This window comes from Prinia subflava, chromosome 6, assembly GCF_021018805.1.
Source record: "Prinia subflava isolate CZ2003 ecotype Zambia chromosome 6, Cam_Psub_1.2, whole genome shotgun sequence".
Taxonomy (NCBI): domain Eukaryota; kingdom Metazoa; phylum Chordata; class Aves; order Passeriformes; family Cisticolidae; genus Prinia; species Prinia subflava.
Window position 1 is genome coordinate 6,119,933 of NC_086252.1, and position 112,096 is coordinate 6,232,028.

Genomic DNA, 112,096 nt, shown 5'->3' on the forward strand with positions numbered 1-112,096 from the left:
TGTGTGAGAGTAGGGAATTTTCTAGACATGTGATCAACACTCCAGTCTATTAGAAATGTGGCTGATTTTGAGCTGTGTATGCAGGGTTATTGTCTGTTTTTATTTCTTGGGGGTACACCTAATGAAGCAAAAGCTTGTAGAAAATGTTGACCAGCATGACTCAGTTTTGCTTGTTCAAAAATGTTTGGCAAGGTGTTTGTAACAACTATTGTTATTTTTAGCAGTCTCGCACTAAGTTCCCGCTCAGAAGCAGTGACTATTTGACTAGGATTAACATGATCTTAATTTAAAGCAAGGATAGATTCTTCAAAAGGAAACTGGGAACTGTACAAACTCAAATTATCTTTCCAAGGGCATAAGTCTGTTAGTTGTCATGCAGCTGCTGGTGAGGCTTTTCTCACAGGTATTCTCAAGAGGGCGAAATTACGAATCTTTAGAGGTCAATGTCAGGGCTGGATGGCAATCAGGTAATTTTTATTTTCTCTGGGTCTCATTTTTTTGTAGGTGATCAATGTTTTTCTAGATGAGCAGATAATTATTTTGGACCTGTTGGTAATAAAACATAGGCATACTTTTTCTCTAAGTTAGTAAATTAGCTAGGCCTTTTCATTGTATACCTAATTAAAAATTTTATGTAGAAATTTTAGAAATTGCCTCTGCACATGCAAATTTTCAAAGTAGTATTGCTCTGCCAGGGATCAAATTTGATTTCTTGTTATGAAGACAACATAAAAAGCAAAACAGTATGTGGCAAAGCAATAAACCCACTAAGCAGAAATAAATCAGATAATACAAGCAATTAGTAGTACATGAGAGAGAAAATGGTGATTTAAAACAATGCATTAGCAATTCCCTAAATACTGTACTGTTAGCCAGGGTCTGCAATAGCTGGCGAGCCTTATTTTAAAGCGAGGGCTTAGAAAATCATTCCCAGGTATGATTCTCAAATTTACTTCAAAAGGGTGTCTAGCTATTACAGGTTTGAATTTGGCAAGTCAAAATGACCTGAGTAGAGTTTTGGTGCAGAAAACACCTGGGTTTGGCATACTTCCTGACTGGGTAAGACCAGGACTTGGCTAAGGTCTGGGCCTTAACTGGAAGAGTGTCTCTAATATACTCTAAAAATCTCTCAGTAATAACAGTTAGGAAAAATTCTTAAAATGATACATGTCTTTTGGATAGCTATACAAAGATATATTAAAGTTTGTAAAGTAGCTGGCTTTGTCATTTATCTTTAGTTAAGCAGTCAATGGTACTATAGACAAATAGTAAATGAGTTAAGTAATGCCTGTTATAAAAAGTCAGTGAATTCACATCATAAGACTAACAACATAATCAAGATTATTAATATATCAGTAGTAACTGTCTTAAGAAATTGAGGTAATATTTTCCTAGGCATTTATGCATATATGACATTAAAGCAAAAAAAGTAAAAAAGCATTAAATAGCTTAGGACTAATAACAGTCATAATAGGCAATTGTTACTCATTCATCAGTGCTACCTGTGGAAATAAAACAGCAGAGATTGTTCTTATTTCTATAACAAAATTGCTGTATCTTGTAATTTAAATGGGCAAATTTTAACAGAAATTCATTTAGGCTTTGTATCATTCATTTGTCAAGGTAAAAAACATGCAAGTAAACAACTATACTGAAACAGCACCAATATGGATTTATTGGAGGGATTAAAGTACTGCAGCTTTTTAAGATTGCTTGTACAATAGATTTGAGTTTGGCCTAATAAAAGTAATAGGATATAAATATTGAAGGCTAAACTAATAAAAATTCAGTTATATAATAGTGCCATGAGTTTTACACAAGTAATTTGGTTAGATTAATGAGTGTGTAAGATTAATACTTATATACAAATGGTTACTAAGTCAGGGGTTCCAATTATTCTAAAGAGTAAGGTACTGTTTACTCTATTTGTGGTCTATTAATATACTTAAACTGTTTTGATATCAGTCTAATTTTAATTTAAATGTGTGTCTTAGTTTGAAAGACAGGTGTCTGCCATGGAAAGCCAGAGCTTCCCTTGGAATGGAGAATGTAAACTCCCTCCGAATTATTATAATTTTGAAATTAAGGGGCTCTCAGGCAAAAGTATGGGGATAGAAATGACAGTTCTTTACTGCTATGTAGAACAAGGCAAACAAAACAACAACTACAGCATTAACAAAAAAGACCAGAACAAGGAAACCTTGTGACAGCCTTCTCAGCTGAGACGGAAAGGGATGGAGGAGAGGTTTTGCTTCACAAAACCCTGGGGCAGTCTGATCCCAGTGTCTCTGCAGGATTCTGAGGAGCACCAAGCTGAAATGGCAGCAAATCCTGGGCTGGTGGATATCAGAAGCTCTGCAGTGCCAGCTGGAACTGTGGGACATCCCGGTGGGCAGGGACATGCGGGGCTACAATGTAGAAAAAACACCCAGGGCACTGCTGAAGAAACACTGGGCACGGGGCAGCAGCAGCAGCTGCACTCCAGCGAGGCAGGAGAAGGCGAGCTCAGAATTCCTGGACAGGCAAACAGATGGTGGTAGATTCCTAGGTAGGACTGGACTTTGGTGGTGGCAGTGAATTCTCCCCACAGTAAGCAACAGCTCGACCATGCTTCTTCCAATGCCGAGAGCGAGAGAGCACAGCTGCCCCCACCCCCATCCTTTACCTGCCCCCCAAAAATGAAAAATGAAGGAAAGAGACAAAAGAAGGGTAGCTGCATGCTACACTCCTCTCCTCACTTTTGGCCATCTCTTTCTTTTGGTCAAGCACCCACAAGTACCCAGCAGTCAATGTCCTAGCAACTTAAGAAAAAAAATTCCGTAACTAAAAAAGGAAGAAATTTAACCCCCAACAATGTAGCAAAGAAAAATAATTACACTTGAATCACTAAATAGTTGTACTGAAAGATACACAATAAAATTGCCTTATTAAGACTGTGGTGTAAAAGACAAGGAACTGGTAAAGCTGACAGTGAAGTTTCATGTACTAATTATAGCAAAGTCTCAACTACTGCAGATAAAGTTCAAAGTTCGCTTTTAATGGGAGCAAGGGAGTGTTAAATTTACAACTTAGCTAATTATTCTCAGTAAATCAAGCAGTCTTGTTCCGTTACTGATATGTAGGAAGACACCATATTCACACAAACAGCTTTGAATCTTTCTAGTAATAATAGCATTAAAAATCCCAAATCACAGGTCAGTGAAATTAGGGGACAAATTTTAACAGAGTTTTGGTTAGTACATAGCATCAGTTGATATTCTGATGTGCTATAGTTTCAGCATGCCCTGCAGGCTACGATCTGAGGCCAAGCAGGGAGGCCCTCGCAGCAGCAGCAGCCGTAGGTACAGCTACAGCCACAGCCACTGCTTCTGGCAGGCATCATGTGGGGAGATAAAGGTCTGGTTCTTTTTCAGGGTTGACAGGTCCAGGGTCAAAGGGGTATTTTTCATCTTCATAAACTATAGTCTTATAAATCATCATCTAAGTGGGGAGAATTTCAGCGGCTAAGGGTGGTGCAGCCGGGAGTGGTGGCAATGGGGCTGAGGGGACTACTGAAGATGCGGCCGAATTAAACTGTTCACTAAAAATTTCAATAAGTAGATACGCCGGGAGCAACTTAGCAGCTGTCAAATAACAATGAGTGGTTGCATCATAGAGTTTAAGTCCCACGGAGTCCCAAAAAGACATGGGAAAAGCAGACACAGGATCTGTATTAGAAAAATTTTTCTGCACCCAGCATAAAAGGTGTTTAAGCTCTTGCATATGTACAACACAAGAATTAGATCTGATCAGAGCCTTAAGGATCTTATAAATGTCTCTGGGCTGTTTGGACATCTTGTGCTCAATCATGTTCCCCAAAGCCTACCTGTTGACATGCAGCAGGAGATAATATCGGTCTCTGTCCGAGTCCAACTAGCGGCATGGGCAGAGGTTTCGATTGCTCCTTACTTGCAAGAGGACTATGAATCTATAGGGCCCCTACTTCCTTGAAGCGACACTTAACAAAAAGGACTTCAGGGAATTCCAACCACTAGACAAAGTAGCTGAATCACATTCCTCACACGGGGCACCATTTGTTGGAAAAACTCAGCTCTTCAGAGATGGGTCAACGGAGAGGTGTTTTTAAAGATTTTATTCCATTATCTTTCTTGTAGAAGGGTGAGACACAAGAGATGTAAAACTCAACACCATTCTATCAGATGCCAAATTATTTCTTTGTTACAATACCTTATAAATACTTTTCAGCCTATTAGATTTTGCCACACAATGCTGCTAGTACTTCTAACACCAATCATCTATTATTTTATGCCACGTTGTCTTCCTACAATGCATCATTCACAGTTCTAATTCTTCAAAATATCTGGTCTGTTTTCAAGGCACTCATTTGAAACTTGTTTCCAATTCATTTGAGAGAGTTCAATTTCTCTCTCAACAATGTCTTCCCTATTCTATGGCCTTTGTACGTCAGCACACTTTATCTCAGAGTTTGCATACAGATGTACAAGACTATGTGAGCTATCAGCAGGCCTTGAGAATCCTCTACAAATCCATTTCTCACAATTTCCCAATGAAAAGTCATTATTTTGTTTCAAGAAGTTTATTGCTATTGATTTTTTAAAATTTTCTGGTCATGATTTAATTTAACCACATTGGGAGATTATTTTGTAAGTATACATATATTCTTATATATATTACATTATATCTATATCTATATCTATATCTATATCTATATCTATATCTATACATATAGATATATACCACATGCCAGAAAATTGTAGAGTATGACAAGGTCCCCCCGAGTCCCCTTTTCTCCATAAACACCCCCAGTTCCCTCAGCTCAGGAGATTTTTTCACCCCTTCCCCAGCGATGCACACGGCTGCCCCCAAATTTGTAACTTTTCTCCAAGTCCAGCCTTGCCACTGACCCTTTGCTCATGTGTGAGCAAGGAGCGACATTGAACCTGGCTCTGCCAAAAACCCAGCAAATTCCAGAATTCCTGGCTGGGATAACCTGGGATAACCAAGCCAACCAAGGCAGCCTTTGGCAAGTTCACAAACACTGACTGAGGTACTGATTAACTTCACCCATCCCGGGATTGCCTTTGCACCCACTCCTCACGCTGAAGGTTTGGATGGAAAATTCATCCTGCAGCAGTCAGGAGAGGAGGGCAGGACATTTCCCTGCCAACCTTCTTCTTATCCCATTTCTGAAAATAGCTGGGGTGCTGTCCCAAAATACACAAATTAATGGGGTTTTTGTGAGAAAATGCTGTTTGCTAAACTGGTCAGCTTCCCACTGCCCAGTTTCAAGAGTGCTTTATGAAAATCTGAACATCTTGAGTAGGTGTTACTGTGATGTTTTTTCTTCACACTTTATAATAGAAGCTTCAGAGAGTGTTTCAGTCTCTTTTACCTTAGAGCTTCTCTCTCCTACTCTGACGCTCAAAAATTTTGTTTTCTGAGAAGACATCCTGACATGAAACTACTCTCTGCCACCCTCCCAGCAGAAATAATTAAAGACGTAGGTAAAACAGGAAAAATAAATTGGCTGATCTGAGGAACCAACATGCAGTTCACTTTGATGCATTGACTGTGGTATGAAGGGAGATGAGAGAAGTTGTGTGCCTGAGGGATGGAGGCTGCATGGCTCTGAATATCCTGGGGTGCTGTTTTTTTAGTTTTGGCATCAGTGGCAGTGCTGTGAGGCTGGGGAAATCACATCTGTGCTGAACGTGCTCCTTGGCTGAGTCAGGCCTAAAACCTGAGGCTGCAGTGGCTGCTGAAACACATTTAGTGCTGGTCTTATTCCTGGTGGGCAGGAGTATTCAGCTGCCTGAGGGCCACCTCCCAGGCTGGGAAACAACTCTGTAAAGTGAGAACTTGGGCTAGACAGAGAGAGGCCAGCACCTCTCTCAGCACCTCTTTGTGGTGTCCCTGGCCCTGAGGAGATTCCTGCCAACTCAGAAGATCCCTGAGCCCTATCCTGAGGATCTCCTGATCCATTCCATAGAGGAATCACTTAAAGATCTTTGTCTCCAATATGGAGAGGCTGTTTTCATTTGTTACTGTGGGCTTGGGTGCTGTTCACACCAAGGCTGCCTCCCTGGGTCCTGGCCAAGGTGTAACACAAGACACAACAAAGATGAGGAGTCCTGAGGGATCTGAGTAGCAGCTTGAGGAGCTCATTGAAAACCGAGGAACTGCAGTGACTCAGCATTGAAAGGGTCACCAAATCTTGGATTTCCAAATAATGAAAAGATAAGAAAAACCAAATAAGGAAAAAGCAATATGAGCCACCCACAGTCCAAAGCAGTGAATCATTAACTACAACAGTATTATAACAGAGCAGAGTGCAACCTATCCACTCATCAGTTGCTTTCCAAAGCATCTTCAGGCCACCACCTGCAGGAGAAATCTCTTCTACAGCCCCTACTCTGGCCACAGCAACATGGCTTTGAGGCTTTGCTGTGCCTGGATTTCCATCCTCCTCCTCCTACCCGTCCTCTCGGATGGAGGGAAGCTCCTGGTGGTGCCCATGTTGGGAAGCCCCTGGATGAGCATGCAGGAAGTGGTGGAGAAGCTGAGTGAGAGAGGACACGAGGTGGTGGTGCTGGTTCCCGAGGTGAGCTGGCACATGGAGACAACACAGGCCTACACAGTGGTCACATACCCAGTGAGTCAGACCCTGGAAGAGCTGGATAACGCCTTCAAGGAATACTTTGCTGTGCACCTGATGGAGAAGCCTTTCCCCATCAATGTCCTGGAGATCTACAAGGCCTCTGTACAGGGTTTCAACCTCTTCTTTGGGCAGTGCAAGGACCTGTTCCGCAGCCAGGAGACCCTGAGATTCCTCAACCAAAGCGGCTTTGATGCCATCCTGACAGATCCAATCTTGATGTGTGGGACCATCCTTGCTCACCATCTCTCCCTTCCCTTTGTTTACTTCATGGGGGAATTTGCTTGCAACCTGCACTTTGCAGCCCCACAGAGCCCGAGCCCTCCATCTTACATCCCGAGACTCTTCAGCTTCAACTCGGACAACATGACCTTTTTCCAGCGGGTGGAAAATGTCCTGATTTCCCTCCTGGAGCTCCAGTACTGCAGCAATTACTATGGAGAAGCACTGAAGCTTTCCTCAGAAGTTCTTCAGAGGGATGTGTCCCTCATGGACCTTGTGAGCTCCGCTGCCGTTTGGATCCTGAGGTTTGACTTTGTGTTTGAGTACGTCAGGCCAGTGATGCCCAACATGGTCTTTGTTGGGGGGATCCACTGTGCTAAGAAGAAACCACTGCCTAAGGTAATGTTCCTTTGCCTACAGATTGTACATTTCCTGTTGGAAAAGTCATTATGCTGTTTCAGGAAGTTTATCTCTACTGATTTTTTTTTTTCATTTCTGGTCATGATTTAATTCAGCCAGGTTTGGGTAGTTGTTTTCCACAGGCTGAAATCAAATGATCTTGATAGACACTCAAATGAATTAAAGAGGGTTTTTAACAAACCAAACAAAAACACGATGTCTATTGAGGTTTGGGCATCTTCTCTGAGTACTAGAAGCTGGGTAGTTGTAAAAGCAAAGTCCTTCTCTGCATGGCTAAATCAGCCTTGTGAAAGCAGAGGTTGTTACAGTTTGTACCAGTGAAGTCCCCATGTCCCAAGCAGAAGCAGTAGCATTTTATCAGCAGCAGTAGAGGCAGCAGCAGTGTCAACCCATATTCTGTGTCCCCTAAGCATGAGCATCCTAGCACTCTCAAAGCAGTGCATTTTTATTCTATTTTTAGGCAATCAGGCTTAAACATGAATTTTCTACAATAGTGCTGGACCTATTCTAAGCTAAAACTGATGTGCGACAGCATTTGTAAATTCTTACACAAATTTTACGCATATAGCTCTATCTGTTCCATCTAGGAATGCTTAGCAAGGTTACAGTGTTTGTTTTTGTTATGTCTAGGACTTAACTATCTTTGCAAAAGGCTTCAAACTTCAAACTAGGCTTTAAGGCTTCTATTACTAACTCATACAGGCTCTTTTTTGTTTACTGTTACAAATACCAATCCAGAAGTCCAATTAAAAATATAATTTGGTTTATTAAAAGATCTAATTACAGAATTTTAGTAAAAACCCCCCAGTGGAGTTACGTTGACGATGACCCGGGTGAACTGGGACGCAGTATCTGGCACACTGCCGCCCCTCCCAAGTTCACAAATTTGCCTCGTTTGGGGCTCAGGTTTTATACACTTTATTTTGCCCCGGCACAAGATTTCCCCACAGTCTCTTTGTTCTCAGGACTGGTTATTCGAATTCATAGTGGTCTGTTGAAAAGATTTTCCTCTGGTAGTGTGAGGTGCCAATTTCGGGCTTCCCGTGGGTGAATGGAAGCTGAGGTTTGTGAATGGAAAGGCGTTCTTCTCCAGAGATCCAGGCGATGATGGTGCTCTGATGGCTCTGCTGCCCACGGGAGGAGAACTGATTTCTTACCTTAATGTGTCTTTCTTTCAGATGCCAATCTCCTCATCTCCAGTTCCCAGCACCTTATTGTGTCCCCCGAATAGTAGTTACTGGGCGGTGCCAGCCTAGGAATTCTAATTCCATGGCTGGCTGGAATTTAGGTTACAATTTATTTTACATTTTACCAAACCATGATTTTTATTATGTTATTATCCTAAAAAACACGAATTAACCCACTACATTTATTCCATTTAGAACACCTAAAAATCCTCTACTTATTTAAAACTTAACTTGCATTTCTGCCTCATTTCTGGGTGGATTTATGTATCTTAATTTCTCGGAAGGTTTTAACTCAGTCTTCACATCTTTGGACACTACTGGGTCTGTGTGGAGGGGGCCCAGAGGGATTTGTATGCCAACAATCTATCAGATGGAAATTACTGTCCTTGGTGAAGGTGTATTAAACAAGAACCAGATCCAGTTTTGATTTCATTTTAGTGGCATCTGACATACATTTCTTTCCTTGGATCGAAAGCCCAAGAGTCATCTTTTGTTTTTAACGCCAGGCTCATCAGCATCAGTTTATTCTTTATACTTTATATGCTATATACTTTATAGTATAGTATATACTATATACTTTAGTTTTGTTTTCAGGTCAAATTATTTCCAAACTGGCTGTCTGTGTTAAGTTACTTCTGTTTGTGAGAGTGAAATACAAATGTCACATTGAATGGCAAGAAATAATCTTACAGTTGTGGATTTGGTGAAAGACACTTGAATGCAGAACTCAGGTAAGTTTTCAAACCTACTCCTTGACATCTGCTTTTAGCAGAATTGTTGTGCAGGGTTTTTAAAGCTAATCTAGAAATCAAAATCTATTTTGATAGTCACCATGTCATCTCTAAAATGATAACACTGGACATTTCTTTCCCGGCAAAAATAGGACACTAATCTCTTTCCTAGAAAATTGCTCCCTCACTTCTGAATTGTGGTCATGCAACACCTCTGCACAGTATCTTTGAGCTGAAGAGGTGCGTTTTCTCTTTCTTCTTTCAGATTTCTTTTATGCTCTTTGGCAGGCTTATGAACAGCCCTCTAATCGTGATAAACAAGGGCAAGAATAATACTATTAACTAGACTATTAGGATAAAATTATATCTAAGATATTCTATGACGTTAGGGCGCATGAAAGTGGTGCCAGTTTGTGATTTAAGAGGCAAAGTATTGCTGGTTCCACAACGTAAGTCTTTACTTTTTTAACCTGAAGGTCTCAGAGCTGCAAAGAGTTTATAACTTTGCTCCAAGGGTAGAGACATCCTGCCCTCATTTTATCCCTGCCAGCTCGCATCTTCACACTCTTAACAGTTGCACTGTTAGGCGAAAATCACATGTTCCACACCTGGGAGAATCTTCTGTATTTCTTCTTTCTTCAGTCTCTTTTCTAGCTACATTTTCTACAGAGAGCAGAGGGATTTCTCCTATTTCCATTTGAATCGTGCCCAGGAGCCAAGTGTAAAAAAGTGAGTCATAGGGGAGAAATGAAATCTGCCTGTTCACACACACCAGTAAAGCCCTGGGTTGGTCATTACGGATCAGAAACATAATCCTATGAGAAGAATGAGTAATTTTCCAAAGCCTATTGAACCCATTTCTCAACTGGTAAGAAAAGAAAAAGGATTACTGGGACAGGGAGAGAGAACGAGAGATTCAAAATGCAGAGTCTTTGTCAGACAAGGAATCCACAGGCCTTTTTGTTGCACCAGTTCCACAGTTTGGCACAGGCAGGAGAAGGGGACACTGTGGAAATTCCAGATAAGAGCTCCACTCTGCCACATCTGATGTGGTCCTGTGGAGGAGCTGCTCAGAGCTGAAGGAGCTCAGGCTTGTGCAGAACTGGCCCCACTTAACTTATCCAGCTGGGAATTCAGTCCTAAATTGTATAAGGATCATCACAGAGCCTGTGGGAGAACATGAGACCAAGGGGCTGGGCCTGGGGGAACACATTTACACCTTGACTAAGCTGCCTCAGGCTGATTCCTTCTTGTCCTGCACTTTGCATTGGGATCTGCTCACCAGCAATTACACCTTCATTACCAGGCAAAGAAATCCCCAGTTTCCAACTCCTCAAGTGTCTGCAAGTTCAACACAAGGCTTGCAGGAATCAGACTCGATATCTTGACTCTAGAATTACCTGAAGGCTGGCATGGTGGCATTGCAAAAGGACTCAAACTGTTAGCCCTGAGACATTCTGGTGACAAGCTCATCTTTAGCCAAAGTTAATGCATAGTTGCTTTTTTGGCCAGCTCAGAAAACCAAAGTTTGTGTGATTTGATTAAACCAAAGTTCAGAAATTTAAGCTACAGCCGCCTCTCAAAATTCTCTCTGGTTTTTTCTCAGCTAAACCTGCCAGTACTTATTTAAACAACTGGTTAACTGAAAACACTTTTTAACCCCAGTTTTAGGTAGGTAGCTACTCAAGTAAAGAAAAAGTGTAACTGAATAAACACCTTTTTCTCACCAACATGCGACTAAGGAGCACAAGACCTGCTTCAAAACCCTCTCATTTTCACAAGGTTTCTATTTATTTAAGCTTTATCACTTCTGAGAGGAAACAAACCTACACTCCTGGCTCACCCAAGCCTTGGTGTCCTTTGGTATGCAATGGGGAAGACTTTCTTCCAAGCAGGCGCCTGGCTCTCTCACATTTGGAATCCTCAGGTCCTCAGCTCCCCGTTGGCACATCAAACAGGAGCTGGTAACTGAACACCACACCCTTCAGAGCTGAGAGGGGTCCAGGTGCCCTTTGCTACTCATCATGAAAAACAAACACATATAAACTTATCTGTTGCTTTGAAAAATGAGCCTGGCTGTTAATTTTCGCAATAATAATTACCCAGCTTAGATCTGACCTCAGCTGATCCTATGCTAATGTAAGCATTTCTTCCTTTCTCTATCCTCCCTTTATCTCTAATTTCTCTTGCCCTTCCTGATGCTGCCTCACTTTTCCCACATTTTTTGCTCTGATGGTCTGGTACAAGAAGCAGGGAGTCTGTGGAGTCTATGAGAAAGTGTGGCCATCCTATCAAGTTACCTTTTCCCTTATAGTCAAGGGAAAATGAGCTTGTATTGGCTGTTTTCAGCCAAGTGGTTTTGCCATTGAAAATCCCATTGAGGCCAGAGTAGAAAACACACCAAGCAGCAACTTCCCAGTTAATTTCGTCAGCTCTTGTCAGAACAGTTGCAATAAACTCTTTGCATCCAGATTTTGTGCATTTAATGACAATTATTTGTAAATCTGTTCAGTCTCCTGCTTTCAGTCTGTGCCGTCTCCCACCTCTCCAGCACTGGCCCCCTCCAGAAATTGGTTTTCCATGTCTAAGTGTGGTTCCTCCATGTCCAGTGTGACAGAGTGGAGCTCCTCAGGGTGGTCCCAGCACCCTTGGGGTGTCATCAGAAAAATCCCTTTGCTTAAGGCTGTAAGGATTTGTTTCTCCCAGCTGAGGATGCTGGGATTCCTGTCGCTATTGTATTTGGGATGGCTGAATAACAACTGTCTTGGTTTGGAAAGACAGGTGTCTGTCAGGGAAAAGGAGTCTCCCTTGGAATGGAGAATTTAAAACCCCCTCCCTCCAAATTATTACAATTTTGCAATTACAAGCTTTCAGGAAAAAAATATGGGAATAGGAGTAACAGTTATTTACTAGGAATAATAAAAATGCAAATGCAGTAACACAAAAAAAACAAGCAAGCAAACAAACAAAAGTCCTAGAGAACCCTGACAGAGTCAGGAATACGACCTGGCACCCTGTCAGTCAGGGTGTTGGAAGCAGTCCAAATATGTCTTCCTGGAGTGACAGTTGTGGTTCTGTTGGAGTAGAGCTGATGACAGATGTGGTTCTGTTGGAGTAGAGATGATCCTGTAGTGGCGGTGAGATGAGTCTGGTCTTCCACTGAGAATCCAGTTGGAAAGAGGATTATCTGGTGTCCCTGTGTCCCAAATTTTTTTTGGTAGGGAGTTGTTGGCTCCTCCCCAGTGGGTGGTGCATCTCAGAATGGGATGATGTAATGTGTCATGTCATTGGGGAGCCTTAATGGCCCATTTGCAGAAGATATCCCCCATAGAGGGAGACGAAGTCGATGAAAGAGATAAGAAACACTGTCCCAGATGGTCTATTATCAGAAGGCATTCACCCTCTTCCCCCTCTAGAGTTACAAGAGATAAAGAACAATATCTCCCAAACTGTTTCAACAGAAGAAAATAGAATACACAATTTTTTGGTTGCTTTTTTCAACCCAAGACAACAACACAGGCTCTAAGTCTTCTGGAGGGCAATGGTTACGTTTATTAGACATTACATTCTTTTATAGACTGTTCTGAGACAGCTGGACATAGCTGGTACTTTAATCAACCCCTCACAGTCATTGGCTAATTAGAAACAACAACTCTTAGTGAACATCTTGCAAGTCAACAAGTTCAAAGCACCAGCCGCAAAGTTTAAAGATTGTTTTAATTCTTTCTCTGAGCTTTCTCACAGCTCCCCCAGAGCAATGCCTGAAGAAGTCTATCTGACTTTCTCTCTGACCAGACTTTCAGCATCCACAAGAGTCCCATCACCATTATAAAAAGAACTGAAAAACTTGGTGCTGATGATAGTTTTTCATCACAAGGACTTCTTCCTTAGCACCATCCAAAAGGCTTTGCTCTGGCATTGCTTTTACTTGCACAAAGACAAAACATTTCAGCACTGCAGTCTTTTACAAAGACCAGCTGCCTCTTTCAAATATACTGTTGTTTTGTGTTGAGGATTTACTACAGAAATTTAGAATCTCCTTCCATGGCTTTATTAGAAGGGTTTTGGGATTTCCTGCCATGGGTTTATTAAAGGATTTAGGGATCTCCTCTCATGGATTTATTGGAGGCATGTGTTGACCACCTTGCATAGATTTATTATAAGGACTTGAGTACTGATTGTCTCAATTTATTAGAGGGGTTTGGGCATCTCTGGATTTACTAGAGGTGTTTCTTATCTCTTGCCATGGATTTATTGGATGGCTTTGGGGTTCTCTTTTCATGGGCATATTAAAGGTGTTTATTAGAGGGGTTTGGGGATCACTTTCTGTATTTGATAGAAGGCTTTGTGAATCTCTTTTCATGGCTATATTAGAGAGGTTTGGGATCTCCTGCCATGGGTTTATTAAAGGATTGTGGGATCTCCTGGTGTGGATTTAATAGAGGGGCTTGGGGATCACCTTTCATGGATTTATTAGAGGGGCTTGGGGATCTATTGTCATGAAGTTATTGGAGAGATTTGGGATCTCCTGCCATAGATTTATTAGAGCTGTTTGGGCATCTCTGGATTTATTAGAAGGTCTTGGGGATCTCCTCTCATGACTTTATAAGAGGTATTTTGGGATCGTCAGTCATGGGTTTAATGAGGGCTTGGCCAGAGTTTTGGAGCTACCAGAAAAATTCCCTCCTGAGTATTCCCTAATAATTCCTGAGCCTGGAATGGCTCAGCCTGCACCTTGGAGAATCATCAGTTTTGGAAAAGACCTCCAGGATCACCCAGTCCCAGCCTCATGCTACCGCTGCCATCATCACCCCTAAACCAATCCCCAAGTGCCACATCCAGGCTCCTCTTGGACGCTTCCAGAGACAGCAACTCCACCACCTCCATGAGCAAATTATTCCAAAGCTTAACCATTTTTCCAGTGAATTATTTTTCTTTTCCAATACAAACTCTGATCCTCCCCTGGTGCAACTTGAGGCCATTTCCTCTCCTCCTTTCCCTTGGGACACAGCAAGACACCCCCATCCCACCCTATCTCCAGTAAGGGCGTTGTAGAGAGCGACAAGGTCCCGCCTGAGCCTCCTTTTCTCCATAAACACCCCCAGTTCCCTCAGCTCAGGAGATTTTTTCACCCCTTCCCCAGCTCTGGACACGGCTGCCCCCAAATTTGTGACTTTTCTCCAAGTCCAGCCTTGCCACTGACCCTTTGTTCATGTGTGAACAAAGAGCAACTTTGAACCTTGCCCTGCTGAAAACCCAGCAAATTCCAGAATTCCTGGCTGGGATAACCTGGGATAACCAAGCCAACCAAGGCAGCCTTTGGCAAGTTCACAAACACTGACTGAGGTACTGATTAACTTCACCCATCCCGGGATTGCCTTTACACCCACTCCTCACGCTGAAGGTTTGGATGGAAAATTCATCCTGCAGCAGTCGGGAGAGGAGGGCAGGACATTTCCCTGCCAACCTTCTTCTTATCCCATTTCTGAAAATAGCTGGGGTGCTGTCCCAAAATACACAAATTAATGGGGTTTTTGTGAGAAAATGCTGTTTGCTAAACTGGTCAGCTTCCCACTGCCCAGTTTTGAAGAGTGCTTTATGAAAATCTGAACATCTTGAGTAGGTGTTACTGTGATGTTTTTTCTTCACACTTTATAACAGAAGCTTCAGAGAGTGTTTCAGTCTCTTTTACCTCAGAGCTTCTCTCTCCTACTCTGACGCTCAAAAATTTTGTTTTCTGAGAAGACATCCTGACATAAAACTACTCTCTGCCACCCTCCCAGCAGAAATAATTAAAGACGTTGGTAAAACAGGAAAAATAAATTGGGCTGATCTGAGGAACCCACATGCAATTCATTTTGGTGCAATGACCATTGTATGAAGGGAGATGAGAGAAGTTGTGTGCCTGAGGGATGGAGGCTGCATGGCTCTGAATATCCTGGAGTGCTGTGTTTTTTAGTTTTGGCATCAATGGCAGTGCTGTGAGGCTGGGGAAATCACATCTGTGCTGAACGTGCTCCTTGGCTGAGTCAGGTGTAAAACCTGAGGCTGCAGTGGCTGCTGAAACACATTTAGTGCTGGTCTTATTCCTGGTGGGCAGGAGTATTCAGCTGCCTGAGGGCCACCTCCCAGGCTGGGAAACAACTCTGTAAAGTGAGAACTTGGGCTAGACAGAGAGAGGTCAGCACTTCTCTCAGCACCTCTTTGTGGTGTCCCTGGCTCTGAGGAGATTCCTGCCAACTCAGAAGATCCCTGAGCCCTATCCTGAGGATCTCCTGATCCATTCCATAGAGGAATCACTTAAAGATCTGTGTCTCCAACATGGAGAGGCTGTTTTCACTTGTTACTGTGGGCTTGGGAGTTGTTTACACCAAGGCTGCCTCCCTGGGTCCTGGCCAAGGTGTAACACAAGATACAACAAAGATGAGGAGTCCTGAGGGATCTGAGTAGCAGCTTGAGGAGCTCATTGAACACCGAGGAACTGCAGTGACTCAGCATTGAAAGGGTCACCAAATCTTGGCTTTCCAAGTAAGGAGGGAAAAGGCAAAATAAACCACCCACAATTCAAAGCAGTGAATCATTAACTACAGGATTATCACAGAGGACAATCAGCACAATCCACTCATCAGTTGCTTTCCAAAGCATCTTCAGGCCACAACCTGCAGGAGAAATCTCTTCTACAGCCCCTACTCTGGCCACAGCAACATGGCTTTGAGGCTTTGCTGTGCCTGGATTTCCATCCTCCTCCTCCTACCCGTCCTCTCGGATGGAGGGAAGCTCCTGGTGGTGCCCATGGTGGGAAGCCACTGGCTGAGCATGCAGGAAGTGGTGGAGAAGCTGAGCGAGAGAGGACACGAGGTGGTGGTGCTGGTTCCCGAGGTGAGCTGGCAGATGGAGACAACACAGGCCTACAAGGTGGTCACACACCCGGTGAGTCAGACCCTGGAAGAGCTGGATAACGCCTTCAAGGAATACTTTGCTGTGCACCTGATGGAGAAGCCTTTCCCCCTCAATGCCCTGGCAATGTACAATGCTTCGGTGCATGTTTTCAGCAGCTTCTTTGGGCAGTGCAAGGACCTGTTCCGCAGCCAGGAGACCCTGAGGTTCCTCAACCAAAGCGGCTTTGATGCCATCCTGACGGATCCGGCCTTCATGTGTGGGACCATCCTTGCTCACCATCTCTCCCTTCCCTTTGTGTTCTTCATGAGGGGATTTGGTTGCAACCTGCACTTTGCAGCCCCACAGAGCCCGAGCCCTCCATCCTACATCCCGAGACTCTTCAGCTTCAATTCAGACCACATGACCTTTTTCCAGAGGGTGGAAAATTTCCTGATTTCTCTCCTGGAACTTGACTACTGCAACGGTTTCTATAGAGAAGCACTGAAGCTTTCCTCAGAAGTTCTTCAGAGGGATGTGTCCCTCACGGACCTTGTGAGCTCCGCTGCTGTTTGGATCCTGAGGTTTGACTTTGTGTTTGAGTACGTCAGGCCAGTGATGCCCAACATGGTCTTTGTTGGGGGGATCAACTGTGCTAAGAAGAAACCACTGCCTAAGGTAATGTTCCTTTGCCTACAGATTGTACATTTCCTGTTGGAAAAGGCATTATGTTGTTTCAGGATGTTTATCAGTACTGATTTTTTTTTTTTTTTTTCATTTCTGGTCATGATTTAATTCAGCCAGGTTTGGGTAGTTGTTTTCCACAGGCTGAAATCAAATAACCTTGACAGAGACTTAATTGAATTAATGCGGGTTTAGTAACAAACCAAGCAAAAAAGGAATTTCATCTACTAGATGGAAATTACTGTCCTCAGTGAATTAACTGTGTGAACCACCAACCAGACCCAGTTTAATTTCATTTTAATGGCATCTGACATGCCATTTTCATGGCATATTTCTTTCATCTGATCAGAAACCCAAGAGTCATCTTTTGTTTTTAACACCAGGCTCATCAGCATCCATTTATTCACTTTAGTTTTGTTTTCAGGACAAATTATTTCCAAACTGGCTGTCTGTGTTAAGTTACTCCTGTTTGTGAGGGTGAAATAAAAATGTCACATTGAAATGGCAAGAAATAATCTTACAGTTGTAGATTTGGTGAAAGACACTTGAATGCAGAACTCAGGTAGGTTTTTGTACCTACTTGACATCTGCTATTACCTGAATTGTTGTGCAGGTTTTTAAAGCTAATCTAGAAATCAAAATCTATTTTGATAGTCACCGTATCTGTGGCATCATAAGGCAACTGTGACCATCGAGTCAAGGGAGGTAAAAGCGCTGGTAGGAAAAACGGACAAGGAGCTTCTATTTGCTAAGCATGATGATCCATTTTATTTCCCCTGAGACCAGAGAGGTGGAGTAAGGCAAGGGGAGGGAAACCAAGAGGCTACAGGGGCTGAGTTGTGGGGTTTTATAGGGTGTTGTAGGGGCAGAGTTTTAGGGTTTGGGTCAAAGGAGGGGTTAACACAAGGAGAGATTTCAGCCTCTTAAAAATGGGGGGTTAAACACGTCATCTCTAAAATGATAACACTGGACATTTCTTTCCCAGCAAAAATAGGACACACATCTCTTTCCTAGAAAATTGCTCCCTCACTTCTGAATTGTGGTCATGCAATACCTTTGCACAGTAACTTTGAGCTGAAGAGGTGTGTTTTCTCTTTCTTCTTTCAGATTTCTTTTATGCTCTTTGGCAGGCTTATGAACAGCCCTCTAATCGTGATAAACAAGGGCAAGAATAATACTATTAACTAGACTATTAGGATAAAATTATATCTAAGATATTCTATGACGTTAGGGCGCATAAGAGTGGTGCCAGTTTGTGATTTAAGAGGCAAAGTATTGCTGGTTCCACAACGTATGTCTTTACTTTTATAACCTGAAGGTCTCAGAGCTGCAAAGAGTTTATAACTTTGCTCCAAGGGTAGAGACATCCTGCCCTCATTTTATCCCTTCCAGCTCGTGTCTTCACACTCTTAACAGTTGCACTGTTAGGCGAAAATCACATGTTCCACACCTGGGAGAATCTTCTGTATTTCTTCTTTCTTCAGTCTCTTTTCTAGCTACATTTTCTACAGAGAGCAGAGGGATTTCTCCTATTTCCATTTGAATCGTGCCCAGGAGCCAAGTGTAAAAAAGTGAGTCATAGGGGAGAAATGAAATCTGCCTGTTCACACACACCAGTAAAGCCCTGGGTTGGTCATTACGGATCAGAAACATAATCCTATGAGAAGAATGAGTAATTTTCCAAAGCCTATTGAACCCATTTCTCAACTGGTAAGAAAAGAAAAAGGATTACTGGGACAGGGAGAGAGAACGAGAGATTCAAAATGCAGAGTCTTTGTCAGACAAGGAATCCACAGGCCTTTTTGTTGCACCAGTTCCACAGTTTGGCACAGGCAGGAGAAGGGGACACTGTGGAAATTCCAGATAAGAGCTCCACTCTGCCACATCTGATGTGGTCCTGTGGAGGAGCTGCTCAGAGCTGAAGGAGCTCAGGCTTGTGCAGAACTGGCCCCACTTACCTTATCCAGCTGGGAATTCAGTCCTAAATTGTATAAGGATCATCACAGAGCCTGTGGGAGAACATGAGACCAAGGGGCTGGGCCTGGGGGAACACAAACTGCATTTACACCTTGACTAAGCTGCCTCAGGCTGATTTCCTCTTGTCCTGCACTTTGCATGGGGATCTGTCTCACCAGCAATTACATCTTCATTACCAGGCAAAGAAATCCCCAGTTTCCAACTCCTCAAGTGTCTGCAAGTTCAACACAAGGCTTGCAGGAATCAGACTCGATATCTTGACTCTAGAATTACCTGAAGGCTGGCATGGTGGCATTGCAAAAGGACTCAAACTGTTAGCCCTGAGACATTCTGGTGACAAGCTCATCTTTAGCCAAAGTTAATGCATAGTTGCTTTTTTGGCCAGCTCAGAAAACCAAAGTTTGTGTGATTTGATTAAACCAAAGTTCAGAAATTTAAGCTACAGCTGCCTCTCAGAATTCTCTCTGGTTTTTTCTCAGCTAAACCTGCCAGTACTTATTTAAACAACTGGTTAACTGAAAACACTTTTTAACCCCAGTTTTAGGTAGGTAGCTACTCAAGTAAAGAAAAAGTGTAACTGAATAAACACCTTTTTCTCACCAGCACGCGGCTAAGGAGCACAAGACTTGCTTCAAAACCATCTCCTTTTCACAAGGTTTCTATTTAATTCAGCTTTATCACTTCTGAGAGGAAACAAACCTACACTCCTGGCTCACCCAAGCCTTGGTGTCCTTTGGTATGCAATGGGGAAGACTTTCTTCCAAGCAGGCGCCTGGCTCTCTCACATTTGGAATCCTCAGGTCCTCAGCTCCCTGTTGGCACATCAAACAGGAGCTGGTAACTGAACACCACACCCTTCAGAGCTGAGAGGGGTCCAGGTGCCCTTTGCTACTCATCATGAAAAACAAACACATATAAACTTATCTGTTGCATTGAAAAATGAGCCTGGCTGTTAATTTTCACAATAATTACCCAGCTTAGATCTGACCTCAGCTGATCCTATGCTTTTGTAAGCGTTTCTTCCTATCTCTATCCTCCCTTTATCTCTAATTTCTCTTGCCCTTCCTGATGCTGCCTCACTTTTCCCACATTTTTTGCTCTGATGATCTGGTACAAGAAGCAGGGAGTCTGTGGAGTCTATGAGAAAGTGTGGCCATCCTATCAAGTGACTTTTTCCCTTATAGTCAAGGGAAAATGAGCTTGTATTGACTGTTTTCAGCCAAGTGGTTTTGCCATTGAAAATCCCATTGAGGCCAGAGTAGAAAACACACCAAGCAGCAACTTCCCAGTTAATTTCGTCAGCTCTTGTCAGAACAGTTGCAATAAACTCTTTGCATCCAGATTTTGTGCATTTAATGACAATTATTTGTAAATCTGTTCAGTCTCCTGCTTTCAGTCTGTGCCGTCTCCCACCTCTCCAGCACTGGCCCCCTCCAGAAATTGGTTTTCCATGTCTAAGTGTGGTTCCTCCATGTCCAGTGTGACCGAATGGAGCTACTCAGGGTGGTCCCAGCACCCTTGGGGTGTCATCAGAAAAATCCCTTTGCCTAAGGCTGTAAGGATTTGTTTCTCCCAACTGAGGATGCTGGGAGTCTCATCACCATTATAAAAAGAACTGAAAAACTTTGTGCTGATGATAGTTTTTCATCACAAGGACTTCTTCCTTAGCACCATCCAAAAGGCTTTGCTCTGGCATTGCTTTTACTTGCACAAAGACAAAACATTTCTGTAGTGGGATTAGGGGAAGGTTTCACATCTCCTCCTAGATTTTGTCTTGCTCATAATCCATGAAAAGGGTTTTCAAGACAGCAAACAAAGACCAAAACCCCTTTTTGTGTCCCTGTGCCGGCCTCCTTTTCCTTTGTTTGCCCTGAAGCCACCATTAATTCACTTCTTTGGTGTAGTGCCAGGAGGAGAAAAGCCAATTTGGATTGTTCTCCTCTGATTTGGGATTGCCTGGTACATGCTGGTGGCTGTGATATCTTCCTAAGAGGTGCGAGTTTGGCTGCTTCCAGAGGATGGGAATTCCACGTCAGCCTCGTGTCCTCAGGAATGGAGTTGCATCCATTCTGCTGGGTGTATTTTTATTATTTTCTTGCTGTGTATTCACTAGGTCAATGGTTTCAATCACGATTATTGCTACAACATGATACCGCTGCTCTTGGTGTCACAGATGTGCTGACAGTGTCTTCGTGCTGACAGGCTTCGAAGCTTAAACATTAACAGAAAGTACAAATGTTTTTCTAAGGATATGGCTTCCCTTCCACAAACACAGGCAAAATCACAGGCTAATCACCACTGAACTGCAAAGTTAAATATTAATTTCTATAGCAAATAAATTCCCTGCTTAGTCTGCATAGACCATTGTATAAAAGACTGCCTGGATCCCTCCAGAGCAGAACCCTCTGGTTCACTCTCACCGAAATGGCTTTTTACCGAGGTACCTGGGTATTTCTCCTCCTGACACTGTCTGTAATCCTGGCTGAAGGTGGAAGGATCCTGGTGGTACCTCAGGATGGAAGTCACTGGCTCAGCATGCGCCCAGTAGTGGAGAAACTGCAGCAAAAGGGACACGAAGTTGTTGTGGTTGTACCCTCAACCAGTCTGTATATGAAGTCAAAGGAGCCTCAGAATTACACAGTGAAAATGTATCCAATACCTTACACAGATGAATACTTGGATGAAATGCTCAAGACCTTCGTTAATGCCCATTTTATTGAACAATCTGTTTTGAATGTTGTTCTTACCTCGTATCAAAGCACGATAGAAATCTCCTCGGTCTTCTTCACCAACTGTAAGAGCCTTCTGCAGAACAAGGAGCTGATGCAGTACTTAAAAGAGAGCAAATTTGATGTGATTTTCACAGACCCCATCCTGATGTGTGGGCCCCTGGTGGCTGAGTATCTTTCTGTTCCTTCTGTCTACTTCCTGCGGGGCTTTCCCTGTGGAATGGATTCTGCTGCTACCCAGTGTCCAAGCCCTCCTTCATATGTCCCCAGATTATTCTTGGATAATTCAGACAGCATGGTGTTTTCCCAACGGGTGAAGAACATGCTGGTCAATCTGCTGGAGCTCTTCTACTGTAAGCCTATTTATGATAACTTTGAAGAGCTTGCATATGAGGTTTTCAAAAAGAAAATGACAGTGACAGAACTCCTGAGCCGTGGATCCTTCTGGCTGATGAGATATGATTTTGTGTTTGAGTTCCCAAGACCAGTGATGCCAAACATGGCTTTTATCGGAGGGATTAACTGTGTTCAGAAGAAAAAACTGTCTCAGGTACAAAATTTTGTTTTGTTTTTATATCAAAAAGGCAAAAATATAAGTGTATCATAAAATGGCAGAATGGTTTGGGTTGAAAGGGATCTTAAAGATTATCTCGTTCCAACTCCCTGCCATCCTGGGCAAGGGATGTCACTCATATCCTTACATCAAATCCTGACTGACAACAGCTTGATGTTTAAAGATAGATATCCTGCGTGATGCAGAAATGTTATTTCCTAATACACAGCATTCAGATTACATCACATTCTGCCAAACCTAAAGCCTTATCACACTTAATTAGGACAATTTAAGTGACATGTAGCTTTTATGCAAATGATAATCTCTTTTGTTGAACTGAAGAATTATGGTATCCCCCTTTCCCAGCTGTCTCATGGACTGTCTGTCCATACTTCTATATATCCCCTCTCCTTTCATCCACAGTGAAGGTTATAGGACTGAAGATTTTACCTATTTTCTAGCACAGCCATCCACTAGATGGATTCTTTTCCATCTGCCTTTGTTGTCAAGGTGTCAATATCTAAGCCCCCCAAAGAAATCCTCTTCCAGTTCCATCCTCCCCTTCTTTTTTAGATTATTGAATTAGGTTTTAAGCTTTTCTGGGTATGGGTATCCCCTGTAAGTTTCCATTTGAGCTTTTGTGTACCGACTTTCCTGTGTTCATTTGGCAGCCTTGTCTGAGGTTATGGCCCATCTTCTTGCATCTCCTTCCTCTGAGCTGTTTGAAAATGCCCATTAAGTTAACCCATGTTGTAAACTATCAATAAGGGATCAGCATGAGTGACAGAGCTGCTGCTCCTTTTGGAGGGCAGGTTCTCAGCAATGTCCAGGATTTCCCACCAGGCTTGGGAAGGATCATGCAGAAACTGCATGGGAGAAAAAAAAAACTCCTGCAAGGATTTAAAGCCCAGAATGCTCTGGAGAAGGAAAATGTTTCCCGTACTCATCTACTTATAAACTTTTATGAGAGGTTATCATCAGCATTAAATTCCCAGCAATTTATAACCAAGAAGGATCTGGACACAGGGTTGAGGTCATGAACTGACCCCTCATTGGCCGTGAATGATCCGTGCCTTTGTGAACTAGAGGGGTATTGTTGGTCTTTGTTATCTGGGGTACAAGGTTGTAATGCTCTTTTGCAACTTCATTTTATACCTGATAGGATAAGGGATTAGGTGAAAGTTATATGGAGAGATGAGGAAAGATTTTCTGCTGGCTGCTTATCTTCCCACAAAAAGCAAGTTTGCATTAAAGAAAATTAATTTTTCTCAGGGGGGCCAGCTGGTTTTCACTACTGAAAAAAAAAGCAAAACACAAACCCCAGGTACTGTAACACTAATTTCTCATATTAATCTTTACTGTAAGTTATGTTTCACTGTACTACTGCATCAGTTTCATTAGGGAAGAAATGCTTCAGTCTGTGACAACTCTGTCAGCCTTCAGTGGCAGCAATGGAAAAGAGTCCCTTCGGTGCTCTCTTGACAGGCACAGTCATCCCATGTGGGGTCAGCAGTGTTTCTGCCCACCCACTCTGTGGGTGCTTTTTTTTCACGGATTTTCCCTGCATTTTGTCATCAGACCTCTAGCATGGTGGGCTGGTAGCAAGAAGTGCCACAAAGCTGGGGTCCTGCTGAGGGAAAAAGGTGGCATTGAGCCAATAATCTTAGCTTGGCATGTGTGAAGGTGGCACACCTTCCTTGACTCATGCAAAGCCACCTTTGAGGTCCAAACCTGCCCTGAATCTTTCTTCATCATTTATTGCTTTCTGTGACCTTGTTGCAAAGGTCGGAGGACCTGAAATGGGAGGTGAATCAAAAGGGCAGAGGTGGAGCATGGCTACAAAAGCTGGCAAAGCACCTCTGGCCTCTCCAGTGCGAGGGTTCCTCTCTGCACATCCCATACCATGCTGGTGGCACTGCTTCTCCCCTTCCTTTGCCTCCTGAGCCCAGCCGCCGCTGGGAAGCTGCTGGTGATCCCCATGGAGGGCAGCCACTGGCTCAGCATGAAAAAAGTGCTGGTCGAGCTGAGCAAGAGAGGACACGAAATCGTGGTCATTGCACCGGACAACAAAATCCTCATCGATTCCTCAGATGTCTACAAACTGAAAACCTACCCTGTGCCATTCACAAAGGAGGACATGGAAGAACACATACGCTCCACTAGTGCAAGAACTTTCAGCCAAGAGCCTTTCCTGGTGAGATTCTGGAAGCTTTTGGGAGATTACCGGAAGAGCGGAATTATGTTTCATGCCTCCTGCAAGTCCTTGCTGTACAACCAAGAGCTGATGAAGTACATTGGAGACAGTCATTTCGATGTCCTACTCACAGATCCCGTGTCACCTTGTGGGCAGATCATTGCCCTGCACTTCTCCATCCCCAGTGTTTTCTTCCTGCGGATGGTTCCGTGTGCCTTGGACGTTCACGCGGCTCAGGCCCCGGACCCGCCATCCTACGTCCCACGCATGTTCTCGGAAAACACGGACCACATGACCTTCTCCGAGAGGGTGAAGAACTTCCTGATTGCCCTTTCTGAATCCTTCAGCTGCAATATTGCCTATTCTCCATTTGAAGAGCTGGCCTCAGAGTTCCTCCAGAAACCAATGACAATGACAGAGCTTTTAAGTCATGGATCCATCTGGCTGAGGAGGATCGACTTTGTCTTTGAGTATCCCATGCCTGTCATGCCCAATATGGTTTTCATTGGAGGCATCCACTGTGGAGAGAAGAAGAAGCCATTATCTCAGGTCAGTGGCTGGCTGGGAGAGGTTGTGGCAGTCACACACCTGCACGATCCAAGTGAGTTATTTGATAGGGATGTATCTTACCTCTCTCCTGGAGGGAGACTATTTACAGGAGCCTGAAGTGCTGGCACAAGGGCAATGGCTTTAAGCTGCCAGAGGAAAGGATTAGCCAGGATATTGGGAAGAAATTTTTCCCTGCGAGGATGGTGGGGCCCTGTCACAAGTTTCCCAGAGAAGCTGTGGCTGCCCCACCCCTGGAAGTGTCCCAGTCCAGGTTGGATGGGGCTTGGAGCAACATGGGATAGTGGAAGGTGTCCCTGCCCATGGCAGGAAGTGCAATGGGATGAGCTTTAAGGTCCTTTTCAATCCAAACCATTCTGGGATTCTACCTAATGATATAATTTATTTTAAGACTTTCTGTACAGCCAGTCCACATAAAAACCAGGACAGGAACACAAGATATTATTCCAATTTCTTTCTTTAGGTCTGCCCATCATGGTGATTTTGTGTGGTGAGAGCATCACATGCTATGCTGTATTTAATTCCAGCTGAAATCAGGCATAGAAATTCTCAGGCAGGAATTAATGTCAAAATGGGCTGGTGAATTATAACTGCTCTTCCAATAATTCTTTGCATCATGTAGAAAGCAGGAGAATATTTTTTCAAGACCATTAGCTGCTTATCTAGTCAGAAAAATACCTCACTGGGTCATGTGCAAGAGCATCATATTCTCTGTTATGTACCAGCAGTTTTTGAGTCAAAAGCTTATATTTTGGGGTGAAGGTTTTGGTCTAACACCTTCCATGAAAACCAGCTGAAATCTTGGCTGCTATTTTTGGACACATCCAGTTTGGATGGCGAAATGTTGATGGGTGGTTGCTGGGGAATCTGTGGTCTAAAAAACCCTTGACTAGCTCAGTTGTGCTCAGGATGTACATTAGCTTCTTACTGCATGTGATGTGTATTCTTGCTTGCTTGTGCTGTCAGTGCAACATTCTGATGTGAAGCCAGGGATTAAATGGAAGAGGAGCTAAAGGAGAATGGAACTCTCCTCAGCAGTGATGGATCTGGAGTTAGTGTCATGCTGCTCTCTCAGCAGTACTTCATTTGGTTTCGTAAAAAGGAAGAAGTTTTATCTTTGTGAACATTACTTAAAAATCAACAAACTCTCCTTTCTTCTTCCCTCAAACTTTTTTCACTTGCCAGCCTTCAAAGCCCTTGGAATGGATTCTTCTGGCCTAGCACCACTCTTACTCTTCCCCAAATTCACAGGCTTTTGTGAACAGGAATGAAAGAAGCTTCATAAGAAAAGAGATTTGCTTTTCACACCTTCCCCAGAGCCAATCTTCCCTGCTCTTGGGCTTTCCTTCACTCCTCGCACTTCCCTAGTGCCAGCATTGGGTTGTTTGTTTCTGTTGATCTGCTTTTTCACAAGGCTCTTTCAAATTATTATCAGCCCCTCGTTTTATCAGGGCAGTCCTTTTTCCTGTCTCTTCTGTCCATCAGAGCTGCCTAACAGCTCCCTGGGGACAAAGCCAGGCAGATCCTCTGGGAAAGCAGCAGGACATCCTGCCTGCAGGCAAAGCCATGGAGCAGCTCCAGCATGGAACCAAACTCTTCTCTGACAGCAAGGCCTCCTCTCTTTTTGTTTTGTTTTGTTCTGGTTTGGTTTGGCTTCAGGGGGTAAAGCTCATCGTCCAGCAGCAATATTTATTGCAGAAATACAGATTATGACCCACGGAAAAACTCTAAAACTCAGAGACAGAGTTTTAAAGTAGGTATGTAGTTTATTCAGCACTGGGCACGGTGCGGGATAGCTGCCAAAGGCATGCCCAGCCTCTCACTCGCTCACGCATGTTTTCTTTTATCCTCTCGAATGTTACATATGCATGAAGTTTCGCAATACCGCCACGCATATTCATTCCTTGGCTCCCCCCCTCTCCACCTCGTATGCTAATTAGCTTATCAGTCTTCTGCACCTGCCTAGTTGTCTCTGGAGGTCTTCTCAGGGATGTCGGAGATGAAGGAAGGAGTCTTCCTCTTGAGATGAGTTTCTGACCCCACTGCCTTGAGCATGCTCACTGATCCTCTGGTCACAGTCCAAGCTATGAAACCAGTCTTTATCTGGTCCTGGGGCCTGAGGAGCCCCCTTATCTCAGTGTCTCTGATAATCTTGTATTCTTGTCTCCTGTTTTGGTAAACATCCTTCCCCTTGTCAGACATCCTTGCATTCCTCCTTATTGTTCCTGCACATAGCCCTGTCTTTTCCCTCCTTAGGCAACTGATGCAGCATATAGAGCAGCAAGTATTAAGCAACACACATCATCTGAATGCCTATTCTTAATAAATATCTTCTAATTTCTATGATTAATATTCTCTAGTTTCCAATCTCAGGTTTCAATTGTTCACTCCTGATTTCTTCCTATCACTCCTGGAAGGAGAAAATGATGGAGAGAGATAGGGCAGGATAAGAACAAAGAGTGGTGTGCATGACAGCATCAACCCAGTGGTTTTCCTTCACTGATGCAAACCCTTCTGCTTCTCCAGTGGATTAAATTCATAGCTGGTGTGTTCCTGGGTCCATTGCTGAGCCATATGTAAATCCCAGAGCCTCTTACTAAGGATTTACATAGATATAGTGCTGTATAGTGGCACACTTTTATAATTTTAAACATAAACTCGCCAGGAATGCATTTCAGAACAGCTGTAAAATGCTTGTCAGAAAGAAGTGTGAAAAATGAGGTTCACTTTCTTGGTAAATTTTAAGAAACAGGCTTAATAAAAAAAAAGACAATTAGGAGACAGAAAGCAAAGGGTTAATATGGTCGACCTGGTACTTGGTACCCAGGTGTCTTGGCATTCAGTCAAGAGCACACTCTCCTATCTTGGAGAGATTCTTTAAATATCTTTTCTACTACATCAGCCTGTTGCATATGCATGATTATTATACATATTCGTATTTTTCCAAGAACAGTTTAGCATGGCCACTCCTTGGGTCCACCTTTTTCAAGCATGCGTGTTTCTTGGCTGTGGTTTTATTATCACCTCCAGTTTGAGCTGTGGTCCACACTTTCTTCGGACGGTAGAGTTATTTTAACATTATAGATATAACATTCATTTTAATATTTGCAAAAATCCAATACTATAATATGTATCTATAACAGAATGAAAGAAATAAAGCATTTTAATACCTGCTTTCAGCAAGCCTGGTTACTTCCAAGTGCCAGCACTATTCTTGGGGTTTTATTTTGTCAAAGCCTGATTTTATTTTCAATCTAGCATCAATCAGCACAGATTGAGGCTGAAGGGAGCCTCACATACTATCACCGTGGAGGCCTAACCAGAAAAACAGACTGGGGACACAGATCTGGGTGCGACAGAGCTTGCAGGGCAGGAGACCCGGTTTATTTACAAAAACCTACTCTTATACTTTTACTATGAGGCCTGTGGATTGGAGGAAGGAATTCCCACCTCCACATCACATTGGTGAAGGGGACTGTCACACAGTCTTGTTTGTCCCGGCAAGGAATGTAAAAACAATGGCTATGTTTATAGAACATAGCTGATGTTTACATTAAAAGAGTGTGAGAAGGTACGAACTTCTCCTTTAATATGAACGCTCAGCAAAACCGGGAAAAACTCATGGCAACAACATACCAAGCCCAGTTCTGCCCAACCCAAACTCATTTATCACTTAAATGGTTCATCAGTACCTTCAGCGGTTACCAGTGAATGGTTCTGCTGGAAAATCTGGGTCGTTAAGGGGGAATGTGGGAATCTGGAAGTAGCTGTGGCTGTATTTAAAAGCTGCTAGGTCGGGGCAGATGAGCAGAATTTGGATCTCTGGGAACATGGCTCCCGTGGGTAAATACAGCTCCTCGGCTTCGATGGGGATTCTGCTTTTCCTGTCCCTGCTGTGCTCAGCCGGTGGTGGGAAGTTGCTGGTGGTGCCCATGGGTGAGAGTCACTGGCCCAGCCAACTGGTGGCCCTCAGCCAGAAAGGCCACCAAATTGTCACTGTGGCATCAGAAGCAAACTTGAGCATGGAGGCATCCACATTTACACCCTCAAAAGGTATCCAGCGCTGTTATGTAGGGATGAGCTGACAGCACTCGTGCGCTCCCTTGGGAATGATCTTTTTGAAAGAAAACCTTTTTGTCAAAGAATTACTGCTCTCCTTGAAAAAGTCCAGTTCATCTCCAGCCTCTACACCTCCTCCTGCGGCAGTTTGTTGTGCAAAAATGATCTGATGCAGTATCTCCAAAGCAGTAAATTGACACTGTTCTCACAGATCCTCTTGTACCATGCAGACAAATCCTAGCTCTGCATCTCTCGGTCCCATCTGTTTTCTCTCTCTCGGGATTTCCCTGCAGTTTGGATTTGCAGATTGCTCAGTGTCCAGACCTGCCTTCCTATGTCCCAAGAACATTTATGGATAGCTCAGACCACATGACATTTATCCAGCATGTAGAAAACTCAGTTCTCAAGTTCATAGATTCCTTTCTTTGTCGTTTTGCCTATTTCCCATTTAAACTTCTGGTCTTAGATGTTCTTCACAGACAAGTAACAGTGGAGGAGCTCTTAAGCCATGGATCCATTAGGCTTGAAAGAACAGATTTTGGGTTTGAGTATCCCATGCCAGTGATGTCCAACATAGTTTTTACAGAAGGTATAAACTGTGGAAAGAAAAAGCCATTATCTCAGGTCAGTGGTTGCCATGGTAAAATACGAATGTTTAATGCTGTTTGCAAATGCTTTGTGTGTCTATAACTATGTCCATGAATTGTTTTTACTATCAAAATTGATTTTTAAAAACGTTGAATCTTTTTGGTTAGTGGAGCCACCCTTTCATAATTTAGAAATGAAGCATCATAATGCACCAAGTGATAGATAATGTTCTGATTGCTCTGGCAGCATCTGCATCTGCAAGAGCTTCATGCTGCCTTCCCAACATTTCCCTACAAAGGATGTGCCTAGAGCCACAGTAGTTTGATAAATGTCCTTAAAAATATTCTGGTGTAGGCTATCAACCTTGACAGTAAATTATTCTATTGTCAAAATTATTTCTGTGCAATAATTTTCATGATTAGGGCTTGTCTGCAAATCTTGTCTGTGCATTAATATTGTTTGCTTTCATGGTCCAAGGGCAAACTCTTCCCAGACTGATCTAGAATGGTATTTCTGAGTTGCTAATTCGGTTTTAAGTACAGCTGGCAAAAACCATGGCATTGTCCTTCCAGACCCTACTTCATCCTTCCAAAAAGAGGCCTTGCAGGGAAATGAATTTCGATAGCCAATTTTCCATTTTCCTTGCAGTGTCACTGTCTTGGGTTGGAAAATGTAACCAAAAATGTGTATTCTATTTTCATCTGTTGAAACCTGTTGGGAGACATTGTCCTCTCCTCCTGCACCCATCCTCTTCCTGCACCCATCCTCCTCAGAGGGACATCACCTGTGAATGGGCCATTGAAGGCCTCTCACATGACTGATAACATCACCTCATTCCATTGTGAGATGCTCCACCCAGTGGGAGGAGCCAAAGCCTTTCCACCAGCATAAAACCTGCAATTCCAAACAGTAATTCAGCCAGTTTTCCACTGAATTCTCAGAGGAAGACTGGACTCATCTCACCAGCACTGGACCCTTTTTTCTACAGGATCATCTCTACTCCACAGAACAACATCTGTTACTCCAGGAAGACTTATTTGGACTGCTTCCAACACCCTGATAGCAGGGTGTCGGGTCGTATCTCTGACTCTGTCAGGGCTTTCTAAGACTTTTGTTTGTTTGCTTGTTTGTTTGGGTTTTTTTGTACTACTGCATTTGTATTTTTTTTTTAATATTCCTAGTAAACAACTGTTATTCCTATTCCCATATTTTTGCCTGAAAGCTCCTAATTGCAATATTGTAATAATTTGGAGGGAGGGGGTTTTTACATTCTTCATTCCAAGGGAAATTTCAGTTTTCCCTGACAGATACTTGTCTTTCCAAACCAAGACAGTCACGATATAAAACTGGTGAAGAATCCAGACCATTTCCCATGTCAAGTTTTAATATTTTTTCTAATCCTTTGCAAACAGAAAATGATGCGGAATGGCAGGAAGGGAGGAATTATCTTACACTGAAAATTCTTTTTTGGAAAATTAATGATCTGCTAATTAGCTCTTTTGAGCAGACCACTTGTTGAAAGATCCCTCATTTACTTAAAACATAGTATGTCTCCTAGGAGTGTCTGTTCCATGATCTTCCCAGGCGCAGAGGTGAGGCTGACAGGTTGGCAGTTCCCAGGGGATTCCTTTCCGGCCTTTTTAAAGATGGGTGCAATGTCTTCCTTTTCCCAGTCACTGTGACTTCACCTGACTGCCAGGACTTTTCAAATATCATGGAGAGTGCCTTGGTAACTCGATCAACCAATTCCCTCAGGACTCTGGGATGCATCTCATGGGTCCCATGTGTTTGGGTCATCAGGTGCCCTCATGTTTGGGTTCCTCAAGTGGTCACCAATGTGATCTCTTACACTGGGTGGAATTTTGCTCCCATAGCCCCATCTTGCCGTCCATCCACTTGAGAGGTGTGAGAAGAGAGGCTGCTGGTGAAGGCTGAGGCAAGAAAAGTTCTTGAGTCCCTCAGCCTTCACCTTGTCCATTGTTACCAGTTTCCTAGTCTTGCTTACTGGGGGGGAAACACTACCTTTGACCTTCCTGTTGTGGCTGACAGACACATAGTGACTCTTCTTCTTGTTGTTTTCACCCCTGGCTAAGGTCAGCTCCAGCTGCACCTTGGACTTCCTGACTTCCTCCCTACATAACCAGGCAGTGTTCCTCCAAACTCAGTGTTCTTCCAATACAGAGAGAGAGGTGTTTCCCAGGGTAGCTCCTGCCCTGATTTGTATTGGCCAAATAGGCTGAAGTTTAACAGCTTCTCTGCCCTCTTTGCCATGTCCATGTTCAAACATTTACCAAATGCAAGTAAGTCTAAAGATCATCCATAAAAACCAGAGACCAGCTCGCTTAAAATCACAAAGCTGGGGATCTCCTTCCCTAGAGGCACTCACCGGATCCCTGCAGGAATGGCCCTGGGGCTCAGTGCTTCTCCACCAGTTGTGGTTCTGCTCCTGTCCCTGCTGGGTCTGGCTGCTGCTGGGAAGCTCCTGGTGGTGCCGGTGGACGGGAGCCGCTGGCTCAGCATGTGGGAAGTGTTGGACATGCTCCAGCAGAAGGGACACGAGGTGGTCGTGGTGGCACCTGAAGTCTCCTTGCGCATCAAAACATCAAAGAACTTTGTGATGAAAATGTATTCGGTCCCCTACACAGAGGAAGATTTGAAGAAAGAATTCCAGGCATTTTTTCATTTTTCGTTTGAACAAGGGTCTTTTCTGGAAAGATTTGTTAAAGCGTATCAAGGTATTAAAAGAATCACTGACTTTGGCGTCTCCAGCTGTAGACATCTCCTGCAAAACAAAGAGCTCATCAGGTACCTTGAGAAGAACAAGTTTGATGCTGTCCTTACAGACCCTGTCCTACTCTGTGGGGCGATCCTGGCGAAGCACCTTTCAATTCCTGCCGTGTATTTCTTACGAGGAATCCCGTGTGGGTTAGATTTTGATGCCACTCAGTGTCCCAGGCCCCTTTCCTATGTGCCCAGAGGATTTACACAACTTACAGACCACATGAGCTTTCTCCAGCGGGTGAAGAACCTACTTCATGACATTCCAGATATTTTTCTCTGTGATTTTGCCTTTCAACCCTACTCAAAACTGGCTTCTGAGTTCCTGCAGCAGGATGTGGCTGTGCTGGATCTCTTACGCCAGGCTTCAGTTTGGCTCCTGAGGTCAGATTTTGTTTTAGAGTACCCAAGGCCTTTGATGCCCAACATGATTCCAGTTGGAGGAGTAAACTGTGCTCACAAGGAACTGTCTCAGGTAGGTCTGCTTTTAATACATGCCTTGATTAGTTTCTGTGTAAAGGAGGGGGGAATTTTTTTATGCAATAGGCATTGAGTTCCTGTTTCTGATGAATGAGGTGAATCCTCAGCAAAGGAAGCGTTGTTCTCTTCTTCCTCTTCCTGACTTTCCACTTCTTGTGTAGGCAGCTGTTCCTTCTTTCTTTTAAAGTGTGCTCAGTTGAAAGGAATCACTGGGGTTTTCTGGTGAAGGTCTGTGATGGGAGGTTTATTCCACCAGCAAAGTGCCCAGCTCCTGCCTGGAGCAGGTCTGATTTGACACATCCAGCACAGCTTGACTGGCACTGAGGGTTTGGGTGCAGCCTGCATGGTGATGCCAAGCTTTGGGTTCCCTTGGATGTTGGCAAGAGCCCTGTGCAGTGTTCCCCATGGGGAGCCTCCTCTGCTGCTCCAGGGGAGAGCCTGGCTAGCTGGGCAACTTCTTTGGTGCCCTGGCTTTGTCTTCAGTCCTATTCCTTAGGACGGGTGTGCTGCAGAGTGGGATCAAAAGCTGCTGTGGCAATTCCACCCATCCCCAAGTGTGGAGGTGGCTGTGACACCTTACAGACATCCCCATGCACACTGCAATTGTGTGAGCATCCACACAATTCCACGACTGCTAAACACCATGGGTGCTTTGTCAGTGACAAAAACAATGCCAGAATTAGGCACTGAATTGCTCTGTGGAAAGTCTCCCTCAAAGAGTGTTATTGGAATTTGACACTGGCTAGAAGCTAGGCACCCACAACAAAACATTTGCTCATTCTTTTCTGCTATATTTGAGCATGGGAGGGGGAAAGGAAAGACAAAAGGGGCTATGAGTTGAGATAAGGATTGGGAAGAAAGACTTTCAGGGCAAAACAGTCTGAAAACTTAGAAAGTATAAAGAAAAATTTATTACCAGAATTAAAAGAGGGTACTGAGAACTAATATAAACCTTTAGAATACCTTCCCCTGCACCCCTCACCCTTATTTTCTTCCCAGGTGAGGGGAGTACAGTGCAGGGAGACAAAACATAGAGTTTTTAGTCAGCTTGTCACTTCTAAAAATCTTTCTTCAGTTTGCTTAGGGCTGCTATGCTGTGGGGTCTTTTTCATGGGACAGTTCTCGATGAACTTTTCCAATGTGGTTCTAATTTTCACAAGTAGCAATTGTGCCCAACCTGCTACAGCGTGAGTCCCTCCCATGAGCAAAGCAGGCTCCCTACCTGTTTGCATGGGTCATTTTAGTTCATGGGGTGTAGTCTTTTGAGGATGAGCTGTTCTAGTTTGGAAGCAAGGGTCTTCTTTTTCTATCCCTGGAAGTGAGGGTCTTCTCTCTCTGTTTGAGTTTCTCACTAGATCGCAGCTTTTCAGCATCCACACTCTCCAATGTGAGCATGCTTTCTCACAGGCTGCAGGTGAAATCTGCATCCCCCCATGCACTTCATGAATTACAGGGAAGAAGATTGTTGTATTATAGTCCTCACCACAGCTTGCAGAACAATCTTAGCTCCGAGGCCCCGAGCACCTCCTCCTCCTCTTCCCTCTTTTCACTGACCTCAGTGTCACCGTGTTGTTTTCCTCATGTGTCTGCACTTTTCCCTCTTCTCTGACTCAGGAGAGAATTGGTGTCTGTATGTTCATTTGTACCCAAGTTCTATCAATTGAAAAGTTTTTAGAGAGTCCTGCAGCGCTGAGAGAATGATCTCATCCGGGCTCCGCATTGGGGCATTGCTCGCCATGCCCCTCGCTGCTGGTTACGTGCTCTCCACCGGCACCGTGCAAGCCACGCTGGCCACCGGCTCCACTCAGTGCCTCTACTCATGCGGAATGCCAAAAGGGAAATCTGCTGCCTGTCTTTTCTGCCCACGGCACGGCTAGTCAAAAGTGGCCAGGAAAGCACAGTTCGCTGCGGATCGTGCCGAGGTAGCCCTGGCCACATGAGCGCTCCCAGCCCTGGACCTGGCGGCATGGTCTCAGCTGTGTGGCCCCTTATGGCACCGTGATGGCCCCAGCCCATGGCACGGCCCCAGCCAGGCCAGGAAAGGGGCCCAGCAGCCCCCTCGCCACCCTTCAGAGGAGAGGAAGAAAGACGAATTGCACGCGTTTTCTCCTTCTTAAATATGTCACCACAGAGGCATTACTAACTTCTCTAATTGGGCCAGCCAATATGTCAGTTGTCAGAGCCTTCAGAAATTGGCTCTGCTGGACAGAGCAGAAGTTTTGATGAGCTTCTCTCTCAGAAGCAGCCTCTGTGGCTTCCTCTGCCCTCACTAAAAGCCAGGTTGTGTTAAACTAACACAAGTGATTATAAATCTTCTCAGAAAACCTGGCATCAACCTTCCATCTCTTCTGTCTTCTCATGGAAACCATCTTAAAGAGCTGTGCCACAGCTACCATGGGGTCTGGGTCTCCTAGAGATTAATTTTCCAAGAGAGACTGGACAGACCTTGATTGTGAGAAAGGAGAAGCCTCTGCTGAATGGTGATATGTATGTGACACATCTACATGTGACACATCTCCTGGGCATGCAGAAGGTTTAGCTAGAGAGAAGGAATACAAAGTTCAGTCCCTGAACCGCACCTGCCTCCTTCCTGGGGCATTCTTTACTGTTCCTTTGATAGAGATAGATGGGAGTCACCTGGTGATTCTGTGGGCGTGGCAGGAGTTCCGTGCTTGTTCTGCACCATTTTATCATATCAGGGATTACACAATCACCACCCAGCACATGAAATAAGGATCCACAGTTGGGCTGTGGCACAGATCGCTTGCAAGAGTGGAGTGGATGCTGGTGCTCTGGTGCTGACATGGGTTTCCTTCCCTAGAGGCACTGATCTGCCACCTGAGCATTCACACAACACCACCACTGCTAGACACCATGGGTGCTTTGTCGGTGACCAAATGGCCAGAATTAGGCCCTGAAATTTTCTGTAGAAAGTCCCCCTCCAAGAGTGTTTATAAATCTCTGCTCAGAAATCTGGCATCTTCCTTCCATTTTTCAGTCTTTTTAGGGTGGAAATCATCTTAAAGAGCTGTTCAGCAGCTTCCGTAGGGACTGGGTCTCCTAGAAATGACTTTTCTAGGAGAGAGGGAGAGGGGACAGGCCTTACCAGGAGGGAAGGAAAATCTCTGCTGCTCTGAAGAGCAACATGCATGCCCTGCATTTGACACATCTCAGAATGTCCAGCCAGAGGGAAGGAATACAAAGTGCAGTTCCCAATCCACCTCTGCCTGTTTAGGGCACCATTTATTGCTCCTCTGATAGAGACAGGTAGAGTTACTTGGTGATTCTATGACTTTGCAGGAATCTATGCTTGTTCTGCAGCCTTTTATCATATCAGGGATTACACATTTACCACACAGCACATGAAATAGGGTACAGTTGGTCTGATCAACAGATTGTTTGAAAGTGCAGAGTGGGTGCTGAGCGCCAGTACTGCCACAGGTTTCCTTCCCTAGAGGCACTCACAAGATCCCTATGGGAATGGCCCCGGGGCTCAGTGTTTCTCCACCAGTCGTGGTTCTGCTCCTGTCCCTGCTGGGTCTGGCTGCTGCTGGGAAGCTCCTGGTGGTGCCAGTGGATGGGAGCCACTGGCTCAGCATGCGGGAAGTGTTGGACATGCTCCAGCAGAAGGGACACGAGGTGGTCGTGGTGGCACCTGAGGTCTCCTTGCACATCAAGCCATCAAAGAACTTTGTGATGAAAATGTACTCGGTCCCCTATACACAGGAAGAGATGGAGAAAGATTTCAAGGCATTCTTTCAGGTTTCATTTGAAGAGGGATCTTTTTTTGAAAGATTTTTTAAAGTATTTGAAGGTATGAAAAAAATCACTGACTTGGAGGTCTCTAGCTGCAAACAGCTCTTGCAAAACAAGGAGCTCATCAGGTACCTGGAGGAGAGCAAGTTTGATGCCATCCTTACAGACCCTTTTGTACCCTGTGGGGCAATACTGGCTGAGCATCTTTCACTGCCTTCCATGTATTTCTTACGAGGAATCCCGTGTGGGTTAGATTTTGAAGCCACTCAGTGTCCCAAGCCCCCTTCCTATGTGCCCAGGATATTTACAGACCTCACAGACCGCATGACCTTTCTCCAGCGGGTGAAGAATCTGCTCTTGGACATCCCATATGTTTTCCTCTGTGATTTTGCCTTTCAACCCTACTCAAAACTGGCTTCAGAGTTCCTGCAGCGGGAGGTGACTGTGCTGGATCTCTTGCGCAAGGGCTCTGTTTGGCTCCTGAGGTTGGAATTTGTGCTTGACTATCCAAGGCCTTTGATGCCCAACATCATTCCAATTGGAGGAGTAAACTGTGCTCACAAGGAGCTGCCTCAGGTAGGTCGGCTTTTAATTCTTGATCTGATGGATTTCTGTGTCCAGGGGGGTGGAAATCTGTTGCAATAGGAATCAAGTTCCTGTTTTGAGTGAGTGAGCTGATTCCTCATGAAAGGAGCTGTTTTTCTCCCACTTTCTTCTTGGCTTTAGACATCCTGTTTGGGCAGCTCTTCCTTCTGGCTTTTAAATGGTGCTCAGTTGTAAGTAAACACCCGGGTCTTCTAGTGAGGGTTTGTGGTGCGACATTGATCACACCAGCCAAGGGATAATTGAAATTTGTGGACAGTAAGACAAAATGCTGGATTCCTTTTATGAACAACTCCCATGAAAGTGGTTCTGGTAGTCCCAGAAAAGCTTAACAACACTTTCTTTAATTGAAAAACCCAGCCCTGATGCTTGGAGCATGTCTGATTTGACACATCCAGCATGGCTTGACTTGCACTAAGGGTTTGGGTGCAGCCTGCATGGTGATGCCAAGCTTTGGGTTCCCTTGGATGCTGGGAAGAGCCCTGTGTAGGGTTCCCCATGGAGAGCCTTCTCTGCTGCTCCAGGGGGGAGTCTGACTGGTTGGGAGGGTTCTTTTGGTGCCCTGGCTTTCTCTTCAGTCCTGTTCCTTAGAATTAGTGTGCTGCAGAGTGGGATCAAAAGCTGCTGTGGCACTTCCACCCATCCCCAAGTGTGGAGGTGGCTGTGACAGCTGACAGACTTCCCTGTGCAGAGTGGCACTGGTCACATGAGCATTCACACAACTCCACCTCTGCTGGACACCATTGGTGCTTTGTCAGTGACAAAAACTAAGGCAGAATTAGGCCCTAAATTACTCTGTGGAAAGTCCTTCTCAAAGAGTGTTCATAATGTGAACATTATGTTCCCCCTCTGTTCAGAATGTGGCATCATCCCTCCATCTTCTCTCTCTTCTCAGTCTGGGAACTGTCTTAGAAGAGCTGTTCCACAGCTGCTGTGGGGTCTAGGTGTCCTGAAGATGAGAGGGAGAGGGTGAGAGAGGGAGGACAGGCCTTGATTGCAGGAAAGGAGAAGCTTCTGCGGGTCATGTGATACATTTCCTATATGTGACACATCTCCTGAACACAAAGAGAGGGCAGTAATCCAAAGTGCATTCCCAGAGCCACACCTGCCTCCTCCCTGGGGCACTCTAGAGGGCCTCTGACAGAGAGAAGGTGGAGTTACCTGGTGAGTCTATGGACTTGGCAGGAATCCCTTGCTTGATCTGCAACTTTTTATTGTATCAGGGATTACACACTCACCACCCAGCACATTAGGTGAGGATCCACAGTTGGGCTGTGGCTTGAACGTGCAGAGCAAGCGCCACTACTCCGGTGCTGCCGCAGGTTTCCTTTCCTGGAGGCACTGACCTGATCCCTGCAGGAATGGCCACAGGGCTCAGTGCTTCTCCACCAGTTGTAGTTCTGCTCCTGTCCCTGCTGGGTGTGGCTACTGCTGGGAAGCTCCTGGTGGTGCCAGCGGATGGGAGCCACTGGCTCAGCATGCGGGAAGTGGTGGACATCCTGGGGCAGAGAGGACATGAGGTGGTCGTGGTGGCACCTGAAGTCTCCTTGCACATCAAGCCATCAAAGAACTTTGTGATGAAAATGTACTCGGTCCCCTATACACAGGAAGAGTTGGAGACAGCCTTCCAGGCCTTTTTTCATGGTTCATTTGAGGAAGGTTGGATTTTTAAGAGATTTTTTAAAGTATACAAAGGTATGAAAACCCTCACTGACTGTTGGATCACCAGCTGTGAGCAGCTGCTGCAAAACAAAGAGCTCATCAGGTACCTTGAGGAGACCAAGTTTGATGCCATCCTTACGGACCCTGTAGCAACATGTGGATTGATCCTGGCTGAGCATCTTTCACTTCCTTCCGTATATTTCTTACGAGGAGCCCCCTGTGGGTTAGATTTAGATGCCAGGCTGTGTCCCAATCCTCCTTCCTATGTGCCCAGGGCATTTTCAGACAATACAGACCGCATGACCTTTCTCCAGCGGGTGAAGAATCTACTCTTTGACATCCCAAATGTTTTCCTCTGTGATTTTGCCTTTCAACCCTACTCAAAACTGGCTTCAGAGTTCCTGCAGCGGGAGGTGACTGTGCAGGATCTCTTACGCAAGGGCTCTGTTTGGCTCCTGAGGTTGGAATTTGTGCTTGACTATCCACGACCCTTGATGCCCAACATCATTCCAATTGGAGGAGTAAACTGTGCTCACAAGGAGCTACCACAGGTGGGTCTGTTTTTAATTCATGCCTTGATGGATTTCTGTGTTCAGGATGGTGGAATTCTGTTTTTGACTGAAATCAAGTTCCCATTTCTGGTGAGTGAGGTGAATCTTCATGAAAGGAACTGTTTTTCTCTCACTTTCTCCCTGACTTTCCACATTCTGAGTAGGAGGCTGTTCCTTCTGGCTTTTAAAGTGTTCTCAGTTACAAGGAAACACCAGGGTCTTCTAGTCACCCTGTACTGTACCCTGTACCCTGATGGTGTGGTCTACTAAGGTCTGTGATGGGATGTTGAGTCTGACAGCCAAAGGGATTGTGAGAATTTTTGGATAGTAGGACAAAGTTTTGAATTTGTAAAATGAGCACTTCTAACGGGATCTCTTCCAAAAAACTTTAAAAACATTTTGCTGGCTCCAAAGCCCAGCTCTGATGCCTGGAGGAGGTCTGCTTTGACACATCCAGCACAGCATGACTGGCACTGAGGGATCAGTTGCAGCCTTTTGCATGATGCCAATCAACCAAGAATGCCATATGCTTGGGTTCCCTGGGATGCTGACAACATTCCTGGGCACAGTTCCTCTTGGAGGGCCTCCTTTGCTGTTCAAGTGGTGAGCCTGGCGAGTTGGGTGAGTTCTTTTGTTGCCCTGGCTTTCTTTTCATTTATATTCCTTAGGATTTGTGTGGTGTAGGGTGGGATCACAAAGCTGCTGTGGCAATTCCAGCCATCCCCAACTATGGAGGTTGGGGATGGGTGGAATGACCCGACAGACATCCCCAAGTACAGTGGGATTGGCCACGTGAGCATTCACACAACTCCACCACTGCTGGACACTGTTGCTGCTTTGTCAGTGAACAAAATGAAGCTAGAATTAGGCCCTGAAGTGTTCTGTGGAAAGTCTCCCTGAAAAGTGCTTATTAATGTCTGCTCAAACCTCCCAGCTCACAAAACCAACCCTTGCATGCCTTGAGGCAGGTCTGGGGTACTTGAAGTGCTGCTTGATGTGGGTCACCTCTTCTGCAGAAACCTGGCATCATCCTTCCATCTTCTTTGTCTTCTCAGTCTAGAAACCATTTTAAAAGAGCTGTTCCACAGCTGCCATGGGGTCTAGGTCTCCTAGAGATTAATTTTCCAAGAGACAGGAAGAGGGGACAGACCTTGCTGGGGGAAAAGAAAAGCCTCTTCTGGTCCAAAGGATGATGTGCATGTGATGCATCTCCTACATGTGACACATCTCCTGAGCATGCAGAAGGTCCAATCAGAGGAAATGAATACAAAGTGCAGTCCCTGAGCCACACCTGCCTCTTTCTTGGGCCACTCTTTACTCTTCTTCTGATAGAGATAGATGGGAGTTATCTCGTGATTCTGTGGGCTTGGCAGGAATTCCGTGCTTGTTCTGCACCATTTTATCATATCAGGGATTACACATTCACTGCCCAGCACATAAAATAAGGATGCACAGTTGCACTGTGGCACAGATTACTTGAAAGCACGGAGCGGGCGGCAGTGCTCCAGTGCTGCCACAGGTTTCCTTCCCTAGAGGCACTCACCTGATCCCTGCAGGAATGGCCCTGGGGCTCAGTGCTTCTCCACCAGTCGTGGTTCTGCTCCTGTCCCTGCTGGGTCTGGCTGCTGCTGGGAAGCTCCTGGTGGTGCCGGTGGACGGGAGCCACTGGCTCAGCATGCGGGAAGTGTTGGACATGCTCCAGCAGAAGGGACACGAGGTGGTCGTGGTGGCACCTGAAGTCTCCTTGCACATCAAACCATCAAAAAACTTTGTGATGAAAAGATACTCAGTCCCCTATACACAGGAAGAGATGGAGAAAGGCTTCAAGGCATTTCTACAAACGCTATTTGAAGAAGGATCTTTTCTGGAAAGATTTTTTGAAGTGTATGAAGGTATGAAAAAACTTGGTAACATGTCAGTTGCTTTCTGTCAACATCTCCTGCAAAACAAAGAGCTCATCAGGTACCTGGAGGAGAGCAAGTTTGATGCCCTTCTTACAGACCCTGTAGTACCATGTGGGGTAATCCTGGCTGAGCATCTTTCACTGCCATCTGTGTATTTCTTACGAGGAATCCCGTGTGGGTTAGATTTTGAAGCCACTCAGTGTCCCAATCCTCCTTCCTATGTGCCCAGGGCATTTTCACAACTTACAGACCGCATGACCTTTCTCCAGCGGGTGAAGAACCTACTCTTTGACACCCAAAACCTTTTCCTCTGTAATTTTGCCTTTGACCCATTCTCAAAACTGGCTTCAGAGTTCCTGCAGCGGGAGGTGACTGTACAGGATCTCTTACGCAAGGGCTCTGTTTGGCTTCTGAGGTTGGAATTTGTGCTTGACTATCCAAGACCCTTGATGCCCAACATCATTCCAATTGGAGGAGTACACTGTGCTCACAAGAAGCTGCCTCAGGTGAGTTGCACTCTGTTTTTATTTTGTGCTGGGATGAATTTCTGTCTCCGGGAGGCTTGAATCTCATGTTGCAGACGGGAATCGAGTTCCCATTTGGGTGGTTGGAAGAATGCTCATGAATTTTTTGCTCCCTTTCCCTTTGTAGGCAGCAGTGCTGTACCTTCTCACCTATAAACTGTGCTGTGCATTTGCTGTTTTCATTTCACGTATTCAGCGACGTTTTGTGTAACTTTGTGTAACTTCGTACTCTCTTAGTGAATGATGAACAAGTTTGTGAGGCTGGCAAAGCCTTGCAATCAGGTGTAATTCCTAATTAGAAAATTATTGTAGTTGGGTCTGGTCTTACCAGAGAAATGCAACTCAGGCTTCTGTCCTCACTGCCTCACTCCATCTTTCTTTGCCAGTGAATTTTTCTGCTTCTTCACGTGGGTATTTCCAAAGCTGGAATCTTGAGGAACGTGGCAGGCTGTGGTCTCTCAGGTTGAGAAGCAGCCTCTCTGTGTTGTAGGCAGATGACAGAAAATTTTGGCTTGGTGATGGATTTGTGCAGTCCAGCAGCAAATTCTGGAGTCTGAAGGGGTGGTCTTGACTTGGCAGGTTCTATTCAAAGGTGACAGAGCAGCCAAAGGTTTTGTTATGAAACATGAGGCTGATCCAGTGCAACCTCCACATTTATCAGCTGCCTGAACTCTGCTGCTGGTTATGCAGCCTTTAACACACTAGTGATTACACATTTACCACACAGCAAACAAAATAAGGATCAAAAGTTAGGCTGTGGCATAGATCGCTTAAAAGCACTGGCGTGCCGGTGCTGCCACAGCTTTCCTTCTCTGGAGGCACTGACCTGATCCCTGCAGGAATGGCCCTGGGGCTCAGTGCTTCTCCACCAGTCGTGGTTCTGCTCCTGTCCCTGCTGGGTCTGGCTGCTGCTGGGAAGCTCCTGGTGGTGCCGGTGGACGGGAGCCACTGGCTCAGCATGCGGGAAATGTTGGACATGCTCCAGCAGAAGGGACACGAGGTGGTTGTGGTGGCACCTGAAGTGACTTTGCACATCAAGCCATCAAAGAACTTTGTGATGAAAATGTATCCAGTGCCTTTCACTCAGGAAGAAATGGATGGGGTTCCCCTAGGATTAATAGAGGATGTATTTGAAGAAGGGACTTTTTTGGAAAGAGTTATGAGACTTTATCAACGTGCAAAAAAGAACTCTGTTCTCTTCCTGGCCACCTGCACACACTTAATCTACAACAAGGAGCTCATCAGGTACCTTGAGGAGAGCAAATTTGATGCTGTCCTTACAGATCCTTTTCTCCCCTGTGGGCAGATAGTGGCGGAGCATCTCTCCCTACCCTCCGTGTACTTCCTACAGCAAATGCCATGTGGTTTGGAATATCAAGCCACCCAGTGCCCCAATCCCCCTTCTTATGTCCCCAGAGCATTTACAGATCTTACAGACCGCATGACCTTTCTCCAGCGGGTCAAGAACATGATCTATGAAATCCCAAATTTTTTCCTCTGTGATATTGTCTACCAACCTTATGCAAAACTGGCTTCAGAATTCCTGCAGCGGGAGGTGACCGTGCCGGATCTCCTGCGCCAGGCTTCCATTTGGCTCGTGAAACTGGACTTTGTCTTGCACTTCCCAAAACCCTTGATGCCCAACATGGTTTTGATTAGTGGAGTAAATTGTGCCCACAAGAAGCTAAATCAGGTGGGTCACTCTCTGTTTTCTCTTGTTGCTCTTGCCAGCTTTGGAACTTTTGGAAAAGCTGAAAGCCGGCTTTGGTCAGAAAGGTGGATTTGCAACTGCTCGTGCTTTGCAGAGAGGGGTTGGTTCTGGTATGTGTAAAGGATTATCAGAGCAGAAAGGGGAGAAAGTGTTGTATTTGGAATTAGCTCTGGGAGGCTCCCCATTGTTCCTGTGCCTCTGCTCCAGGCCAGCTTTGGATTGCAGTGGGTTCCTCAGAGACTCTTCAAAGCCTCAAGGCTGTTGCTGTGATGCAAGACACACTTTGAATTGAGGATGTGTTCCTTTATCATTTATCCTCTGGTCCAATCTGGCTGTTTTTCTCTACAATTCTGACTTCTTTTCTTCCTTTAAGGAAGGATTTTCAATGCTTTGAATTGTCATAGGCTCATCAAACATTGCCATCTGGAAGGACATTAGAGGTCTGTCTGAGAACCTCCTGTCAAAGCATGCCCAGTTAGGTAAGGATGTTCCCTTCTCTGTCTTGTCCAGATTTACGTGTCCCTACAATCTCTAATTTTCAGTGATTTTGTGTAACTTGGTACTCTGAGTGATGATCAAGTCTGTGAGGCTGGCAAAGCCGTGCAATCAGGTGTAATCCCTAATTAGAAAATTATTGTAGTTGGGACTGGTCTTACCAGAGAAATGCAACTCAGGCTTCTGTCCTCGCTGCCTCACTCCATCTTTCTTTGCCAGTGAATTTTTCTGCTTCTTCACGTGGGTATTTCCAAAGCTGGAATCTTGAGGAACGTGGCAGGCTGTGGTCTCTCAGGTTGAGAAGCAGCCTCTCTGTGTTGTAGGCAGATGTCAGAAAATTTTGGCTTGGTGATGGCTGTGTGAGGTTTAACAGCCAATTTCAGAGGTCTCAAGGGGTTGCTGTGCCTTGGCAAGTGGCGCTCAAAGGTGACAAAAATGCGAAAGGTTTTATCATAAAAGATGAGGCTGACCTAGTGCATCCCCCACATTTATCAACAGCCTGAACTCTGCTTCTATGAACTTTTGCTGAACTTTTCTGAACTTTTTATCACACCAGTGATTACAAATTTACGAGATAGCAAATAAAACAAGGGTACAAAGTTGGGCTGTGGCACAGATTGCTTAAAAGTGCGGAGCAGACATCGGTAATCCGGTGCTGCTGTGGGTTTCCTTCCTTGGAGAGACTCACCTGATCCTGCAGGAATGGCCCTGGGGCTCAGTGCTTCTCCACCAGTTGTGGTTCTGCTCCTGTCCCTGCTGGGTCTGGCTGCTGCTGGGAAGCTCCTGGTGGTGCCGGTGGACGGGAGCCACTGGCTCAGCATGCGGGAAGTGCTGGATATCCTTGCGCAGAAGGGACACGAGGTGGTCGTGGTGGCACCTAAAGTCACTCTGTATATCAAACCATCGAAGAACTTTGTGATAAAAAGGCACTCAGGCCCACTCAGCAGCCAGGAAGAGTTGAAGAGAGATTTCGAAGCGTTTTTGAACTCTTTATTTGAAGAGGTATCTTTTCTGGAAAGATTTCCTAAAGTGTACAAACGTATGAAAAGACTCGGTGATTTGGCAGTCAGTTCCTGTGAACATCTCCTGCAAAACAAAGAGCTCATCAGGTACCTGGAGGAGAGCAAGTTTGATGCCCTTCTTACAGACCCTGTATTACCTTGTGGGGTAATCCTGGCTGAGCATCTTTCACTGCCATCTGTGTATTTCTTACGAGGAATCCCATGTGGGTTAGATTTTGAAGCCACTCAGTGTCCCAATCCTCCTTCCTATGTGCCCAGGGCATTTTCACAACTTACAGACCGCATGACCTTTCTCCAGCGGGTGAAGAACCTACTCTTTGACACCCAAAACCTTTTCCTCTGTAATTTTGCCTTTGACTCATTCTCAAAACTGGCTTCAGAGTTCCTGCAGCGGGAGGTGACTGTGCAGGATCTCTTACGCAAGGGCTCTGTTTGGCTCTTGAGGGAGGAATTTGTGCTTGACTATCCAAGACCCTTGATGCCCAACATCATTCCAATTGGAGGAGTACACTGTGCTCACAAGGGGCTGCCTCAGGTGAGTTGCACTCTGTTTTTATTTTGTGCTGGGATGGATTTCTGTCTTCAGGAGGCTTGAGTTTCATGTTGCAGACAGGAATTGAGTTCCAATTTTTGGTGGGTAGAAGAATGCTCATGGATTTTTTGCTCCCTTTCCCTTTGTAAGCAGCAGTGCTGTACCTTCTCACCTATGAACTGTGCTGTGCATTTGCTGTTTTCATTTCACATATATAGAGGCATTTTGTGTAACTATGTTTAACTTTGTACTCTCTTAGTCTGTGATGAACAAGTCTGTGAGGCTGGCAAAGCCTTGCAGTCAGGTGTAATCCCTAATTAGCAAATTGTTGTAGTTGGGTCTGGTCTTACCAGAGAAATGCAACTCAGGCTTCTGTCCTTGCTGCCTCACTCCATCTTTCTTTGCCAGTGAATTTTTCTGCTTCTTCACGTGGGTATTTCCAAAGCTGGAATCTTGAGGAACGTGGCAGGCTGTGGTCTCTCAGGTTGAGAAGCAGCCTCTCTGTGTTGTAGGCAGATGTCAGAAAATTTTGGCATGGTGATGGCTGTGTGAGGTTTAACAGCCAATTTCAGAGGTCTCAAGGGGCTGCAGTGTCTTGACAGGTGGCACTCAAAGGTGACAAAAGTGCCAAAGGTTTTATCATAAAAGATGAGGTTTATCTGGTGTATCCTCCACATTTATCAGCTGCCTGAACTCTGCTGCTGGTTATGCAGCCTTTTATCACACCAGTGATTACAAATTTACGAGACAGCAAATAAAGCAAGGGCACAAAGTTGGGCTGTGGCACAGATTGCTTAAAAGCGGGGAGCAAGCGCCACTACTCCAGTGTGCCGTGAGTTTCCTTCCTTGGAGAGACTCACCTGATCCCTGCAGGAATGGCCCTGGGGCTCAGTGCTTCTCCACCAGTTGTGGTTCTGCTCCTGTCCCTGCTGGGTCTGGCTGCTGCTGGGAAGCTCCTGGTGGTGCCAGTGGACGGGAGCCACTGGCTCAGCATGCGGGAAGTGTTGGACATGCTCCAGCAGAAGGGACACGAGGTGGTCGTAGTGGCACCTGAAGTCTCCTTGCAGATCAAGCCATCCAAGACCTTTACAATGAAAATGTACCCAGTGCCTTTCACACAAGAAGAGATGGATAGAGTTTTCAAAGGATCAATAACTGATTTATTTGAAGAAGGATCTTTTCTGGAAAGAGTTTTTCGACAGTATCAACAGGCAAAGAAGACATCTGCTCTGTTCCTGGCCACCTGCACACACTTAATCCGCAACAAAGAGCTCATTAGGTACCTTGAAGAGAGCAAGTTCGATGCTGTCCTCACAGACCCTATCCTACCCTGTGGGGCAATACTGGCAGAGTATCTTTCCCTGCCTTCCGTCTATTTCCTGCAGCAAGTTCCATGTGGTTTGGAATATCAAGCCACCCAGTGCCCCAATCCCCCTTCCTATGTCCCCAGAGTATTTACAGATCTTACAGACCACATGACCTTTCTCCAGCGGGTCAAGAACATGATCTATGAAATCCCAAATTTTTTCCTCTGTGATATTGTCTACCAACCTTATGAAGAACTGGCTTCAGAATTCCTGCAGCGGGAGGTGACCGTGCCGGATCTCCTGCGCCAGGCTTCCATTTGGCTCATGAAACTGGACTTTGTCTTGCACTTTCCAAAACCCTTGATGCCCAACATGGTTTTGATTAGTGGAGTAAATTGTGCCCACAAGAAGCTAAATCAGGTGGGTCACTCTCTGTTTTCTCTTTTGTTCTTGCAGGCCTTGGAAATCTCAGCAGAGCTGATGCACAGCTTTTGGTCAGAAAGGTGGATTTGCAACTGCTCGTGCTTTGTAGAAAGGTGCTCGTTCTGGTGAAGGAGTATTAGAGTAGAAAGGTGGAGAAAGTGTTGTATATGGAATTCGCTCTGGGAGACTCCCCATCGATCCTGTGCCTCTGCTCCAAATCATCTTTGGTTTTGGAGCAGGCTGTTGGTAACAGTGCAAGTCACACTTTGAATTGAGGAGGTGTCCATTTATCCTCTGGCTGATTTCCTGTACAATTTTGATTTTTCTTCCCTTAAAGTAGGATTTTCTGTGTTTTGAATTGTCAACGGCTCATCAAACATTTTCTTCTGGAAAGTCATTAGAGGCCTCTCTGGGTACCTCCCATCAGCATATGTCCAGGTCAGGTTGTTCCCTTCTCTGTCTTGTCAAATTTCAAATATCTGCTGTAGTGAACACACATATCAAATTAACTCCTGTATCCAGGTCAAATTTTCCATGTTGCAGCTTGTGATTGTTGCCTTTTGTCCTGTCACCGTCAATCTCATTTTTTTCTTGAAGTTTTTGTCATCTCCTGCAGTCAAGCTGTAGTACATCTGTCCTGTGGCATCGAATTATCCCATTCTAGAGGCAGAACTTTGCCTTTGTTGACCTTCTTTAGGCTTTTATAGGCTCATTTTTCCAGCTCATTTGTCCCAGGCCAGTGATGCTCATTAGCTAAATTTTCATCCAGCATCTAAAAAACAGAGTATACATTACTTTATTCTTCTAAAATGAATGTTGGATTCATGTCAGTCTTTTTTTTTAAAATGTGTTTTCAAATAGATTTTGTGGTTTGCAGAGTATCTTCATAGATTCTATTTTTAATAATAACTATTCCTGTTGGGTTTTTCAGATATTTGCTTTACAAAAATGCTGAGATGAGGCTGATACTTCAAAAGAAGCCAAATTTCACACAGTAAAACCAGAGGATTCAGACTTGGCCCTCAGGCTAGAAAAGCAGAGATGAAATAAAGTGCACAGCTAACCCCATGAAAAGAATTATGGCAGAGATCTGGAAAATCTGGAAAATCGTAGCTAAAGGCTCAAGGGAAACTGATAGTTTCTCCCAATATTTGACTAACACTGAAATGCAGCAAGCTTAGAGCAGCCAAAGGGGTGTATTTTTTCACACCATGCCCCAAAAACCCCAAATCAGCCTCTCAAGAGCCACAGATTTTCTTTTTTGTAGACAAATCCACTGAATTTAAAAGGCATTTAGGGGGTTAATAAGAGGTACAGGCTGCCTGCCAGGATTTGTAGGCTTACAGGAGAGATAATCTTGGATTCCCTTAGCTCGGATGTTTGCTGTACTGTTTCCAGCTTACAACCTTGGCACTCAGTTCTGTACTTGTGCTTGACTTTCTCCTGCTGTCTCACCTTTGGAATGGGCTAGGGTTGTGGACTTCAGTCTCTGCACTCGTAAACATGTGGAGGGTGTTCGTGTGCTGTTCAAAATCCAGTGTCACAACTTCTATGAACTTTTGCTGAACTTTTCTGAACTTTTTTTTAAAAACTTTTCTGAGCTTGGCCTCAAGGGCTTGGGTTGAGGGTTTTTTCACCTCTTTAGTGTTGTTCTATAGGGTTTTGTATTAGTGTCTCACAGATGATACACGTTTGGCTGCAATATAAGCAGGACTTAACTAGGTGGGAGTGATCATGTACCAAATAGGAGATTTGAGAGGCCTTTATGCAGGGTAAGTGTTTCTGCAACTCTGAATTTACTACCTGAGGATGTACTGCCACCTTAAGGCTTGTTTAATGCTGCTTCACCTCATTATTTGCGATCTTTTTACCACAGAAATGTGGAAATGCAGGTGAGAATCCATTCCCTCCACCTTCTGTAGTTTTTGGTCTTTCAGTGCTACCCCACTGCTAGCTAAAGCCACAGTTCTGCTTCAACAGCTGGAGAATGAGACTGCATCAAATCATGGAACTGTTAAGGCTGGAAAAGCCCTCTAAGATCAGAGTCCAGCCGTTAATCCAGCACTGCCAGATCTACCACCATGTCCCAAGGCACACATCCACATTTTTTTTTGAATGCTTCCAGGGATGATGACTCCACCACTGCCCTGGACAGCCCCTTTCCAGTGCTTGACAACCCTTTCCGTGAAGAAATTTTTCCTAATATCCAATCTTAAGCTCCCCACTGATGTCTGAAATTGTTTCCTATTTAGTGCATTTTCCATAAACATTACAGTCTTTCTTGCTGGCTTTTAAGAATCCATTTTCTTTAATAGGCCACATGGAGGACCTCCTCTCCAAATAAAGATTTTAGGACACATTTAGTCTTAATCTTGGAATAACACTTAGGATTAGCCTTGGAGTGTATTTATCACACTCAAGTGCCTTTGGCAAAGGTAGCCATTTCATGGATTAGACTTCCCATCATTCCTACCTGCTCCAAGAAAACTTTTCCAGCCTGGAGAAACTGCTCAGAGTTCACTCTGTTCAGGAGTGCTTGGTTGAGGGGATCTGAAAGAATCTGTCTTCTCCAGCCAGCTCTTGTCCAAGTACCATTCCCACATCTTGTATTGCCTTTGTAAACTTGCCAACTTTTGACATCTAGCTTTTCCCTGTCCATGTGGAATATGCCGTAATGGCAGGTGAGATCTGCTTGGCCAGGCCCTTCTGTCCATGAGTGTGGACTTCAACATACCACATACCACAGCCAAGCTGTCCGAAATTCGGGAAAGAGACTGTTATTAAGATCTTTCAAACCCATTTGTCCTGTAGGCTCTCACCCTGAACTCCCATGGCCCCTCTTGAGCAAGAGCCACATATTCTGCTGCATCATTGCTTTTCAGAAAGATGTTCAGCCTCAAGACTCTCATATGTGAACTCTGATGGCCCCTCTTGAGCACAAACTCTGCTTTCTGCTGTATCACTGTTTTGCTAAAAAAGGTGAAAGGTGGTTGGTTAATGTGTTACCCAAACTTTGGTGACTCCACTGCTCCACGTGTCAGCTCCTGCTTGCCTGGGGAACATTCTCTGTGAGCTCCAGCCACCCTCCTGAGCAAAGGTTAGGGGTTTAGGTCTTGCATGTCAACAGTGCAACACAATTCTTGTGATAAAAGGTCTGTGGAGTGGGCATAAATTTGATTCCGGACTTGAATCTGGCCCAGGATAGTTGAGTGCACATTGAGTCACTTGAAGCAACCCTGACACAGAAAACCCCTCCACAAACAACTGCTTTTTCTGCTGATTATTCTGAATAATTTGAGATAACCTAAACGCATAGAAAAGCATAGGTGCCTCAATAGCAAATTAATCAAGGTTTTTATCAGCAATGTGGTCTTTGAACTCCAATAGCCTGTATAATTTTGTAGAGATAAACATTAAAGTCCACCACGATATAAATGAGGTACAAGGACATTTTTCTTCACATGCTGCTGGACAACATAAGGAGAAGCAGCTCATTTCTTTTCCTGCCCATGATAATTATGTGGAGGCACCGGGTACATGCTGGGCTTGTGCTTTTCCTTGCTTTCTGGAGTCTGGCAGATGGTGGGAAGCTCTTGGTGGTGCCTCAGGATGGGAGTCACTGGCTGAGCATGCGCATGGTCCTGGACAAACTCTGGGAGAAGGGGCACGAAATCGTGGCCGTGGTTCCTGATGCTGCCTTGTTCTTGAAAAACTCCCAGTCCTTCACCATCAAAACATATTCAGTGCCTTACACGCAGGAGTTTGTGGATCAATACTATCAGGAGATGGGGGAAAAGAGCTTTGATTTAACGCTCTCATTTTTACTCAGCAACATCTCAGAGCTGACCAACATGTTCTCTTCTGCTTGTCGGCATCTCTTATCTGACAAAGAACTCATGAAGTACCTCCAGGACAGCAAATTCAATGCCATCATGATGGACCCTGTGCTGCCCTGTGGGCCAATTCTGGCTGAGTATCTCTCCCTCCCCTCTGTGTACTTCATGCGTGGCCTTCCTTGTACCTTAGACTACAAAGCTGCGCAGTCTCCCAGCCCCGTATCCTACGTCCCCAGGACTTTCTCCTCCGCTTCCGACCACATGACATTCCCAGAGCGTGTGAAGAACTTCCTGATCGGGGTCTCAGAGCCTTTGCTTTGCCACCTGTTTTATTTGAACTACAAGAGCTTGGCCTCCGAGTTCCTGCAGAGGGATGTAACCATGCAGGAGCTGTTCAGCCAAGCATCAGTTTGGCTGATGAGATACGACTTTGTTTTTGAGTATCCACGCCCCATCATGCCCAACATGGTCTATGTTGGAGGCATCAACTGTCAGCAAAAGAAGCCGCTCTCAAAGGTTTGTCATTGCTTTACCGTGAGGGTGGTGTTGGTGTTTGTTCAAGATGTGCTTTCTTTTTTAAGTGTTTCCTGGAGTGATGTTTGTGCTTGAGGCAGGGTGTGATCAAATCACAGGATGGCATGGGAGAGGGAATATTAGACTTTGAGCTGATCACAAGGCTTGCTGAAGGGTTTCTCTCCAGGAGAGCTTAGGTCGAGTTGTCACCATCACTCGTGACATGCTCTATATCCAGGTAAATGACAAAATAACTCTTAGGTCAGAGGATTTAATATCCCTAAGGCATGTGGAATACCAGTTAATTGCAGGAGACTTGGCTGGACAAAAATTGGAAATATAGAATTAATTCTGTGGATATACCCAGGCACTTTTGCTGTGCCACTGTACATGAAGCTGGGTGAAGCACAGAACATCAGGGGAGGTTGAGGCTGGAGATCAGGAAAAGGTTCTTCCCTCAGAGGGTGCTGGGACACTGACCAGGCTCCCCAGGGAATGAGCACAGCCCCGAGGCTGCCAGAGCTCCAGGAGAGTTTGGACAGTGCTCCAAGGATGACCAGGGTGGGATTGTTGGCGTGTCTGTGCAAGGACAGGGATTCCATCAATGATCCTGGTGGTCAGGATTTTCTAACTGAGGATATTCCTTGATTCCATGTGTGCCAACTACCCAAAACCAGGACTGTGCAAAGACTGCAGAGGGAACTCTGTTGCCTCTGGGTTTGTGCAAGCAGCAGTGCAAGACAGCAAATAAGAGGATGGTTGGGAAAAGAAGCCTTCAGGATTGTAACTACTGTCCTTTGTTCAGATTCCCCTCGTGGTGTACAAATAGTGCAGATATCCCTGCTTTCAGGCCATTGTGGTGTTGCAACAGCAGGAGGTATTGCTCAGCTTGCAACACTTTACTGCTGTAAATTCAGGACTTTCACTTTGATAACTGCTGTGATAGAGCAACAAATCTGGAGATACACCTTTACAACCCACTCTATGTCAAACCTCTGTCAATCTTTGCTTCTTGGTTACGCTCGGGGGCACAAAGCAATCCAAAGATCAGATGTGTGCTGTGTTCCATGTCCAATCAGTGCAGTGGACTCAAGGCAGAGGGTTGATCATTAACTGGATGTTAATGCTGTAGTGATTGCTGGCTCAGTCCCATTCATGGCTCTCACGCAACCTCTCAGCCCCACAGGCTGTTGGTCACTCCTCCCTCCTGGTGTCAATTCGAACATTCAGCTTCACCTTGCGGCACCCACTCACTGAAAGCCTTCCCCCTGCACACAGATGATAAACCCAATATTTACCTACAGTTAAAAATTACCCCAATTTCTGTCTGTTAAAAATTAAAAACCCACCATAGTTAAAATTCAAGTGGAAAGCACCCCCTGATTCATTCCTCATCCCTGGCTGCAGTTCCACCACCGTTTAAAACTTCGTTAGCGGCACCAGGGAAATGGTTTCTCCAAAGCCAGGAGTCCTTTCTCTTGCATCTTGGGCTGTGTTTTTCCTGCTGCTGTGGGCCCCTGGTGAAGGTGGGAAGCTCTTGGTCATACCCATCGATGGCAGCCACTGGCTCAGCATGCGCCCGGTTGTGGAGAAGCTCAGGGACAGGGGACACGAAATCGTGGTGGTTGCGCCGGAGATAAATTTGCGGATCCATTCATCCCCAATTTACACCTTGAAAACCTACCCTGTGTCCTACACCAAGGAGTTTGTGGAGGCGGAGTTTAAACAGATGGGCCACAGGAGCTTCACACCTCAGCCCTTCTTGGAAAAACTCTCCAAAATCGCCAATTTTACAAGCATGTTCTTGGATTCCTGCAAGCGTCTCCTGTCTGAAAAAGAGCTGATCCAATACCTCGAGGGAAGCAAATTTGATGCTGTGTTTATGGATCCCTTCTTCCCGTGTGGGCAGATATTGGCAGAACATCTGTCCCTGCCCTCCGTGTATTTCCTGCGAGGGCTGCCGTGCAGCCTGGAATTCCAGGCCACAATGTGTCCCAGCCCTCCCTCCTACGTCCCGCGGTTCTTCACGCGCTCCACAGACCGCATGTCCTTCCGGCAGCGCCTGGGCAACCTCCTGGCCACCCTGGGCAGCTCCCTGGCCTGCTCTGTCCTTTATTCCCCCTATGATCCCTTGATCCGGGAGTTCCTGCGGCGGGAGGCGACCGTGCCCGAGCTGTTCAGCCACGCCGCTGTTTGGCTCATGAAATATGACTTTGTCTTTGAGTATCCCAGGCCACTCATGCCCAACATGGTCCTGGTCGGAGGCATAGGCTGCACTCGGGAAAACAAATTATCCCAGGTTAGTTCCCGTCTATTCCGTTTAGCTGTGGGTGCACTGTGAGCTCTCTCCAGGAGATGGAGCTCCCAGGCTGGAGTAAATGATGCCAGGTGAAAGCGGCTGGGAATGCATTTTGCACCGCTGCATCCCTTGAGCAATGAGGGAAAAGTTAGTTTGTGGGACACCTCTGCATTCCCAGTGAAACCTGCATTTAAAAAAAAAAAAAAAAAAAAAAAAAAAAAGAAGAAGGCTTTTTCTTTTCCAATTTTTCCTGTCTGTTTCCATTCCCTTTTCCTTTTTCCTGTCTACAGCTTCCTTAAGAGGGACAGTGGAAGAACAGCTCCAATCTCTGCTCTCTGTGGCCAGGACAGCACCCAAGGGAGCAGCTGGAGCTGTTTCAGGGCAGGCTCAGGCTGGAGATCAGGAAAAGGTTCTTCTCCCAGAGGGTGCTGGGGCACTGAAGAGACTTCCCAGGGAATGGGCACAGCCCTGAGGCTGCCAGAGCTCCAGGAGAGTTTAACAATGCTCCCAGGGATGCACAGGGTGGGATTGGATTGTTGGGGTGTCTGTGCAGGGCCAGGGGCTGGACTCCATGATCCTTGTGGGTCCCTTCCAACCGAGGATGTTCCATGAACTTCAGACAGTTCAGGCAGGCCTGAATGAAATCCCCACCACCAGTGAAGCAGCACCTTGTGTCACTTCTGTGTAAAATACTCTGTACTGTAACTGTATTTTACTATACTCTGTACTGTAACTATATTTGCTTCAACTGTGCCAAAATTCCTCAGTTTGGGATATCTCCTGCTTCAAGAAATCCTCCTAATTCTCTTATTTTTCCATGATTCTTCAGTTTTTGTAAAAGTATGAGCAGGTGCTGATTAAAACCACTACTAAAATAATCTGCATATTGCCAAAGCAGGGCTACAAAGAGTTTTCTCATAGTGGAAAGTCAGACCTTGGAACTCAAAAACATCTAAAAAAACCAAAGTAAAACTGATGTCCCACAGAATAGAAACAGTATTAAATATGGCTCGACACAGCCACAAAAATATGGAAAAGAGCATAAACTGACATAGTCAGTCTCTGCTGTCCCTGCCCAGGGCAGGGGGTTGGAATGAGACAATCTTTAAAGTCCCTTCCAACCCAAAGCGTTCCATGGCTCTCTGGTTATCCCCTCAGATCCCAGAGATAACACGGCAATTGCCAGACTTACAGGAACATTTAGTTCATTGTATTCCCCTTATTCAACTCTGATGCCTGCAATAATTTCCTCCAGTTTTGCCTTTCCTTCCTTGGCTCAACCAAACAACTTTCTATTTCAAAGAATTTTTGCTCCAGCCTTGGGCTGTTTTTTTCTGCTTCATTGGAATCCTTTTGTTCCTGGATTCCAGCGCTAGATCTCCTTCTATTATTTAAATCGCTCAAACAAAAGAGAGACAAAACTGGCAGCAGTTCAGTGTTATCATACCCAAAGCAGATACAATAAATCCAGATATTAGAAATTTGAGTTACCTGCTGTCAGAACTCTCTTCCAGGGTTTTAATTCTCTCTTGCAGCTCCGTGGCCTGAAAAGAACATCAGCTCTGAATCCAGGCTTGGGTTAAATGTGCCCATTTTTACTTCCCCAAGACTAATTTTCTTTAGGATCATAGAGCAGGTTGGACTGGAAGGCCATCCAGCTCCCAGCCCCTGCCATGGGCAGGGACACCTTCCACTATCCCAGGTGGTTCCAAGCCCCATCCATCCTCCCCTTGGACACTTCCAGGGATCCAAGGGCAGTCACAGCTTCTCTGGGCACCCTGTGCCAGGGACTCACCACCCTCACAGGGAAGGATTTCTTCCTGATATCTAACATGAATTTCCTCTTTTGGTTTGAACCCATTAGTCCCTGTCCCATCACTCCAGTTCCTCACAAAGGGTCCTTCTTCAGCTTGCTTCTGGGCCTCTTCAGGCACAGAAAAGGGGTTCTGAGGTCTCCACACAAAAATCTTCTGTGGTCCAGACTGAACAACCCCAGTGTCTCAGCCTGTCGCCATAGGGGAGGTGCTCCTGTCTCCTTGTCAGCTCCATGGTTCTCCTGTGGACTTGCTCCAACAGACCCGTGTCATTCTCATGTTGATGGCCCTGGAGCTGGATGCAGGATTCCAGGTGTGGTCTCAGGAGAGAGGGAGAATCCCGTCCTTGGACCTGCTGGCTGTGCTGCTTTGGATGCAGAACTGTCAATAACAACTCATTTTCCTGGTCCTAATTTTGTTGCGCTCACTGCTTGTTCTGTTGCTTTTCCAGGGAGTTTTGTGGGAATGTGGCAGCAATTCCAGCTCTGGCAAGAGAAAGGGCTTTGACTAAAGGCTTGCTTTCCTTTGGCAGGACTTTGAAGCCATGGTGAATGCCTCTGGAGAACACGGCATCGTTGTCTTCTCGCTGGGCTCCATGGTGTCCGAGATTCCCATGAAGAAAGCCATGGAAATTGCGGAGGCCTTGGGAACAGTCCCTCAGACGGTATCAATTCCCTCTTCCCCTTCCAGCAGAGCAGCTCCACGCTGTTCTCAGGTCCTCCCTCCCTTCTCCTGCCGGGATCTGATGTGGGCTTTGCTTCCCTTGCCAGGTCTTCTGGCGCTACACGGGCAAGGAACTCCCCAACCTGCCCAAAAACGTGAAGCTCGTCAAGTGGCTGCCTCAGAATGACCTCCTGGGTAGGTGTGACACACCATGGTGGTGCTGGTGCTCCAGGGCTGCTCTTGTGAGGCCCCAAGGGCATCATCTGTGGGTCAGGTGTGAGTTATCATCTCCTGACCCATCACTGTGGAGCACAAACCTTCCTCGCAGCCTTTGCTGTTGTAGCCAGGGCTTGTCCTTTAGGAACTTAGCTGGGAATCGCAAAATTATGAAACAACTCTGCTTGAAAAGGTTTTCCTACACTTCAGTACCAAAGATGGGAGTCTTTATGTATGACTAAGCAGTCTCAACACCCAGCTATGTTTTTGTCCCTCAAAAGAAACTTTATGGTCCTGAAGGGAGCACTTCCAGACAGGTCTTTGGGCTTTTAAAGTGGAATTGTTGCCAGGAGAGCATTTGTTGGTAAGAGAACAGGTTCAGCTGTGAGAGACCGTCACTACCATGGAAGAGATGGTGAAAAACTAATTGATGGTAACATCCTTTTTAACCTCTCCTGGCTCTGGATTAATCCTAAAGTTGGAGGATTACCTAAAACCAAGACAGAGGTCTACAACCCCTCTTCCAATCCCTAAGTCTGGCCATGAGGGATGGTGTTCACAACAGGCCCAAATCTTTGATTTATCCCAACCACAGCCCTTTTTTGTGCATGTTTTTTCCCCCAGGGACATATTGCTGGGAGTCAGTAATTCCAGGAGCTAAGCAAGCCTGTGTTTCCTTCCACAGCCCACCCCAAGACTCGTGCCTTTATCACCCACGGAGGCTCCCATGGTGTTTATGAGGGAATATGCAATGCAGTGCCCATGGTGCTGATGCCCCTGTTTGGGGACCAGATGGACAACGCCAAGCGAGTGGAGTCCCGCGGAGCAGGGCTGACCCTGAACATCCTGGAGATGACTTCCAATGACATTTCCACCGCCCTGAAAGCAGTGATCAACGACAAAAAGTCAGTACCAGAGGCACAGCCTTCCCCCTTCTTACTGTGTAGCCCCAGCACGTCCACTTCCAGCTTAACATGGCATTTTTCTCTTCCTAAATGGCTTCTTTTATCAAAAGTTTGGATCTGATAGCAGCTGCTTCCATGGAGAAGTTGATGCTCGCTCTGGTTAACTTTAGGCTGTACCCTTTAGAGGACAAGAAGTGGCTGAGAAGGGAGGATGCAGGGAGCAGGGGATTTGGGCTATGAATGCAATGGAAGACATCAAGTTGTCAAAAAAATGTGTCACTTTCTTAAAGCCAAGGTGGTGACAGAGAGGGCTTTGACACAAGCAGCAAACAGCTTTTGTTCCCAAACCTGTGGTGACACAGGTCAGTGGGGAGCCTGAAGAGGGTTTATCAAACATATTTATCACTCATTTATCTTACAGGTGAGTTTTCTCAGGCATTTTTCCCCCCTCTCAGTGGTCATGAGGAATTCTGTGAGCACAGAGAGCTGCTGCCTGGCTTGGCAAGGCTGGACAATCCCAGCACAGAGCAGGAGGGACATGCAGGAATGCACTGAGGAAGCCCAGGGAACATCACAGCACTGCAGTCAGCATGCCCAAGGGGTTTAAAGGCAGAGATTTCTTTCAGACATAAGAGCTCTCCCCTGCTCCCATTTGAGGATGACAAGGACTAAGAAACTCCACCATGTTCCTGAGAAAAAGCAACTTTGTTTCCTACCCAATTTTTATGGCAATAATAGCAATAACATTACTACTAACAAAAATAATAATAATGGAGCTGGAAAAGCTGGCCAGCTTTTCTACCCCTTTCAGCCAGAGACCTTCACCCTAGAAATTTTGCTGAGACCCCAAACCAGCACTTCCTGGGCCTGTAACTTTGCCATTACCTTTCTCAAGGGGCTCAGTAGCACAAAAGCCCAGAGAAGCTATGGCTGCCCCATCCCTGGAAGTGTCATGGATGGGGTTTGAAGCAACCTGGCCTGGTGGAAGGTGTCCCTGCCCATGAGGGATGAGCTTTAAGGTCCTTCCAACACACTCCACCCTGTGATACTGATGCCTTGCAGTGGCTACCTAGAACAGAGGCTAGTCAGGATTAAGAGAAAAAATGGGTATTTAAAACAAGCCATATGTTTCTTTGGTCCAAGGATTTTCCAGAAGCCTTTCTCGCCCCATCTGGGGTGCCAGAAAACTGATGCCTTGGAGTGCCTACCTAGAACAGAGGCTAGACAAGTCTGAGAAAATAAAGTGGATATTTATTAAAGGTTTTCAGTAGATACACCTTGGGCAGCCAGAAGCCTCCCAGGGGCTACACACAGGATGGACGATGGTCACAAGTTTTTCAGACAATTATAAGTTTGGTCCACTTACATGTCAGGGGATAATCCTCTAACTACAGCTTCAGGTGATGAAGTCATATACCCCCCGTTTGCTCCCCCACCCAGTCCACTGTTGTTTACATTTTTAGGGGCCTGAGGCAATAAGGTGTCCTTGAGTTTCAGGGCTTTTATTTTGCCTGAATAAAACAGGAGAACAGCAGCTGACAAGCTGTGGAGTTTTAGAGTTACATCCCAAAGCAGTACAGGATCTGAAAAACCATAAAAGGTGAAATCCTAAGGCACCAACCGCCCCCCTCCCAAATGCCTTCTTTCTGCAGGTACAAGGAGAACATCCAGCGCCTCTCTGACCTGCACCTGGACAGACCCATCCACCCTCTGGACCTGGCCGTGCACTGGGTGGAGTTTGTGATGAGGCACAAGGGGGCCCCTCACCTGCGCCCCGCTGCCCACGACCTCAACTGGGTGCAGTACCACTCGCTGGACGTCATCGCCTTCCTGGCGGCCATCGTGCTCCTCTCCCTCTTCATCTCCTTCAAGTGCTGCCTCTGCTGCTGCCGCAGGTGCTGCTGCAAGAAGGGCAGGACGGGGAAGCCCACCAAAGCCAAGGCCCACTAGCCCCTGGAAATGGTGGTAGGTGATAAAGCTCTTGCTCCAGGCCCAGCAGCGGGGTCAGGGAACAGCTCAAAATTCACTGCAATAAATAAAACACTGTGATTTTCAAGTCAAGGAATGATAGGGATCCTTTGAAATAGCACCACGGTGAGGGTTGTCCCGCCGCTGATCTAATTTTGTCCTTTTAATTAAGGATGGGTTGTTGAAAATGCCTTGTGTAGGAGTGCTGCAGTCACTTGGGAAGGTCTGAGTGTGAAATCCAAGACCTCTGGCTTCCAGCTCTGGGTGTGCAGAGGACTCTCAGTGACTTTTTCTTTCAACCTGCAGCAGAGGTATGAAAGGATTTTGGAGGACTTTAGGAGAACCATCTGGTCAGATTTCTGTTTGAAATCTCTGTGTGGCTGCTGTTGTCAGAGAGGCAAATGTTGTACACTCACAATTGCTGTCGCGCAAACCAAGCTTGATGCACATCTTCATGTGTGTTTACAAGACCCTGAAGAAAGCCAAGCAGGGAAGCTGCTGGAAAACCACTGGCCTTTCCCCCAAATTCCCCATCAGGCAGATATGCTTTGCCTGGAGCTCACCTGCTGGTGAGATCATCTTTGTAAGCATTCCTTATAAACTCCCACAACTGATTTGCTCTCTGTAAGTGATGCTCAGGGAAAGACCCCAAACCCCAGCCCTATAAATAAATCCTGAATACTAAAAATAAAGGCTGCTTTGTTTTCTGTCTTGAGAGTTATTGGGGGGATGCTTATTTGTTCATTGAAAAAGAGCTGGAGAAGGGACAGATCCAATCCCCCATGGTGTAAAACCACCTTGATACACAAACCCCTTTAATTCCTGTGTCTGCTGCCTGGTGACTTGGTCCTTGCTAGAGGTGACATCCTGAGGCTGCCACAGCTCCCAGGTGAATATTCTGGGCTCCAAACCAGGGGATCCCAGTACATCAGGGCAGCACAGGTGTCCTGCCAAGTACCTGCTGCTGCTCTTTTCTCTGGCTGTTTGGAAAAGCAGGGATTTCAGAGGAAGCTGTGTGAAGTTCAAGGTGGTCTCTGTCCTCAACTTGTCCCCACTGCAGTGCCCAAATCCCATGGACACCAACCCCACCCCCATCCTGTCCAACACTTTCCTTTCCTGGCTCCTGCCCACCACAAACAGAAGGAAACCTTTCTTTGGGCTGTGCAGACTCCCCATGGTGTGTGAGGGCTGACCTGTTTGGAAAATGCAACTCCTGCAGCTCCACACGTTCCTGAGGTGACAGCTCTGGCTGTCCCCGAGGTTCTGGTGACAGCAGTGCAGCTGGAAAGGAGACCCTGCAAGACCTCTCAGGGCTGTCACAGCACAGCCACAGTGGCTTCAGTCCTCTCTGAGCATCCCTGGCTCCCAGCAGTGTCCAATGCCAGAAAAAAAAACCCTCTTCAAAATGTCCTTGAGGGGAAGTTCTGAATGCCCTGCTCCAAACTGGCTCTGGATCAACCCAGTGACTTTTTCTGCGTGGATAAGGGGAAAACTCTTTGATTTCAGGTCAGAGGAGCACAGTTGGAAAAAAAAAAAAAATCCCAATTGCAGCTCAAATCCCCTAGTGCAGGGGAAGTAAAACCAAAAGGAAGGAAGTCAAAATAAGTCATAATCCCATGATTTATTTCATTTCAGAAATACTTTAAACATAGCCAAAGAAAAACAACAGCAAAAAATCAGGTATCCTCCTCTGCTTCCTCCCTTCGCTTTCCTCACCCTTACTCATTTATGCTGCTCTTTATTTTCCCTTGGAGAAATAATGTGCAGGGCCAGGGCTGGACAAGCATGTCTGTGCCCAGCAGAGGACACTCTGGGATCACCCAGAGGCAGGAGCTGGGAAAAGTCCACCCTTCCCACCAAGCCAGCCCAGGTGGGTGGCTAGAACTCCAGAGGGACTTGTTTATTCCCCTGTGCTCCAGGAATATGGACACGGCTGCCAGGAGAGGATTTCCAGAGCCAATCAGGAGCCAAAGCACTTGGGACAAGTGGCTCTGGTGCAGAGGAAGGAGCTGGATCATCACCACAGCTCGGGCCCCCCAAACCTTCCTGGGGAAGGCTTAATCAGGGGATGATATTCCCTCTTATTGCCCCTTAATTGGGGGCCATACAGAGCCAAAAATCAGGGCAGAGCCTCCAGCCCAGCCTCCCTTACTGGGAGAAATCCATAGCCACAGCCCAGTCTAAAGCACCAGAGCTGAGACTGGAGCACTTCTCAGAAGGGGAAACTGAGGCAGAGCCAACCATTGCTCCTCTCCCCAGAGCCCCATGCACCGCAAGCTGGGCTTTTCCAGCAAATCCTTCAAATCTCTGGGGGAAAGACAGCAGCCAAAATGCCCTCACTGCCCTTGGAGAACAGGGGTACAAACACATCCCACCTCAGCAGCTTCCCTCCCCCACAGAGCTGATGATTTCTGCTCCCACCCAGGGATTTTTTGAGTGTTTATTTTATTTTTCCTGGATTTTAACATCCAGTAAGTCTGGGAAAGAGACAGTGCTGCTTCCCAGCTCTTCTGGACTGCTTAGACCCAGTCCAGCTTCAAAATATGGCCAGGGAGCTCTTTGGTTTTGGGATGGGGTGTCCTGGGGGACACAGCAGCCCTGGCTCTGGGGGAGGATGCAGCCGGCTTCCCACCACCCAGACCACGGGAAATGACAGGAATTGCTGGCATTTTTCTGCAGCCACAGGGTTTCTCAGCCTCAGCCCAGTCCTCAAGGGCAAAAGTGAGGTTTTTCCATTGCCACGGGAGCTCTGGGTGGATCTCAGGCTTCTCCACCTCCCCAGTGTGGGGATCCATGGAGACCCCTGGCCCACAGGGACACACCAGGCCTTGGACATTTCCAGGGATCTAGGGGCAGTCACAGCTTCCCTGGGCAACCTCACCACCCTCACAGTGAAGAATTTCTTCCTAATATTCCATCTAAACCTATTCTCTCACAGCTGAAAAGCCATTTCCCCTTAGAAATATGTCCTTATAAATAAATACCCTGGTTATTCACAGGCACAGGAACACTCCCTGTTCCTTACCTGTGCAGGGCTCCACCCACAGGTGGGGCCTTGCCCTGGACGCTCTCACTTGCATGCTCACACTCAGACCTGCAATTAATCATTTAATTAATTAATCTGATAATCTACTTTTTGTGTGGCTTTGTAAAAAGTAAATACTTACTGCTGCTGGTACCCAGCCACAACTCCAGTTTGGGGAGGTTTTCCAGGAGTGCATTTCCCACTGTGGGAAATCATGGAAGCATGACATGGGAAGATGTGGAGAGCATCTCACTTCCCTGGGGAGTGTGGAGAGGGAAACCAACCTGCCAGGAGCAGCACCGGCCTCATTTAACAAAAACCACTCAAACTCACCCCAAACCCACACACACATTCACAAAAAAAAGTGGCTTTGGGATTGCAGCTGTGATGGTCCAGCCTGAGGAGCAGCGCAGGGATAATGCTATGGGAACACCCAAGGGAAGTGGTCCAGAACACGCCTTGGCCCCTGCACCATCCCCCAGAGTTACCCCTGTGGCATTCCAGAAGGTTTGGCACTGGACATGTCCCATTCCAGGGCAGTTTGGATCCTTGGCACTGCCCGAGGGTGACAGGAAGCTGGCACCAGCAAGCCCAGGCAATGTTAGCTGGAGCAGCCACAGAGCCCTCGGATTAATTATCACCTGCAGAGGTGTTTTCAGGAGTTATTTCTAGGTGAGTGGGATGAAACCTGGGGAAAAGGGACTGCCAAAATGCCTGACACAAAGGGCAGGACAGACTCTCCCTCCATCGGGGGGAGCACCAATTCCCTTTTTTTAAAGGAAGGGTGAAAGGTCTCCTGTGCCAGATCTGATTGCTTAGGATGATAAAAGCGAGTCATCGAGCAAATCCCAAATCCCTCTAGCCAGCTCCTGCCTGGCTTATTTAATAAAACCAGGCTGAAAAAAAGGAGCAGATTTCTTCCCAGGAATGCCACCAGCTTGGATTATCTATGAGGAGAGGGAGACATGATCCCTGCTTCACTGGGGCAGATCCAAGCATCCCTCTGTGGTTCAGTCCCAGGGACTCGACTTGTGCTGGACGATGCCACAGAGTTGGAAGCTTTAATTAATATTCAGCAGGAGGAATCAAAGCAGGGCAGGAACCCACAGTTATATTCCAGAGGCTGCTGAAGGGATGCTAGGGTTGGCCCCAACCCCTTGGAGATGATCTCAGCAGAGCAGGAGGGTGATTCAGGGCTGGATGATTCAGGGAGGGGCAGAGGGAGCAAGGGGAAACTACAACCAGCGTCACTCCTGACATCCCAATTAAACAGTAAAAATATTACACACTCCTCCCCCCAGCCAGAGCCCTCTTCCTTTTCACTTGGACATCAGGGTCCTTCCACCCCAAATCCAGTAATCAGCCACCCCTTGAGAAAAACTTACCTTTACATCCTTCTTTCCCCCCAATTATAATTAAAAAAAAAATAATAAAAGCCCAAAGGTTACATTTGTTGTTCAGAAGCCCCTGAATTCCAGCAATGGATTAACCCTGCCGAGCTGTGAAGAGGGGAGACCTAGGGGATACTTTGGATTAAAAAAAAACAAAAACAAAAACAAAAAAGAACTTTTGAAAGGAGGCTTGAGCTGGTCATGCTGTGAAAGTAGAATGGGAATTGCATTTCCTGGGATGATCATCATTCTGTCCCTTAATTTTCAGCCATTCAAGGCTGTTTTTTTTAAGAACCGGCCTGATTAAGTCACCTCGGGCTATTAAGGTAAAAAAAAAATTAAGGATCCAGCAAATAGGAAACCCAAACCTGGAACAGGACTGCTGAGCCGGGTGTGCTCAGAACACCAGCAAATCCCAGTACCCAGGGCAGGATTCCAAGGAATCCGCTGTGATCCTCACTGAAGGTGCTTCCACCACGGTTTTCCTCAAAACAAACCATCAAGCCTCCACATGTCCTGGGAATATGGCCCCCAGAGGAGGCTGGATGCAGGAACAGCCCTGGGAAGGGGGTTTGGTGGCAAAAGGAAAACCTGAGGAAGACTTGGGAGCAACCCTGCTCCTCCGAGCACTCACAGCCAGCTCCTCACATCGTGTCCTGTTCATCCACAACAGGATGGGAAGAAGGAGCTGGGAAGGAAGCAAAGCCAGTCATTTTCAGCAGGGATTTCCAGGGATGGAAGCGAACATCCAGAGAGCTCCAGGGTCTTTCACCACAGGCTCCAGACTTCCCAGCACAGCACGCTTTGCATGGAGACCCCGATAACCATGGGGTGACTTTCCTCTCCCTTCCCCCCTGACACCTCTCCTCCAACCTTCTGGTGCTGGATGAGCCCAGGGAAGATGATCCCTCACTTGTGATGGCTGAAGCAGAGGAGAAAATGCTGTGGGGATGCATTTGCAAGGTCACCCACGCTGAAGCACTTTGTTCCCTGAAGAATGAAAACCTGAATCCCTTTTTTCCTTGAAGTTGAAATATTCCAGGGAGCCAGGCAGCAGGGAAGAAGCCAAGGGGGAACTCCCAGAATCATCTGGCTGGTATCCCTATTTCCCAGGGCAGGCTATCCATGGTGGGGCATCACCTGTGTCCATCCCACAGAGCTGGGGCAGGGCAGGAGGAGCCTGAGGGCCCTGGCAGAAACCAGAACATTTCCCTTCCCTGGCTTGGGATTTGACCTCCAGTGGGATTGGGAGCATCACAACAGCCTTGGCTAAACACAAGGGTGTTTTCCCCAGCCAAAAAACAACCAGGAAAACTCCTCCACGCCAAAACAAATCCTGCAACCCCATCTTGTCCCACTTCAGGAAGTTCCTCACCTAGAGCCTGAGCATAAGCAGCAGTTTGGGAGGTGAGATCGTTTCCAGACACTTTTCCCCTGGAGATTGTGAGATGGAAAGGCTGAGGGGAGGAAATTAGATTCAGGACCACTGGATCTGGGTGTTGGCACAGTGGAAACCCCACTAAATTAATCCCACTTTGCTTTGGGATGAAGACACAGGGCAGATGACATCTAGCCCTCAGCACTGGAGAGTAACAGCTTTAATTGGATTTTTTTTCTCACGAAAAACTCTTTTTTCTTTAAAAAAGGGACCATTAACAACAGGAATAAAACCTTCCTACTCTTTTTCTTCTGTTATTTTTTAAATTAACCTGAAAAGAAAAAAAAATCATCCTTTAAAAACCTTTACACGTCCTCTGGTAGCAGCTTTTCACTAAAAGGAGCCTTTGCACTTAAAATAATCTTTCTGTGCAAAAATATTTCCCTCCCAGTTGAAATATCGGAAGGCTGAGGAGCAGAAGGAGGAAAGGAAGTCGTTCAAAAAAACTCAGATTTAAAGGAACAGGAGAAAAATAATACAGGCACTCGGTGACACAAATACTGAGTTTCTTGGCACCAGGTTTATAGAAAAGATTATTTACAAGTTAAAGGGGATTTGAGGAGGCTTGAAGAATTAGAAATCAATGGCAAAGAGCACCTGGAACATCCCCAGTGAGCTCAGATTTCAAATTAGGAGAAAGATTCTCTCTTCCTTTTTTTTTTTTTTTTCTGCCTGGAGAGGGATTATCTTGATGGCAACAATTTTCTCCCCCTTTCTGGCCAGGAGCACCTGGGAAATTTGATTCCCTCTCACCATCCTCCTGAGGTCTCTGGCAAGCCCCAAACCTCCAGCTTCTTCCAGAGGTGTCCTGCACCCCATCCAGGTGGGAAGAAGTTCCTCCTGGTTAAAAAACAGGAACAGACAACTCCCTTGCCACAAACAAGAAAATCCACGTCTGCAGAGACATGAAAATAACCCAAAAATCAACCAAAATACTCACAGGGCCGGTGAATAAAATAAAATAATTCTTTAAAAAGGTCTCTTTTGGTGCTAGGTGCTGTTTGGGCTGAGCACATCCCAAATTTGGGGACAGCCCAAGTTCCTTATGGTCCTTTAGTCACATCTGGTAGCTCAAAACCTGCCTGTGGTGGGGGGAAAGGGTATTAACTGTGCTTCCTCTTAAAATATGTATTACTCATACTTCTCTCAAACCTCATCATTTCAAAGCAGTTTCTACAACCTAAAACCAGCAACAGCTTCCCCCACCCCTCCCCAAAGTGGTGACAACTTTTACTGCTCGTTACAAAAATTAGACTTTTATTTGTAAATGCCTAGAAAACGTGATCTCTTTTGGGATCCCTCCCCACCCCTTGCCCTCTTGAAAGTGTTTTTGTTTAGTAAGAAATAGTTTAACTGGATGAAAAGCCATCCCCCTTCCAGATGAATTTTCCATCAAGGTGGGATATCTCCTGCTGATCTCCAGTCCTGGTGAAGAACTTGCAAACTTTGGCCTCTTCAAACCCAGCGGAGAGCAACCTCCACTCCTTCTCTTTCAAGTCAACTGCTAAAGAAAAGGGAGGCGGGGTTGGGGGCGCGGGGGGAGAAGCACAGGGGAAAAAAATTCCCAGCCAAGGAGAAGAGGACAAACACGGGCTAGATGGCAAAATCCTCATGGTCCTGGGGGCTGAAGGCAGCTGCCCGCAGCATGTCCAAGGAGTTGACGAGGATCAGGGTGCCCGTGAGGTGCTTCCAGCGCTTGGTGATGGGGTTCTTCATCTTGTCCAGCCCCGTGTGCAGCTCCTGGATGACATCCCTGTAGCTGTCCCCCATCTGGCTGCTCCAGGTGAGCAGGAAGTCGTACGCCGGCTTCCACATGGCCTGGGGAGAGGAGGGGACAGGGGGAAGGGGATCAGAGCTCAGCCAGTGTTGCAGTAATGAAGCAGTTTCTCCGTGCAGAAAAGCCAATTCTTCATTCACATAACTCACTTTATAGAGTTTTCTCATGCTCAGCTCCAATTGGCTAGTGGTTTTCTTGCCCCTTATTTCATTGGTAAGTAAATAGCATTTCACCTGTTTATCAAATCTCTCTATTCTTGGATTGTTTACTTTTTTTTTTTTTACTGATTCTCATGGGATAGGTTTATTGTTTATGCAGGTGCAAACTTATTTTTCTCACCAGAATAAACGGTTGTGTTAACTGGCTTTCATTGTCAAGATTCTTTCATACGGGAATTTAGCTGCTTAGCTCTACTTAGAAGTAACAGGCTTATGGCCTGATTTTACAAAGCTTTTCTTTTATATGATTCAATGTAGCACTGCACTAGGTAGATGTTTTCTATATTAGGAAAAGGGTTCCAGTTTCACCTTAGGACTTTTAAGGGAAAATCACTAGAAGTTTCTTTGCTCTCCTGGCAGTAATTGCCTCAATGCCAAGACAAAAACACTGATAGGTATCTTTAGCTGTTCCTCAGAAAAGCAGCTATTCCCTGTTGGCCTGTTTGCCAAAAAAACCCACCTAAATCGTTCAATACTTTAGAGAGCACTGAGGCTTCTCAGTGCGTTTTCGAGGGGTTGGAGCAGGTGTGTGGGACATGTCCCTACACTGTGAACACCTTTGCTCTTTTGTTTTGTACTATTTACTTCTTCTATTACAACCTTTTTGCTTTTTCAAGACACACTAGATCATGCCATCCCGCTAGTTATTTTCAGCTGTTTTCTGTGAGGTGCTGGACGGCCTCAGAGCTGTTGAACCCTCGCAGAGCTGAATACATCTGGCTCCGTGAGAAATTCAGTAATTCTTACCTGTATGCAACCAGCCAGCATCCCAGAACAAGCACATTCCCGGGGAAATAGCCCCCCAGCACCCCCAGATCCCTGTGACCCTCCAACAGGGGTGTGCTCTGGAGGAATCCCCACAGAAACGTGGAATGGTTTAGGCTGGAAAGGCCTTCAAGACCTTTGGGCCCAACCATTAACCCAGTGGGTTTGGCTCAGCTGGACTCAAGCTCATCCCGAGGGCCTTTTCCAGCTGAAAGGATCCCAAGGGTCTTTTCCATCCCCGCCCTGCGGGGCCCGGCCGCGCCCGCCCTCACCTCGCTGTCCACCGTGCCCGTCTTGTCGCGGTGCGGGGCCTCGTAGGCGTCCATCTGCTGCTTGGACACCTTGGCCAGCTTCTCGGCCAGCTCCCGCCAGCGCTGGGCCACCTCCACGGCCGTGGTCAGCAGCACAAAGTCCTGGATCAGCCGCACCACCAGCCCCTGGCAGTCCATCTTCAGCAGGGCCTGGAGGGCACCGGGAGAAAAGCAAGAGGGGGGTCAAGGCCGGTGGCCAGTGAACTCTGCCCTGGGAGCATCCCAAAAATCCTCCTGCCTCCTTTCTAGTGACAGCTGGGGAAATTAGGCCACCAGGCTTGGCAAGAGAATAATCCCATGAGCTGCACAAAGCGCTCGACCCCTCTGGGATGGGGTCTGCAGCCTCGTTCTCCAGGCAACCCCTCCCGAGATGGCCAGGCCCCACCTTAAGCAGTTTAAAGCATCCCAGGGGCTGAGGACAACAGATGCTTTTAATCAAGAGAACTAATCCAGACTCCATCCCAGAGCTGCAGCATCCTTCAGAGCAGCGGGCAAGGGACAACCAGGACATTTTGGAATGGGACCTGGACATTAGCCCTGTGAGAGGGTGGACTGAGGTGAGACCCAGGTGAAGACTCTGACACTACGGGACCATTGTTCAGCTTGGGATGTTCTTCCTCTCCTCCTCCTCCTGCATTTTTTTGTTGTCCTAAAAGCCAAGATTTTCCACAAATGGTTCTGAAGTAGAAAGAGTAACTGCATCAGTCCAGGTTTTTTAGGTAGGAATGACTGCCAGGCAGAAAAGGATGGAGTAGGGTTAGCTCCTGTCTTAAAGTGTCGAATCACCTTAAAACCCCCTCAGAGTGGGATGAAGCTGCAGTAGGAGAAAAACCCCAGTGCAGCCCTGGGAAAGGAAGGGTTTAATGGCAGTGTTCAGACTCAGAGGAGGGGATCTGACCGGCAGGATCAGGTCATCATCCCACTCCCCAGGGCTCCCACAGCCTCTGCCAGAGCCTCTGGACCACAACAGTCCCAGCAGCAGCAACCCCAGACCTTGGGCAAATCCCACCCTGAACCTCAGGAGGGGGTTTGATGTTATTAAAAATGGAAATCAAGCCAACAGACCCTTCACAGCAGCACGGGGATGGTTCTTACGGAGAGCATAAGGATAAGGTGGTTCCCCACGTGGCCAGAATCAACCTTTCTGCCCCTGTGGGTCCTGACATCCTCTCCCAACACAGGGGTCTGGGCAAATCCAGCTTTGGCTCTGGGGCAAAGAAGGGTTAAATCCTCCCACTGGAGACTGCACTGGGGACAGCTGGGGGAGGGAAGATGGGAACATCTGAAACCACTCCAGAGATTTGCAAAGCAAATGCACGTTGATTTTCCCCTTATCTGCTCCCAGCTTAAAGCTGAGCTGGGTTCTAATCACAGCTGCAGCCCAGCACGTGCCTGCTCCTCCAAAGTGCTGACACCGGCTTCCTGTGGGAGCCAGGGAGGCCATAAACCCCCTTGTTAAACAAGCAAGGAAAACCCATTGAAAAGAGCACTCACTTGGTTTTGCAAAGAGACATTAGAGAAGCGTTCAGATCTCACACACCTGCACCAGAACCGCCTCCTCTCCTACAGCCCACGGATCCACCACCCCCTCTGGATCCACCACCCTCTCTGCAGATAAGGGATCTGGAGGGCCCTAAGCAAGGGCAGACTGAAGATCCTCAAACCTGCCTTTCCAGGCAGCTGGATCCCAACTCCGTGCACGACCTGGCATTTAGGAGAGCAGGGTGAAGGAGCTGCTCTCATCTCCTGCCCGAGGTCAGAGGCAACGCTTCAGGATTAAGAAGGACGGAGCTGCAGGAGATGGATTCTCCTGCTCCTTTTTCTGCTCCAGGTGAACAACAAAACAGCAGCAAGGAAAACACCCGGGAGGCCCCTTCAACGAGAACTGCAAAATCACTCAGAACAACAACTCTAGGAGAGATGGATTGGTCTGGAGCACTGCAGGTTAACTCTGAAACCTAGTGATGGCCACAGCACCACCTGCTGTGCCCTGGCAGCTCCAATCACTCAGGGCAGAGGTGACAGGACATGGGGACAGCACAAGAGCCACGTGTGGATGGGGTGCAAGGCATCACAGATGCTGAGGTGGCAGCCAGAGGGGGAATGTTACTGGAAACTGCAAGACACTGGGATTAGCTCAGCAGACTTAATCCTCCAGTGGGATTATGCTACAATTTTTTCCATCCTCCTCCCTTGCCCCCGACCAGACTCCCGGGATAGCTGGGTCCACTCACTGCGTCTCCATCCCTCATCACCCAGGTGTGACCTGGGCTGGGCTTTCCCAGAGCCCTCGGAAATATTTATTATTTATTCCCCTGGGAGCAGCTGGGAACCGGCTCCACCAGCCCAGCAAACAGCAAAGAGTGTGTTTGATATTCAAATCCCAGTTCAAAGCAGAAACACCTCAACTTAAAAGGCATCCAGGGAGGCTGAATTTACATCCCAGCTTTGAAATGCAGGATCCCATTTCCTAATGAAGGAAAGCAGCATTGTGGAGGTAAACAGCTCCCCCCGGGACCTCCTCAAACACAGGGGATAAAGCCCCCAAGGAGACCATGAGACCCACAGGGTGAGAGGATGCTCATGCAAGGGCTCATCATCCTCTCTAGGATACAGGTCAGGTTTTGACCCAAAAAAGCTGGCTCTGTACAAGTATTCCCCAAAATAACCCTCGTTAGGCATCAAACATCTCTTTCACTCACTGTTTTGGCTGTCACCACCTCCAAACTCATCTTGCATGTTTAAAATACACACTCGCGGCCTTAAATACAGATTTTTTTCTTTTACCTCGTACAGTCAGGGACTGTCTCCTTAGGGTAATTCCCTTGGACATGATGCCCAGCTGGATCTCAGCATACTGAGGGTGGTGAGGCCGTGGCACAGGTTGCTCAAAGATGTGGCTTTACATCCCTGGAAGTGTCCAAGGCCAGGCTGGATGGGGCTTGGAGCAACCTGGGATAGTCAAAGGTGTCCCTGCCTATTGCAGGGGCTGGAAAGGGATGGGATTTAAGGTCCCTTCCCAACCCAAAGCCATGGACACCCTGACCTGCAGGACTTTAGGATAGCTCCAGCCCCCTAGCAGCTCTTTGAGGCCTGCACACACCACGGACAAGCAGAAACTCTTGGCACAAGACAGGCAGCACATGGATACCTGGATACCAGGAGTCAGAGCAAACAAAACAATGGGAGGGGGAAAAAAACATCCCAGCCTCATCTCCTGTGTGACCTTTACAAGTAGCCTGGAGAAGAACAAGCTCATAGTTTCCTCTGCACAGCTCCCAGCTGCCGTGCCAGGGGCCATTCCCAGCAGACCCGTGTTTTTCCCAACAGCAGTGCCTGTTAGAAGGATGATAAATGAGAGTTTCTCTGACAGCCAGAGAGGGAGAAATGCTGTGTCTCAGGGCAGGTCTAACCCCACAGGCCAGGCACCAGGGGCAATGAAATCTTCTTGAATCCATGCCCAGCTTTTTTATCCAAACCATTCTTGTGCTGCTTGCTTCCAACAGCAGAGTGAAGGGAGGGAGAGTTTTCTCTCTCTGCTGAGTAATTCCTGAGCCACATCCCCCTGAGTTACTTTCACACTCCAGTGCTAGTGCCTGATTAAAAAAATAGTAATTAAAGGCAGATTACTGATTAACCAGTCATCATGACCAGGCTTCTCCTTGCTTGGCTGCTGGTGCACGACTCTGCCACTGGCGTTTTGTGTACTCAACGCTGATAAACCTGCTTCTACTTCTTCCTTCCCAGTCCTTTCGAGGGGAGATAACCAACTTTCAGCTGAAATGGCCACACTGGGGCTTAGTGCAGCTGGTATCTCTTGCCAGAAATCCAGTCCATTTGTTACAAACAAAATCAGATTTAAATACAATAAAATCCATTACTGCTCCATTGCCATCCCCTGAAACATCATTATTTTCTTCCTTCAACAGGCTCAATCTAATTTCTCCATAGGCTAAGGAGGATTTGACGGCTGCCGAGGGTTTGGAAGCAGCATCAAGTTCCACCAAGCAGGGAGCTCATCCTTTATCCACAGGCTCAGCCTCACAGGGAGCAGGATTAGAGAAACAAGGAGAATAAGACCTGCCCTGGGACTCTGCTCTCCAGGCAGCCACAGGGGAGCACGATGTTTTCCTGCAGCTCCCAGCCCTCCCCTTGAGTCAGCAGCTCCCTGAGCCTTATCTTTCCCTTTGTCTCCCCACTGAGGATTCTCCATGACCTACACACTGTCTGGGATCCCTGAAGACAATGGGGATAGATAAAAACAACACCTACAGGGTTTGCAAACGGGTAAAGCAAACAGCACAAAGCTCCTGTAAGTATCTAACAAGAGCAGCACGGCTTTCATCCCAACATTCACTGAGCCTGACGATTACAGGAACAAACCCTCCCATGGGGTAAACAGGGGAGGCAGAGGGGAGATTTTCAAATCCTGGATGAGGAAAGGGTCACTGATAGCCAGGAGAACCCTGAAACAGAAGCAGCATTGGTGGCACCACCTGAAAGCTGAAAGTCAAAGCTGAAACATCACCCCACAGGTACCCGGGCACAGGGAACTCTCCAGACAATTATTTCCACGAATAACAATGGATTCTACACTCTTCATAACACCTTCTAGTCAATCCTTAAATTTCCTCGTTCTCCCTAAAAGGCATGTGGGAACTGAACTCCTTCATTCAGCTCCAGTTTCCTTTTGCCATAATTTCATTTTGCCAAGCAAGGCCGTCACTATTCCTTAATCCAATTGACATTTTAAACCATCCTGTTCTCCATAACTCAGTTGTTCTGCTCCTGTGGGAGAGCATGGAACGGGAGAGAGATGCAAATCTCTTCCAGACATTTTGCCCTGTATTTTCTTTGGCTCACTTCCTATGAAATGCTAGAAATGATTGTGGAGATGATATTTCGTGAAGGATTTACTTGCTAACAGCATCCTAGAAACACTGGCAGGCAGCACTCCTCCCAAATTCCTTCCAGGACAAGGAGCAAGCCATGCATTTCCATTTGCAATGCATAAAACATCCCAGCTCAAAGGTGCCCTTGCTTTAGCTGCTACTCAAAAAAAAGGCTCCTCATCCCTGGAAGTGTTCCAGGCCAGGCTGGACTGGGCTTGGAGTGACCTGGGACAGTGGAAGGTGTCCCTCACCATGGCAGGGGGTGGGACTGGATGAGCTTTGAGGTTTCTTTCAACCCAAGCTGCTGTGTGATTCTGGAATTCCAAGTACCTCAGCGCATCTCTCATTATTGCCATGATCCCACTAAACCAAGAGCCCACTAACACAGGGCTGGACTTGCACCTGGCAGTGCCCAGCAGTCTTCAAAAGACCTTTGAAATGGACTTTAGAGACTAAAGACTGAATTAAGAAACTTCCACCTGCCCTGACCCCCCTGCAGAGCCAGGAATTAAGCCCCCCCCTCCACCATGCCTCAGACTCACCATCATCAGCTCCTTCTGGAAGGATTTCCTCTCCTTGTTCTCCACGCTGTTGCAGTCTTCCTTCAGCTTTTCCAGGACGGAGGCCACTCTCTCCGGCTCGCTGTCCAGCTCCGCCCGGCAGAAAAACGTGAGCGGCAAGTTCAGGTAGCCCAGGGCGTCGGCGAAGGAGCGCCAGCTGCTGAGGTTCTCCATCAGCAGAGTCCTCACAGAGGCATAGATGTAGGTCAGGAACTTGCAGGGCCTCAGGATCTGCTCCAGCAGCAGGCTGGTGGTGAGATCCGGCCCAGAGAAGTAGCTGGGTTTGACCTTCCCGACCACCAGCACGTTCTTGGTATGCACGAGGCCGATCTTCCCCTGGTAGTAGCCAATGTACCACTCCTTGGTCCACAGCTGGCCTTTCAACCTGATCTTCTCCTCACTGAGGAGGGCTATGACATCTCCCTTCTTGTACTCCAGCAAATAGTGGTTCTTGCTCTGCCTCACCACCGTCTTCAGCAGCTTCCCATACTTCAGGCTCAACACCGGCCGGTCCTGAAAAACCGGATACTTGGCGGTGGCAGCCAGAGGGGAGAGGATGATCTTCCCCACCTCATTCTTCTTGAGGAACCGCCTCTGCCCCGCAGGTTTGATGGCACTTTTTGGAGGTGGCTGTGGCGTCTGGACACAGAACTGGGTCAGAATGGCATCCTGGTCATCCTTGACTTGTATCCTCAGTGTAAAGTCTGAGAGCTCATTGGGGTCGTGGGACACGATTGGGAAGATGAGGCGGCTGACCTTGCCCAGCTTCATCTGGAAGCCCCGGACAATCTTGGCTTGCTCGCTGGCCTTCACCTCATAGTTGGTCATGTTGGAGAACATGCAGAGCTTGAGGTCCTGGGGCCGGGACAGGGAAAACTGGTGCTTCCCCCAGAGCTGGAGGGCGACGGGAGCTGGGCCGTGGGACTGCCTGGTGACCTCATTGACCAGCAGGGTCTTGGGCGCGCACTCATGGCCGAACACGGCCACCACGGTCTTGAAGGAAGGGTGGATGTGCTTGGGGCCATAGACACCCACTGTGACCTTCTTGCTGATGTAATCCCACACGGTGTAAGGGTAGAGGATGTTCTGGCCCTGCGCCACGGCTGCGATGTACATGCAGGGCTCCAGGTTCTCCAGCTGCACCTGGATCGTGTCCCCGTAGGAATAGCTCAGCTGCATCGGCGTGTATGGTCCCTCCTTTACATCACTGCGCAGGCATTGCAGCCCCACCAGGCTCTTGCTGGTGGTGTCGTTCTTGACCTCCGCCGACACCTTCATCTCCAGGATGATGAAGGTCTTCACCTCCATGTTGCTGAGCTTGATCTGCAGGACGGGGCTGATGGTGCTGCACTTGTCGCTGTTGAGCTCCAGTGGTGGGTCCAGCATGGCCTTCATGGAGATCTGCTGCGTCTCCCCGGGGCACACGTGGCCCTCAGGCACGTGGATGCAGATGTTGGTGTCCGGCAGCTGGACGGCCCCACCGGAGCTGTCCAGCTTGCACACGATGTTGGTCTCCACTGGTTGCGTCTGACCCCAGCCAGGATTCTGGCCAAGCAAATCCAAGTCGTGGCAAGACCGAGCCAACTTCCTGTGGTTCAGCCACGCTGTCCTAAAATCCTCCCTGCTCTGGAACTGCTCAGGGGTGGGAGACTTCAAACCACTGAAGAAACATGACGACACTGGCGCGTCCGACTTGGCCTGAAGGACAGACAGCTCGGACAAGCTGTAGGAGCGTTTGCTTCGGAAGAAGGGGTTGTCCCTTCTCACGGGCTGTTCCACATCCAGCCTGTTTGTGGAGGGAAACTCATCAAAAAGGTTCCCCAGGCTGCTGTTGGCAGCCGCACTGGGAAGAGCTGATGTGGGAGCCGCCGTGTTGAAGAGCAACAAATCCACGGCAACGCTGGAGTTGGACTCTTTGTCTGAGCCGGGCGCTGCTTGCAAATTCCCGTTCAGGAACGGGTTGGTCTGCACTCCGTTCAGGAAGGGGTTGTTGTGGTAGGATTTGGCAGAGTTTCTCTTTGCATCAGTCCATTCCCCGAGCAGGTCCAGCTCCTTGACGCCCTCGTCGGGGCTCTCCAGCAGATTGTCGATCATGCCGCTGTCCGTGAGGGAGGAGTTGCGGTAGTTCACGGGCTGCACGTAGGAGGATGGGATGTAGCCCATCTCTGTGGTGTTGTGGGCGTACCACCACTCCCCTCCTGACGTGTCCAGCACGTACAGGTGGTCCCCCTTGGAGAACTTCAAGGTGGTGAAATTTGTAGGACAGTAATCCTTGATTGCTACGACTTCCTTTGCGTTCCCAAAGGACGTGGGATTGTCCACCAGCAAGGCACTGGGAGAAGGCACTGCAGAGGCAAGGAAGAGACAGCACTGTGAGAGATGCACAACAGAGTCGCCACTGACTTGGAATCCTTTATTCCAGATCACCCCTCTGCGCTGTTTTAAGTGATGAAGGTAGTTTTGGAATCACTGAATCAATAAAGTTGGAAAAGACCTCCAAGATCATGGAGTCCAACCATTAACCCAGCACCGCCAGGTCCACCTCCAAGCCATATCCCCAAGTGCCACATCTATGTGTTTTCTGAACACTTCCAGGTCCACTAATTCCCTGGGCAACTTCTCAAGTCTGAAGGTATATTTGTCCATAAGTATTTTTCAAGAGAACTCCACTATTTCTGGCACATTCACACCTCTCTTCCCTAAAAGGTTAATCCAAACCCAAGATAACTCTCCCTCCAGGCTAAAAGCCCTCTTTTTCTGCTGTAACCCCTCTCCTGCACATGTCAAACATGCCCAGAGAAGCTGTGGCTGCCCCTGAACACCTGGAAGTGTTCCAGGCCAGGTTGGATGGGGCTTGGAGTAACCTGGGTTCATAGAAGGTGTCTTTGCTTTCAGGTCCCTCCCAAAATCCAACCCTTCTGTGGTTCTAAAGGTTGCTCATTTTGAACCCTCACAAAATCCCAGCACCTCCCTCCCACAGTGCTGTTCTGGTCCTGGCAGCATCTTTAACCTCTTGCAGAAAGTGCCAGTGGAAGAGTTTTCTACCAGGGGATCCCAATTTACATCCAGGCTGAGTTGAGCCTACACTTCCACTTCCTACTTATTGGCTTTGCTCTCGTTTTCAGGACATGTTTCTGTAAAAAGTACTAAAAACAAGCTGCAGATGATGCTCCATCAATGGTTAAACATGTGCTGTCTCCTTGGAGAGACTGAAGAAAACAAGGAAAGCTGGATTTTTACCAACAGGGAGCTGCAAAGGAACTGGGACAGCACCTGCTTCAACAGACTCGAGAGCTCTTGGGGAGGAAAAGCGAGTTTAGAAAACACAGGAAGCCCTTAAAATCCCGGAGACAAAGGGATGGGAGCTCAGACTGCACATCCCTGCAGTCACCACTCGCAGGCTGGCAGCACTTCTCACCCATGGAAATAACAAGGCAAGGGAAGATAGAGCTGAGCAAAGAGAAGCCTTTAAATATAGCCTGGGGATCGAGTATTTGGAGGAGAAGAGTTTTGTACACATCCTGAACAACTCATCTGCCAGCAGGCAAAGGCGTGAACACATTCATCCAGTGGAAAGCTACACAGAAACTCTAAATTGGAATTATTTTGGCAGCCTGCTAGCTTGGAAGCCACTGTTAACTCAGTCATTTTGCAGGATGGAGCATTTTTGGTGTCAGATCAGACAGGCAAGTGGCTGTTCCTATGTCCCTCCAGCTGAGCATGCAGGGGTTAACAGGGATGTGCCAAAACCCCTTGGAGAAGAGGCGCAATTCCTATTTTTGCATTAAAACCCATCTAATTTGCAGCGTTTGATGTTCATGTGCTACACCTGCAAAAACAATCGCCTTGGTGTGTGTTTATTTTCAAGGCCCTCAGCGCTCTCCAGCTTCCACCTGGAGTTTTTCCTGGGATGCTCTCCTTTCAGGGGAGCAGTAATTCCCCTCCCACCTGACCACGGCTTTTATGCTGGGTCAGGAAAACACAGCAGGAAAAAAAGGCAACAAAAGGTGGGAAAAAAATAAAAGGGATTATTGGAGGAGCAACCTGCAGGCTCCAGCACTGGGGAGAAGGGGACACCTTTGTCACCACCTTGTTGGTGCCACTGAGCCCTCCCAGGGGGTGAGGATGGGCCTGAAATTAGGAGGGGAATGATCCCCAGGCACCTTTGACGTCGCAGAGCGTGGTTTCAGCGAAGCCCTCGCCCAGGTCGATGAGCGTCCCCTCGGACTTGCACCGCGGGAGCCCTCCCGAGTTGGCCGCCCGGATCCTCTGCGCTGCCATCTCCGCTCCCGGCGGGCACTACATGGCCATGGCCTCTCTGCCGGCGATGGGCACCCCAGTGTCACCTCGGGGAACCAGCCTGGGGGACAGAGACAAAGGCCAGGGTGTTAGAAAGGCTGCGGGTCCCCCCATGCCACCCACACGCTGATCCTGATACACGAGAGCCTGACCCATTCTCTTAAACCATCGTGGAACATGACCTGGATGCTCCCAGGAACTGCAGCACTGCCTAAAAACCCTTGGAGAGCAAGGACAGCCTCATCTTGCATGACACTGGACACAACCCCATCTGAAGCAGCCCTCTGGCCCTTAAGAGTTTTCTCTTAAGAATACACTGCTCCCAGGATCATAAATTGGTCCTTCTCCCCATTTCACAAGCATGGAACTGTAACACAATTATAACACCACCAAGCACTGGGCTGCTGTGGGAGCATGGAAGAAGCGCAGGGCTTTTTTCCTGTTCAAACGGGCCATCCCTCTCTCCCACTGCAGCATCCCCTAGGGTGGGGACTGGCTCTTCCCACTTGCTCCCCATGTCTCTCCCCTCACCCGGCCAACCAGGCAGAGCAACATCTCTTCCTGCAGTGAATATGATAAAAATAAAGGGGTTTTTCCTCCTTTTTTTCCAAAAGCACTTGCAAAAACACTTCCAGAACCCCTGTGGAAGAGCAGCTGCATCAGCCCGCTGGAGCCGAGAGGAAAACGAGCCCGTTCCCACAGGACACTCCGACCACCAACATTGTGGCTGATGCAAGCATGGGCAAGAGCTCCCCTGACGTCACCCGTGTCCTCTGGAGCTGGGACAGCGGCCAGATAGGCCAGGACAAGCAGGGAAGGCTGAAAGCACGGCTGGAGCACAGCCTGAGCCATGAGCTGCTACTCCAGGTTTGCACCAGGCAGCAGGAACACTGTCTGGTGTACCCCTGAAATTCTGGATTCTGCCCCTGCCTCCTGCTCCCTCAAAACTCCAGCCTGGCTGCAAAACACCAACAGATCTTAAACATAAAAGTCTTAATTGAAAGTTATATCCAAATCCCTTGTTTTACAAAGGGATTTTCATCCACTCCTAATGCCGTTCTTCCCTTCTCCCCCTCCCATGCAATTTTTTTCTTTTTCTCCCTCTGCCTGAAAATGAAATCAAGCAGAAAATAGCTGCCAGACCCAAATTCCTTAGGTGGGAATATAGAGCTGATGTCTCCTCCGGCACTGGGAGGGGGAACAGCAAGTCCTGAAGGATTTGGTGCCCTTTTCTGGAATGCAGCAAGAGGAAATTTGCAGGGGAGAGCCTAAGCAGGAGATACTCCAGCCTGTTTGAAATGCTTCCCAAGCCATCCCCAGGGCTGGTATGCCGGGAATGTGGTTGGCTGGAAGGGATGCACCAGGCTGCAGCCAGAAAAGGGAAGGGAGAACTTGTGTGCAAACATTTCCCCTTCGAGGGGAGCCTCCTGTCGGGTCCTGCTGGGAGCAATCCAAGGGGAAAGGGTTTGGCAGGGAACAAACACAGGGAAAAAAGGCTTTGAGTCAAGGCTGAGCTTATCAGAGCTGGGACAGGTAAGAGAGGGGAGACCTGGAGCTGCTGCCAGGGGCAAGACAAAGGAATAATCAGCAGAAAGCTCCAGCAGGAAGCAAGGAAGGGAAGAAGAATGCTCCCCTTGGCTGGCACCATTTACCACCCACCAGTTTCCCATTAATGCCATTTGGGATTGCAGCTTTTCTAGGTGGCATGGAAAGACCCCACTCACACAGTGCCTCCCTCTAGAGACCCCACACCTCACCAATTTTGGAAGTTCTTGTACACAATCTTGTTAAAAAAAAAAATCAAGCCACTGTGGCATCCCAAAATTCCCCCTTGCTCGGACAGCACTGGTCAAAGTAGGAACAAAACAGGTGTAAGCCACGAATATGTTTTGAAACACCTGCCTGCTGGTCCAGCATCAAATGAATTTTGTATTAATTATGGCAGCTACAGCCCTGACAGCTCTCACTGACATATCCCCAAGCCTGGAATTTGCAGGGGGGATGCTCCCCCTCCCTCTATTTAGATAACGAGATGGGAAGCTTCCTGCTAAAGGTCTCTGACAGATGTGGCTGTGTGGAGAAACAGCTGGAAAAATCCCCTCTGCATCGAACCCTGAGGCCCCAAAAGGCAGTGAGAATCTACACACAAATGAGGGACAGTGGAAGGGTATTTCCTCTCCTGACAGCCTCATCCTGGATCTGTCTGTCCCTCCTGGATGTCGGGATGCACACACACACTGAAGGATGGGGGGCCAGACCCCTCAAGGCTGGATTTGGGATGGGAACTGTTTTGGAACTCGAGATGGACCCAAAATGTCTCTGCAGAGGTAACCGGCAAACCCTCACATTCAAGCTGTGTGAGGATAAAAGGGATAAGTGGGGGGAAACAAAGGGTGGAAGGGGCAAGATTTGTTTAGAAATCACCGAGACAATGGTCTGCAAACTCCTCTGAAAACGCTTTAAATTTAGCCTGGGGTTAAATATAGACCAGGGAAGAACCCAGCCCCATCTGTTTACCCAAAGCCACAAACAGCATCTGAAATGAATGGTGGGGGGAAGGAAACCAGTGGGCGACCAGAGCACACCCTGACAGCGCCAGCAGCTCGTCCTGCAGCTTTTCAAAGGCACCCACATCTGCCTTTCACAGGGTGTTTCCCTCCTACGAGGGACATGGAATGCTGCAGGGTCAAATCTAACCCTACAAGCCAGGGGGACCTGCTGCCTGTTCTCCCATCCCAACAAATCCAGCTGCATGGATCAGGGCCCCACAGTGGGTACATTTTTCTTTCTCAAATCCTACCCAGGCTTTGCTGGGAGTTGGAGAAAGCTTTAGGGAAGCTCCAGCGAGCAGATTCCCATGGGTGCATCCTCACAGCTTCCTGGGACAGACAGTGCTGCCCCTGGATTTAACTTTCCCTGGGGAGCCTGGTCGGTGCCCCACCACCCTCTGAGGCAAGAACCTTTTCCTAAAATCCAACTTTAACATCCCCTGACACAGCTGCAGCTGCTCCCTCAGGTCCCACTGGGCATGTCTGGGGCTGGTGACAGTGTCACATCTATTTAAAATGCCACTTATTAAAACTTAACTAAAAACTAAAACCAAATTTAGTCAATTTTCCTGCAGCAGCACTTGAACACACAGCATTCAGCATCCCAGCTGCAGCATTTCCCGGTGTGCAGTGGCGTGAAAAGGTTAAAAATAACACCTTATCCCAGAAATAAATATCAATAAAATAAATATTAACAAAATAAATATTAAGAACTTATCCCAGAAATCAAACTGCAGGCCCAGGGGAGCCCCCCAAGACCTCCTGGCAGAGGTGGAGCCCCATCCTCCCCAGCGCTCCCAGCTCCGTCCATCATTCCAAGCTCATTCTGATGGGATTACCGGATGGACCCACCTCTGGCTGGACACTCAGCTATCAAAGACACACCACGGGCAGCCATGCTGGACAGGGAAAAGCAATCCCAGGAAAAATACCAAACCCATGTCCTGGAGTGAAGAAATGCAATAAAACCACGAGAACACCCGAAAGTGCACAGCCCAAGGGCAGGAAGCAGGATCTGCTGTTGGCCAAGGCTGGGAGAGGACCCCTCCAGGAGCCTCAGTGAGGGAAAATCCCTGGCTGCCAACAATTTGGGCTGATAAGAGCCAGGAGGGCTGGCAGGGCTGGGCAGCACCAAGCACCATCAGGGCTGGAGATGGAGCCAGGTCCTTCCAGGTGCAGCCAAGGAGCTGGCACCAGCAAAGGGAGCAGGACACACCCCTGCTCATCACACATTCCCAGCCCTCCCTGGAGCTGCAGGGGTCCATCCCATCAGGGCACGTCCGTATCCATGGGAAGCACAAGGAACAGGAGCCCCCGTGATACAAGACTGGCCAGCTCTGCCATGACTACCACCCTGCACCCCTGTTTTCCCTGGAAAATCCATTAAAAGCCTCTCAAGACTGCAGTGCAAGCTCAGGGGAAATCTCCCACTCTACCCTTGGCCACAAATTGAAAAATGGGAAAAAAGAAGGAGCTTCCAATCAATCCCTCATCATCCTCTCCCCACACCAGAGCCAAGATCAACTCCAGGCACTTGTTGCTGTATGGCTTTTAATTTGCTTTTTCTTTCTCCAAAGTCGAGTTCCTCTGGCTCTCCTACAAACATAGAAGTGTTTTTGGAGGTTTCTTTTAAAAATAGTCGGCTTTGCTTGGATATGAGCGAACTTAAAACTTTTTCTAGAGAGGAATTCATGTCCCAGAGCACAGCACTCCCAACATTTGTCCCACGCAATGAGCTCACTGAAAATGTTGCTTTTATCAGTCACAAAACCCAAGGTAACTCCAATTTGTGCCATCAGATGCAGAAAAGACCCCTCCACACCCTGGGGACACCCCAGCCCTGAGGGAGCTGCTCAGGGAGTGCCAGATGACACCAATCCACTGCAAGGCGCAGTGGCCTACAAAAGAAGCCATAAAAAGCCCCAAAGTGTCCAAAACTGCCAAATTTCAGCAAACAACCTGATTCAGGAACTTGGTTTTGCCCTGCAAATTCTGCACCTTCAAGATCTCCCTCACTGCTATGACACAACACAACGCTGGCTCTTGCTTGACACGCTTCCCCCCCTCAGTGGAAAATAACCCTGCCACCTCAGGAATTCCCTCCTTTCTCCAGGCTTGTACTGACAGATCTTCAGGGCAGGTGAAAAAACGCAACATCCTTGAAACTGGCAATATCAGCACAGCCTTACCCAGGTCCTCTGCAGCCTCCTACAAGGCTGGGATAGCTTTGGAAGCTGCTGGTGGCAAGGAACAGGCTGATGGCCTTGTAGCTCATCTCCAGGTGATCCAGGACCCTTCCATAAGCCTTGCTGGAGGGGATGGGTGGGGAAGAGCTGGCTGCTGTTGAGTTCTTCCCCTCAAAAACCTGGCCCAGGCATTCCCCAAGTCTTATGCCAGCCATGCCCCATATCCCAGTGTTTCCTGACCCTGCTGCCTCTCTCTTATCTCCTCCTCCTCCACCTCTTGTGTTTGCCAAGCCAATGCTTTCATCCTCCAAAAAAAAAAAAAAAAAAAAGAAAAAACCCACCCAAGCCCAGCAAAGATAAACCGCCCCTTAAGACAACACCAAACACCAGCTCTTTGTACCAGAAAGAACACCCTGGTGTGAACTCACACATCTGTCCCAGCGCGAGCCTCCCGGGAGCTGCCAGGAACACAACACACAGCGCTTTTGGTCCCTTTTCCAGCCAACAAGAAGGGACCTGTGGAAATGTCGGGACCTCCCACCCCTCCTGCTGCACCCTCACGTCCCAGGGGTTTGCTTTGGAGCCCATTCCCACCCTGTGATGTGGGAATTACTGCACCCAACGCGGCGGCAGCAGAGCCCTGCCCCGTGCCATGCCGTGCCCTCTGCTCCCTGCCAAGCCCCATGGAAAAATCCTGCCCTCAAGCTCCAGCTTGGCTGCTGCTGCCAGGCAAGGGCAAGCAGTTTGATGGAGAAGGGAGAGGAATGAAGGCAATTTTGGCTGAGTGTGTGCTGCCAGTGTCTGCTGGTGGCTGGTGTCTGTCACGGCCTCTCTGCCGGGGATGTCATCCGTCACAGGCAAAGCAGGAAGGACAGGAAAGTTTCCTTTTATAGCAGTGACTCTGGAGCACGAGTCCTGCTGGATATCCATCACCAGCTATATGAGACTCAAAGATAAATTAGTCTTGAGGGTGGGAAAAGGGACTTTTCCCTGCAGGACCTCCTGGTGCTGCCCAGCACTGATGCCATGGCAGAGGAGGGTCCTGGAGATGGAGGCACCACCCTCGAGCACCCACAGCAACCTCAAAGCCCACCCCAAATTCCTGAAAGCGGTGCTGGTGTGGCAGAGGTTTAACAAACCTGGAAGTGCAGGAAGGCGCTGGAGGTGCTGCATGGAGCAGGAACACTGTGCAGGTTTACAGGGCCACAAAAGGGGTTTTCCTGGGACAACAGCCCAGGTCCTCCCGCTCCACGGCAATGCTTCCCGGCAACAAAACCACGACACGCACGCCCGTCCTGATAACTCAGGGAAGTAAACAAAGCTGGACTTGCCTCCATGGTTTCAACACTACCACAGGCTGCAAGACCAGCCACCCCCTCTGGCATTCCCAAAAAAAGCAAGGCAGAGGGATGTCTCCAGTGGGATGGTCCTCGGTGCAACGGATGCTGCCGGGATGGCAGCACAGAGAGCAAGGCATCCCCCAAGAGCAGATTCCTCCTTTCCACAGAGCCAGTTAAACATCCAGAGGTGGTGTCTGCCCAAACATCTCTTGGTGAAGCAGTGAAATCAAAGGAGACCTCAACAGGAATCATTTTGCAGCCTCACCTGGACCTCTTGCTCAGTCTTTCCCTGAACCCACACACATTTCTGCCTTCACAATGTCCTACAGCAAGGAACTCCACGGATGGGCTGGAAGGCAATGGAAAACTCATCTCCATCAGGAACAAGCTCTCATCTGATGTCCAGCAGTCCTCGTATCAGAGGAGGCAGAGCTCAGTCCTGGTCCACCCTGTCCCTGTTGTCTGCCCAATGCTCTTCCAAGGGAAAACACTTCCTAATTCAGGCAGGGCACTCCCAAAGGTGTTGTGGCTTTTCATCAGGGAGCCTTGGATGGACATTCTTCTGGCAGGGCAAGGAGTTTAATCCAGACAAGTCTCACAGGAACCAACAAAACCATGAGAACCTAAAGTCACATCCAGTGCTGTGCTCCCTTAAACATAAAAGCCATAAACTCAAGCTTTAAAACCCTTGGATGGAACAGGAGTCCAGGGGAGAACCACCCTCCTCCAAGCCCTCACAGCCCCTCCAAAGTCCTTCACAAGCCCAAGAGTTTGGCCAACATCCAAACCAAGACTGTTCCTGAGGTTGCTTAGGGCCAAAAGCATGGACCAAGAAGTCTCTCAAAGGAGGGAAACTCAAATTTGAGCTGGATCAGGCAACAGCCCAAGCTCACACAGGCAATCGGTGGTGGAGAAGAAATGAAACCCAGATTTCCAGAGCCACAATAAGATACTTTTAAAGAAAAGATCCTCCCAGAATCAACAGGAAAATGCATATAGACACCACGGTCACCCTGGAGATCTCAGGCCAACACCCACAAAGAGCAGAGTAAGGGAAGTCATGGAAGTCAAAAGGAGGAGAAACAGCTTCCCAGCTCTGCGGGTGCTGCAAGAACCATCCCATAATCACCCCAGGGGGGCCACTCAACCCCTCACCCCCATCTCAAATCAACCAGATCCAGAAGCTTGAAGGCAAAAGGCACTAATTGAGAAAATCCTGGAGCAACTCACCATCTTCCCACCCTCCAGCCACAGTCCTGGCAGATTCTCCTCCCTCAGCTAATTTGGATGCTAATTTGGCCTTCAAGAGCTGTCAAAACCCAAAGTCCCTGAACTGCTGAGCTTCCCCCAAGAGGAGATGATGACAGATCTTTAACTGCATCAACACTTCAGAGCCCTGTCCCCATCACCCTTCACTGATTCTGCCCTTGCCTGACGGAGAGGAGCTGCTGCAATGCCACGTGTTCTCCTTGTTCCTGGCTGGAAAACCAGCCCCACCACCGTGACCAGAGAAGGGTAGGCACAAGAAAGTCTTTCGTGCTGCTGGCTGGACAGGCTGCCACCACAACTGGTGCAGAGAGGACAACACAAAACTGCAGAAATGAGCTGCAGACCACCGGAGACGAGGCAGCTCCCAGCAGGTCATCACACACAACTCCATGCAGCTCTCCCAGCCCAAGTATTCCACCAAGACTGATCCATCTCCAGGTATCCTCAGTCAGGAGGTCCATTTTTGGGGAAAACAAGGGGTTTTGTTCCCAACTCACCACCTGAGCAAGCCCACGAACACCAAGCAATGATGAATGAAACCCCTCCGGATTCCAAGAACTCATTCAAGCTGGGACAAAACCACCCCCTTGGTTTAATTTTCTTGCACACCTTCCTGATTAATCCATCACTGATCTGCTGCTGGATTACAGGACACCCTCAGCTATGCTGAAAATGCTGATGGGAGCAAAAAACCTCCTTTCCTGTGTTTGACTAGAAACAAACAGAATCAACGCATTGCAAAGAATTCCCTCAAAACAGCAGGGGTTTTTTAAGCTCCTCTTCAGCAAACATTCCCAAACCAGATTGCCCTCGACATCTAGGTTTAAGCAGATTAACCCTTTGCTGGAGTTGATGGTCTTCTCATGGGAAGGCAAGGTGGGGTTTGGTCACATCGTCGGATGCTCCATATTTGACCCAATTTCACAAACCAGGGATTTCCATGTTAGAAAAAGGGCAAAGATACCTGGAGAGCAAGCTCCCAGGTGAAGATGCAAGTCAGAAGAGGATATGAGGACAGATCAGAGAATCATGGAATGGCTGGGGTTGGAAAGGACCTTAAAGTCTGTCTCATGGGCAGGGACAACTTCCACTATATCCCAGGTTGCTCCAAGCCCCAGTGTCCAACCTGGCCTTGGACACTTCCAGGGATCCAGGGGCAGCCACAGCTTCTCTGGGCATCCTGTGCCAGGGCCATGCCACCCTCTCAGGGAAGAATTTCTTCTTAATATCTGATCTAAACCAACCAACCAGAGCCTGCATTAGGACCTCAGGTTTGATCTCACCTGCAAATCCAGCCAGCTGCAGACCCATCCCAGAAAGTGTTCCTGCTTCGATCCAGAGCATGCTTTGAACACCACACTAATCCCATGGATACAAAAGACCACATGGCTCATTTTTAGGTGGTTTTCAGCAGCACAAGTCCTCACTTTAATTTAGCTTACAGCTTTTCCAGGGGCGGGAATGAGCTTTCCAGGTGCACACACCTACCTCTGCCTGCCTGCCAGCCAGGAGGGTGCCTGAGATAGACCAAAACTGGCTGCTGTTTATGCAACACAAGAGCAAACACCACGCCTGCTTGCTTAATTAATTACCCTGAAATTAAAGCCCATCAGACTGCACAGAGACTCCGTGCAACCTGCAAATTAACTCAACCTGGGGGTGAGGGAGGTCAGATAGCATCCAAGCAGTGGCTCCGAGCGTTTTCCACAGCATCAGGAGTGCCATGACGGGGAAAAAAAGAACCAAAACAACAACACCCCCCACCCCCGTCTGTCAGAGCTTCAGGGTTTTGTTGTTTCGGTCTCGGAGCTGCTTCGGGGTTTTGTTGTTTCGGTCTTGCCAGGGTAAGAGCTGCTCAATCCCATCACCGTGGGTCAGATGGCTGATAAGAAACCAATTTCATCACTTTTAAGCCCCAAATGTTTATGGGCAGGCTTTACCTGCAAGCAAAGTCACGCACTTTGAACTGCAGCTTCATTAAGAACACACAAGGCCCTTGTCAGGATTATTGTGGTGTGAGGCAAGAGCCAAAGTCCTCTCTACAGCCTCCACCGTGTGTGATGGCAAAGCTGCTTCCCTGGGCCAGGATTAGCCATTACATTTAGCCATTTTGGGGATACATGCCCCTTATTTAGCAAGATGCTCTGGCACAGAAATAGTAATTTATGCAAACTTGGCAAAAGTCTCTGCTCAAAATTACTCTCCTTGCTGGACGAAGCAGGGTTGAATCTCAAACACATTTTTTGCAGCGTTAGTCACCAGGCAAAATTAAAATGACACCTGAAAGTCATTCTAAAGCCATGGCAAGTTGTTCCCTGCTCAAGGCAGAGCTTTATTGATGTAGTGGAGTGATTTCTACAACTCTCTGCATTGCACTCATAAGGACAAAACACCTCCCTTGTGTGTACCAGACACAGAGCACAAGAGCACCCCTTAAAAAAGGGACAACTCCGAGCCACCACAGAGGAAACATTTCCAGAGGACAAGTTATTCCCTCTCTGCTGGCTCCAAGAAGTCAGCCTCAGGCAAGGCTGGAAGGATCTGCCCTGGCTTCTCATTGCCCAAGAGGAACCTCAGAGCCTCCCTGATGGGGCCCCAGAGCCACGTGGTCCATTCATTCCCACTGAAATTTCATAGAATCCCAGAAGGGTTTAGGTTGGAAGAGACCTTAAAGCCTTTCCTTGCCCATCCATGGGCAAAGCTTCCACTAGACCAGGTTGCTCGATTCCCGATTCTCCGTAAGATTCCACAGAGCTAAATTTGGGGGTTTTGGAGCTTGAATTAGGGGTGAAGCTTTATCAGCTGTGATAAGGGGTGGCCTTGGGCCAACACACAAGTGCCCAAATTAGAGGAAAGCCACTGAGAGCCACACAGGAGACACAGAGGAGCCAAAGCTTGTCCCCTGTCTCTACGAGAACACCACTTTTCACAAAGTAAGGACTAAACTGAGGTTAAAAAGGCCCACATATTCAGGGACAGCTTCCCTGGGTCAGCAGGCCATGAGCAACACAGAATCCACTCCATTTACAGATTTTTCAAAACAACTTCAATCCCACCACCAACTCTGCTTGGAGGCTGCTTTGAGAACCACAGTGATGTGTTTTAATTTCCAGACCCAAAACACAGGGCTGCAAGCAGCAGGCTCTTGGCTAGAGAAGACAAACCCATGGCACCCTCACCGACCTGCCCAGACAACACCTCCTGGTTCTCAGCATCTTCCACAGCAACATCGACATCCCAGATTTTTTTTTTCCCTAGTTAGGATCGAGCTCTTCCATATCTCAGTGTTGGTCACATCCAGCAGATGTTGGTGCCAGTGATGGGACAGGTCTGCCATGAGAAGCAGCACTGACAGACAGCAGCCCTGAGGAAAAGACTTGGACTTTCAGGGAATGGGAGATGTTTTACAAGGGCCTGGGGGGATAGGACAAGGGGGGACAGCTTTAAACTGGCAGAGGTGGGATATTGGGAAGAAATTCATCCCTGTCAAAGTGGTGAGGCCCTGGCACAGGGTACCCAGAGAAGCTGTGGCTGCCCCTGGATCCCTGGAAGTGTCCAAGGCCAGGTTGGACACTGGGGCTTGGAGCAACCTGGGACAGTGGAAGGTGTCCCTGCCCTGGAATGAGATGAGCTTTAAGGTCCCTTCCAACCCAACCCATTCCCTGATTCCAAGCAGGACACAGCAAGAACTTTCCAGGAGCTGAGGATGCTCTCCAGCACAATCAGCTGATGGCCACATGCAGCCTGCAGGACTTTGCAGGGTCAGGCTGGAATTAGACACGCTTCTGGGGAGGAAAAAAACTCCCTAAATATCAAACCAATGCAGATGGACCTTTCTTCTTTTTTTTTTTTTTTTTTTTTTTTTAATTAAAACTTGCTTGAAGTGCCACATAAAAGAAGTGAAATCCCAGGCACAGCTGACGCATCAGGAGAGATTTATATTTAGAAGAATGACTTAAGTACTTGATCAACAGGGAAAAAAATGGGAACTTTTTCAGCAGGGTCCAGAAGGAGGAAAGAAAACCAAAAGGGAGGCAGCCACCACCACCCATTATTCCTTAGGGCAACATCCACTAGCATTTTAGCCTCCCAACAACCCACTTTTATAGTGAATTCAGCTTTTTCTTCTTATTATTTTTGCCATGCATGATCCCAGTAAAAAACATTTACAGCCAGAACACATGATGTGCATCACAAGACAACTGGCACCAGCATTATTTTTAAATACCATCAGCTCTGCTTTTAACAGGGCGACGGGAAATGTGTTATTTCTTGAGCACAAAACAAATATATTGAGGAGATTAAAAAAAAAGCCATTCCCAAGTTTTGCAGAGTGAAGATTTAAAGAGAGATAAAACAGAGCACAGCAGAAAAATATAATCCTTCGAAATCTGCCATTCCTCCTCCTGTATTATTCATTTGGGAGCTTTCAGTCCACAAGTCAGAGCCCTGCTTAGCCGGATATCCGATCATTTTCTGGGCCTCATCCCAAATTTCTCCAGCATTACTCACAATTTTTTTTTTTTGTGCAGGAAGGGGGATGAGGATTTTCTAGTGAAAGGCAAAAGTGAGGCAGAAGTGTTTGCAGCACTATGGAGTGTGGGATTTCCATGGATAGGCTCTGCTTCCAAATGATTCCCATCCACAGAAGAAGGAAGGAATCAGAGAGATGGCTTGAACTCTGCACTGTTTTGGAGCTGAGGATGAGCTGGGACCTTTCCAGGCAGGAGCACTGGGCAGTGGACGCTCATCCCAAAGGAAGATGCTCTGCATCCTGGGGGTGCCCAGCAGCATCACCTCCCTGCCAGCATTTCCACTGGGAATTACCCTCTGTCCCAAGCTCAGTTGCCTTAAAGCAGGAATTAAATCTGCCCTTTCCCAAAGCAAAACACCTCCCCTTCCCTCTCCAAGCCAGGGGAGCATCTGATGCAGCACCACCACTCTGTGACCACAATCTCTTGAAAATTAGGCCCAACAGCAAATAGTCCCTCACTGATTTATTTCCCCCCAACCCCCCCAAAAAAGCCCTTTTGGAGTGATTTTGGAGCCCATTTTTGGAGACGTGGGCACCACGACTGCAGAGACCATGGTTTAACCCTCCCATGGAGAAATACTGATACCCAGTGCCTCAGTTTCCCTGCACCATTTTCCAGTGGTATCCAAACCGTTCAGGACACGCATTCCTCCCTTTTGCCCTTTTGCCTAAAGGATGCATCTCCACCTGCCTGCGCTCAGGTTTCCATCACAGCCAGGAAAACCAGCTTCCCTCGGGATGTCTGTAAGTCCAGGCTCTAAAACAGAGCCCAACACACAGAGCCAATGCTGGGATGGAATGGTGACAGTGCATACAGGGGGTTAAACACTCACCCTTCCCAAATCCCTGCTCCAGGGCCCTGCATTCCTCTGCTCAAACAGCATGCAGAGCTTTTCTCTGCTCACTCTTTCCATGCCTGGCCGTGTCCTGGATTTGGTGGATGTTTTGGGAGTTCCTGTTAACAGGCAGAGCAGCGGCTGCTCCGACCTGGGAGGAGCCTCAGGGACGTCCCGTGGCAGGGTAAGGTGCACAGTCATGGGCTGGAAACACCTTAAAGCCCATCTTGTTCCCATGGACACCTTCCACTAGCCCAGGTGGCTCCAGGCCACATCCAACCTCTCCTTGGACACTTCCAGGGATCCAGGGGCAGCCACAGCTCCTCTGGGTGCCAATTCCTTCCCAATACCCGATCTAACCTTTCAATCTAAACCTGTGAATTTAAAGCAATTCCCCCTTGTCCTGTCACTCCATGCCCTTGTCAAACACATCCCACTGCAGGTCCAGGAGCAGTGATGCTCTGGATAGCACAGCACATCCCATGGGGATTTGGATGAGTCCCTGTGTCCTCCCCGTCACCAGGGTGGAGCTGCGACCTCATTCCAGGGACCTCATCAGGCTCTGCAGGAGCCCAGATGGACCATCTGGCTAATTGAGTTAATTAAAGCATTTTTCAGCGGCGATTAACTTTCAGGCAGCTCTCCCTGGGGAGCAGGGGCCACAGCTTGGGAGCAGCAGGAGAGACACGGGAAAAATTACTTGGAAGCACTGACAGCACCGAGCTATTTCTCTGCAGTGTTTGCTGACTCCAACAACTCTCTGTGAAAAAAACAACCCCAAATCCCCCAAAACTTCACCTGTTTTCCAGGCTGAGCAGGATATGAAGAGCCAGGCAGCAGAGGAGAGCCACAACACTGATATCCCCATCCCAGAGCATCCTTCCTAGGCAGCCCTCGGAATGACGAGCTGGACAAGGCCAGCACTAGCAGCCCTGCTTCGCTGACGAGGTAATTGCCACCCCCAGGGACAGAAAATACTTTGTCCATGGTCCATTCCCAGAAAACCACGGAAAACACTTCCAAAGACCCCAGGAAAGCCTTGTTTTGTGGTCTCACTCCCCGAAAAGCCCAGCTGCTGGAAAGGAGATGATTTCTGAGAAGCTATCAAAAAAAAAAAAAAAAAGGCACAAAACACCCCCAAAATAACCCATCCCAGTGCCAGGGATGCCAGGTTTTCCTTCCCTTTCTCCAAAAATCCCACTTGTCTCATCTGAGCAATCACAGGATGCATCCCTGCAGAAGTACCATTCATGCAGAGGCTCTGTCCAAGAAACCTGCAGCCAACAGGGAAGGAGGAGCTGGAGCAAAGGAAGGCAAGCTGTGGGATGCACTCCTCCCTTCTCCTCCTCTCTTTCTGTGGGATGCACTTGGGCATCCCCTCTTTCTTTTTCTGGGATGCACTTTCTCTCTTTTTTTTGTGGGATTTACCTCAGTCTCCTCCTTTTAAGGGAGGCACCACTCATCTTCTCATCCTTTTTTTTGCGGGATACACTCGCACAGATCCTCTTTTTTCCAGGAGGCACCCACACATCTCCTTCTCCTTCTGTGGGATGCACTTGGCACTTCTCTTTTTATCCAGGATCTACCCACATATCTGTTCCTCCTGCCTTTTTTTTTTCTGGGATGCACTCACACAGATCTCCTCCTCCTTTTTCTGGGATGCACTCCTCATCTCCTCCTTATTTTTTGCAGGATACACTCACACAGGTCTTGCTTTTGTGGGATGGACTCACAGACCTCCTTTTTTTCAGGATGCACTCAAGCATCTCCTCCCCTTTTTTTCCTACCCCCAAACCTTGTCCTTTGCAAGGATCAGTTGCTCCCAAGTCCATTGGGAACTATTCCCTGCGCTTCCTTGTGGATCCAGACAGCTCAACTTGCCCCAAAGGTGCAGCCACATGCAACCCAAAAATTCCCTCTGAGGATGTTTTTGGCAAAATAAGCACGGAAGGGACTTGGGGGAAGGAGCAGAGCCATTCCCAAGCCAGGTTTTCCATGCAGACTGAGCCTGGGAGACGCTTTCCAGAGCAACCCCACCCCGGGAGCCCTAATCTGATGGCAGGTTTCCAATGGAGCAGCCAGGATGGGGAGGGAGAGAGGCTGGAGAGGGGGGGAATGAAAGCAAGGAAATGCCTCTGAGGTGAGGAGGGGTTTTTTTTTCTGGCCGGGGACGCCTTGTTTTGTTTGCCTGCCTCCACCGCGCTGCCATTTTCCGGAAGCTGGAGCGCTCACAAAAAATGGGAAGTTTCTCTTTGTTTAATTTTAGCCGTGGCAGCCTCTGCACCGAGGGACCCAGCAGCCGCTCTGGGAACGGATGTGAGCCAAGAGGAGGGAGCAGCAGCAGGGAATGAGGCAGGGATTAGGGATTTAACATCTCCCACAGTGACACGACCCGGGCTGCAATGCTCTCAGTCCCAGAGGTGTGTGAGACTTGGGAGACTTTGGGCTGAACTCCCCGTGTGACCACTGCATCTGTTACTCCAATTCCTGCTTTTTTTTTTCTGCTCCCTTTCTCCACACTTTACCTGTGGAGGTGTTTTTGATAACTTGAGCATCTTCCACCCCCACACCAAGCAAAACAATGGATGCTGCACCTGGCCCCGGACACACACTAAGAAGTCCAACCAAACCTGCTCTTGGACTCATCCCAGATTCCTAACTGAGGGTGGAAAAGACCTTTAGGATCATTGCTTCCAGCAGCAGTGCCCATAAAACACCTCCTTGCCCTGCTCCTCCTCACTGACCCAGCCGGCGCCGCACCATTGTTCCGTTCCAAAAAAGGCTTTTTCTCCCTGTTCCTAAGGAAACAGCCGGCGTTGTTCAAACAAGGCCACACACCACGCCGACCCTGCCCCCCAAAAACGACCTGAAACACTTGGTAGGGATGACCTGAAGTACTTTATCCAGGCGGAGTGGCGGCAGAAGGGCGGCAGCTGGATTTACCCCCGGAGAGAGGGAAGCACGGAGCTTGTGCAGCACGGGATGAGCAAGGCTCACCACGATCCCACACTGCAGCCAGGAGTCTGTGCTGGGGAAAAAATGTTCTGGAGTCAGCTAGAAAGCATCTGGTTTGGCTCCACGGCAATGATTTCCCCTCTTGGAAATGATGGGGTGGTCCCCGGGGTGACCCTCCTGCAGGGTAGGAGAAGGAATCAACTCCAGAGAATGCAGAGAACGGTGAGAAGGAAAGGTTTTCACATCATCATCATCATCATCATTATTATTATTATTATTATTATAGTTTTCCCATCATTTAACAGGACTGCAAACCAGATGTGCATCACCATCCCTCCAATTTACACAAAAGCAGCCAGATGATGAAAAATCACCCAATCCCAGAATGATCTGGTTTGGAAGGGACCTCAAAGCTCATCCAGTTCCACCCCCTGCCATTCCAGGGATACCTTCCACTGCCTCAGGTTGATCCAAGCCCCATCCAACCTGGCCTTGGACACTGCCAGGGATCCAGAGGCAGCCACAGCTTCTCTGGGCACCCTGTGTCAGGGCCTCCCCACCCTCACAGGGAGAAATTCCTTCCCAGTATCCCATCTAAACCTACTCTCTTTCATTTTGAAGCCATATCACCTGGAAGAAACACCAGAGTGATTACAGATCAAGTGGCTGGGCCACCTTCCACCTTTGTATTTTCATATACAGAGGTTCGAGGCTACAAGATTGTTCTCCCAAACTGAAAGAAATTTAGTATTAGGCAGGAATTGTTCCCTGGAAGGGTAGGGAGGCCCTGGCACAGGGTGCCCAGAGCAGCTGTGGCTGCCCCTGGATCCCTGGAAGTGTCCAAGGCCAGGTTGGACACTGGGGCTTGGAACAGCCTGGGACAGTGGAAGGTGTCCCTGCCCATTGGAAGGCAGTGGAATGGGAAGGGCTTTCAGGTCCCTTCCAGCCCAAACCAATCTGGGATTCTGTGAGGATCTTACGAAGAGGAGATGGGATGTGCCATCTTCCCACAGCTGGATTTGACACCACCTCTCTCTTGGGCGGAGCGGGAACACCCACTCAGGTAGGAAAAGGCAGGAACCCTCCTTTAGCCCCAGGAGCTGGGGAATGAGAGCATGCCTCTGCCATTGATATGCCAGCTGGGAATGAGAATGGCTGCCTCCCGGCACCAAAAATAACCCCTTGCACAAATCCACATGGAATCAGCAAGGTCAACAACAGAAATATGCCCTGGGACTGGGGGGCACCGCTCATGGGGTTCCCAGCGGAGGGGCAGCAGCTTGGCCACCCAAAAATGGGATTGAAGCCAGGAAATGCTGCTTGTGGCACACCGAGGGATTCCTCCCAAAATCACGCAACCCACCCAAAAATGCCAGCTTCCCAGCAGAGGAACAAAAAGTGAATCCAGGGACACAAGGAAAGAGTTGGAAGTTTTATGGTTTGCTCTTTTATCCACAAAAAACTGACTTTACCCTGGGAAACACCTGGACCCACAGCCCCTCTGAGGCAGCAGAGGGATTTCATGTACTCCTGCATTCCTTGCTGCTGTAAGCCATCCACACACATCACTATCCATACTCCCACACTTTTCTTTAGGAGCCTACAGAAACAGAAATCACTTCCAGGACCACCAGGAGAAATTAAGGACCCTGGCTGAAAGGAGGAGCACAAGATGCCACAGGCACCCTCAAAAATTATCCTTGGGTGTGGATGGTTGTGGTGTTAATGGAACTGGGGCATCACTTGAGCACTAAAAACCAGATCTGAGCTGCTGGGAGCAAGTCCCTCCGCCTCATTCGGGAAGCAAAGGGACTTGTCAGAACATGCACGTGCCAAAGCTGTGGATCCTGCACGAGCCTTCCCCTTTTTCCCTTCCTAAAACCCCAAACATCATTTATGGCCACAAAGCCAGCTGGGGCTGCAAATCCTTCTGAATGTAACAAACCCTGCAGCCTCACAATTACCAGCAGAGCTGCCCGGGTGTCCCCACAGGTTGGTGACACCAACCCTTCGGCTCCTTTACGGGCAGGATTCAGCCCCACCACCCCCACCAGGAGCAGCCCAGGGTTCCTCCTGCCCCTCCAGCCTCTGCTTCCAAGTCCTGTCGGCGGGATCTTCCCTGCGCCAGTGCCGGCAGAGCCACGTGCTCCCTGCCCCAGCCAAGGCTGGCACGGTGCTGCCAAGGTCCCCAGACAATGCCAGCCCTGTGCTCAAGCCCTGGGCAGGGCTAATGCAGGGATTGTTGGCCAAGAGGAGAAGCAGCACCCGCTCAGGGATGCAATGCGGGACGCATTCTGTGCATTTAAATCTGGCTCTGCAAATTTTGGGGAGTGGCTTGGGATGGGCCCTGAGCTGGTGCTGGCGGTGGAGATGCCTCCTGCATCCTGGCAGGGCACTGTCCAGAGGGCAGGGAACCCCAGCAGCACCCACACCTTGCCGCAGCCATCAGAGAATCCCAGAATGGTTTGGGCTGGAAGGGACCTCAAAGCCCATCCAGTGCCATGGGCAGGGACACCTTCCACTATCCCAGGCTGCTCCAAGCCCCAATGTCCAGCCTGGCCTTGGACACTGCCAGGGATCCAGGGGCAGCCACAGCTGCTCTGGGCACCCTGTGCCAGGGCCTGCCCACCCTCCCAGGGAACAATTCCTGCCCGATATCCCACCCCATCCCTGCCCTCTGGCAGTGGGAAGCCATTTCCTGTGTCCTGTCCCTCCATCCTTTGTCCCAAATCCCCCTCCAGCTCTCCTGGAGCCTCTTTAGACCTTGGAAAGGGCTCTGAGTTCTCCCTGGAGCCTTCCCTTCTACAGACGTACATCCCCAGCTCTCCCAGCCTGGCCCCAGAGCAGAGGGGTTCCAGTTAAGATATCCCAGTTAATTACCAGAAACATATTTCCCAGCGGGTGATGCCCTTATTTCAAACCTGACTCCTCACGGGTCACTGGGGAAGTCAACATTTGGCTATAAAACTTTCCTGGGTGTTGCCATCCCCTGCTCTCTGTGTCCAGGGACAGTAAGCAAGGAAACAGCTGGAGCTGTGCCAGGGCAGGGTTAGGATGGATAATGGGGAAAGGTTCTTCCCCACAGAGGGTGCTGGGCACTGCCCAGGCTCCCCAGGGAATGGGCATGGCCCTGAGGCTGCCAGAGCTCCAGGAGCCTTTGGACAACGCTGCCAGGGATGCACAGGGTGGGATTGTTGGGGTGTCTGTGAGGGCCAGGGGCTGGACTGGACAATCCTTGCGGGTTCCTCCCAATTCAAGAAATTCCATACTTCTATAAAAACCAATCCTACCTCCTCAGCATCTCCTGGGGAGCCCCCGGGCCAGCCTGCAAAGCTCAGGTGCTTTCAGGACGAATTTTGTGCAGGAAAGAAAAGGCAGGTGCCAAACCCGAGGCCAAGAGGCTCCGGGGTGAGGTCATTTGCATTCACTCCGGTGCCAGCTGCTGGCAGAAACCCACCCAGGGAGCCAGGAGGCAATGTAACTCTCAGACCACTTGGAACCAAGGAGACTGAGGAGGATGCAAATTCCTAGACCTCCCCAGCTGCCACCTCCCTCTGCACAGACAGCCCCGGCCACGAAAAAGCCTCTTGCCATATTTAAATGCTTTTCCCATTAAAAAAAAGAAAATCAAACCCCCACACAGTGTCTAAATCACCTCCTTACCATCCACACAAGCTCTTGCGAGCAACCCCACCAGGCTAAAATAAATATTTTAGCTTCGCAAATAGTTTCCCTCTCATTAAAAGGCAAACATAATTAGGATGTCGAGCGCCGAGGCTGCAATTGCTCCACGCTGCTCCGGCTTTGGTTGATTGAAAGTAACGAAGCTGCTATTTTTGAAAGGCACATTCCCTTCCATGGCCCAAACGGGGTTATTTTGGAAATATATATCCATGGAAAGCTGGCATCTCTGCCTGCAGAATTCCCCGGCCAGGAGGGGATGTGCTCAGCGAAGGCTGCAGGTCCATGGGATGGGGGGTCATGGGAAAAGTGGGAATTCTTTTGCTATGAGTGACCAGGGGGGTAAAAAGCTCTCTGTGGGAAGAACATGGAGAACCTGGAAAGCTGAGGGAGTCATCATGGAATCATGGATGGTTTGGGTTAAAAGAGACCCCGAAGTTCACCTCATGGGCAGGGACACCTTCCACGAGTGCAGGGCCGCTCCAAGCCCCATCCAGCATTCCAGGGATGGGGCAGCCCCAGCTGATCAGGGCAAGCTGCTCCAGAGAAAAGAAGGAAAGAAGGACAAAGCACAACAGGAGAGAAGAGCTGCCACCAGAGATGCTGTCCCTTCTGCAGCATCTGGTACCAACACAGCTGGGCAGAAGCAAGAGCCAGGAGGAGACCCGACAGCTTCAAGGATCCTGGAATTATTTAGGTTGGAAAAGCTCTCTGAAGCCATCAAGCATTAACCCAACTGGCAAACCCCTGTCAGAGCTACAACTCATCCCAGGAGGATGTTGTTCTCATTATCAAGAATTATTTTTTACTTTAAGGGGAATTGAAGCATCTCGCTGCTGCAGTTAGGCACGAGGAAATCAAGGATGGATCTTTACTCCAGAGCCTCAGCATCCAGACAGAGCTGTCAACACAACACGCCTCCAACTCCAACTCCTACCCAAGCTCCTGCTCCGTTCAGCGCAACCAAATTATTAACTTGCAAAGTATATATTAATTAACAGCCAAAACTTAATCATTGCAAATCTCAAGGAGCATCAGCCATCAAGGACAGGATGGCGGGGGGGGAAAGGCTGTGATGGGCATTCCAGAGCAAGGGATGCAGCGCTAGGAATTTGCATCCACCTGATCCCACATCCCACAACTCCTCTGGGGCTTGGGGCTTCCACACGATGTGGTTTAATTTGGGTACGGAACAGCCTCATGGTCACCTCCGTCCCCCCTTTGTACAAAAGTTCTGCTGAGTCTAAGCAACATCCAGTTACTCCTGAACAGCCAGGAATCCCAAAAAAATCGGTGCTCCTGGGAGCCTGAGCCTGCAACACATCACAGACCTGCACAACTCCACCTCTCCCACCCAACAGTGTCCCAGGAGCAACAGCTGGAAAGCCAAGCCCTGCGCAGCATCCCTCGCTCCCAAGGCATCCCCCCCGGGCAGCCAGCAAGGAGCAACGAGGTCAGCGACCCCTCGGCGAGCCCCAGCTGGGAAAATCCTCCTGGAAAACGAATGCCAGGCACAGCCAGTGGAATGCTGCTCGAAACAGCCCCGAGCTCCCCGGAGCGTCCCAGCTGGGGCCGATAAGGAAGAGGAGCCAGCCCGGCCCCTCCGCCCTGGCTGTCGGACACCGGCAGGGTGACAACCCTGGGAGCCGGTACCCATCGTCCTCATCCCCCCGTGGCGGTACCAGCGGGACCTGGGGGACAACGGGTGCGCACCGCCGCCACACGGCATCTCCCAAGGACCGGGGACACGGAGCCACGCGTGCGGCGGTCACAAGTTACACCCTGACACACCGCATGGCAGCGGGGACACGGCGCGGGGACACGAACGCCGAGGGCAAAACGCAGCCACAGGCGCAGGGGACACGGTCACACACACAGGGACACAAACAGGGGACATGTGACACGCTCAGTCACACACGGCACACGCACCAAGTGGCACACACAGGACACACGACACGGCCACACTCGGACACAAACAGGACACGCACACAGTTAGAGCCCCGCAGAGGACACTCACAGTCACACACGCACCGTGTCACAGCCCCACGCTGTCACACACAGCCACACACATAGGCACGGAGGGCACTTCACACACGGTCACACACACACGCACAGTGCCACACAAGAGGCACACGGAGTCTCACGCACTCAAACATTCACACTCCTACACTCACACTCTCCCCAGCCGCGCTCCGCCGCTGGCTCAGCCCCGACCCTCTACCACCACCACCACCGCCACCGCCACCACCGCCCTCCCGGCGCCGCCGCTACAAACTTTTCCCTGGCGGCCCCGGGAGCCCGCGGGGAGCCGCTCCCATCCCCGGTAACCCCCGGGCTCGTCCGGCTCCCGGCTCTCACCTGCGCCCGCTCCGACACCGGCAGCACCGGGACCGGCCCCGCTGCGCTCCCGGGCGCGCCTCCGCCGGCACGGCCCGCGCGCGCCCGCCCGCTTTGACGTCACGGGGCGTGGCCGGGGCGTGGCCGGGGCGTGGCCGGGGCGTGGCCCCGCGGGGGCGCGGGGGGGGCGATGCTCGTGTACCACACGTGGGGAGGGGAGAGGGATGCGGGAGCGGGGACGGGGACGGGGACGGGGACGGGGACGGGGACGGGGACGGGGACGGGGACGGGGGAGCGGGCGGGAGGGGCCCTTGTGCACGGGGCGAGCGCCGGGGAAAATCACGCCAGCCCAGCCCGGTGGTGAGGGTTTATGGCCCCTTCCCCCCCACCCCCTCCCTTTTGGTTTTTTTTTTGGCCGTTTTTGTCACGGAAGCGAAGCTGCGAAATCCTGGTAAAGCAGAAATCCCGCCCTTGTTGCTCTCCACGGGGTGGGAAAGGCAGCAGAAGCACGGAGGGAAACGCTAAACCCTGATTTCTTGCGTTAACCACGGTCGGACAGTTGCTTCCAAGCTTCCCACAGCACCCAATGCTGGAAAATAGGGGTTGTGCTCCCTAAAATCCCATAGGCTGAGGGAGCTATCCCATCCTGGGGTTGTGCTGCCCAGCTGAGACACAGGGTTTGGAAATGGGATACCAGGAGCATCAATGCAACAGGACAGGGATGGATACGAAGTGCACCCAGAGGTGGTGGCCACCAACACCACCACAGTGGCCATCTCCTGATGGAACACACTTTAGAAAAGCAGCTGAGCAAGAAATACTGGAGCAGATGGGTCCGGGCTACTCGAGCCACTGCTCTTCCCACCCCCTCCTTGTTTTTTCCTGGGTTTAATCGGGATCTGATGATTAAATTTCCTCTTCCTGGTGCTGGCTCCTCCTGCACCCAGCGTGGCAGAAGGAGATGGAGTTTTGGCTGGGCTGAGACAAAAGTGGGGTGGCTGCAAGTCCTTGCATGGCCAGACCCCATCCTGGGGCTCAGCTGGGACTTCCCAGCCTCATCCAAGTCTTTTCCTGGCTTCCCAAAACGAGCCACACAGAACCACTTCAAGCACCCTTAGGAGCTCTTTTCTGCAGCATTATTTTGGGAGCTTTGGGGTTTGTCCAAGGTGAGCTCCCTGCAGCCGGGTAACCCAGTTCTCTAACTGCAACAGGGCATTTCCATCCTGTTTTGCCAGTGGAAAACATTGGGATGGCACCTGGGATGGCACCTGGGATGCAGCTGTGCTGGGTGCTGCTCCCATGTGTGCCTTAGCACCGAGCCTGGGGTGCTCCTGTCCCTCTGCCCCTGCAAAAATCTCATTAAAATTGCTACTTGAGTTGCTGGTTTATTCGTCTTTTCCATCCCTGGCATGATTCCCCATTTTTTGGATATCGGAAAGTGCAAAATTATTCCTGTCTTGGGCTGGCACCTTGAGTGGCTTTGGGGACTAAAGTGTCTTTTCCAATGGGGTGGAGGAGGTGTACAAGAATCTACAGTTCTAGCTCAGCATCCTCATGATCCCTAGGGAAAAAAAATCACATCTCCAGGTGCCAAAACTGTGCTTGGAGTCCATCAAAAATCAGCAATCTGTGGGTGACAACAGTTGCTTATCCTAGGAGCAGCTTTCCCAGGGCTTAGGATGTGCCTCGGGCACGTTGCTGGTGCCGAGCCTGGGATGGAGGGATGAGCATTCCATATGCATCCATCCTTCTCTGTTTTCGGAACATTTGCAATGCTCGGGAGCAGCTCAGAGCAAGGAAGCGCTAACGAGGGGAGGGGAGCAATTAGCCCCGGACAAAATGCCCCTTATAAGGAGGCCAGGCTTTTCTGTGGTGCTGGGATTCTGTCTTGCAGGAATTCCGTGGTAAAGTTCATTTCTCTGTTCGTTCCCCTCTGTGGTGTTTCTCAGGCACAAAGCTGGGTGAAATTGTTGGTCTGAGCAGTTATTCGGAGCAGGGTTCGTCCAGGATGACATTCCCATGGGTCAGGTATGTGAGCGTAGCCAGATTTTTTTGGGAGGAGAGCAGCTCGTTTTTGCTCTGATGCTGCCTTGGGAATTGCAGACAGGGGCTGGACATCTGGACCTGGGTCTGATGGGCCTCAAAGTCAGCAACACCAATCCCCTCCCCAGGGCTGAAGCATGGATCCTCCTCACCAGGAGGATCATGGAATGGTTTAAAGCCCATCTCATTCCAACCCCTGCAGGGGCAGGGATGCTCTCACAGACACAGCAGCAGCCCAGCCATGAACCCTGAGTTCCCAAAACCTTCCAGAAGGGAGTGTTCCCAAACCTGAACCAGATAAAATCCGCTTCCATGTGAAATATCAGAGCACCCCGGCCCTCAGTGGGACCAAGCTCCGTGGTTGTTGCAGCTGGTTGCTTACATGCCCTTTTTCTATGATCCTGCAGTTCTGGTGGGGATCCAGAGAATCCCTTTAGCCCGGATCATGCTATGGATGGCTGAGAGCTGGGGAAGAGCATGCTTGGCTGCCAAGGTACGTTTAATAACGCTTGGTTAATACAGCACTCCCAGCAAACTCCCTGGGGCGAGCTCTTCCCAGGCCAATCTTCCCCTTGCTGCGAATTAATTACAGCCCTGATGGTTAATGACGAAGGAGAGGGATAACTGGCAGGGTTTGATGTCCCTCTTCTCCTATGGCAGCTGAGTTATTGACTCCTTCCCGGGAAGCAGCAGCTCTTTTGTTTGCATCCCGAGGCAGGGATTGAGGCCCTGGAGCGCTGCTGCCACAGGCAGCATTTCCAGGTGTTTGCCCAAAGGTGCTCGGGGTTTAGGAGCTGGATGAAGCCAATAAATTCCAACAAGATTTATTCTGTATGTATAACATTCCTGCTTCAAAGCCAATTACCCACAGAAGTGCCTCGTAAACGAGGCTCGCCGCGTTTGGAGCTGGCAAACAGAGCGCTGCCGTCCCTCTGCCAGCCTCCCCAAATGGATTATTTCTGCTTCGTTTTCGGAATTCCATTGTGCCGGGCTGGAATTAAAGCAGGGCGGATTTACTCCTCCGACACCCGTCTCCACAGGCACCCACCTGATTTCCTCTTGTAGCTGGGAGTCTGGAGGATTTATTCCCACTCTAGCCATCACAATGGCTGAAGGCAGCAATTCCCTACGTGATATTGGCAAGCCTGGCCTCTACTTTTGCCAGAGGGCAGGGTTAGATGGGATATTGGGAAGAAATCCCTCCCTGGGAGGGTGGGGAGGCCCTGGCACAGGGTGCCTGGAGGAGCTGTGGCTGTCCCTGGATGGGGCTTGGAGCAGCCTGGGACAGTGGAAGGTGTCCCTGCCATGGCAGGGCGTGAAATGAGCTTGAAGCTCCTTTCCAACCCAAACCACTTTGTGATTCCATGATTCATAAATCTGTGGCCGTGTTGGTGCCAAAGAGGAAGGGAAGCTGTGGGAAGGGGGGGCTGATATCACCTATGTTCACTCCTGGATGGGGTTTGTGAGGTGACAGGAACACCTGGCCAGGTAACAGTGCTAAGTTATTAGCACTTCCTGCTAATAACAGGGATTAGTTTTTTAAGCCTGATGAGGACGTGCACAGAGCAAAGGACAGAGCTTCCGGAGAGGCTTTTAATATCTTTGTCTGCCTGACATCAGCTGAGAGAGTGAATGAAAAAAGGACAGCAGAGAGGTGGAGGGGAGAGGTGAAAGAGCCACAGGGACAGGTCTTGCACCTTCTCTGCTCCTCAGGGTAAATTCTGCAGTGTCCTTCCATAGATCTTGCCCCTATCACACCCCTCATCCCTGCCAGGGTACAAATCCCACCTGCTGCTCACCCTGTCCTGTGGGAAAGGATGGGGTTTGGAGAGCTTTGCACCAACCTCCCTCCTCCTGGAAGACTACTCCACATGGCAAATTCCTTTACTATAACCAAAATCCTAGAATTCTGGAGGGGTTTGGGTGGAAAGAGACCTCAAAGCCCATCCCATTCCACCCTCTGCCATGGGCAGGGACACCTTCCACTGTCCCAGGTGGCTCCAAGCTCCATCCAGCCTGGCCTTGAACAGTTCCAGGGATCCAGGGGCAGCCACAACTCCTCTGGGTACCCTGTGCCAGGGCCTCCCCACCCTCCCAGGGAAGGATTTTTTCCCAGTATCCCATCTAACTCTGCCCTCTGGCAGTGGGAAGCCATTCCCACTTGTCTTGTCCCTCCAGGCCTTTGTTCAAAGCCCCTCTCCAGCTCTCTTGGAGCCTCTTTAGGTTTTTTTTTTAATAATAAAAATTTATTAGGTATTTTAACCTAATAAAAATTCCTTTTTAGGTATTTTTTTCTTGTAACCAAAATCCTTCCTTTTAAGCCACCATTCCCAGTAAATCACCCACTTCATTTTTCCTTGTCACCCTTTGGAAGCCAAGGGATCCCTGTCCTCACCTCCCACGCTGCCTGGCTGCTCACAGCAGCAAGACCCACAACCCACGAGTTAGCGCTGCCCTTCCCCTTCTCTCCTTTCCTCCCTGAGTCCCATCCCACAAAATAAAACAGCTTTTGTTCCCGCTGGAGATTCTCCTGGCAACAGAACCACGGAAGCTAAAAAAAAAAAATCCCAGACTCAATGACAGCTCTATCTAAAACCAAGCACTAGGATGAGGCTTTTTTATCATCGTTGGGGGAGAGAGCGCCGGGATAATGGGAACAGGGAAATCATAGCTGGTTATGATGGCTTCCCAAATGGATAAATATTCCTGGCTAGCAGAGGGGGATGCCAAGGGGGATACAGTTGTTGATGCGTCCTTGTGAATCTCGGCATGAGTGAGATGGCTCCAGCCTCCTCCCTCTGTGTACCAACAGATTCCAGATTGTGGGATTTCTACAGTCAGGCTCCAGCAGATCTCTGTGGCCCTGGAAAAGGCCCAGGGCTTGCATGAGGGAGTTAGATGAGCAGAAAGTTCTGTTTTTCAGCCAAGAATACTTTTGTCTTTAGCTAAACACCCTCCTAGACTGCCTTTCTGTGCCCCTCAGAGGCTCAGAGCAGCCCTCTCTCCACCTCTTTTGGGCTGCTGATTCCCAAATTTCCCCTTCACATCTAAAGATTCTCTGGGGCAAAGGCATGGGGAGCAAGAACCATTTAATGGTGCTGCCAAGGGATGCACCTTTATTTATTACAATCATTTATTCACTTCCCTCTGATCACTGCCAGAGCCCTTCCACTTTCCAGACAGCTCCATGATAAAACGGGGGAAAGTTTCCTTCCTTAAGCAGTGTAAGACACAATAATTCCCCTTGTCCAGTGACAAACAGCCTCGTTTATGGCCATTGCTGAGCTCCTGCATTAATCAGGGGGGTTCATTGAATTGATGGCTGTGCTGGCTTGTGTTCAGAGCAGCTGCTTCACATCGTTAGCCCCATTGAACGAGAGGATCTGCCTGTGGTCATTTCCACCTGGATTTCCACTCTGGGTGTCCCCACTAGACACCAGTGTGGCTTGGGACAGGGCCAGGCATTTGCAACACCCCGGTGCAAATACAGGGCAAGCACAGAACAAGCAGCATTTTCTACAAATTCACCCCAGGAATACTGGGTGGAAGTGTCCCGGGAAAAAAGCAGAGGATAAAAGTATCAGCACCCTCGGCTACCTGCTATCCCCAATGGAAAAGGGCTCAGGACTCAAAAGATAAAGGAGAAAATACGAATTCCCTGGGGTTTAGAGGCAAATGGGGAGAGAGGAATTAGACCAGGTTGGACAGGGATTGGAATGGCCTGGCCTAGTGGAAGATGTCCCTGCCCATGGCAGAGGGGTGGAAGAAGATGGACTTTAAGATCCCTTTCCAAACTATCCTGGGATTCTCTGACCAGCCCCACGTAGCACAGCAAGGGCACAGTGCCGAAATTTGCCAGCGTGTCCATAGTGCAGGGTATTTCCAGTGATTTCAGGTGATCTCAAGCCCAGCTTGAGGGGCTGACAAGCATTTCAGCCCAAAACTGTGCCAAAATAAAACTGGGGACATTCATTGCCCAGGACCAGGGGGACAAAGCAGTGATGCTGATGCTCAGATTTGCCTCATTTCCCCTGGCAGGGTTTGAAATCCATAAGCACCTTCCCTATTCCACCAGGCATCCTAGGGCAGCTCTCAAGGACAAGGACAGTGTGGCTGTTTTGCCACACAGGTGCATGTCCTGGGTGGTTTTTCCACCCTGCCAAGGATGACAAGCATCCCAGGTGTGTTTTATCATTCTAAAATGAAGTTAAATATCAGCTGCCAGGTACAGCCCCATACACTGCCCTGCCTGTGGCTCTCCCAACAAAGCCTGGCTTGTCCAAAGCTCTGCCTGGCTGAGATTTAAGCCAGTCAGAGATAACCACTTGGCTGTTCCTTCCCTCAATGCCTCCTCTGGCCCAGTGGAACACACTTCCTTTCTGTGCCACCGGATTTGCTTTTCAATGCCCCATTATGTCCCAAGGTCACGGCGGATCGAGGAGTTTGCTCGGCCGCCCTGCAAAGAAACCGAGTCACAAGAATTACAGTTCTTTTTTTTCTCTCCCCATTTAATAACTGCGTGTGCTGACCCTGAATTGCTTTCTTTAAGCATGTGAAGGAGAGCAGCAAGCACTCAGCTCCGCGTTTTTCTTGGCACTCCCTCTTTTCTAAGCCCATTATTCGCTCTCCTTTCCTCCAGCAAAGAAATGCCCAGTTCTCTTCTTTTCCAGCTGGCAAGTGCCAGGAGCTCATTTAGTTCCCAATGCCATGGGATCATTAGCAAGGATGTTAAGAGACCCCCCCCTACAATAACAGTGACCACCAACCCGTAAGCTGAGCTTGCCATCAGCACGAATGGCACGATTCCCACTTTAAAAGTGGGAGGATTGTAGGGAGGTGGCATTTATCAGGCTGCTTCTGTGGTGGTGGGCACCCCGTGGAAAAGATTTGGGATTTGTGTGGTCTGTTCATGCCAGGGATGCAGCAGCAGATGGGAGCAGCAGGGTTTTGGGGCAAAATGTTGTTTTCTTTGAAGGCAACAGTGAAATGCCCACTGGCTTCAACCACCAGCCACGGCACGGCCAGGGCTCTGCAGACCTGCTGACGGTCAGAGCCAGAGCTGGAGCCTGTCTGGTGGCGTCCCCTTGCCAGCTTCTTTGTACTATTAATTATGGCCATGAGTCTGCACGGTTTCCAAGCTCTGTGGCTCCAGTTTGCCATGTGGGAAGGAGCTGGGATGCAAACTGAATTCCCCCTGCGACGCTTCCTGACAAGTCCCGCATTATTTATGCCTCTGACAGCGCTCAGATCCTTCCAGTGTGATGCTTGGGGCTCTCACAAAGCATCCTCAGAGCAGCTTTTTTAGTGGAACAGAGTGTTTCATGGGGTGTAGAAACCTTCTTCCCCCTGGACATGGCGTTCCCCTTCCTGCCAAGGCTCCAGCTGCAAAGCCAAGCAGCCTGACCGGTTTTCCACCTGCAAATTTTTGTCAGATCTCCTGACACAAAGCCGAGGGCAAGCATATCTTGGGCACTGACAGCCCCCAGATATCTCTGGAAGCCTCTCTGCAATCTTCCAAAGGTGAGGTTTATGCAATTCCTCCTCTGTTACAAATCTCACCTCCTGGCTGTGAGTTTTCATCAGTTCTCCGTGCTGATGTTTGCCCAAGGTGAGGTCCAAGCCACCACACTTTCTGAGGACCTTCAAGGGTTGGACTTGAGGATCTTGGAGGTCTTGTCCAGCCTTCATGATTCTGTGGTTCTATTTACAATCAGATTTGACACAAGGATAAATCCATCCTGGCAAAATTTTATATGGAAAAAATCTGTAAATATCTCGGTAAAGAAAAAAAAAACTGCACAAGGTGCTCATACCTTATTAAACACCAGAAAATCCACATCAAGGGAGATGTGAAAGTTACAAATATCCCCAAATCCATTGCTGGGTGAGTTTTTTTGAGACTTTGAGAAATGGAAGGAGCAAGTAAACAAGCTAGGATTTTCCCCTCTGCATGGAGGAATGTCTCCAGCACGGCGGAAAGTGCAATCAGTAATTGAGTGAGAAGTCACACATCTCAGAGCTCTCACAAAGCACAGCCTGAGCATACAATATTTATTTTCAAGCCTTAAATAATACATTTGCAAATGCTTCTAACTGGATATTTTAAGGCAAACAAATTTATGTCATGAAAAGTTAATTGGCAAGAGCATCTCCAAAGGAAAATCACCGGCAACCACAGGAAACACCCCTCAGCTCCTCAGTTCATTGGTCCTGTTCTTTCTCGTAAATTAGGGGGCAATTCCATAATTTCTAATTAAGGAATCATTTGCTATCAATTAGCCCATGTAAGAAGATTTCACTCATTCCCCAAGCTAAATCACTTAAGCCCTGGCATTTCCTCCTCCCTGCTACAGCGCCGGCAGCCAGCGGAGCGGTGTGGGAATGGGAGGCAAGGGATGCCTCTGACATCCATTTCCCATGGGAGCTGGGTGGGATAGGTCCATCCACAGGGGTAAATTCACTCTGCAGCCATGTGGCAGCTGCTGTGGGCAAACAGGGGTAAATCACCCGTTGTCCAGGGAGGTGGAATGGGTTGGACTGTGGTAATCCAAGTGGTTTGCTTGCAACTCGGAATATTCTACAGTTCTGTGGTGGGAGGTGGTGGGAGTTGCAAGGCATGGAGAGGAGGGATATGTCCAGGACAGTGGTCACAGGTAGCCCTCAGCGGGGTCCTGGGGCTCAGAGAGATGGAGGTATCACCATTAAGGACAACTTGAGCTGGAGGTGAGGGGAATGAAACTGCTCCACTCCTGTCTCCCAGGCACTGCTACATCCCTAAACACTGCTCAGTGTGGGCAGGAGCTCTGGAGGAATGACCTTGGCCAGGGCTGGCACCTTCCCACAGGTGTTTGCTTCCACCTTGGCAGCAGATGAAGGGTTTGCTGTTAGATCCAACACTGACCTGCTCCCTCCCCACCTTGTCCTTCAGCCCCCCTGTTCCAGGGAATGAGTAAACACAGCCAGGGACACAAGGACCACAGCTTCCAGTTTTCCTGCCCCAACCTCATCCCACGTTACCAACTTGGGGAGCAGAGCTGGCTGCAGCACCCCCAGCCACCCCTGGTACCCCAGCCCCCAGCTCGGGGATGAGCTGCTGCCACGTCAGGCTTCTCGTTATGAAACCAAAGAGATAAAGGTGAGATAAGATAAGAAAGGTTCATAACCTCTCATCACAGGACAAAATTTCTCATCTCCAGCCAGGCTCTCCTGCCTCTGATGTTTATTTGCAAGCATCCAGCAGGAGATGAATTGCCTCCACTGGGATTTCAACTTGGTCTGATCAGAAGAAATTGGTTTTGACAGCTTTGTGATAGAAACACCTTGGGCTAAACTCACCCCTGGCTGAAGCTCTCTGGGGTCCCTGGGGCTGGATGTGACTCTGGCTGGTTGGGAAAATTAAAACCAGGAATGAAAAGCCTGGAAACAGAGTAACCTGGATTCAAAAACAGGTAACAAGGGTGGTTTAGCCCACAATAGCCTCGAGCTGTTGGGAGCTTAGAGAGTAATGGGGGAAGAGCCAGAGGGAGAGGCTGGCTGTAGCTGCATGGGCTGTGTGACGTTGGTGTTATCCCCTCCAGGGCTTAGGCTGGCACAAACACAGCCTTAAAAATCATAAACTAATCCCAAATGCTCCCGTGCAAACCGAGCTAACCTGGAGAAACCAGTGCTACCACTTCTGCAGGAGTTATTTCTTCCTGGGCTTTAGAGAGAACCAGGGTCATGCTGACAGAGAGACCTGAACTTCTAAGTGTTGCTCCTCAATTTCTTTCTCATGGCAAAACATTTGGGCTGAGGGAGGCTTCCCCACCCTGCAGGATTCGCAGGAGGTGGAAGGAGTGGGGAAGCACAAATGTGCTTTTCATGCCTCACTGCCCTCAGTTCAAAAGGCTTTCACCTCCCCAGGAGCACGTTCACCACTCCTATCTAGTCCCAGCAGCTCTCATGCTCGTCAGGAGCTGGGACAAACAGGAAAGCAAGGAATTACTTTGATCCCAGCCTTTAATACCTCAAGGCTTTATGTTACTCTTGGATTGTGGGAGCTGGATGCTGTCAACCCAAGCTCAAGGGTTTTTCCTTGGAGCCTCATTCAGGCCCATTTGGATCCAGCTCCACCAACCCTTTTGATCTGAGTCCAAAACTCTTTTTTTCCTCCTTGGAGGGTGGGGAATGGGTGACAGATAAACATTTCTATGGCAAAACTGCTCAGTTTTACTTCACGGCTTTATCTTCAAGTGGGCCCGTACAAGTGCTAGTAGAATCCTGTATCCCTGTATCCATCTCAACTCATCCCAGATGGATAACAGGGCTGTGGTGGTGGTGAAAGTAGCCTGGATGTTGGAGCAGCTGGAATGAGATAGGGTTGTAACAGATATTCTCACAAGACAAACTAAATTTGGGATGAAAACACCACTTTAAAAAGTTTATCAGGAATTACATCCGAGCATCATAAAACTTCAGAAAAGCCTAAATCTGACAGGAATTTATTGCTTACAAAAATACCCCCATCTCACTCTCTTTTTCATCCCTGTTTTTCTGCCCATAATTCACCCACTCAGGCTTCATTAAAGACTCCAGTAAATCATTCCCAGGGTCGGAAGCTTGCCAGTTTGCCTACAGCTCAATGGCACCTTCCACTTGACTCTTGTTTTCTTTATTTGCTTCACACTGCAGGGAAATACTCAAGTCTGACTTAATATCAGTGGGAGGAGCATGGATAATGGGAATGGGAAGTAGTTTAGCCCTGGTCCATTTTGTAATTACCACACTGAGGGCTCATGGGCTTTTAGGATATACTTATTAAAACATATGTAAACTGGTATTTGTTATATGTGTTATATATTATACCCAGAGAAGCTGCAGATGCTCCATGTGTGGAATTGTTCCAGGCCAAGCTGGACAGGGCTTGGAGCAACCTGGGACAGTGGAAGGTGTCCCTGCCTGTGGCAGGGGTGGGACTGGATGAGCTTTGGTGTCCCTTCCCACCCAGATCACTCTGGGATGATTTTTATGCACGGTTGCTTTAAAGCACATTAAATCCTCCCTGACCCCCACCAAACCCAACAACAGAGAACTGAATTTTTCCTCTTTGGGGTCACTGGTCACTCTCCAGATCTCAACCAACACCTCTGGCACCTGCTGGAGCACCAGTTCAATAAATACACGTCTCCTGGTGGATTTTCCCAGCCCTGGAAAGGAGCTGTGATCCTCATGGACAAGAGAGAATGAGGGCCTTTGCGACCTGGCAAAGATCATGATGAGCTTTCAGGTGCCCACATCACTCATTTTGAGACTTTTGCTTTGTCCTGAAAAAGCAATAAATCAGCCCCCCGTTTTCCATCCCTGCACACCACCTCTTGCTCAAGTGGGATTTTCATTAAGGCTTTGTGGAACGGCCTCAGGAGAGAACCATGAGAGCTGTCAGTGCTCAGCCTCCCTCCCTGCGCAGGCTCTCCGGGGGAGCAGCAATTTCGGGTGACTCAGGGGCAGTCAGATTTCAAGCAGAGCGTGATCACCTCTCCTGATTAGTGTCACACTCCATTGGCCTTCCCGACTAACTCACCATTAACATTCCGTCGTTATCCCGAAAACTCACGGCTCTTTCGTAGGCAGACCTGGTGTATCATTTACTGAGGGCATAAAACTCTGAAGGGTTTTTCCCGATTTTTGGGGAGTTGGGTGAGGACTGACTGCGCAGCTCCAGAGGAGATCATGGTACCCTGTGATGGGGCAAAGTCTGACACCCAAACAAGGACCAGGAATGGCATCTCCACAGGATTAAAGGTGTCTCGGTGCAAAGGAGCAGTGGAGTGCTCTTCCTCCACTGGTTTAGGAGAATCTCCCGAGGAAATCAGCATTGCCCTCCTTCCCCCCACGGCACTATGGCTCCAAAACTTTATGGCCCGAAGGGGAGAAGCTGTGGCTACACCTGGAGGCTTCTTCCTCTCTGCCCTTGTTCCAGGAGCCTGCATAGCTCCTTATCCATGGATAAGGGCTGCCAGATTCCATTTCTGCTATCCTAGTCGCCTTCACGCGGCTCAAAGGGCAATTTTCAGTTTACAAACACTCACTCATCTCCCGATGGACCCTGAAAGGGACACATTCATTGTTCAGCGCACGGGGGCGGCCACAGGAATGCAGAAGAAATTTCAGCCTGGACCCAGGATCATGAAAACTCGTTAATTCTTGGCTCCTTAACAGCTGCACAGTCTGGACGCTTTTTGGTTCAGTTTAATCTAATCTGGACTGCAAGAGCTGCCCCCGAGGAG

General features: G+C 48.3%; 8 protein-coding genes across 13 annotated transcripts; 7 read left to right on the forward strand and 1 right to left on the reverse strand.

The window, feature by feature from the left end:
• Positions 1-6,448: 6,448 nt before the first annotated feature.
• LOC134551938 (UDP-glucuronosyltransferase 1A1-like) lies at positions 6,449-60,117 on the forward strand. Of its 6 annotated transcripts, XM_063400002.1 has the most exons (6): positions 46,357-46,617; positions 50,970-51,563; positions 56,206-56,337; positions 56,444-56,531; positions 57,238-57,457; positions 59,110-60,117. In XM_063400002.1, the coding sequence occupies exons 1-6, from the start codon at positions 46,357-46,359 to the stop codon at positions 59,405-59,407; spliced, it is 1,593 nt and encodes a 530-aa protein (XP_063256072.1). In that variant the 3' UTR covers positions 59,408-60,117. The 6 variants fall into 6 exon arrangements, with proteins under 6 accessions (XP_063256071.1, XP_063256070.1, XP_063256072.1 ...); XM_063400001.1 differs by lacking the exons at positions 46,357-46,617; positions 50,970-51,563 and adding an exon at positions 6,449-7,297; XM_063400000.1 differs by lacking the exons at positions 46,357-46,617; positions 50,970-51,563 and adding an exon at positions 15,881-16,790.
• Positions 31,865-34,661, forward strand: LOC134551794 (UDP-glucuronosyltransferase 1A1-like). Its single transcript, XM_063399780.1, has 2 exons — positions 31,865-32,716; positions 34,599-34,661. The coding sequence occupies exons 1-2, from the start codon at positions 31,865-31,867 to the stop codon at positions 34,659-34,661; spliced, it is 915 nt and encodes a 304-aa protein (XP_063255850.1).
• LOC134551862 (UDP-glucuronosyltransferase 1A1-like) lies at positions 36,202-38,425 on the forward strand. The gene is made up of 2 exons (XM_063399845.1): positions 36,202-37,053; positions 38,372-38,425. Exons 1-2 carry the CDS (start codon positions 36,202-36,204, stop codon positions 38,423-38,425), a joined length of 906 nt encoding a protein of 301 aa, XP_063255915.1.
• On the forward strand, positions 38,442-40,631 carry LOC134551863 (UDP-glucuronosyltransferase 1A1-like). Its single transcript, XM_063399846.1, has 2 exons — positions 38,442-39,293; positions 40,626-40,631. The coding sequence occupies exons 1-2, from the start codon at positions 38,442-38,444 to the stop codon at positions 40,629-40,631; spliced, it is 858 nt and encodes a 285-aa protein (XP_063255916.1).
• LOC134551864 (UDP-glucuronosyltransferase 1A1-like) lies at positions 40,852-41,932 on the forward strand. Its single transcript, XM_063399847.1, has 2 exons — positions 40,852-41,703; positions 41,849-41,932. The coding sequence occupies exons 1-2, from the start codon at positions 40,852-40,854 to the stop codon at positions 41,930-41,932; spliced, it is 936 nt and encodes a 311-aa protein (XP_063255917.1).
• On the forward strand, positions 42,563-43,702 carry LOC134551865 (UDP-glucuronosyltransferase 1A1-like). Its single transcript, XM_063399848.1, has 2 exons — positions 42,563-43,414; positions 43,640-43,702. Exons 1-2 carry the CDS (start codon positions 42,563-42,565, stop codon positions 43,700-43,702), a joined length of 915 nt encoding a protein of 304 aa, XP_063255918.1.
• LOC134551866 (UDP-glucuronosyltransferase 1A1-like) lies at positions 44,630-45,791 on the forward strand. The gene is made up of 2 exons (XM_063399849.1): positions 44,630-45,484; positions 45,741-45,791. The coding sequence occupies exons 1-2, from the start codon at positions 44,630-44,632 to the stop codon at positions 45,789-45,791; spliced, it is 906 nt and encodes a 301-aa protein (XP_063255919.1).
• Positions 60,118-65,424: 5,307 nt separating the features above from the next.
• Positions 65,425-99,927, reverse strand: SH3BP4 (SH3 domain binding protein 4). The gene is made up of 5 exons (XM_063400004.1): positions 99,810-99,927; positions 77,966-78,162; positions 73,785-76,147; positions 68,312-68,500; positions 65,425-67,097 (listed from the first exon to the last, which is right to left on the reverse strand). The coding sequence occupies exons 2-5, from the start codon at positions 78,081-78,083 to the stop codon at positions 66,873-66,875; spliced, it is 2,895 nt and encodes a 964-aa protein (XP_063256074.1). The 5' UTR covers positions 78,084-78,162; positions 99,810-99,927; the 3' UTR covers positions 65,425-66,872.
• Positions 99,928-112,096: the final 12,169 nt, after the last annotated feature.

Bases quoted from the DNA above. Each gene is read 5' to 3' on its own strand.
- LOC134551794 (XM_063399780.1), top strand. From the start codon at position 31,865: ATGGCCCTGGGGCTCAGTGCTTCTCCACCAGTTGTGGTTCTGCTCCTG. The intron at 32,717-34,598 runs GTAGGTCTGCTT...CGGCACGGCTAG, and splicing joins CTCACAAGGAACTGTCTCAG to TCAAAAGTGGCCAGGAAAGC.
- LOC134551862 (XM_063399845.1), top strand. From the start codon at position 36,202: ATGGCCCCGGGGCTCAGTGTTTCTCCACCAGTCGTGGTTCTGCTCCTG. The intron at 37,054-38,371 runs GTAGGTCGGCTT...TTGAACGTGCAG, and splicing joins CTCACAAGGAGCTGCCTCAG to AGCAAGCGCCACTACTCCGG.
- LOC134551863 (XM_063399846.1), top strand. From the start codon at position 38,442: ATGGCCACAGGGCTCAGTGCTTCTCCACCAGTTGTAGTTCTGCTCCTG.
- LOC134551864 (XM_063399847.1), top strand. From the start codon at position 40,852: ATGGCCCTGGGGCTCAGTGCTTCTCCACCAGTCGTGGTTCTGCTCCTG. The intron at 41,704-41,848 runs GTGAGTTGCACT...TTCCCTTTGTAG, and splicing joins CTCACAAGAAGCTGCCTCAG to GCAGCAGTGCTGTACCTTCT.
- LOC134551865 (XM_063399848.1), top strand. From the start codon at position 42,563: ATGGCCCTGGGGCTCAGTGCTTCTCCACCAGTCGTGGTTCTGCTCCTG. The intron at 43,415-43,639 runs GTGGGTCACTCT...CCTCTGCTCCAG, and splicing joins CCCACAAGAAGCTAAATCAG to GCCAGCTTTGGATTGCAGTG.
- LOC134551866 (XM_063399849.1), top strand. From the start codon at position 44,630: ATGGCCCTGGGGCTCAGTGCTTCTCCACCAGTTGTGGTTCTGCTCCTG. The intron at 45,485-45,740 runs GTGAGTTGCACT...GTACTCTCTTAG, and splicing joins CTCACAAGGGGCTGCCTCAG to TCTGTGATGAACAAGTCTGT.
- LOC134551938 (XM_063400002.1), top strand. From the start codon at position 46,357: ATGGCCCTGGGGCTCAGTGCTTCTCCACCAGTTGTGGTTCTGCTCCTG. The intron at 46,618-50,969 runs GTTTTCAAAGGA...CCTTACACGCAG, and splicing joins CACAAGAAGAGATGGATAGA to GAGTTTGTGGATCAATACTA. The intron at 56,532-57,237 runs GTAGGTGTGACA...TTCCTTCCACAG, and splicing joins GCCTCAGAATGACCTCCTGG to CCCACCCCAAGACTCGTGCC.
- SH3BP4 (XM_063400004.1), bottom strand. From the start codon at position 78,083: ATGGCAGCGCAGAGGATCCGGGCGGCCAACTCGGGAGGGCTCCCGCGG. The intron at 76,148-77,965 runs GTGCCTGGGGAT...TTGCCTCTGCAG, and splicing joins CACGCTCTGCGACGTCAAAG to TGCCTTCTCCCAGTGCCTTG. The intron at 68,501-73,784 runs GTGAGTCTGAGG...GGTGCCCTCCAG, and splicing joins TCCAGAAGGAGCTGATGATG to GCCCTGCTGAAGATGGACTG.